Raw genomic sequence first — 144179 nt, forward strand, 5'->3', positions numbered from 1 at the left:
GCTTTTCTTTTACTGAGCCTCAACTCTTGTGGGATTCACACTGAGAGAAATCAATTTTGCCTGGCCCCTTTGCCTTTGGAAGGGAACACAGGCATATATAAATATTCACATGCGGCTATTTCAGATACTCAGCTTAGGGACTGGATGAGCTGTTCTTGTGTTTGATCATGGAGACTGCGTACATGCGTCTCTGGATGATTTCTCACTTTCCCCTCGCATCCCTCTCTTCTTTAATTTCTTCTTTCCGTAAACTCTCACAGTGCTCTGACTCTTAACACCAGCCTTTTTACCCTTTGATTTTCCTTTCCTCCTGTCAACTTCTGTTTATGTATTATTTTTTTCCTTTATGTTTGTTTCTTTTTTATGCATTTATTCTACCTCTCACCACCCCAGTCATTTATCTTTAGTATTTTTCTCACTCTCCTTTTTGCTTTGTTCTTATTTCTCTCTTTACTCACTTTGCTATTCCCTTTGTCCAAACATTTTATTTATTATATGTCACATTCATCCCATTTTTCTTTCTTCCTTACCTTTCTTCTTCTGCATTTATGGCCTCACTGGCTTCCAAATCCTCATTGCCTTTTTTTCTTGCAGCTTTAATGTGGCTTTTTTTATCACCTATTTTTGAGATTTTTCTTTCTTCTTCCATCCCTGTCAGTCTTTCTTTAACAATTCTATTTTACTTATGTTTGGAAATAAGAAAACATTCAAAGTTCAAAGTGCTGAGTCTTATTCATGAGTCTTATTGCTTATATATAAACAGCAATAATTTTTATTTTTAGGAATTATCAGCTGTTTAATATGATGTATTAAAGGAGATCTGCAGAAGGAAAAGAGAGGAACAAACATTCTTTTGCAAAATGTTCAGACTACTTGATCTAACATGATTTGTTATAGTAATGGAACCATAAGCAATATTGTTCCCCAGAGCCTGAGCAGTTATACCATCAGATTCCTTGTCACTGGGGTATTTTAACATGTAAACATCAGAACAAGAACTTTATATAATGTCTTTTTATTTAGAAACATCATGAGAAATCTGCTGGTGAGTGAAATCAGGAAATTTTTCCCTTGATCTGCCCTGGCAGGTGATCAGCCAGTTGGAAACTCAGCCATCCATTATTCTTTCCTGTCAGTGAACACACCATACAAATCACTGCCAGGTCACAGTGAGAACAAAACTAGTTGGTGTACAGGCTGTTCCTAAGTAAAGAAGACTCAAACTTAGATATTTACTGTGACAAATAATACCACCACTAGAAGAATCATCAATAGTGCAGAAGGTACTTAACTCAGAATGTACCAAAGTGGATATATAGAAATGCTTAGCTATTTTTTAGTCATTGTATAATTAACATTGTGGACAGGGGAGTTCCTGTTATGCTGTTCTTCCACCTGGAAACTATCATCAAATCAAGCAAAGGTAAAAGATATCTCTTATTTATCAATATAGTGATTCTATACTACTGGTACTTTGTAATGCTCTGCCAGGGAAATTAAATAATCTCTATGGTGGTCTTAATCATGCTCTCAATGGCACCAAGTGTTTATTTTGAGAATGCAACAGCAGACAGGTGAACTAAAGGCAGACTCTCTACCATCATGCTGAAGACAGCTGCAGTAAAGCTCTGGCAACGCATCACAGAAAAAGAAAGTAGTTCTTTGATGATCAATGGCTTCCGGCCTTCAGACAGTTGGCTCCAAAGGAAACTTTTAGCATGTCAGAAACATTGTCTATAAAGTTGTTGAGTCAATCCAAGTCTACCAAGAGATAGCTGCTCATTTTAAAGAATGTTGATGCCTGCACACCTTTACCAGTATATATGCAAATACAGTCAGTTCACACAATGTTATTTCGACACTTATTTTGAGCAATTATTTGTAAGTCAATAATACTGTTTACAAATTCTAAATGCCCATGCTACTGTGCACAATTGTGTGGGTTCACCCTTTAAACAGTTTGTTGTAGTTCAGTTTATATAGACTAAAATTGATTTTATTTTTACAGTGTTCAGGAGCTGAATGTTCTAAACTAAACTCAGTCACAATATAAGTTACTTGTTTTTCATTCATTCATTCAAACACTTTTACAGTTTAGCACAAAATGATTAAAACATCTGGTAAATTTAGGCTTAAAATAATGTTAACCAAAATTTTATTTTGCCTTCACAGACCACAGGCGTGTATTTTGACCTTTACCCTCAGCTCTCTCCATGCATGGTCATCGCACTCCCTGTTTCTGTGTTTCTGACCCTCACCTGCCTTCTTATCACATCTTCGCCCTGTCACCAGGATTTGTCTTTAGACAAGTGATTTATAGAAACAATCCTGGAACTTTCTTCTAAGAACTACAAAGTTCATAAGTTCAGAAGCCAAGCGACTGATTCATCATTTAGAGCAGGTGTCTTCAACCGCAGTCCTCCAGGACATGTATCCTGCAGCTTTTAGAAGTGTCTCTGCTTCAAGTCACCTGAGTCACATCATCAGGTCATTATTAGGAATCTGGAGAACTGAGGAGGTAATTCAGGTGTGTTGGAGCAGGAATACATCTAAAGGTTGCAGGACACTGGACCTCAAGGCCTGGATTTGAAGACCTCTGACCTAGCGATAATCTGAACTTAACTCTTCAGTCTCTACCCTCTTTTTCTCGATTTTATCTTTCCTGGACGTTTGTGTGACCCTTCTGATTTTTAATAAATGTTTGAATCATGCTCTGTGCTTGGTTGAGTCATTTGTTCCCCTGTGAGACTTTAAATTAATAAATGAAATCATTTAAAAATTCCTTTTTGCATTCTGTTGGTTTTATCTTTAATTTTAAAATGTGTACGCAAACGTTTGGGTGTGATAAATAGTAAAATTTTCAAGGGGGGCAAATACTTTTTATGCCTTTAGTAAAGAGTTGCTGTAAACATTAATGTGAGTCAAACTTACATACGGGACACTGGCATACAGTATGTTACATCATCTTTTTTATCTTTTTTTTTTGGAAAAGTCTACTTATAAAATTGCCTGCGTGCTTTAAAAATGTTAAAGCTGATTATGATTTATTTTTATGCTTATTTATTTTTATAAGTGTGTAAGTTGCACACCTTGTTCTGGTCAGAGACTCACCCAGACACTCACCAAGCACTGCCCTGCTAGGTTCGCTTCCTCTCCCCCAGCTGCTGCTGGTCTGTTTGGCACTGATAACTACTTCACACACTTCTTCCACAGATAACTGCACCCCTCTGTCTTTATGTCCTCACTCATTCTCCTTCTCTCCCCATTGTCAGCTTTGTTTTACAAACGAAGCAGTGATACTTTCTCAGAGGCGGACCACTTCCACTCTGCAGCTCGACCGGCTGTCAGGCTGGATGTGCTGCGACAGGCGGGCCTACATGGTGGACAAACACATGAATATAAAGCATGAGGAAACAATCACATCCCAGTGCCTTATGTGACCTTACCTTGACCTGACATGAGACACCGCCCTTTAATCGTCACAGCTGACACACCTCGACAGGCGTGTGTATTATGTGAGTGTGTGTGTCCTGACAGTTGCTTTGATGCATATTTCATATGAGGCTGCTAAGTGTGTGACCAAAAGTAGGACATGAGGGGGGCAACATCTATCTTTATTAAATGTGGATGTATTTTTCCTCCTCTGCAGCAGATGAATGCACATATTCAATTATGGGTTTTTTTATTGCCTTTTAGTTTTTGATGATTTTCTTTCTTTCCATTGCCTTATCGTGCAGCCTCAGGGCTCATTTAGAGGCATGTCTATTAACCACACACTCGGACAGATGCACACGCTTGCCCGAACAAAAGGAGGCAAACAAACAGAGACCACCTCAGCCGTTTGAGGACACTATCTGTTTAATGTTATTTATAAACAGCTTCAGTCTGGCATTGTTTGATTACCACATAGAAAACATTTGGGCTCCACAAAGGAAGAGCGAAAAATAATACACAGATATGGTTGTGTGTGTGTCTGTGTGTGCTTATTGAAAACAGAGAATGGTGGCACAGGAAGATGAGGAGGGAAAGAGAAACTAGGAGGAAAGATGGAGAAAGAGGATGACGAATAGAAAGTAAGGAAAAAAATAAGGAGAAGCACATAGGACACTGCAGTGTGCTGTTTATCTTGAGTTATTCAGCAAATCAAAAATACTGAAAGCCCCCTTCCCCCTTCCCCCCAAAAAAGAAAAAAAACAATTATAAGAATATTAAAAAAATAACAAAGTTCCAGCCTTCAGCTCCCTGTACATTTTTCATAGGAACAAGTGAGACACAACAGAGTCTCGCTTCTCCACTTCTCTCTTTTTTTCTCATTTTTGTTTTATTACAAAAGTCATTCTCACAGGAATAAACGGACACAATTTACATCACCTCTTGGTTTACAGCAGCACAAACAAAGTTCACTGGTATAGGGACTTATAATCCTATTTGCCAGGACAGTGACACAATAGTGACAGGCTGCCCAATGTTCCCGACATCGAGATAGATAGACACGAAAAGGTGGGGCTCAGCGGGAAACACACACAAGCAGGGGTACAAATATGGCCCCTGCCTCTGGAGTCCAATACGAACCTGTTTGTTTTGGGGTGGTCTGTAAACCTTATCACAATTTTTGTGCTTTTTTTTTTTAAAAGGACCTGTCATAATTGTTTTATTTTTTGTTTAATTACTGTTTGTAGAGATGCACCAGTCAGAATTTTCCCTTGTGGGGTCAGGAGGAGCGCTGGTACCTTTCTCCAGAGGACACAAATTGAAAAATACAACTACAAATTAAAAAATATATAACAACATTAACAAAACAGAAGAAATAGGTCCTGTGATATGCAATGGGAAACCTAAGACATCTCTGATTGGGCGATTCCTCTTTTGACTTTAGAACTGGAAATTATTCTGGTTTTAGCACATTTGTTGAAAATATGAATGTTACCAATGACGCAAATATAGCTACTGAAAACATTACAGATTTATCGTCATGATACAAAATACCAGAAAAAACTGAATTTAATGGATGTTTGATAATGCTGCTACACACTCATTTACAGTAGAGTAGAGTAGAGAGTAGAGTACAGTATGCACCTTGAAGGCGTTTGTGATCCGCCATTATAAAAAAAAAAAGAAGAATAACATAGCTACCCATGGATATGAATACTCAGGAGACTTGTTTTCATGTCTACTTAGCTGCCGCTATCCAAGAATATTTTGAGTTGGGACAAACTACGAAGCTTTGGGGGAGGAAAGTGAATTTAGCATTTTGGGCAATACATAGCACTGTGACTCTGTCTGCTAATCTAAACAAAGAGAGTGAATGCTAGAATAATTCCCGGTTCTAAAGTTAAAAGTGATATCAACCAATCAGGAATGTCTTAGTTTTCCCACTGAGACTTTCATCTTCTCTTTTGTTAATGTTGTTGTGTTTTCTTAATTTATAATTGTGCTTAGTTAATGTCATGTTTTTTGCATAGGTTGTTGTGTTTTTCAATTTGTAGTTGTGTGTAGTGATTTGTTGAAGTGGTTTGCACTTCATGGCCAAAGTAACAAAATAATAATGGAGTTCACATTTTAAACTGTGTTTAGCATCTGATATTACCAATTAGTATGACTACCCTGAAAAAACTAAAATCTCTGTGTAAGAGAATGTGAACTACCTTACAGAGATAGTTATTCCCTGCATAGCACACCGGTGTCAAAGGGAGTCAGTAGAAAAGTGGACGACTCCACATGTTTGTGAAACACAAAGAATGGATCACTAATTTATATTAGACCAAAATTTAGTCAATGCTACTGTCAGCTCATGTTTCTTTAATGGTACTCGGATCATGAGCACAAAGGTATCTTTAAAAGCAAGATTTTATTTTCTACAGATGTACAGTGAAGAGACTTGCTGTTTTCTATGAGGGGCCGTTTAGGACAAAATTTACGTTTTGTCTCTCACACACTACCAAAAACTCTCGCATACTCCAAAAAAGTAGCCACGCACACTCCAAAAAATTACGTTTTGTCTCTCACACACTACCAAAAACTCTCGCATACGCCAAAAAAGTAGCCACGCACACTCCAAAAAATTACGTTTTGTCTCTCACACACTACCAAAAACTCTCGCATACTCCAAAAAAATAGCCTCGCACACTCCAAAAAATTACGTTTTGTCCCTCACACACTACCAAAAACTCACGCATACTCCAAAAAAATAGCCTCGCATACTCAAAAAAATTACGTTTTGTCTCTCACACACTACCAAAAACTCTCGCATACTCAAAAAAATTACGTTTTGTCTCTCACACACTACCAAAAACTCTCGCATACTCAAAAAAATTACGTTTTGTCTCTCACACACTACCAAAAACTCTCGCATACTCAAAAAAATTACGTTTTGTCTCTCACACACTACCAAAAACTCTCGCATACTCAAAAAAATTACATTTTGTCTCTCACACACTACCAAAAACTCACGCATACTCAAAAAAATAGCCACGCACACTCAAAAATTACTCACGCACATTCAAAAAATACTCAAATTGCGTATACACACACTACTAAAATGTCACACACACACACACAAACGTTAACTTTCTCGCTCACATACACTACTATCAGCTCGCTCACATACACTGTACTAACAGCTCGCACATTCACAAACGTTAACTTTCTCGCTCACATACACTACTACCAGCTCGCGCACATACACACAAACGTTAACTTTCTCGCTCACATACACTGCTAACAGCTCGCACACACACAGACGTTTATCTCTCACATACACAAGACTAAAGTTGAACACACACACAGTACTAAGACTCGTTTTATGTATGTGTGAGAGCGAGACTTTTTATGAATGTGTGAGAGCGAGACTCTTTATGTATGTGTGAGAGCGAGACTTTTTATGAATGTGTGAGAGCCAGACTCTTTTTGAATGTGTGAGAGTTGTCACGGAAGAGGCGGGGCATAATTTTTGGATCAAACTGCGCATGCGTAGATCCTAAACTATAAGTTTCGATTGTTGACTCACTGTATGTTCTATTACTTAGTATATTTGTGCTTTTAAATATATATAGAACGTTTAACTTTCTTGTAGATTAAATGTGCTATAGAAATAAATGAATCTGATTGATTGATTAAAAATAGCAAAATTGCTGTAGTACAATCTGTCCACTGGGTGCCAGTATTACAGGAATTATTAACCGGCGCCAACTAGTGCCGAAGAAGAAAGAGTTTGCTATACCGAACATGGCTAACTCTAATTCGAAACGAGAGAGAATTGGTCAGGCAGCTGCCATTTTAAACACCATTCTATCTTCTCCGGAGGCAACCAGCACTTTGACAGGCGCATTAAACGATTCAACGACTGCCCGCAGTGCTACAATCTGGCACCCAGTGGACAGATTGTACTACAGCAATTTTGCTATTTTTAATCAATCAATCAGATTCATTTATTTCTATAGCACATTTAATCTACAAGAAAGTTAAACGTTCTATATATATTTAAAAGCACAAATATACTAAGTAATAGAACATACAGTGAGTCAACAATCGAAACTTATAGTTTAGGATCTACGCATGCGCAGTTTGATCCAAAAATTATGCCCCGCCTCTTCCGTGACAACTCTCACACATTCAAAAAGAGTGTCGCTCTCACACATTCAAAAAGAGTCTGGCTCTCACACATTCATAAAAAGTCTCGCTCTCACACATACATAAAACGAGTCTTAGTACTGTGTGTGTGTTCAACTTTAGTCTTGTGTATGTGAGAGATAAACGTCTGTGTGTGTGCGAGCTGTTAGCAGTGTATGTGAGCGAGAAAGTTAACGTTTGTGTGTATGTGCGCGAGCTGGTAGTAGTGTATGTGAGCGAGAAAGTTAACGTTTGTGAATGTGCGAGCTGTTAGTACAGTGTATGTGAGCGAGCTGATAGTAGTGTATGTGAGCGAGAAAGTTAACGTTTGTGTGTGTGTGTGTGACATTTTAGTAGTGTGTGTATACGCAATTTGAGTATTTTTTGAATGTGCGTGAGTAATTTTTGAGTGTGCGTGGCTATTTTTTTGAGTATGCGTGAGTTTTTGGTAGTGTGTGAGAGACAAAACGTAATTTTTTTGAGTATGCGAGAGTTTTTGGTAGTGTGTGAGAGACAAAACGTAATTTTTTTGAGTATGCGAGAGTTTTTGGTAGTGTGTGAGAGACAAAACGTAATTTTTTTGAGTATGCGAGGCTATTTTTTTGGAGTATGCGTGAGTTTTTGGTAGTGTGTGAGGGACAAAACGTAATTTTTTGGAGTGTGCGTGGCTACTTTTTTGGAGTATGCGAGAGTTTTTGGTAGTGTGTGAGAGACAAAACGTAAATTTTGTCCTAAACGGCCCCTCATATTTTAGTAGTGTGTGTATACGCAATTTGAGTATTTTTTGAATGTGCGTGAGTAATTTTTGAGTGTGCGTGGCTATTTTTTTGAGTATGCGTGAGTTTTTGGTAGTGTGTGAGAGACAAAATGTAATTTTTTTGAGTATGCGAGAGTTTTTGGTAGTGTGTGAGAGACAAAACGTAATTTTTTTGAGTATGCGAGGCTATTTTTTTGGAGTATGCGTGAGTTTTTGGTAGTGTGTGAGGGACAAAACGTAATTTTTTGGAGTGTGCGAGGCTATTTTTTTGGAGTATGCGAGAGTTTTTGGTAGTGTGTGAGAGACAAAACGTAATTTTTTGGAGTGTGCGTGGCTACTTTTTTGGAGTATGCAAGAGTTTTTGGTAGTGTGTGAGAGACAAAACGTAAATTTTGTCCTAAACGGCCCCTCATAGTTTTCCTGATGTGGATAAATGATCTCTCAGGAACAAAAGGATAGAAAAACTGCAGTAATGTTCTTCCTTTTCAGCTTCTCCTTTATGCATAGAGCACAAACCAGTGAAGATGCACTGATGATGGGTTGCAGTCTATACATCTTCAATACCCACTTACTACCTCTGGCTCACTTCAGGGGTTTCTACTCCAGTAGGCAATGGACTCCACCTCTTACCTATTGACTGCTGGGCAACATAAACCAAGGGGTCAATGAGAAAGTACTTCTTTCCAGTTCACTATCATCAACAACAGTGTAATGTGAAAATATAGTTGCTGACATAGGTTTCTCTCGCTCATTTCTTGTTTGAATTGTTTTTAACTTCAGAAAATAAGTTACAACAAATGGTTAATTTGACTCACTTTTCGAATTTATTCACCTTGGGTGATAAGACATCTGTCTACAACTGGAAAGACAGCTGTTACTGATAATTTAAGCAATCCAAACTGTCCCTTTAACTGAGATTTCCAAAAGGCAGCCAAGATCACAGACCAGGGTAGAATATTCAAAAGGATGAAATGAAGTAATTTTTCTGGACTCTGTTCAGACTTTCTGTTATCAGCTGAAAATCAAGCTCTCCCTCTTTCAAAAGAAATAATTACAGACGTGTTTAAAGAAAAAGTGTTGCTTCTTCGATCTTTGTGCTTTTTCTTATTTTTTGTTCTTGTCTTATTTTTAAACTTGATCCTGAAAATAGCTAACTTTTGAGTGATCTTTGGAGTGCAACCAGAGTGATAATCAAATATGAGTTTCCAAATGGCTGGTAGCCTACTGGGGGTATCCAAACTGAAAATTGTCCACTTCCTGTCACGTGTCAATTTCTTGGTGCATCTCTACTTATGAGGAGCAGCTAGTAAAAAAAAAAAAGACAACAATGCTTTGTTTTGCTGTAGAAAATTATGAAATGATTTGTTTTATCAGTTTCCACCATTTCAATTGAGTGGTGGAGACATTAGGTGAGCTGCACAGAAAAACAGGATGTCTAGAGAAAAACCAAATCAGAGTCCCGGGTTTGAAGTTTGCGGTGAGCTGTGAAGGTGGTTGGTCTTTTTTTATTTTCTGGGGTAAGACCACTGTTGAAATGCACTGTTATCAAAGAGTATGCTGCATCCCACTGTTCTTTTTTTCATGGGTAATTCTTGGAGAAGAGCACATAGCCTCCACATGTCATAGGGATTTTCTCTCTTCAGATCTAGCAGCGATAAAATCCAACTCTTCAAACAGGCTTGAAGATCAGCAAGTCCTTGTTGACAAATCAGAGAAGAGCAGTCCGCAAGCTCATTCATTCGTCACACACTCTGACCTTACTTTTTACTCAACAGAGGCTGATCAAACCTCTGACACAGAATCTGTTTCTTGTGACTGTTTGGACTGAATGGTGCTTTTGAATGATACACGGACCTCCATTGCATTACAGAGGGAAGCGCACATCACTTTCAGTGAATCAGAAGTTTTATGACTGAGACTAAATCCCCTGGTTTTTCTTAGCCTGCAGAGAGGTGCTCAACCAAGAGAAGTCGGAGAGTGAATGAAATTGTCTCTCGCCTCCAGATGTTGTTCGTAGGATAACTGGCTCCCATTAGGCACTCTTTTTATCTAGCTTTGTCGTATCCACACAGCTTTAGAGTATTTATTTTCCTTTTCCACTTTACACCCACAGTTACACAACCGTTTCTCAGAAATATTCACTCACTCTAGGATGCTGAATGAGACCAGTTGGCTTGGACTGGCTTTTAGGTTGGTATGCAAAGTTGAGGACAAATGATAGCTTTCAACTGGACTGCATTGACGAACTGACAGTTATATTGTTGTGTGACAATTTCAGCTGTATTATTTAGATGCCAAAGTGTACAGATGTGCATTAAAACTGCTGTGAGACGTGGGTGCAGAGCCAATTTGCTGGCAGATTGATAGTAATTACAGCTATTACCGTTGAAACTCTTCACAATGACTCATTTTCCTGCCACCAGTGTCTGCGGTACTTTGTTTCTTGATCGTAAGGTGCTGTTGAGTGAGCAAAGAGACAGCTTTAAATGACTGTCTTTGTCCTAGTGTGAGTGACAGATCAAGGGTGTGCTGTGAGAGCACTACTGAGTCAAGAGGGTTAACTGTTTTGATACTTACTGTGTGCTCTCACTGTAATTTGAATGAATAATTGGCTCATTATTTCATGAGGCTGTACAGTTTTCATGAGCACATAAATTTGATGAAGTGACTGATGCCAAAGAGACAGAAGTTTCCCTGTTGTTTCTATGCTGACATCATCAAAACAGTGGGCTGAGTTGCGCTCCCTGACTTCCATCTTTTGACACATAAGAATCCCTGCATTTTTATCGCAGGAATACTTCACAATGTTCCCAAACAGTATCAACAACACACTTGGTTGTCCACATGTCTCCTTAAATAGCCAGGATAGGATGTTTTTTTTAGGAGAATTAATAATAAGGTTGCATCCTTAGCACAAAAGTGTCTGGGTTCTGTTTCAGCGTAGGATCACAAAATAGATTGACAGAAAAAGAGCTGATGACAAACAGGGAATAAATGCTGCTGCATGGGATCCAGTGTTATTAGCTCTCTGGACTCCACTTGGTGGACCAACAGAAGTTCTGGGGATGCACTTGTTTCTCCTTCTTGAGGATGCAGACATATCGTATTTACCTCCATCTGGAGAGTAGTCCTTCTCATCCCCCTCCTGAAGTACCTGTACCTCATTGAGCCCCCCTTTTCCCTTGCGGCCCCGGCGGGTACAGTTTTTGCGGCTTCCCTTCGGTGGACGCGGCAGGGGTGAGGGTGAAGGCAAGCTGTACTGGTCCCCATGCGGCATGTACGGCCGCTGATGATGGTTGTGATGGATTCTGTGGCGGTTTAGATGGTTTAAAGAGTCTCCATGCTCCATCTCCCCTCCAGAGTTACCTCTTCTGTGACCCTCGTTCGACAAGCAGCTGGGTAGCTCTTCCTTCTTCACCTTCTTCATATCCTTTCCTGCCAACTCCGGCGGTGAAACGCAGATCAGAGTGGATGTGGAGCCCCTAAACCTTTGCAGCCAGTCCCAGAGGGATAACGCCTTGCAGTCACATTCCCAGGGATTGTCATTTAGACGCAGGTACTCCAAGGCCGGCAGCTGCATCAGGGTGCCACCGGATAGCTCAGTGATGGAGTTATTGAACAGGTAGAGCATGGTGAGACGCCGAAGGTCATGGAAAGCCTGCCGATCAACCCACTGGATTCGGTTCTGGTGCAGAAGGAGCCGGTCCAAGACGCCCAATCCTCGGAAAGTGTTCTGGCGAAGACTCCAAAGCCGATTCCCATGCAGGAAGAGATGACTTAGGTTCAGGAGGTCGATGAATAAATCATCCTCTAAGAACTCTAATTGGTTATCCTGAAAAATAAGAAAGGAAGAAAGACAAAACGGGATCTGAAATTAGTTATAGTTCATTCTTCATTTAATAGCCTTTATGTTATTTCCAGTAATGAGTAACATTCTTTATTGGAATAAGCTTTGAAATAAGATTTATTTTCAGCAGTCTGTTGACCTCACATGTTATAATAAATATAATATTTTTAGATTAGGCCACAACATAAATGCTTGTTTTGTAATGCAGATTACATTCACAAACATGTACTCCATAAATTCCAGGGAAAAGATGAACTCTGCAGGTTTACAGGATTACTGGTAATCTCTGCAGCTCAAAGAGGCTAGAAAATATCCTGTGTTGTGTTGGAGGTTACTAAAACAATTTGCTGCTTGTCTTTATGCGCTTGTTTCAGTTTGAGGAATCAGTAAAAATAGGGTCATGTCAAATAAACTGGTTTGACTTTTTTAGATTTCATGACCAATTGCATAAAAGTGTAAACATGTGCATATGAGCCTGTGACTTTAATCTTATTTGCTTGGTGCTTGATAGGTTAAAATGCAGTTTCCTTTACTAAACAATGTTGGTGATTAAATTATATTTTTAAAACAGAATGATGGATATTTTCGTCAAAATTTGGAAAATACATAAAAAAGTAGTTAGGATAATGTAACAGAATAGAAAACATAATATCTTGGACATTATGCAATGATTTGTGTATTTGATTATCGTGTTTCTTCCTGGTGCTGCTTTGCATGGTCAAACTTCTGTGAGTAAATGAACTTATCTGCTGTTAGCATTTCATTAGTGTCAAATTTCTAGCAGTAGGTCCATAATACACTACAGTATAAGGAATGCAGATGTAACATTTAGCCGTAGAGATTGAAAATTGGCAGTTATCCAAGCACCTGTAGGTAGAGATACTGAAGATTATGTAAACCAGCAAAGATCCCTGGAGGCAGACTGATGAGGCCACAATGGTACAGATGCAGCGCGTGTAGCCAACCCAGACCCATAAAGGTGTCCGAGGCGACGGCCTTCAGGTGCCGGTTATCCCCCAGGTCGAGCTCCTCCAGCCGGTCAAAGCCGTGAAACGTGGATGGCTGTATGTAGGAGAGGTTGTTTGAGTAAAGCCACAGCATGGTGGTGGTGGGCGAAAAGTGGCCGCGGAGCAGCCGCTGGATCTTGTTGTTCTGCAAGAAGACACGCTCACTCTGAGCGGGGATACCCTCGGGCACTTCATGGAAGTTGTGAGCCTGACAGGAAACGGTGCTAGGTGAAGTGTAGCAGATGCAGTGGCGGGGGCAGGGCATAGAGAGATCCAGGCCCCACAGCACCAGCAGCAACTCCACCCCGCCATAACCTGAGCGAACAAAAGGGAAATAGAGGAGAGTTAATGAAATTCAGACAGCAGAGATTCTATTATCAGGCGCATCTTGAATGAAACACTTGATAATGTTGGTTTGCAAGGATTTAAATGGACACTGTTCAATGCAGAGGAAAGATATACTACTGACATGATTTTCACTCAAAATTTAAACAATTCTCAATGGGTTTGCCTACCTTTCCAAAAATAAAATCCTAAAGAAATACAAGGCATTCCTTGAAAAACATAAATATGCTCCAGACTTTCAATTTTATTGTGTGGTGCGTACATCTCTATGTTCACATTCCCTGGAAAAGTCGTGACAGCGCTGCATACCCGGCTGCCTAACATGCACAGCATTATATCCTTTGGTTATCCTCCACAACTGACAGAAAATCGATGTTTCCCCTGCTTACAAGTGAACACGCAGCACACCTGTAATGTGTTCCCACAATAAGGGGAAACCAAGAAGAAACGAGGAGGGAGGGCAAAGAAAGGAGGGGGTCTGGGAAGGCTTGGGGGGGTAGAAATGATCCACAGCAGGCCTCTGAAGTGGGTATTACTTTTCTGCTATCAGATTCCCCTCATCTCACTCATTTATTTTTATATTTATTTGATTTTTTTGCCTGCCTTGGATCATTTCAGTGTTTGATGTTTCTTAGAGCTGGAAATAGAGAGCGAGAGAAGAAAAAAAAAGTGGGTGGAAAGAGCATAGATTGGAGAGACACTGATCTGGGAGTAAGATCTGGATTGAGCCAGAGATAAAAATCCAACCTGAACATCATTCGTCCAGCTCCGTGGGGGCATATGTTGTCCACCCTATTTCATTTGAAACCACAGCACAGATCCTTTTAACAGCTAGAACATATACATGTTTGGTCTTTCTAATAGCACTCAGATTAGTTGCCATTGCATTATATCAATGAGCATACTCTTAGGGTAGTAAAGGAGATCATGTGATACTAATCGGCAGATGTGATTGACAGATGCCACAGTGGTGCAGTATTAAAGAACATCATGTTCTCAAATGTCAGGAGAGGACTCCAGAGTGTAATCCCACAAATGCGTGACCTGGTAACATAATGTGTATGTAGCAATGTTTGTCAGTATGTCTGTGATGAGGCATATGTTGCATTTGTCAAATGCAACATATGCATTTGTCATATGTTGCATTTGTCAACATATGACAAATGCAACATATGCATTTGCACATATGCACTAGTTCTGAGAAGTAGTACTCAGAACTACTTCTGAGTAGTTCTGTTAACTACTCAGAAGAAGTTAATAGAAAAACAACAACAGTTGCAGTCTTGACATAATCTTATTGTTTTACCATGTCTTTTTGCCAACATATTTTCAACACTTTTATATTGCATGAATTAATGAATATTTATTATTTGAGTGGTCGAACAACAACTACTTAATTATTTATGAGTTTGGACATGCTTATTCTGGAATATTAATGGATTATTTAGAGTCAACAATAAATAATTCCAACAACTAAAATGTTTTGAAACCTTCAGCACAGCATTTATCAGTTTCAGCTGTCTATCTGCTGAATATTTCAGTTTTAAGTTTACATAAAACAAAATATTATATATACACAAACATAAAATAAACAAACAATGTTTATATATAAATATAAAAAAATTACAGTGAATCAAAATGGTCTCTCATCTTCAGATGGTTTGTTTTTCAACCAGCAGCAACAAGTCAGTGATGAGCAAATCTTCATTAGCCTTCATTTAGTCTCCAGGGTAACCAACTTTTTTATTGCCCTAACTCAAAAAATGCCTCACCAGAGTGGATTATTCTTTTTTATGTCTAAATATTCCTTAAACATCTCAGCTAAAACTTAAAAAAGTCACAATTTGTTGTTTGTTTTGTGTTCATAAGAAGTCTAAATGCTAACCAGAGTTAGAAAATGTTTGAATGAGTGGGGTTAAACCAGTCCTCCTTATCTATCTTTATCGAAAGTCAAAAAAACCTACTTCCTAGTGCATTTTGTCATGAGATTAGCACAAAAACCATGCTGGTTGTTCATGTGGGCCAGTCAATGAAACTCAAATAGCTCGTTAATCATCTTATAATGTGAAATTACCAGAAGTTGTTAATCTCACCACAGAAGTGACTACAGAGGTCTAATAGCTGCTTACCAAGTAAAATTCATCAAGGATCTGGATCACCACCTCATGCGTGAGACAGTAAAATATGTTTTGTGTTCTTGCTGCTGAAGTACAACCACACTGCTGTTGTGATAGCTACAGATGTACTTTACCACAATCTCACATGGAAGACAAAAGATGCCATCTGGTTTGTAGAACAACTTCCTCCAAAACCTGTAGAAATCATTTAGCCTTAATGGTTTCTGCACAGATGCGCAGCTTAGCCATGCCTTGTGCATTGTTGTACATCATGAAAATCAAACAAATGCCTTGAGGACACATCAGAAGACAAATATGACGCTTTTGTAGTCATAGACTAATAGAAAGCTTAAAAACGGACTGATAGGCAGTTAATAGAACTATAATGAACATAATCAATGAAACACCATTTACGTCTCATATCATCTACTGCTACTCTGTTCTTTTATCGGTTTCACACACCTATATTTATTAGTCCAGGTGATCATTTGCTTTCAATGAAAAATAAATATATAGCAGGTATTCTTCCCTGCAGGCTGTCAGGATTTAATCGCTCTGCTCTCTCTTCTTTTGTTTAGGCGGATCAGTCCTGTGTGCCTGTTTGTTTTGCGTCTATGACTGCTTTATCCAAAACAGTTGTCTTACTCTCCCGCTTTATCTTCATCCTCTGCTCCATCTCTCCTGCTGTGTCTGCTAATTAGGTGTAAAACTGCTGTTTGTATCAGAACTGTGTGCAGAAGGCTACGAACCATAGATTGTGTACATATGTCTTTCAGTTTCTCATGGAAAAAGCTTTATATAAAGGACTCATATATTGTAAGAAATGTAATCTAAACCCCTTCTCGAATGCGTTCTATATTAGTCTTGTCCCATTTTTTTTCATCCGTCATCTGATTTTACAAACTGAATCTAAGATGACAGTTTCTCCACTGTATCTATTATAATTATTAAATAAATTGTCTCCAGTGGAAATCTGCTTGGCACATGCTTATTATAAGAACTCTAAATATAAGTTTGCATTTCCAATTGGTTTCAGTCCCTCACTGCTGTTTGTTGATCCCTGCAGTTATGCATTTTTTGGTTTAATTTTCTCTTCATCATTTCTATCTGACTTCCACTTTGTCCCACTCATTCTTTCCATATCGAACATTTCTCTGCTTTCTTCATCTGACATTACAAAGTTATTGTGTGCCATCTGAGGAAATATCTGCTGACTGATGTTCATCTCTTCTTGTAAATTAACTGCAGATGTTTAAACATGAAAAAGGGAGATTGCAATATTTGTCATGGAAGCTGTTTCATAGGATATGGCTCTGGTATCGAGAACAGTGCCAACATGTTGTTGTTAAAACATTTGTTCATTAATAATTTCTCTTGCAGAAAATTTAATTGCTGTAGGAAGTCTGCAATGGATGTGAAGGTGGTTAAAAATAGAAAACAGAAATGTGGAGTAGTCATGTGACAAAATTACTAACATTAGAGTTGATAAAAGCAGAAGAGACTTGGGTTGAATCCAAATAGAAGTTACTAAGAACCATTAGAGTAAATTAATCACAGGTGTGAAACGTCAGTCCTTTGGGGCTGGTATCTTGCAACTTATAGATGTGTCTCTCCTTCCCAACACACCTGAGATAAATAACTGTGTTTAAATAATAAATAGCTAAACTAACTAGATGGACTCTGTAGTCCATGAGAAAATAATCAATCATTTATTACAAGTGTATTGGATGTGGGACACATTAAGAAGTTGCATGACATCCTTGACTCACTTCTTTGGTTCTCAATCCTGATCTGTAGGACTCATATGTCCTTAGCTGCCACGTGACTTACTTAAATAAGTGAGTGATTATCAGGCTTCTGCAGAACTTGATAGCATGCTGAGGATGTAATGCAACCATTTAAATCAGATGTGCTGGAGCAGTGCCACATCTGAAACACGAATAACAGTGGGCCCTGAGGATGAGGATTCAGAAACAGTCCCTTAGATCATGTTATTGGTTTAAATAACCAATAACATAATTTACATAAATAATTTCCAACTGGACAACAAGAAAACAGCTGTTGCTTGCAAAATGTGTGAGCTGGTAGTTATGGATGGAAATGTAATAACTTTCAACCTCTCTCCCGTGTTCTTTCTGCACAGCTAGTGGCACCCTAATTGCATCTAAAATCAATTTCAGTCATCAGAAAGGAGAAGACCATACCAATTCAAAAAGACTCCTGCAGTTAATGTTTACTTTTACTATGCTTCAATATGCTCTTCATTTTCCTCAGTTTGCTGAATATCAATTTAAAAATCAACCTAGAATAATTACCTTTACACATGAGGTTTGACAAGCAGTAAAAATCCCAGAAGACATGAACTCTTTTGTAAATAAATTGAATATTTTTGTTTACTTTTATATTTTCTTCATTTCCACCCTGAAGATGCACTATTAATTGCACCTGAAATCGTTAGGCTGATGCTACTCCAACATGAGAAACATCTCAATTACGAGCTTTGATCATTTGTTTTAACAGCACATTTTCCAAATGACTTGGTTTTAGATTCACTTTGTGATCTGAGTGTATGTTTTAGAAAAGAATGCTCATTTGACAGCTCGTTTTGAAAATCACTTAAAACTAAAATATTTTCAGAAGCAAGTCCTGTATCAAAAGCTTTATGTGATTCAACATTATTGTTTTATATTTGCTGTGAATCATTTGCAAGTTGGTTTCTTTGAAACAGGTGTGGGAGGCACTAAAGGAAGGAAATAGCTCCAGCTTGCTGCTATGCTTCATCTTTCTCATATTCAGTTACTGTGTTCTCTCAGCTGTCTGTTATTAAAGCTTAAAATGCTCAGAAAAATACTTGGAGGGGAGAAAATAATCTGCTGCTATAACGGATTTCCCTATTCTTGGAAAGCTTTTCATAAGAAGTATGAGCCTGGCTGCAAGGATTTGCATTAGTGGGGTCGGACACTCGTGATGGATGTTCTCATTGGACTTTCGAGCAACTCTCCACCTCATCTCTAAGGAGTTGGATTGGATCAAAAGCTGTTAACAATCCTGCTCAGAAACCTTTATTTTTTTGTCTTTGCAGACCTTACAGTGTGTCATTGACACCATTTTCTCAATTAAGTTGTCACAGATGCAACTACAACATTGAAAACATAAGGGATGAAAAAATAAAGCACCTCGTAGATCTCTGACATTACTGTATAAGCAGCCATGTTAACTTCAGATTTGGTTATAAAAAGGTCAGAATTTCTAATGTTATGCCAATCCTACAGTAATTTAATATATTCTTTAAAAACATTAAGCCTTCATATTATTGTTTCATTTGTAAAAGGCATGTTCTTATATTAAAAGCCTTTTTTCCAAAAATGCAAATTTGTCACACTCCATGTCTTGTTACAAGGAGAGTCGATGACACTCTTGTTTACACCTTCTGGAAGAACTTGAAATTTTGTGCATGAAATTTGAAAGCAGTTTGGAGTTATCAAAATAACACAAAAACAGACACAATGCTTTGCAAAAGTTTTTCTTTTTGGATTTTGTTGTATTGCAACCACAAAAATTCCACTTATGTCATTGTCATTGATTTTATGTGACAGACTAACACAAAGTAGTGCACATACAGTATATGACATGGGAGAAACATTTGTCCAAAGTAATACTGTCCTACATGTATATGGCTATGTCTTAGGCAATATGCAGTTATACCACAGTCTTACAACTGTTTTGTTAAACCATGCTTTAAACTTTTGAATTTATTCTCGGACAATTAGTGGCACTGGATTTTGTTTAGGGGTTAGATGGGACTGAAAAAATACACATGCTACACTGTTCAGGTTTTTATTTACAAGATAGTTGAGAAACACATGCATTTCCCTCTTTACTTCACAAGTATGCCCTACTTTGTGTTGATAAATATAATCCCAGTATTGCAGGTTTTGGTAATATGACAAAATGTAAACAATCTCATAGCATAAGGGGAACAGAAAAAACTGTTTTGTCAAATTTCAACATAGTCCTCTTACAATAAAGGAAAACATGACGTCTATTTCTCTTTTCCATAGTATATGTGTCTAACTCGCTCTAATCCTAGCGTCCATTCCCCTTAGCATTTTTGTCTAAATTTTCATCTCAGCTTTCCTGGCAAGATGTTTGCTGAAAGCTTCATCAAGCACAGCTAGGGTTCAATTACAAGATCCCATTCTTTCACTTACTCTCATTCCTCCACACCAGTCATTAATGTGCTCAGACAAACACACACACAGTGAAGAGTATAGGGAGGGGGGCAAAGCAGCACAAGCACACATGCTGGTTGTCAGGCCGTCGACACAACCGCCTTCCACGAACAGTTTGGCATCTGCAGGAGACACCTGCCACTCACTCTGGTAAACACAAGGAGAAAGTAAGAGAAGGAAGGAGAAGTAAAGGGAAAGGAGCCGGAGAGAGTGGGAACAGGCAATATAAGGCTCAAAGGGAATGAGGAACTCTTATAACATGAAAGCATAGGCAGGAGGAGAGAGGCACAATGCAGCGGTGTGGGAGGGAAAAAGAGCAGATCGAGTGAGACTGTAGCTAAAAAAAGAAGACGAGGATGACAGAGATGTACTGTGAAGCAGAGACCATTATATAGGTAGGTGTGTGAATGTCTGTCTGCTTGGCGAACAACACAACTGTGACTTCCGATGAATTGGCATCTAATACTGTGACCTTCTGCAGGGTGATTCAGATAAACACCTGCAAAGCTCTCAGTCATTGCAAAGCTGCACTGTCACAGAAGGAAGGGAAAAAAGCATTTAATGGAAACAAAATGTGTGTTCTTTAGGTTTCCACAGATCCAAGCTGCAGGCTAGTACACCCACAAGCAGATATAGACAATCAACACTAATTAGCAGCAGTGGTGGGATGATTAAGAAAAAAGTGCAGCAAAACATAAGTAAAAAGAAGATGTAAAAAATGAAAAAAAACCCTAGTAAAATAGCATGGAATATGCTGGGATGCAAGAAGAGAGAAGTGCAGTTATAGTTCAGATGCTCAATATAGATGCTACTCCCTCTTGTTAGTGGTTGATTTAGCTTAGTATAATCCCTAAGATCATTTAGCGTTGCTCATTCAAATGATAATAAATCTCTAGCAGAGTTAATGAGAGATTTAAATGGTGCCATTGCTTCGACGACACAGCTGAAAAATGTCTGCAGCAAATAATCCTCCCTTCTCATGTACCACAGTACATAACCTTTACATCCATCTTCATACTGGAGACAAATCAAGTCAATACCACCAGCCCTGCATCGCTGATTTGTTGGGGCCGACAAATTACTGTTTGGTGTTGTTCATATCTACTTTTGTTGAAAGTCCTCCTCCTGTGACCCCAGACAAAAGCATTCAAGCCTCATGAAAGAAGAAACCTCTTTACAGAGAAGATAAAACAACAAATTTGTCTTCATTTTTGGTTCTGTTAGATTGTTTTACAGCAACTTAGAAGGTAAAGTTGTGATGTGGGACATCACACACTTTGGGTTTTACTTTTTGTCCTGTCAATGCTAGCGCATTTATTCTGCTGTATTTGTACCTTTCATCCACTAAGATTTCTTTTTATAAAGTGATTTCCAAAGTCAATATTATGAAGGACTGAGATTAAAGAAATTATAAAGCAGCCTTCTCAGTTTATATCCATTTTTGTTGTGTATATTGTACATGCTAGAAATCAATGACAGGTGTCAGTTTGCCTATTTTTGTAAATCCTCACAGTACAACATGATTAAACTTGATCATGTTATGAGAAGAAGGAATTATAATAAATGGAAAAATATAAATTGGCAAAAATTTGATTTTGTTAAATCCTAGTCCACAGGACCTGCTGCAATTTTTAGAAATTTTGCAGCTGTGACACACACATCTTAAATGAACAAGCAATTAAATGTATTTTACAGCATTTGATGATGATGAGAAGGTGATATAATTATCTGAATCAAGTGTGCTGGAACAAAGACAAGTGAGCCCTGAGAACCAGATTGCGATCCACTTATCTTGAGGATCTTTCTTCACATCTACTGTATCGCAGATGTGTATATTTAGATGCTCGATTAACATCAGTCACACTTTAATCAAGATTAAATGTTAAGCTGTGAATCGGTTATTACGTATGTCATCGCTGGCTTCTTTGGAAAACAAATTGAGACAAAAGAATAGAATTATTACACAATTAATAGATTAAAAAGTCATTTGTGTAATGAGAATTATAAACAAACCTTTCTATCATCATTATTATTTACTTTAGCAGCATTCTCATAATTTAGCAGAGTTTGCCTTATCAAATAGGATCTTGATAAGTTTATAATGGCCAAACTTCTGACAATACCACCCAGTTAGTTGTCTCATATGAATTTAGGGCCAATAGTATTAAAAGGAGAAATATAATTAGACAATTTGAACCAGCATAGCTGTATCAAAATGAAAAAAAGTCAACAGCCAGCTGACAGGAATACTTGCTGAAATGTGCATCACTGCGATTTTGACAGGCAGCTGAACGAAGTCCAACAAAAGCTGAAGTGAAAATGTTGGACTTGTGTAAAAGCAAAGCAGTTGTGACAGGCTCAAATTTCAACTCTATGAAGCATATCATCAAAACTGTTCAGGGCAGAAGTTTCATTATATAATAATTATTGTGCATTTTAATTTGGAATTTAAAACTGAGGCTGCTAGTGGTGGTGTAATAGTGTGGGGGGTATTTTTTGGCATACTTGCCTTATTTCCACTGAGCAAGACAGCGTAGTAGTTTATTTTGTGGTCCATTGTATTCAGAAGAACATTTCTCAGTTGGACTCTCACTGGGCAGGCGGGAATAAACCCACTGCACCAACCTGTGTCTTACTGCTCAGTGGAAATGAGGCATTTGGACGCCTTCAGTACCAACTGAGCATCGATCTAAACACCACAGCCTTTCTAAGAACTGTTACTGACTGTGTTGATATATTTTGGTCTTTAACACTGTGTGCTCATCTTCTAACAACTCCAGCAAGCTAAGGCACCATGACACAAACCATCAAATCATCTCAAACTGGTTACTTCATGACAATGTTGGAAGACTACTCTACTCTAATGGCCGCCCCAGTCACCAAATTGGAGTCCTATTGTGCACAACCACCTGATGCATTGTCTCAATATGGACTAGCATTTTTAAAGGATGCTTTAACACTAATATCAAGGAATATACATATGTTTTTTGTTGTTTTAAAAGATAGAATACTTGGGAGACACAACACAGTATTGTTTCACAAGTTTATCCTTTTTGCCTTCGTAGCCTTTAGTGTCCTGTGCAAGGACCAAACTGTATTATCTAGGAATGGTGTCCTGTCAGGATATCCCAAGCATTCACATAATATCCTCTTTTAAAATGTGTTTTCAAAGCAATTCAGCTCTAGTCTGCAGCCCAAATTGACAGACGGCTTTTAAGCAAAAGGAAATATTTTTATTTGCAGTTGTACAGGTAGTGAACAGTTTCTTTCCTTACCAGAGCCGTTAACTGATGCAAAGAATCGAAATCCTATTAATTATGAGCACCAAATAATATTTTGTTGTCTTACAGCTGCTGTCTGTGATTTTCCATTGATCGCTATCTCTCTTTTTAATGTTTCTCCTCTGTTAAATCCTTAACAACCAACCAAACCTCTACTGTGGACAACTTTTTTATTCCTAATAAAACAAATGAACATATCGGAACCTCCTTCTTTTGAATATAACCTCAAATCCAGTACATGACATAAGTTTTTCATACTTCTATTTAATAGCAGGTCCTTTTATCTGGCAATCTACCGCACAAAAATGTTACCTTTCTCTCTTCAGTGGTAAAAAGAGAAGTGAAATAAATATGTTCATTATCATGAAGAACCTTTTCTGGCTCCTAGTTTGTTTGACAAATTCAGAAAGACCTGCTAGACAGCCATGTTTTAAGGTATCCTTTAATAACTGGTCATGTGTGGTCCATTTACGACTGTGTGACAGCCTCAGTGGTCTGATTCTCTGCTGGGTTCTCCCTTGGTCCCAGCAGCCTGCCATTCTGACATCCCTTCAAAATTTAACACAGTGGTCCATTAAAAACACACACACACGCCCACACACACACAACTCTGACCAGTATGGCTGCATATGTTGCTGTGTATGCGGGCATGTGTGTGTATGGCCATGTGTAAATTTGACTGAGACAGAAAAGATGAGAGCAAATGCCAAAATAACCTCTACCCTATTTACATGCGGTAATTGGGTCATTTGAAAGGCTAAACTTATCTCAACACTAATCAGGTTCTAATTATACACAGAAAAACTTCGCCCACGCCTCATCTCTCTCTCTCTCTCTCCTTCAGACGCACACAAACACACACACCAGATGTGTAATCAAATGATGCAGGTCACAGCTTTCTCAATTTAAATTTGACCTATTAGTGGCAAAATGTAAGCTGGCAGCAGCACAAGTCGCTGTCTTGCTGCATCTTAGAGGAAATTTGGACCAGCAAGGTGACTTGTGCATAGAAAGCAAAGACATCTTTATATTATGAGAAGGTGTGGCATCAGCTTGTAATGGTGCTAAAATGGATATTTACACAGGCAAGAAGCCAATGACAACCTGCTCTGTAATTGTGAAAAAAATGCTGACTTGGGTGAACTTGCAAATGAGTTAAAAATTAGCTTGTTATCCAGCTTTTTCCACTTAAGGCAAATAGCCAAAGTAAAACCTATTCTCTCCAGACAGCACAGTGATCCATGCATTTGTGACCACACGGCTAGATTACTGTAATGCACTTTACATAGGAGTCAGTGATTTATACATTTCCCAGCTTCAGAGGGTACAAAATGCTGCTGCACATCTTTTAACAGGTACACAAAATGTTGACCATATTTCCCCTATTTTAGCTTCCTTACACTGGTTACCAGTACATTTTAGGATTCATTTTAAAATCCTTTTATTTGTTTTTAAAGCTCTTAATGGCCTTGCCCCTCCCTATCTGTCTGAGCTGTTACATTCGTACACACCCTCCCGTTCCCTCAGGTCAGTTGATCAGCTGCTTCTAAAGGTGCTAAAGACAAAGTGCAGCTCAGAGGGGTCCGGGCTTTTTCTGTGGCAGTTCCCAAGCTATGGGATGATCTTCCTTTGGGCATAAGACAGGCCTTTTGTAAGTCCCTTCTTAAGACCCATCGTTTTTCTTTGGCTTTTGGCACAATCTGAGAGGTTTTCACTTTGTTTTATTGTGTCTGTATTTTATATTCCAATCTTTTCTATTTTATAATCGCATTGTATTTTATGATTGTGTATAACACTTTGGTCCTGTCGGTGTATAAAGTGCTTCATAAATAAAGTTGCTATGGTATTCAGATTCTTTGGGAGCATTGGTCTACATCCACACATCTTTCTAGCTTACTCTGCCTCACTCTCAGTCAATCTCAGTACCAGACCTGCTTTTTCTTCCAACCTGACTTTTCCCTTAACAGTTCCAGTTCAGGACTTACTGCATCACGCTGCCAATTGGTTTTGGTAGGGTGGACTCTAACGAGCCCCATCTTCTCATATTTCCTTCAATGATAAGCCACATCTACGTGGGTGTTGTGCACAAATGTTGAGATTCATCTTAGGCCACCTTATGTTGAGAATGTAGTGATATTTACTGTTGGAAATATCTGAAGCTTTTTCGTAATGGTGCTGATCACAACTAATACTGGGGCACAGTGTTTTGACAAAATGTCCAATTTTTAACCTGTTCCCTTAAAGAACTTGTGGTCTAAATCATTGGCTTAAACTTTTCTTGAGTACATGTTCTTTTCATAAAGACATATTGTTGTTTAGGGTTGAGATAGACATTCTAGATACCTCATGACTTTGAATTAGGGACAATTGTGACATTTTTATTCCCTTCTGCTTCACCACTGTCTGATGGTCAGTTTCTGAAAACACCCATAAAAAAAAGCTTTGTAAAAGCGCACACAGGGTCAGTAATGATGGAATTTCAGTGCAAAGTTTGACTTTCGAAGCAAAATACCTTGGCATCAAAGCATCATCCCAGTGATTAGCAGACAACCTCTACTCCACCTATCATGGCTGCCTGTTAACACACACACACTCGTAGGAGAAGTGAAGGCCCACATGCACACACTGACACAGATTACCCACACCAGTCTAGGAATGAAAGGAGAAATTTCATTGCTGATTGATGCCGATCTGGCAGCGGGAATCTGTGTGTGCAGAAATATTGTGTGTATAAAAGTTTTAAGACTTACTGAATGTGCTTTTATCTACACGTGCAAGTGGTGTAGCTTAGGGGTAGGAAGGCGCGGGTCGCCCTCCATGTCAGGCCATCACTGGATCTGAAATGCTTTTTGGCAGATGTCCTCTGTGGAAAGCTGTGAGAAATGAGCTCCTCCCAAAACCCAGTGAAAAGAGGAAGAGAAAGTGCAGCGAGGGGGCGAACTGCTTCTCCTCTTAATAGCTGTTTGTCTCCCAGCACTAGGAAGATATCTCATTCCCTTCAATCCGCTCAACACTACAGATATGAATCACCTTTTCTCTACTCTCCTTCCTCTTGTTTGTTTAGTTTCCCATCTGTCTCTATTACAAAGCTTGTTAAAAGTATATCAGGAATTATTATTACAGACCTCTCTCATAGCGACTGCGTGCACCACCTTGTTTGCACGGTATTTGTTTTGGAGACTCTCAGAGCAGGAAATGTTTTGTCATGCACAGAAATTACATCTGTAAACCAGCTGGCTTCCCATTTAAGAAAAGAGATGAAGGGTTACTAATACAGAATGTGAATTTGAAATGTGTACATTTCACCGTAGTGACATGTTTCAGGTATCATCTGTCACCAGACTAACAGGCTTGCACTGGACGCTTGGATTTGACAGAGCCAGACACAGACAGAAGCTGGCCACGTCTCAGCACAGTTGGACAAAACCACTGCGAGATATCAGCTTCGGGTCTCCAATTAAACAGCCCCTCAATGGAGCGTTTATTTAACAACTACAGAACTGGCAGCTGTTGATGCAATCAGTTACGTTCCAAATCACATTATCCAGCAGCTGACAAATCTGAGACCTAAAGCGACAAAATGATTGACTTGGGAGCACAACTACCAAAGCTGTGTACTGAGCTAGAATGAAATGTCTGGATCAACACTTTCAATCAAAATCTCCGCTGACAGCTTGTTTCTAATGTGACACTTTTACAAAATCATTAGTATAATATGAGCTCTGCTAGAACTACTTGCTAAAGTAATCATACCTATTGAACTTCTTTACATTTTCCACGAACTATAATGTATTTTGATGGGATTTTATGTTCCAACTCAAAGTGCTTTATAACTCTGAAGTGGAAGACAATTATACATCATTTTCTTCCACTTCAGAGTTATAAAGCACTTTGAGTTGGAACATAAAATCGCATCAAAATACATTAAAAATTATACATCATTTTCTTATTTAACTTCATCCATCAATTGAATATTTTGTATAACTTTTTGATTTTTCTCTATTATTTTTTGTTAAATATTTCAAGGTCAGTCAGATTGAATGGAGAGTATCTGTGAACAACACATTGAAAGTCCAGATTGTTGAACTATGCTGTCACACATCAGGACTAACACACAATCCTTAAAGTGAAAATGTATTTGTTTTCACAAGACCACAGCACTTTCTTCCAACTCTTTCAGTGCGCAGCTAATACCTATGGTGTTGAAAAATTCCCTTACTTGAGATGTGGTTCTCTTCATTTAAAACTCTGTCAGTGCAGGTGGTTCAAAATAAACATCTATTTGCAAATTTGCAAATTAGGCGAGGATTTTATGAATCAGAGTGAAGGGAGATAAAAACAAATGCACTTAATCCTTTGTTTATTTATAGACCACTGAAAGCCAATAGTTAGTGGGGGGGGGGGGGTTGGTCTGTTACATAAACTCCCCAAAAAGGAAACTGAAGTTTAAGAAAGCCTAAAAAAATTCAAGACTTGTGAAAATGGTACTGGAAGTTCTGCTTCCCATTTCTTGTTGATACGTTTGAACGTTGCTTGTGGGTGAAACGGGTGAAACGACAGAGATCTTTCAATAAAGGAAGACAAATTGGGAGAACAAAAGGGGGTTAACACTTTGTTTCAATCAGTAAAATAAAGACTAATGACCAGAGAAAATTGTGTTGGCTTCTGGCTAATTCAAGAGTTGTTGGTCGAGCTCTCGATTAAGTCGGGGTTTCTGACTGCTGTGGAGCTTCTACAAACCTTTAAGTGTCTGATCTTTTGCTCCATACATAAAGTTTAGGCCTATTTGTTTCTCTTTTTTTATCTTCTTGATTGTGCCCAAGTTTCAAAGCGCTCACCATCTGTAAGATTAAAAAAGTGACTGAAGACTTTGTTACCTGCTCCTGCAGTGAGGAAAGCTGCTCTGCAGCTTGAATTCACAGTAGCTGCAATAGATTCCAGCGATGACTCAGGCGCAGCATGAAGAATATCTCCAAACATAACAAAACACTTACAGAAACCTTTCAAAGTACTCTGGCAACACAATCATAATCTCTGCTGGGGAGCTTTATGCTCACTTTTCCCCATGAAATCACTAAATATAACACTTTACTTTGAGGGTAGCATGATGGAGCAATGCTGACATGGGGTTTGGAAAGAAATAGTGTTCATGTTTAAACATTTTATGGGTAACAAAACTTAAAATCAAATCCTTTTATAGAGCCTGCAAAGAATAATTCTTCAAGTGTACCGTGCTTAGACACAAAACAACGTTAGCGGGGTTTTAAGTGGCAAAAAAGACTGAATTGAATCTATTCTTCCCTCTGGGTATCACTTCTTTTGTGGTAACCCAGCTTGGACTCTTTAATGAGTCTTCATTTTATGTAATTTGAAAGCAGACAGTTCACACTGAACTCAACAAACAGAACTGAAATTCCAGAAGGAATAAAGAAACATGAGGCTGTTTAGTCTATCGTCAAAACCAAACGACACATTTGTCAAAGTTCAGATTTGATTAAACAAGCAAACTACATTTGATACAAAAACACAAATGTGTGAGACTTTTGTGTTTTATAAACACATAGAAAACAGTGTGCTGTTCCTTCCCCAATAAAATTCATTTAATAATAACTTGAGATAAATTAATGTTGACAAATTATTCATGGAAGATTTCCATAGGATATTTTCATAGAACTACATAATCGTCACATCGTTTCTTATCCTCCCATGTACGTCTAATGGATCACAGCGTAAAATATATAGAGGACATTTTCTGAGCCATCCTATTAATTATCTGAGGTATATGTATTATCTTTGATGCACCTCTTTTGAAATCCGCATTGACTGGGATAGTGGATAAAAAGTTAAAAGTACACTACAGCATGAGAACAACTCATGCTTTTGTAATGTCACAAAAGTAAGATTGTGACATTACTTTTTGCTGTAATGTCACAATCTTATTTGTTCGAACTCACATAACTTTCCTTCTTTCTCTGTGTTGCACAGATAGAAAAACATTAATGTATTTGCTGCTGTTTTCTTATCCCTCTCATCATCTTACTCCAAAGTTTGTGACCAGAATATTTAAGAAGAGATCAAGACTTTAAATGCATTTTAAATGAATACACAATCTATAACGACCTGCTAGGTTAAATAATCTGAATTAATGAAAAGAACAACCCAACTTCCATAGCAACAAATGAACACAAAATGAACAGAAATCCTTCTTCATACAAATATTGGCTCAGTTAATCACATAGCAACAACTGCATGTGTCAGTCTCTGCATATGACAGATAAATATATATGTATAATTAAGTGCGTGATTGGATGACATCCATAAGACATGCATTGTGGGGCTTAACATTAGAACATTTATATTTTATTTTTGCAGATCTTAAATTGCATTAATTTTTACCATCTCAAGCACAGAAGGAGGAGGGTTCTTCAGAAGGATTATTCTGAACTGAAATTGAAATGTTTTATTTTCGGCAGTGTGGGTTCATTCCTCTCCCGCTCCAAAGACAGAGAGTCGTTCCCAGAGTCCTGCATGTCCCCGATCTTTTCAGCACAGGGGCCACCATGCACTCATCTCAACTTCATCAACACTGGTTTTCTTCTTCAAGGCCACACGTGAAGCACTCAACACTTTCAGACACATGCACACACACGTGAAAACACAGAAACCCATTTCAGTCATAACTATAAACACATTCCACATCCCCAAAATCAACCCCACCAAGGTTTCGATCATTGTGCTTCACATAATTACAGGAGGTAAACAGAACCCATGTGCAGAGTTAGTTATTATTTCATTGTTTCTTAGTACTAAAGAAACAATGAAATATGAAAAAGAATTGGAACTTTCTTACAGCAATTTGTTCTGACTGTGGTTGAGTGATCATAAATCATTAAAACCAAATTCATAAAATAATATCATAGCATTTCACATGGAAATGAGAGAAAAGCTTTATTTAGTTTCTACCTTATTGCTAAATTAATATATTTATGGTCCAACAATTAGGCTTTGGCTGTATTACAACAATTAACTTATAATACAAATATAACCACTGTAAAACTTTGGCTGTTAGCCATCCAGAGATTTGTTTGAATGCATTACCATTGTTCTTCTTTTCTGTTTGTTAAGGTTTACTCTCTACAAACTGTTTTTCTGCTTTATTGTGTAGCCGAGGAATATCTTTGTGATGTGTTGCGATTAATACGGTTGTGTCCAACAACGACCTGTATTTTTCCAGATAATAAACTTGTGTGATTACATAAATATTAATATGAGTTGGGGAAGTCTCATGTCGAAGCTAAATCTGTTGAATTTGTCATTTTTCGAAAACGTTTTGCTAACAACAGCCCAACACCATCAATATGTATTGTCTTGAAAACAATCCTATTCTAAACTAAACCTTATCATTTTAAGGCACAGTCAGTGTGACACAACCAGGACACGCCAGATTATAACACCATCAACAAATGGTCATTGACAGATATTTCTCCCAAGTTAGATATTTACTACTTACTTTAACCAAAGTATAGACATGGAGAATCTCCAAACTAAATTTTAATCATCAGAAGCACATATAAGCCACCTCACCAACACATTCTTGACAAAAAGAAGAAAATTCACTGAAACAAATATAAAATCACACACCAGGTTGAAATGAATTATATAGGGATGTCTAGTACTATCTTCCCAAATGCCTTGCATGCAGTTCACTCAATCCACTCTCACTTTAAGCCCTTGATTTTCTCTTTTGTATTGTTTTCACATTTTGATGACACTCTGATTGTAGTCATTTGCTTCTTGCCTTGTTATTCCATCTCTCAGTCCCTTTCCCCTCCACAAATTTCACCACCTCTCTGGCATAATGTGTTTTCTATTTACCTGAGCTCGGTGTGACCGATGCTGCAAGGCCCTACATTGCAATATTGATGGTAGTAAAGAAGCTTTGCTGTTTTTCCTTCTGCTAGCAGAGTTTCTCATCGTTAAATCACCTCATGGAACCTTTGAACAAACAAAATCTGTAAAAACTGCTACTAGAATTTGACATGACGATTGCGTTGAGACAAACTATGTGGCTGAACCTTCCCAACTCAAACATACTTCATTCCAAATTTTAGTCTTTCTGTATCTCTTCTTCTGTCTCTCCTTCAATTAGAACCCATATGCTAGAGGCCCCCAGCTCTCCATGTGTCCCCTTTGAAGTGAAGCTGATTTAAAAAACAAATGTCTCAGAAACCCTAATTGAGCTCGCACAGAGCTAAGAATGGGCAAAAACCCTCACAAATCCCCTCTAATGTATTCAAAGGCCATATAGGCTCACTGTACCACAGACGTGTTCGCATACAGAAAGGGTGAGCTCAGATGAAACGTCCACAAATGTTTTCAGTCTTCCATCTGACGTCAGCATGTTTTATGAATCTAGTGTGATGCATGTCCTCGGAGACCAAAATTTCTATTTTTTGTCCTGCATGCTGAGCCAGTGTGAAAATGTTTTTATTTTTTTGTGCTTTCATTAAACTATATGTCTCCATTGGGTGCATTTACTGCACAGATTTACTACTTGTAGTAAAGAACATTGTCTGTTTTCTCTGAAATTGTCTAAAAATGCATTTACAGTTTGATGCATAACACTTCTCAGGCAACCACACAAACACGCTCATTTCAGGTGTATCCACAAAACTCCCTTTTGTGTGTAGTTGGTGTTTACATCCCTTCCCATAAGGCCAGAGGATCGGCCTCACAACATTTTACAGCAACGCAATTAACTAGAATTATTCTCCGCTGAGAGCCTAAGACAAACCACACAGACAAATTTGCACAAGGACTATGTGGAGTGCATGATAGAGTAGCTGAAGTTCAATAACAGATATAGATATGTATATAGATAGATGCACAAATTAGTGAATGTAGTGTGGAATTACTAAGCAGATTGTGTATTACAATACCCCTTACATAAACGATTGTAGGCTATGTTCTAATTAAACCAATTACTGAGCAAGACTAGCCGGCCAGTTACAGACAAGCCTGTCAAGCATGTTATTCGTGCTGTGTACATCTGTGGTTTCCTGCGCAGATTTTTATTCACCCTGAACAGAACAAAATAATCCGTCAACAGCAGATGTTGTCGTCTGAAATGACAGCTGTCACAAGCTGATTTTACCAGCTGTTGCTAGCTGCTAGTGCAGGCTAATAACATGCCAAAATGCTCAGCTATGAGCAAAATGTTCCCTTTTCACCTATTAGCTAATACACTCCTCTAGTTAACTTAAAATGTTGGGAAACTTAATTATAATTTACTTTGAAAACACTAAGAATAGTTATATCCTTACAAAATATCAGACTTTTGAGCCACACATGAAAGTGCATGGTATTTTTTCATCCAAGCTGTTTTGACCTTTAGTTTCTTCTTATCAAATATATGAAAACATAGCTAATTTGTTACCCTCCCTCATTTATTTGAGATAAGTATTTACAAAAAAAGTGCCAATAAACTTGAAATGATGACAGTATGAGCTGAAAACTAACTGTTGAGTGTAAAAACCTGAGTAAAGTGAATGACATCATTAATATTTTTTTCTTTTTGTTTTGTTTATGTAATTTGTGTGTAGGACTAACTTAGTTAGTTAGTTAAAAAAAACTTAAAGTGTCCAGATCAGGACAACAAAACGTCCAGAATAGCAGGGAGAAAACAGAATATGAGGTTACATATTTAAAATGTATACGTCTCATTGACAATAAATGTTTTTAACAAAATTGCATTAAATACTGTGAAGTTTGAATACTGTTTGCAGAACTTGTGAATATGATTTTACCCCCTCTTAGCTGCAACCCAGGAGTTCATTAGGAAACCTTAAATAAATTTAACAGGAAATAAAATCATAGCAAATTATGACTCATCTCTAAGATAACACTGAATGCAAAACTGAAAAATCCACTAAAATATATATATAAAAAAACAGGAAGACAGAAAATAAACCACCCTTGTGACTAACTGAACATAAAACCCTTTGAATTATAAAAGCCTGAAATTAAAGGTAAAATTATGCCTTGGCATCTGACACCGAATCTTTGAATGTTTTCCCAACAGTCATGGACCAAACTCATTATAAAAACAAATATATTTTATTAAAACCCAAGTGCTGCAAATCTGACAAAAATAGAGAGAGAAAAAAACAGTTTAATCTTCCGTGTCTAAAGTGAGAAACATCTCCTAAGCTTTGCCAAACACCTGGCTCACCAAACCTTTATTTGACAGCATTGAAAGTTATGAACATCAAAAATATTTATTTTCTAAGTCAAAGAAAAAGTGGTAGGGCAGCATGAGAAGAAAAACATGACTGCTATTGTGAAGACAAAGTTTCCTGAACAACTTCAGGTTGCGGAAGAATCTCAGTTTATCCCCAACACAGAGTTTTGTCTTACAATACATGAATACAGCAGAATGATGAATAGTTTATGGAAGTACTCTAATCATTAGACCAGAAACAGGACTCCAGTTTGGAGAGGAAAACCAGCTTGTAGCAGACAGATAGGAAGCTTAAGTTCCCAACAGGTGAAGAGGGCGAGGAAGTGCTGATAAAATGCAGCGCTATCGCAGTTTGTCAAAACTGAAAAGCAACACTTGTCACACAAAACGAGCGAAAAAGCTGAAATATGAGAAGACACTTTGAATAGAAAAAGCTGCTACCAACAATTTTGCAAATGCTTGTCATCAAGCCATGTGCAACAATGCTGGCACTATTAAGGTTGGTTGGTATAACACTTTGTATAATAATTTCAGTTTTCAATGTTGAAGGAATGGTTAAACTATATAAATTTCCTGTCTTGGTTAAGATCTTATTGTTTTGACATTCTAACACCACCTCTTCCTGAATATTGGAAAGTAAAAAATCAGAAGTAACTCAAAATGTTTATAGATGTTGCACCTTCAGTGTCTATAAACATTTTGTAGAAAATCAAACTTTTTTACAACTTATATCTTGTCCAAGTTTAGTCTTAGAACTGAAAGTAAAACTTCTCTAAACCATTTAAATCTTTCCTAACAACTGTTATACTACATTTAGACATCAAGACATCCAGAGCGCTCAAATGGTATCAAACTAAAGTGTTTTGATAATTAATCTAACAACCACTCTAACACCTACTGAAAGCACATTTAATGGCTCACTTTAAAGTAAAAGATCTTGTCTGCTTGATGGACCAAATAAGAGCATGATTAATAGAAATTGTTGTTTGAAAGCAGGTTGTTCAGGTAATCTGGATCCATTTAGTGTATCAGTGTCTCAGTCTGGATGTGTTAGAATAAATTAGCACAAGTAAAACCAAAGTAATTTTTATTATCATGAGGTTTAACTGTTTGTTAGATTTAAGTGCCACAGGACTGACTGATTTCAACTTTGACAGAAACTGGGAAATGCTTTATTTATTTTTGTGAGGCGGTAATTGCCTGCTCTGTGTTTTTGCTGACATGTTTCTGTGTGGGTGAGTGTCAGTGATCTCCAAGTCAGTGTTTTTTCCCCCCACACTTAAACGTAATTAACAACAGTCACCTTTTAGCTGAGAAATAAATCTGACTCTAATTAGACTAAGTCAGTAAACGTTCATCGAGCGTTTTAAGCTTTCATTGAGACATTTTAGACTGTAGCTATTTTTATGTGTAACATTTAATTATTATAAGTGTTAAAAATTCTTTTCTAACATAAAACAAATAGTTGTTTATGCCTATGTTGCCATATATACAGTGAAAACAGACATGCTTTCCATTTCTGGCATATGAAATGTTTTGCAGTTATGTCTTCTGTTAAACCGACACCGCATATGTTTTTGCATTATGGTGTAAAACCATATGCAGTTTTAAATCTGCTCAGTCATGTAAATATGTGAGATGGAAATTCCTGCACAATGTGAGCGATCTATTAGGACTAAATTGGTATTTATGAAAATGTAGCATGACTGTTTTATACATGCCAGATGCTGATGGCTCAACTGATTTAGGAGTAACTCTTTTAAACAAACACTGGAAATCATCTAAATGATAAAAACTTTTCATTTAAAAATGAGTGGTTTAAAAAGAACGGCGACAAATTTATGTGCATGAGCCTTATTTTACAAATCATAGAGAATAATCATTACACATTCAAAATAGCTCTTAAGAGCTAATTAAAATATTTTTAGTTTAAAAATGTAATTCCTAATTTGAGAATTTGATTTTTAAATTCTTAAAAATTAAGATTTTTAAAAATCTTATTTTACTTAAATAAGAACTTAGATCAAATAAATTTTATTTTCCTTAAAAGTCTTATTTAAGTAAAATAAGAATTTTAAAAATTCTTATTTTGCTTATTTCTTGCTATAGAACGGCAATATTATCCAGAGCAAAAAGTGTAATTAAATTCAATAAATGGACATTCCCTCCCAGGACAGTGTTGAAACATTTGTTAATCCATTAGGAAATGTTTTTCTTTTGTATGATTTTGTCTGCATAAAGCAGGTACCTATCCAAGAGTAAAACATGGCCCAGTAATAACAGCCCATTTTAAAAACAAAAACACTTCCATCATCAACTTTATATGTGCTTAATTTCTGTTGACATTTTCGAAGCAATAAACTAAGCAGCTTTCACAAATTGTCAAATGAATAACAAAAAGCCTCAAGTCCTTAGTGAATAAAAACAAAAATAAACACTGCTTTAAGGACTACCTTTTGTTTTGCTTAATTAGAGAGAACTGCTGGAATTACTGCTGAGATTGAAAGTAGTTGTTGCTTCTGAAAGCCATTTCAGAATATGACGTCAAACAGCTTTACATCCAAACAAAATATGTTTGCTACTTTTTATTATTATTAGAGAAAAATGACTGGTTTCAAGAGATTTACATATTAGTTGCAAACAAATGTTTATTTTTCTTTTGAACAGTTGAAATTTTATATGCTAACTCTCTGATAATATACCTTTAAAAAGATTTAAGATTTAATTCTGCAAATGTATTTAAGGAAAACAGGAATTTAGATCCTGTAGTTTTACAACATGGACATATGGTTGAAAAGTGACAGGAAAAGACATCCACCAGAAACACGTCTGTTGATTTCTTTGCAAATTCAGCTCTTAATCAGACTGGGGATAAAGCCAGTTCTTAAGTAGTTGTACAGAATAACCAGTTTGTTTTTCCACAGCCTGAAATCCAACTCACAGTCACACCATGGCATCAGTATAATCTCCCATCCACTGATCCTCCATCTGTTTTGTTCTGTGCTGGGACAATCATATTGGAGAAATAGAGTTTAACTACCCAGATCATGACATCTTTTTTTTTTTTTTTAGATCTAAGCTCTTCATCTCAATTTACCAACATTTTAACAAGCATTTTTGTGGACGCTTCACAAACTGATCTCTTATCGAGGCCAGCAGTGCTGGGAAACAGAAGTTAAAAACAATATCTACTTTACTGACACATATATTTATTTTTAAATGCTACATAAAACATAGCTGAGGTTCATCAAACTGGATGGTTTTTATGGTTTTTATATTTGCCAAATCGGACAAGGCCTGTAACATAAAATAGAAACATTTTGAGCATATTTTTTGGGCCCCAATTAAAAACCAAGAGAACCTTAAATACCCATTAAAACATCCATGGATTTTGAATGTTGCTAATTATTATACCTGACATTTTTACCTTTGTTCTTTTGATGTTACTTAAAAGATCAGTTTATTTATTTATCAGTTCTGTGTGCAAACTTTATTTGCTTAAGCATGAAAAGTAATTATTTGAAACATGTTTCAAGTAAACGTCAGACAAAAAAAAAAAAAATAGCTTGCTCATCATTTGTACTTGACCTTGCTCATCATTTGTACTTGACCTTTGGCCTCAAAATCTTAAGTGTAAGAACCTCTGGCCAGATGTATGTGTAATATGTGAGACCTGCACAGTACTCTGCATGGCAGAGTGGCCCTTATGGAGATCCTAAAATACAGCTCAGTGAGCTTTCTGCCTAGAGACAGATACACACTCAGAGAGATTGAGTAAGGGAGTAAAGATGAAAGCTGCAGAGAAACACAGCACATGGCTGGATGGGCCTGAATGAATAATACGCCATCTATAATGGATGACAAGTTGACCAAGTTTTTTTTCCTCTTCTTTTTCTTTCTATCTTCCTCTTTCTCTTTCTGTCTCCCTCTTTCTTCCTTCGTTTGTTTCTCCTTTCACATTCTCCACTTGTCGCATGTGCTCTCCTCTCACTGTGACACCATGTCACTGCTTTGAGGCACATGTTCTGGAAGAAGACAGTGACTGCCATCCTCCCCTGAGCCTCTTAGCTGCCTTTGGAAGAGAGCCGCTTTACTTTATGGGCTTCTCAAATCTCCTGGAAATGCTCTCCCTTCTCTGCTCATAACAGAAAAAAAGAAAGTCCGATTAGAGGACGAGTGATGTAAAACTGGGCGAGAGGAGAGGATGGGGGTGGGGGTTTAGCGTAGAGAGCAGTGTAAATGGGGGAAAGACTGAGGCGTGAAACATTTAGCACCTGTTTATGCTTAGCTGCACCCGGGTGCTTTGCCATTTGGAGAGCAAAATCATTATCCTCCTTAAAAAATTGGATTAATCTTTGCATTTGAAACACTCTGAGTCATGTAATGAGTCAAAACCTCAACACAGATGTAAAATGAAAAGAAAAGTATGACTCATGAATGCCTTTGCTCTTTGCAAGTTCAGGATGACTCCAGGTCTGGGCAGTCCCTTACTCATAGAAAAACCTGGTGACATTCTCTAACATTTAACTTTGTTCTCTTCATTGTTTTGAGTGCTGCTCTGAAGTCAGATTATTCTGCTGTATATTTTTTTAACAATTTTTGCTTTGCGGTGGTTACAAAATCACACCTTCACTAAACAAACTCTCCCTCATGGAGATGCAAAACCTGACAGAGGAGCCGGAATGTGATTATGAAGGGATGAAATGGGTTCATATTATCGGTTTGCAAGGCAGCAACTGAGGCTGCTCAGCTCCCGAACTGACTCCATTTTTTTCCCACTCAGAAATGGTCAACAATTTAGTCATGCCCACCAGAAACAGCCACAGCCTGTGGGACACTCAAATGCCATCTCTTAATGTTTTAATGCTCTTCAGGGTTTTTTAGGCGAAGCAATAATTGGAACAGATGCAGCAGACTGAGGATAAGCAAGCTGCTTCTAGCAACAGCAACGGAGTCCATAGATGCATTTCAGCCAAATAAAACCTTCATATTTGTGTCGATTTTAATATAAAAAGGATATGAGCATTCAGTCAGAAGTTTACATACTGCCATTATAAATGCCATTTTAACTTCATAGGTTTAACCATACATGTGTGCTGTTGTTTTTACTGGGGGGAATGATTATATAATATTACTGCAAAAGTTTTTAAAAAGCAAGAAACTCGGTGCATTGGTTTGAAGTTATTGTGTATTTTCTCCAATCCATACAAGAGGCATAAGCCTCCAAACTTATGCATGAAGGCTCAAATATATACTGTACATACACTCCCTTTAACATCCTGGTAAATGTCCAAGCTTCAATTGCTAAGCTTGAAATAGGCCAGATGCTTTTTTGCAGCCTTCACCAACCTTATGAAGGTTGGTGAAGGCTGCACCAACCTTCATAAGGTTGACTTCCATCCATTTTCTGGATGGAAATATCCATTCAGCGTCGGGCCGGGGGGCGGGGCTAATGACTGGGCTCTTTATACCCAAATAATAAAGCTCATAATAATACATAGACATGCCTGCAACAGCGGATCTTACAAGTTTCACCACCACAGAGAGCGACTATGTCATTCTGAAATCCATCTGACATGAAGTACAACAAACCAAGAGAACAACAGAAACATCAGACTACTGGTCACTAATGATGAAACAACACAAATTCAAATCAGTTCAGAACCACGGATAGCGATCGGATCATTTTGACACTTTATCAATTTCAACTCAGAGCCTTGAGCAGCTAGCATCTGTTTATTGTTGACGTGTTGAATTGAGCACGCAGCAGCGCGCGTTGAAGCGGGTACGCAGAAATACGCGCCGCATGCGCAGCGTGTCGCAGCACCCTGTGCACCTCTGGATCTTTGCTGTATGAAATACTGACTGAATAAACAAAAAAACAATTGTTTTCTCACACATTGAATTTAGACATTTTTGTAAAAAGACAACAGAACAGAAAATGTTAGCTTATTAAATATGTTGAGTGTTTATATTTCAAAACAAAAACACATACAGTGCATTTTACATCCCACACCAGACTCTGCTTGGACTGCTTCAGTTTTCTGTACTGGGATGCTCCCTCCATGATTATTTCTCATACAACTATGAACTGGCTCTCAACAGGATTCTCAGCAGCACCTTCTTTTGAGTGGTGGTCACAAAACAAGATCAGTTTAATTTTATGTTATTAATTAATCAAATGGAATAAATATTTATCTAATTAATTGCAAGTTGCTTATTTGTTTGTATCCCTACTCCATATGGGAAGTTTTTTTTAATCAGAAACCTCTAAGTCCATATTAATTTGAGACATATTTTCCTGTGAATTTGTAAAAATTGTGTCCAAGAATCTTATAAGTAGATTATAGGTTTTAGCCTTTTTCCAAAAGCTGAAAAAATTTCCTTTTATCTAAGAGTAACACTTTGGATTGGAAAGCTGAACACATAAGGGAGTTCTAGCAGGGCAAAACCCTAAACACAGCTTACATTATGCTTTCTCAAACCCTGATCCCAAAGCTACAACCAGATTCAACATTTTAGCTACTTAAATTAAAAGCCATGTTTACTCCTGGAAGCCCACCAATTCTACTTCTGCCAAGAAGAGTGGTCAAATACCCAGCCAGAATCATGCCTGGAGTCTAATGAGGGCAATAAAAAAAATATGTGGTTGACGTAAAATTCTCTAAGAAACGTTTGCACACATATTAGTGGAGTTTTATTAGCAATAAATTAAAACACTGTTCTTGTTCTTCAATGCTTGGAAATGCATGTTGTATTCCACCTGGAAAAAAGTAAAATTTGCCTATTAATGCCTGAAATAAATGACATTGTATTTTAGTAGTGCAAACTTCTGACTACAACTTTGCAGTCTCAATCTACTGTTCACCAGAATTGCCTTTCCTTCATTTATTCCTTTCTGCTTCCGCTGTCTCTAATAAAACACCTGTTACATGAAAGCAGCACGGCATGATTTACTACGCTTTGGCAGTAAACAACATGCAGAATTGTTGCTCTACATGAAACTTTGTTCTGCAACAGCTGTGCTGAATGTCCATAATCTCCCAAGTTTCATTCCCCACCATGCCGCTCCCAGTGCTGCACAGACCTCCCACGGCGTTCCTCTAGTGATTGTATTGTATGTATCAGAACAGAGCTCTGTGCATATTACAACATGAGGGGGAGCTGTAAATAATAACCCGGCGTCTACAATCTTTCTGTTTTTTCTGTGTGTGACAGTCTGAGGCTGACTGCACCTTGATGTTGAGACAGACATAAGGTGGAGAAGACAGTCTTCAAATATTGAATTTGTGTTTGTCGGTGGGTTTAAGTCCTAGTACTGAGCAAACACCTGTTGTCGTAGTGGCCAGTTGAGACACTGAGACAAACAAATGAAGCAAATTAGATGAAGAAGATAATGAAAAGAAATGTCTGTAGAAAAGAATGCTTCAGATAAATATTAGCTGCAGTGATTTTGTTTTTTCTCACTAAATGTTGTGCAAAAGTCAGTTTGTATCAGCATCACTTGTCTCTCTGGGAGCTGTTCAGTTTTCTATCTGAGATTTTCCAGCTCGCACTTTCAACGAAAGCATAATGTGATCGTTCCTCTGTGGAAACCAAAGATCAGAAGCTGTTGTTGCCACATTATTATTGCTATTTTGGTTCAGTTTGATCTGTCCTCATCATTCTTTTAGTAGTTACACATGAATAGTCTCTCTCTCTCTCTCTTGCTTTCCTTTTCTCAGTACAGCAAATGCCTGTGAGGACATCACCTGAAATATTTAGCACATCTCTCCCTGAATCTACACTCAGCATCACAAGCATCTCTACGTTAGCAGCAATCCAAACAGTGTTGTGTTGTTCACTGGCTTCCAGGCAAGAACTTAATAAAAAAACGTAAAAAGTGCATTTTTAATTATCACTGGATTGTTGCTATAAAAGCAGATCGTTGTGTAAAATCAGAATTCATGTCATTCTGGTTCTGAATGGTGCTGGAAAAACTCTGCATTTTGCTTTCATAGTAAATTTTTTTCAAAGATGTCTTTGAAAGAGATTGAGTAAAACTACTTTCAGACATTTTGTCACATGACTACAACAAACCTCTATGTATTTTGAATGATTTTAGATTATCAAGCTTTTCGACCAGTACAAAGCAATCCACCTTTCAAAGTGGAATGAAAATAATACCAGACTTTCAGTTCTTAACAAATAAAAATCTAAAAGGTTTGTAGATACAAAGGTCATGGTAACTCTGGAGGAGCTACCTAAAATCCACAGTTCAGGTGTAGGAAACAGTGGACAGCATACCTATTGTGGTATTATTCACCCTACAAATGTGGCTATTAAAGGCTCCCACACACAAGTGAAGTTCTGATAACAACTCTTATTGACGTAGACACCTGATGAAAATTACATCATTTTGTTTGCAGAGAGGAATCCACTTGCTGAAGTCAACACAAGACCCAGGTCGAACTATTTCAACAGAGGTTTGTGGGAAATGTTGTGTTATTGGGCAGAGATTTGTTGCCATGTTTTATGCAAAAATGCGCTTGGACAGCAATGTTGGTATTTCTCTACAACTAGTCCACTTCCACTGTCTTCTTTTTGACATGAATACTTTTGAGAAACATTTATCTGACACAGTGAGGAATTATGCAGCCTACATTTTGGCAACAATGGCAATGATAGTAGGAGTTGGTGGGTTGCCTCCATGTCTTAGGCATTATGTCCTTGGACCAGACACTTCAACCAGACTGCCCCTAGGTAGTTGTGGCTACAATCCAGTAGCTTGCCACCATCGGGGTCTGAATGCGTACTTGAATGGGTGAATTCAAGGAATGTAATGAAGTGCTTCAGGCCTTAAAGTCCAGAGGACTCCAAGTAGAGGTAAATGGCCTCTGCAAGAACAGGCTATTTACCATTTGTCTTCATTAAATAACTACAAAGACGTCAAATGACTGAAAACTCCAGGAGGGAAATTGCATTATTGTTGTCCATGCAGGAACCTGCCTGCAGAAAAGTGTTGCGGTCTCTCTGTGACGGTTTCGTCAAAGTAAAATAGAAGATCCCCGGAGGAAGTGGGAACCTCAGCAGGTAGGGGTGTGATGTATACTGAAGTGTGAAGTGTCCCTCAGGTGGTTTGAATGTTTGTATGAAAGGTTTGTGCAAAACCATGTGACTGTGCATTGATTGTTCATCTTCAGATGAAGTATGTGGGAGCTATTTGTGAAAAAGAAAGAAAAAAGTCCCTCTGATCAGATGAGACCAAACTACGACATACAAAGCACTATATGTGGTGGAAATTAACACTACACATCCATCACTCTTCTGTGAAACATGGTGGCATCATGCTGTGGGAATGCTTTTCTTCGGCGGCAGCAGGGAACCTGATCAAAGTTGAGGGAGATGTGGAGAGCTAAATGCAAGAATATGCAAGAGGAAAACCTGTAAGACCAAAAAACTTGAGATGAGGTACTCAGCTTCCTGAATTGCTCCACACAGTCAGAGGTACGATGGAATGGTTTAGATCAAAGCATATTCATGTGTAAGAAGGGCCAGGTCCTGGCCTAAATTCACTTTGAAAGTATTTGCAACTTAAAAATGTATGTTAACAAACTCTATTCATCCAATGTGACTGAGCTTGAGCGATTTTGCAAAGAAAAATATTCTAAACTTTTAGACTTTATATTTCTAAAGCTGATACACCAAGAGAGTTACAGCTGAAACTGCTGCTAAAGGTGTTTCTGCAAAGTATTGGCTCAGGGGTGGGAGACACAAGGACACACCACACAGCAGATTTTCAGTTTTTAAACATTTTGCTAACCATGTATCAATGTCTTTCTGCAACACATTTATACACTAGTTTGTGTGGGTCTACGACACAAAATACCAATGCAGGAAAACTTTTCACTGTGTTTTCTTTTTTCTTTTTCCTGCCACATCTGTTTTGCCTTTCCTGCCACATTAAAATGTTCATGTTAGTTCAGGATGTGGCTCCGGAGACGTGATTTTAATTGATCCTTTCATGCTAGCTCTAATTCTCACTTTAAGACACCTTAGATATGTTGAAGCTGTCAAATAAGCCCCAGGACAGAGAGGAAAATCAAACCAACAGATTCCACACATGAGGCATTTTCTGGCTGAATATTCCAGTGAGAGTGACTGCATCCATTGCTGAAATGTAAACAATAATCTGAGGCACGTGCCTCAGCTGGAGACAGTTACTGAACAAAAAAATAATTGGTTGGTTTTTGACTCATGCACCACTGCAGCTGAAAGTATGTGTGATCGTCTTTTAAACCAAAAAACAAGTTAAGTAATTTTTACTGGAGATAAAGTAGAATCAGCTTTGCAACGCAGTACTTTTTAATTATAATTTAGCAATATTACTATGACGTATCAGTACTCTTACTTGAGTAAAATTTCTGGATATTGTACCCACTGTAAGTAACTCTGCTGATTAAAGTACAGTTTTTAAATGTTAAATATTCTGATCAGTTACTAAGTACTCGAGAAGAAAGTGAACAATATTTTTACCAAATATTTTTATTACTTTTACCTGAGTAAATTCTTAGATGGATACTTCTTACTCCTCCTTCAGTACAATTTTTGGGTACCCTACCCACCTCTGTTTTTGCGTTTGTGTGTGAGTGTGTGCAGGAGTGGACACACTGCCATTTGACTGACAGCTGAGGTAATTATAGATCCTCTGTTGCAGTAACCCCCAATGCAACCTCTCAAGCTGAGTCTTTGCACTCTAGCACTGATGGACCCCAGCTCAGAAACTGCTGCCAAACATTCCCTTCTTCTGCTGAGGAAATGTCCACTAAAATGGGCAAAGCGAGGAGAAGCAGTCACATCAAAAAAGGCGGCAAATAAAAGGAGAAAAAATTACTTGAGAAATAAATAAACTGACCAACTTATGAGAAAAAGGCATCAACACGTTGATTGAATTTGGCTTGTAGTAAGAAAGAGCAAAGTGCGGGAGGTGGAAACAGGGGTTGATGCAGATGGAGACCATGATATGTGGAGCCAAAATAAAACTGCCAGACTGAGCAGAAGTGAGAAAAGGTAACCTTTGTTCATTCGGAGGGAGGAGAGGTGAAGACAGGAAGAGCCAAAGAGGGGGAGGGAAAATAAAAAAAGTGCGACTGAGCTTGAGGTTGGTGCAATGTCAAAAAAAGACTCAGGAAAACAATATAATAGAGACAAGATAGCTTGTGCAAAGCTCTGTAGTAATTTCTGCAATTATATGTAATTGTTGCTAAAATTCACCTTATATTTAACTTTCAATTTGATAAAAGGTTAATCTTTTCTTGGTGTAATTCTCTAACTGCTTTCTTTTTTCCACTTCAACCTCTTTTCCTCTTCCTCATCTGTCATAAAAACCCGAATTAGTCATTTCCTCTGAACCCATATGTGCTTCCCCTCCTTTTCAATCAGTCTTCATGTCTGGCTGCCTCTCTCTGATGTCTCTGTTGTTTCTTTTAACATAATCTATATGGCAAACTGATCAGAGGATTTGTCCTCTGTCTGTTCAGCAGTGCCAGCTCTGGGAGTATTTAATGTAAAGGGTCGAAGAGGCAGATTATATAAGTTAATGTGATGCAGAGCAGCTCAGAGCAGCATTGTTTGATATACAACTGATTGAAAGATGCTACTGTTCTGCAGATGGAAAAACATTAAAACATCAGAATCCTCCATCATTTCATTTATCATTTTGTTCCTTTTCTACATTTGTGACTGTGCATTCCACATTTTTTTACATGAAATGCAAGAGTCACAGTTCAGCTGAAAATAGACATGTTCAATTTATTATTGTGTTTGACATTTCAGGGTCGAGCTTTGATATATGGTCCTACATTTGAATTGGGTTTGCTTTGACTTCTGGTCAGTCCACTTTATGTTGTGTGTGATACTTTTGTTAGGTGGACCTAAACAAAAACTTATTCAACCCAGAAAACTCTGGGAAATGCACTTTTTGATTATACTGTTGAAAATATTTATATAGATAAGGAAGATTGGAATAAATATTATAAGGAAAAAAACTTGAGATTTAGCTAAAAGCTTTATTGAGAAATAATAGACAATCATTAAAATTATGCATTCATAAGAGAGTCATAACCACATGAGATTAATTTTGAATCCTTTACCTGTTTTTCTTTTCCATTCTTGTATGACCCCGCCATCTTTATTCCTGTATCAGCTGGCTCTGCTTAAAGATAACCAGTGGCGCCCTCTGCTGGATGGGGGCCAAACCAGAACATTGAAAGTTCTAGCTAATTTTAATCTAACAATTAATCGACAATTAATTGTAAGTCAATCAATTGTTTGCGTCATATATACAGCTCTGGAAAAATTATCAGTTTATCTGATTTTACTCTTTGTAGGTTTATGTTTCAGTAAAATGAACGTTGCTCTTTTACTCTGTGAACAACATATCTCCGAAAATCCAAACAAATATTTGGAACTTGCAGAAAATGAGAAATGGTCAAAATAACAAAAATGATGCTGGGCTTTCAGACCTCAAATAATGCAAAGAAAACAAGTTCATATTGATTTAGAAACAACAATATTAATGTTTTAACTCAAGAAGAGTTCAGAAATCAATATTTGGTGCAATAACCATGAGGTTTGCCATCCTGTATATACCTTTATATATATATATATATATATATATATATATATATAAAAATTCCCTTCTCACCCACCGCGGGTGGTTCTTATCCTCTGAGCTCGGGTCCTCTGCCAGACGCCTGGGAGCTTGAGGGTTCTGCGCAGTATCTTGGCTGTGCCAAGGACTGCACACTTCTGGACTGAGATGTCTGATGTTGTTCCTGGGATCTGTTGTAGCCATTGGTCCAGTTTGGGGGTGACTGCCCCGAGGGCCCCGATGACCACAGGCACCACTGTGGTCTTCACCTTCCAGGCCCTCTCCAGTTCCTCCCTGAGGCCCTGGTATTTCTCTAGTTTCTCATGCTCCTTTTTCCTGATGTTGCAGTCGCTTGGTATTGCTACATCTACCACAACGGCTTTCCTCTGTTGTTTATCCACTACGACAATGTCTGGTTGGTTCGCCATTACCATATATATATAAATATATATATATATCCTCTACCAGAGGCCTCAAGCTCCCAGGCCTCTGGTAGAGGACCCGAGCTCAGAGGATAAGAACCACCCGCGGTGGGTGAGAAGGGAATTTTATATATATATATATGTTCCATTCTTCCAGGAGTAGCTGTGTCTCATTAAAAGTTTCACTAGCAGCTCCGCTATCCGTCCTCATGTACATTTTGTTCAAACAGTCTCATTATTACACATAAGATGTAAGAAATATCTTTTTTTACATTTCAAAAGAAATTGCCAGGAAGTATTTACATAAAACTGTGATTGTGAACAGAAGGCAACATAGTGTAGTACATAGTTGGGTCAGGCATAGATAGTCATAGTTAATGAACTTAAAGTTGTGCGAATTGTTTAACTTTAAATTGAAAGAAAGAAGCAAAACTATTTCCAATCAATAAATGACAGGAATAGAACAGGGTTATCAGGATTCTCAATACATTTATGTACTGACTAAAAGATGCTAATTTTAAAACTAATTGCATCTGAACAATGAGCACTTTAGTTTGGCAGCTGTAATGCTATTTATTTTAAAATATGGGCAAAAAACAGCAGAAATGTGGTAACAAGTCATTAACATATTCTGGTCAACTATATTATTAAAAAGCAGAGTTTTAATGCATGGCACCTGAAATTTTATCGACCTCCATATAACCAAGCACTCCTTTGTGACAGTGAAATTGGATACAGTGATATTACAATTGATTTAAAAAAGAAAAAAAACTTGCATATCTAGATAAAGGCATCAAACTGTGTTAAAACCATACAATTTAAAAATCATTTCAATTGAATAAAACCTTTTAGGAATTGAGTAATATTCAGAGAAGAAGTCGATCATTTGTCGGGTGTGTGGTGCCCATTGCATCACTATAGTATTGCCACTGGAAGTGAAACTGCAACAGCAGAAACATTCTTAACAGATGTAGATCATAGGAAGTCCCCAGAGCTTTTCTAAAGTCTGGAATGAATTTTGATGTTTTACTCTTGGTCACCATTGTGCAGACTGGTTTCATGAAAAAATATATCCAGTGACAGAATCTGTTTAATGCAGCAGTGTGATGTGATTGTGTTGTACTAGAAACCCTACAAGTAATTTCTCTGCAACAGCAGGTTGAAACAGAATGAATATAAGTTAAATAATCAGTGATAATAAACCTACAGAGGACCAATTAAACTGATAAGGCATTTTTATTCTAAAATTTCTCAAAATTATTTTAGCATAATTCAACTGAGTATCTCAAATTTATGATTGTGGGCTGAGAAATGTTATCAAGAGGAAGCCTGTAATTTGGAAATTTAAAAAAATCCTTTTTAGAAATGTACTGGTGATTAGATTAGGGAACTGAAGGTAGAAATGATTTGGATATAAAGTAGTTAAAAATTGGGCTCCTTGATAAATCTTCCCAGCACAAATATTTAAATAAACTATTCCCACCTAATGAAAGCAGGTGCTAAATTGATGAAGGAAAAGCCAAAGGGAATAAAAGCTCTTTTGGCACTGCCAAAATTAAAACAAACAGGTCAAGGATGTCACAGGAGGTAAAATCTGCAAATTATGCCTTCTGATTTTGCAGCACATTTCTCTAATTAATTAGATTGTTTAAGCATTGTTGCAAATATAGTTGGTTTTCACATTCAGAACATGGAATATAATTTAACAAATAAAACTAAAAGAACTGTGGATTGAAAATCATTAAAAACTTTTTAGGGTTCAGAGAAAAGAACAGGATTCACAACACAATCATCTTCAATCTACAGATGTTTTAAACATCAGTAGCCCTTACTGATTTTACAAAGTCATTTTAAATGTGATTCCTTCTTGAAACACTAAAATGTTTCCCTAAGATATTTCAGTAGCGTTTTGTTCATGTCAGACCTTGGAGGTACTACAACGTGGAAATTACTTGTATTGTCTGAACTTTATGGAACCTTACATCTTTGTATATTTAGTCCAATCTGCTTCCTTAATTAATGGCACATATGAAACACATAACACATGCAAAACATTGATTAAACTGAATAGCTTGGTGTATTCACTCCGGAGTTATTCTGAGCCAGTCCAGCATAGGAGCTTCTCCAATGAAAGGGGGTTGGAATATGAGATGTAGGTAAAATAGTTTAGGATCTTACTTTAGAGCAGCAAAAGAAAATAACACACACAAACACACCCCCACACGCCTACGCACACGCCATACACACGCACACATCAGTCTCATCATATCTTCTGTTACAGTCATCTTTTCTCAATGAGGCACAGGAAGAAACAGCAAGTAGAAATACACACAACTTATCCTGATAACTGGGGATACTAATCATGATCCCAAGTTGCTTATTATTTGTTCCATTCTGCTAACTCTGCCTTGTAATAGCCTGTTTCTATGTTGATTGCATTGTTTGTACTGAGCCTTCTGCTATTTTTTCCCCTGACTGTCCATGTTGCAGAGGTTTCAGATCCATGCATTTGCAATATACAGTGTTAACAAATCGTTGGCACTACAAAGAACTGAGAATTTCCATTTTTCATTCACAGCTAGGAACATAAAACATTCCATATTTTAAATCTTTGTCTCCACTTTTAATAGGATCTCAGTTTTTCCCCCAGAAAAGGAGACATTACACTGATCCTTTGTCACATGTGAGTGAAATTTATTCCTCTGAGTTTGTCTTAACCAACATATATGTAGATAAATTGGTTTCTTTGTCTCACTGAAAGACACACACAAACACACCCCAACCAACAAAAGCAGAACCACTGAAAGCTATCCTTTGGTTATATCCCTTTTTTATGATTTGCACATCAATTACTGTCTCTCGTACATTTCTTAACTTTCCTTTTTTTCCTCTTGCACGTCTTATAAATTCATCCTCCCACATAAATGTTTTCATTTGGCTTTCGGCATACTTTGCAAGTCTGTTTACATGAGGCTGCAGTGTTTGATATGAGTTTGTGGCAGACTAATTTCACATACAAACACCAAAGGCACAAAAAGCTATACCATACGGGTACGCCTGTTTATACTTGATTATTGCTATAAAAGACAACAGGTAGTATCAGAGTGGTATAAAATAAGCAAGGACTGTCTGTCTGTTTTTAATAACCAAACATGATGAGCTCCTTGTCATCCAGGTATTGGCAGCAGGGCTGAAATATTTGTGTCATTGTCTCGTATGTCAGGTACATTAGTCTAAGCGTGAACTGGGGCTAATACTGCACTGTAAAACCCAAACTACTGCAACCCATGGTTAATGAGGTGTGTTCAGTGCTCTGGCATCTCTAACCATTATCTAGTATTCAGGGGAACAAAGCGGCGCAAGGCTATTGATTATCTATTTGACACGGTGCGGAAGCAGGGGGGGCAGGAAAAGAACAGGGTGACAAGGACAGCCTGACAAATCAAACATAAACTTTGATTTGCAGAGTTTGTGAAAAAAAAAAGAAGCAATTTTCAGGAAAATTATTTTTTTTTCTGGTTGAGTTAGAATGGAAAAGATTCAAAACTGGAACAAAATGATTGTTAATATTATCCTCAACTCCAGCTTCCTACTTAAAACAAACTTTTAATTCCACAACTGTGACGTAGAAATTGTTCACTTTTTAATGTCACTTTTGCTTTAGTAAAATATCCAGGATGAATTCAAAGCATTTTAAGTGGTTATTTTATCTCATGTGTCCTTCAAACACAGCGTCCTTTATATTAATTGACAGCCAGGTTTTGTAAATAAATTTCATTTTAAAATTGCTGTGGGTGCCACAGCAATAGTGATTTTTGTAAAAAAGAAATATTACAGATATTTTCCCCTTTATAAATATATATATTCACATTTTCTTTTTCTTGTCCTTATCTCAGTCTTAACAAGGAACAGGTCTGGGAAGCAGGCAGTCCAGTTCAGAGCCTGTACTCTTCTGCAGCCACGTTCTCACACTGTCTTGTTAAAAAATACATGGATGTCCTTGGAAAATGTCATTTTGAAAGCAACATATGTTGCTCTAAAATCTCAATGTACTTTCCTGCATTAATGCAGCCATCACATACTGTAAGTCCAAGTGACCTCTCCCAAGGGGACTTATACTGCCCCTTATATATTAATGCTATTCTTCTGCATATTTCTTTTTGAATGATGCAAACTTAAACAAGGAACGAAAGACACCCAAGTTATTTACAGATATGTTAACTGTATCTGTTACAGGTTTATAATATTTCAAACAACCAATATTAAATGTAGTGTTTCCACTTAATTTGCAAAATGGATAAAGAGAATAACCAAACAAGTCTTCTTGAAGGTTTCATCTGGTGTTTAAGTGATCAATCATTTTCATTAAATGTGAAACAAAATAGTAAACTGCTTCAAGTTCAGGTGGACCCTCTGAACAATAGGAAGTAACCTTGTTATCTTTCTTTGCTGTTCCACTGGATTGCATCTCTGTTGACTCAATAAGTACTGGTGTTAAACATAAAAAATAACTAGTGTTGGTCTGTATGAATGAAGCCTGCTCTCCTCAAAGGCGCCTGCAACAGAGAACTGAAACTGAAAAGTGTCTATAAAATAAAATGTCAGTGTGAAAATTGTTTGTGTTACTTGCTTTAATGTACACATTTAGTTTCAATTAATATTTTTTCACTATCAGTTTTTGTACCACTTTCAAAAACAGTACATTAATTTTAGCGTCAATGTTAATCTTTTCAGTTGCAATTCTATCTTTAATTGCAAATATTTACTTTTGGTTCCATCGTTTAAGCTTTCATCGTTTTAGCCCCATAAAATCAGTCACTCAATATAGGATGGAGGAGGAAAACAAAACCACGGAAGTGTGGTAATTTGTATTTAGCTGAATGACTAATTTCCTCATTATGGTGAATATGACATCTGTCATTTTAAGGCCATTTCCCTGCTTGATTAAAATGTCAAATTTACATCCATCTAGCATCATACATTTAACTGTAAATGAATGTGGTGGGCTCATGAGCTTTTGTGAAAAGGTAAGTGAGCTGCCATCACAGTGAGTGTTGTATTTCTGCCCGACACAGCACAATGTGACTGACCATCCATTTTGTCTCCGATGAAGAAGTCCCTGAGGGAAAGGAGCCCCCATCTCAGACGTCCACTTCCAGAGGTCCTGCCCAGACAGGCCCTCCTTCCTCAAAGTCATCAGATAGAGACAGACATCAATATACAGAATTGACCAGCGGTGTGAAAGACTAGATGTGTTACTTCAGGGTCACAGGATCGTCTTCATGTTAAATGGTCAATCTCGCAGTCATTCAGCTGTAGAGGTTGGTTCTTAAATCACTATGTGTATGTCTGCAAGTTTCTCCCTGGGGTTTTATGAATGTTACTGCGCACAGATAAGTAGAAAGGCATCAAATAACCGGCTTCATGTTTCATTTCTCGTAGGGCTTTTTCCTGGCTTAGCCAAGGTAAGAGGTTATCAGCGATAGAGGGAAAATAGGATTTAGTACAGCAAGCTTTCTTCTCGCAGCAAGGCAGAGGCAGAAATTAGAGCAGGTTGAAAATGGAGATTGTAGACGTGTAGAAGTGCAGGGAACAACGCTAACAATAAAACATATGAAGCCATCAAGAAGAAGAGAATTCGCAAAATTGCTATACTTATGATTTTCAGCCTTACAATAAATATTTCACTTTTTAATCTGTAGTTAGCATAATGATGTCATTTTGGACCAGGTTTCTCCATGTGGCATTAAAACTGTGCAAAGTCTTGTGAATGCAGCGTATTAGATAAATCCTTAAAAGCTGCAGGCTCATCACAGAAAAGCACATAAAAGATTTACAAAATAACAGGAGAGCCAAATGCAGCTCATGAAATGCGTATTATTTTTTCTGCTGAGTATATAAAATGAACATTGTTTTGAGAAAATGTTTAGCCTTAAACAAGAAAGGAAATAATAGACAATCTTGAAGTAAAATTACCTGGTAAAACCAAACGTTACGTTCAATGTTTATGCGGAAAGTTTCTATTATAACAGGAATCCAGGAACATAAAGAGTTTATGCTGATTCTGCTAAAGCACTTAAATTAGTTCCTGTAAAATATGAAGGACAACTCCAAATAAGGAGTGTTTTCTTATGTTGTTTCTATTTGTTTTAGTAAGTATTACTGACATTACAACTTTATCTCTGGACACTAAAAGGTTATTTGAAAGCATCACAGAAGGATGAACATGTGAATATGCTGGGCTTTTAGAAAGATTATAAGATTATAAGCTGTGGAAACCCATTGGCACATAGCTGCCCCTGTGCACACTACATGTTTGTTTAATAAAGTGTGACATGCCGTAGGTTACTGGGTGGTCAAAGATGCAAGAAAAGAAAAGGAAATAAAAGAAAAGGAAAGAAGAAAAAAGAAAAGAGAAGAAAGATGTTAAGAACCAAGAGGAGTTTGAAACAGTGAGAAACTGAGATCTAAATAATAATGCAGTAACAATTTGAAGTAATTTACAAAACCCCATTTGAATTGGATGCATAATATGTTTGTCTTTTAATGTTCGTCTTTTCAAATTTCCTTTTTATTTAAATGTTGCTGGCTAGTTTAAATACAATTAAGCAAAACTCATAGTTATCTTCGTCCAGTAGTGCATCTATAAGTATGGCTTCTTGTTGATATAAAATTTCCAAGATGGCAATGGTAAATTGATCAATTCTGGGTTACTAAAAAAGGGTACATTGTGTTTCAAATGTCTTTTTTGGATTACAGCCACTGATTATTTTGATCTGTATTTTACATTTTTGTCCACCTGTTTTATTTGTGTCCAACTAAACACCTCGCTAACAGCGTTCCAAAACAAAGCTCAAAGCACCTTAAAACCCTGAACATTTGTCTATTACGCAGTATCAAAGCAGGACAACCAGTGCCAAGCCAAATGTGTAGGAGTCACATAAACTCATTATTATGAGACTTTAATTAAGTGCTGCAGACGTGGAGGGTATATTGCCTTGAGAAAATATGCTACAATGAGCATTTCAGTAATTATTGTTAATGTGGAGCATCGGGCTGTGAACTAGACGTGCACTACCAGCATAATCCCAAATTCCAGCCTTCATTCATTGACACGGAAAGAGATTATGATAATTGCGCTTCACAGTGTGGATCTGAGAAGCACATGTTCTTTAATGGTGCTGCACACCTCCACAGTATAGGGCTGAATGTTCAGGTCGTACTCAGTGATCTGCATCCATGTGCATCTAGAGCTTATGGGAAGAAGAATGAACATTAGTTGAGCATTGGTTAACACTTTAAAGTCAATGGGTCTGAGAGGCTCATGATCTTCAATGGACTTCAATGGACTGACAACTGACAATTTGATTCTCGCTGTTTTGACTGTGGAAAACATCCAGCTCCAAAATCACTTTTTTAGACACAGTTTTAATCAATCTTGCCGCTTCCTGCATATTATGCAATAAACCTTTCCAGGTTGGAAAAACATAATTGGTATATGAAAAATAGGCTTCACTGATGACATTTTTCTCCCCAGAAGTAAGGTATCTCCTATGTAAGTCTAACTATGGCTTTACTTGAATCTTTATGGGATTACTTAAAGAAAATGAATACAAATTATGTAAGACAATATGCTAAAAGAATCTCTCTTTGGTCATGTTTATGAACATAGCTGAGTATTGCATATATAAACCAACATATTGAGAGGGAACTGACATATTTCATAAATGAAATCATGCCAAAATATGAATTTTCATATATGAATGTACATACATTTAATATCTTTATATGAAATATTAAAAAAAAAATTCTATATATATGTGTGTGGGGGGGCGGGGGGGGTGTATGACATTTTCATGTTCGGCTCCAAGGACTCTTTTAAATGCCATTCATGCAAAAGTTGAAATCTCAAACATTTGTTTTCACAGAAGAAGCTTGCAGCAACAGAAACCTGCAGTGATGTGACTCATTTATCAACATCAAACTCAATTTGTTAACTGTGACAGCCCCTGACTGTATATGTTAAATGAACGTACAGTCAAGAGCATGCAAATGAATGCAGTCTCATACAGGATACAACAGTGGATTATTACAGCGTACACTAACAAGAAGCTACACATCAGCATGTGGGAACAGTTATGTCACGTCATCACAACTGTCCAGACTGTGAACAGCGCTTCACTACTGTTGAGTTCTGCTGCAGACAGATGGCAAAAAAAAGAGTGAAAAGGGAAAGCCCCATGAGTTTAGAAATAATAATTGCAAAGTTTTCATGTCAAATCTGTAATTGTTTGAAAAATAAACATCTGTAAATGTGAAAGTTTGGTAAACACTTTAAGTGTTCACTTGTGAATTATGCAAAAGATCCTGTTGTAGAACAAAAATTAGGTAATTCTTTATACTTAAATGTCTTCTGCTTTGTCTTTATGACCTGACAAGACTGACCTGAGATGCTCATGCTTTATGCTCACTGTCTTAACTGTCAACCACACAAATAGCTTTTGATTAAATGTTTGGATTTTAACAGGAAATTAAGTGCATGTAAAACTACAAATAAAGTGACTAGAAAGTGAATCTGTAATGTCAGTGAATAATTAATGCTCTTCATCGCTTCATCAGTGATTCAGGCTTTAATCTCGGTACGTACAGGAAGCTGTCTTTACCAAAACATGTTCTGTTTATGTGAAATTGGCAAACCAGCTGTGAATGTTTTTCTCTAATTGCTAAAAAGAGAGATTTTCAAATCTGGCAGAATACGTCATTGCTCACAGTTTTACATTTTTTGAAGAGTGTAAGACTCTGGCATTCAGCCCTTTTGAGAACTTTCTCTTTCTTGACTGAAGAACATATTGCATGTTATACTAAGATTTCCAAACTGGGGTAAGCATACCTCTAGGAGTTTTTTAGCTCTCCTGAGGAATGAAAAAGAAGAGTCTAGTGCAGCATCATATTATGGATGATCCTCATTTACGTCGAGAATCTTTAAAAGCAAGCACTTGTTACAAAAATCCAGAGAATTTGAATCCTAAAAATCACTAAATAGAAATTTTGAGTGCAACTTTCTCTCAAAATCTCTCTGATGTATTTAATCTCCTTTGCTGAAAAATTGGTTTCTCACAAATGTTTTTTTTTCTCTCTTGCATGTGTTTTTTCTGCCCAGTATCTCTTGCTTCACTCGGAGCTTATAACTTCCTCAGCATACGTGAACGCGTTCTTATTCCTCCATCGGAAACTTTACAGCAAGGGTGAATGCGTTTCTTCCTCTGACTGTGTCATGAGATGACGGTATTCTGTCAGATGAGAAGTCGTGAACAATCTTGTTTAAAATCTTGTTGCAACATTGCGCATTAGCTCACCCTTTGATCTGCACTGTTTCTGCGTGCGCCCAAGGCAACTGAGGGGTGCAAAAGCAGCAGGCGAACCATGGATCAGTTGGGCATGGCGAGGAGATTTCATATTCCTGAATTTCATCCGAGAGTAATCCGGCCTGTGACGGTGCAAAAAGTATTTTCATACTGCCAGCCGCCGTCCGTTCCATCTCCTCTCACATGAGCTTACTGTATGCATTGGTGCCCGGGCAATGAGGCAATTGGAGCTTACTCAGTTTAGGCCTGCCAGGTTCAGCTTTTGCTTCTTCACTTTTTCTTTTTTCTTTTTTTTTTTAGAAGATGAATCATCAACATATGGTCCCAGAAAATTGGGTGATTAGACATAAGCAGCTTAATTTAATAATTTGTTTATTTTTAGCCAGTCAAACTTAAAAAAAAAGTTGGAGAAAAAACAGGAATGAAATGCTGAACTAACTTAAAGGAGATTTCTTTTCTTGAGAGAGAGAGAGAGTGAGCTGCTCTGATTACAATGTTCCTCTGAGGTATGTGGGAAAATATATAGTTTTCGATTCATCTTTGAACTTATAGTTGCAACAGACAGACAGAGAGATTTAAAACATAAAAAAATCTATCCATTTTAAAACTGTCCAAAATTATTTTGATAGTACAAAAACTTGTCTAGAATCAAGCAACCTGAACTTTTACTGCACAGCTTAGCTTTATCTTATTTATTTTTAGATATTATTGAGCAAAAAATCCCTTATTGTTGATTACACCTGAAGAACATTTCCAGAATTAAAGGACTAATGTCTCAGCAAAATCTAGAGAAACTCATCCATGCGTTCATCTTCAGTCGTATTGATTATTGCAACAGCGTCTTCACAGGTCTGTCCAACAAATCAATCAAACAGCTGCAGCTGATCCAGAATGCTGCTGCTGGTGTTCTCACTAAAACCAGGAAGATAGAGCACATAACACCAGTTTTAAAGTCCCTCCACTGGCTCCCTGTAGCTCAAAGAATAGACTTTAAAATACTGTTGTTAGTTTATAAATCACTGAACGGCTTAGCACCACAATACATTAAAGATATGCTTTTATTGTATCAACCTTCCAGACATCTCAGGTCTTCTGGTTCTGGTTCTGCTCTGCATCCCCAGAACCAGAACCAAACGAGGAGAAGCAGCTTTCAGCATCTATGCACCACAAATTTGGAACAAACTTCCAGAAAACTGTAAAACAGCTGAAACACTGACTTCTTTTAAATCTCAACTAAAAACCCACCTGTTTAGAATTGCATTTGAAATGTAATCAATTACAAATTTATTGATGTAACTTGACTTAATGATTGATTCTATATTGCATTGTGATTCTGTGTTTGTAATGATGTAAAGCACTTTGAAATGTCTTGCTGCTGAAATGTGCTATACAAATAAAATTTGATTGATTGATTGATACATTCTTACCAACTGGTAAGTGGCTCTTGAGCCCGCAAATTACAAAAAATTAAGATGTTTTCCAAAAACAACCCGTCTCTCATCAATGCGTTCACTTAGGTTATGGAATAAGAATCTTTTTGTGATGGCAGGAACAGCAGGTATTAACCAGATGTAAATCCATGAATGCCTACAGAACTATAGGATGTCAAAAAACTATTCAGTGTTTTAGCATCCATCCATCCATTTTCTGTACACGCCTGTCCCTTAGAGGGGTGTGAGGGGTGCTGGTGCCTATCTCCAGCTAACGTTCTGGGCGAGAGGCAGGGTCACCCTGGACAGGTCGCCAGTCTGTCACAGGTTTTTTATCATAATTAAAGCTAAAAAAAATTGCTTAAAATAAATAGATCATTAATTCACTTGATATTTTTTGATTAGCAAAAGGGTTAAACAAATCAAGAAGGGAGGAATAAATTGCTTTACCTTATAAAAAAAATATATTGCTTTGTGAGATATGTGTGGGTACCATGCAATGCTACTAAACAAGCTAAAACTAGTCCTTCATTATCAAAGGTTCAGTATTCTTTTGATTTTCTTTGTGAGGAACGTGTCTCCGCATGATGAAAATCGATCATAAACAACCTCCATTAATCTTACTCTCACTTGTGTGAGAAAAGAGCCTCTTTTTTTTAAAATAGCTCTGCTTATGTTCGTGTGTTGCCTCTCTGGGCTCCCTGGCGAGCTGCTCAGTGGGCAGCTTGTGCTAACACACGCAAAACATTGACCATTAAACAAAAAAACACACCCTGATGCACACGCATACAGAGCAAAAAGATGCATACACCCACACACAAACACGGAGCGAGTAATCTGTCTGATTGAAAGAGCTTTCAGATGGGTAATTAAATTTCCCAATGATCCGCTGCGGTGGCTACACGGGAATTCAGCTTTCAGAGGTGAGCGGACGACCAGGACCGCTGCAATAACACACAGCTACTGCCACATTCACGGGGGGCGCGGGGGATTATATTTCATTTTGACAAGGACAAGATAAACAGTGGAGCCTTTAACGACCATTAGCTCAACCTTAACCTCCATCTTTAGCACTTCTGCAATCCCTGTGAAAAACAAACACAAACACACACACCCCCACACACACCCTTAGCATTTCCTTCTGCCACCAGTAATAGCAGTGAGGCAGTGGTGACCTCACTGCTGTTACTGGTTATGTTATAATCCATTTCCTGGTGAGCTAGTTTCTTTATATTTTACTTTCAATGAGTAAAACATCACTGTCAAACAGAGGTGGGGAGATACTCAAAAATTGTACTCAAGTAAAAGTAAAAAAGTAGTCGTCCAAGAAATTACGCAAGAGTATATTTGGTAAAAAGTCTACTCAATTACTGAGTAAAAAGTCTAATTATAAATCATTTAATATTTAAAAATTGCATAAAGGACAAAAGTATAAAGTTAACGAAATTTTGGTATTTTAAGGAAGAAAATTAATATAAATAACAAAAAATAACATGCGAAAGAAATCTTTTTTCTTTTCTTTCACTATAAAACATGTAATTTTAACACAAACTGCAAATGTGTGTCTGTGTCTGATGACTTTTTGGTTTTCTGGTTTCAGAAAATTTACTCAAGTAAGAGTAGCGATACGTTGTAATAAAATTATGCAAAAGTAAAAAAGTAAAGTAAGGTAATCTTATTTATGTAGCACATTTTCAGCAACAAGGCAATTCAAAGTGCTTTACATGATTTAGAAAGAAATACAACAAAACAACAAACCAAAGGAAAGAGCAAAAGAAGAAAAAGAAAAAAAAGTAGTTTTTAAAAAAGTTCAGGATAGTAAAGATACTCCTAAAAGTAAATCTTTTAAATATAATTGAGTAAATGTAAGTAGTTACTATTCAACTCTGCTGTTAAACATTCTGAATAGGTTTCCAGAACATCTCAAAAACACATAACATATTTATTTAAATTCAGACAAAATGTAACATTTCTCACTAGAGAGTTGTGATCATCAGTATAGAACCATTAATAGGACATTACTGATCGTTTAGCTCATTAATATAAAAAGAGTAGCCATCTTGATTCCAGCTTCCTTAACTGTAAGTAGTCTACCGATCGGCGTATGAAAGTGTGAGTGTGACTGGGTGGATGTGATAGTAAAAAACATTGTGTAGTTGTTATGACCCGAAAAGTGTTAAATTAGTCCAGTCCATTTAACTCTGGAAGACAACATTGATCTTACTGGTGATTAAGAATTACCTGTGAACCTAACGTGTATCATTTTAAGAGGAACCTATTATACCTGAAGAAAACCAGGGCATTAACATGATGTATAAATTTGATTTAAAAAGTTATTTGCCAGATGAGCCCAGGGTTTTCTTGCAGTATTTCAAACTATCATGTTACAAAATCTTAATAAACTCAAAAGAAAAGAATAAAAAATGTCCTAAGGCCTGTCTACCAATGAACACCGCTAAAAGGTAGCTTAGGGAAAAATCTCTTGCTTTTGTCTTTCCTGTTTCTCATGTAGCAGTTGGTTAGTTTCACTTACAGTACACGTCCTCCTCTGCGGAAATAAATGAGCAGCATTATTAGGAGAGCGTGTCATCTGTTCGCAGCAAATACAGGCTTAGAAACACAATAACAGCTGCCTGTTGGGCTAAATGTAGCGTAACGGCAGCAACGAGAGGAACAGAGGTTATAAAAGCGCGGTGTGATTTGATCACCAATTGGCATGGCAACCAGCCCCAACCAAGCAGCCTAAATTAATTGAGGTCTCCCATCTGTAACAAAGGCCAAGGAAGCCGAGCTGCTCGGGTGTCATGTGAGCTCAAAAGGCGATGGAAGCAGGTTCAACGCACATCTGGATCCTTCACTGGAAAACACCACTTAGCAGGGCTTTAGAAAGTTGTAAGGCGTTAATAGAGGGAGTTCATTCATTCCTGCAGGGAAACTCTCTGTGCTTCTCATAGTCTCTTCCGCACTAGAAGGTCAGCAGAGGGAGCTGAGAACACAGCAGGATCCCTCGAGGTGGCAAAGACACTGTGTGTTGCTCAAGGACAGTTAAGTAAAAGTATATACAGCTCTGGAAAAAACTAAGAGCCCACTGCACTGAACCCCATTGAAAACCTCCTGATTATTCCACCAAATATTGATTTCTGAACTTTTCCTGAGTTAAAGCATTATTATTGTTGTTCCTAAATGAATATGAACTTGTTTTCTTTGCATTATTTGAGGTGTTAAAGCACTGCATCTTTTTTGTTATTTTGACCATTTCTCATTTTCTGCAAATAAACTCTAAATTTTTGCTTGGAATTTCAGACATGCCAGTAGTTCATAGAATAAAAGAACAATGTTCATTTTACTCTAACATTTACCTAGACAAAGTAAAATCAGAAAAACTGATCATTTTAAGTGGTCTCTTCATTTTTTCCAGAGCTGTATGTGTAAGAGAAAGACAGAGACAAAAAACAAATTAACGTAATTATAAAATATTTATATAACACAAACTGCCACACTTTGCATGATCCGTATTGTCTTACAACTGCAAAGTTCAGTGTATAATGATGGGATCTTTGTACTTAACAAATACATAACACCTACCTGAAAAGTGATATATGCTTTTAAAAAAATTATAATCTGAAAAGTGTGGCATGAATTTCTGTTCACTTATTAGAGAAACAAAATAGTTTTGCAAACTAATTTGTTTTCAAAATAGTTCAAACAAAACTCATGTTATGTTTATGCACATTTTCCTGCCACAGTCCCGTCTTTTGAAGCCATTGTCTTCCTGGTTGGTCCTCAATTAAGTTTTATCCAACTTCCTGTCTCTGACCAGCCTCTGCTAAAGAAGACCCTCCCCCACAGCCTCACACTTTCACTGCCATATTTTGCTATGGATGTAGTTTGCTAATAAATTACAGTGTTAGTTTTACCTATTTTTGAGTTTATATGTTTTCAATAGTGCTTTAGCCTGCTCTGAGGCAGCAGCTGAAGAGCAAAGGTTGTTTTAACATTTCGATATTTTTTTTGTGGTTTCTTTGTCCAAAAAGAATTATTTTGCTCTAATCTGACCACAGCTCTTTCTTCCACATATTTCCTGGCTTGTGCCAAATGATAAATTGAACTTCTTATGAATTTCTTTCAATAACCATTTTCTTTTTTCTTGCATCTCTTCCAGAAAGGTCAGATTTGTGGAGTGCACAACTATTAGGTGTATTGTTAATTCTCCGCCTGAAATGTGACTCTCTGCACCTCCTCTAGGCTGCTTATTGATCTCCTTGCTCAGCTTTTCAGTTTTGGTGGACAGTCATGTTTTGGTTAGCTTGCACCCAAACATGGCCCTTCTACTTTTAGATGATAAATTGAACAGTGCTCCATTAGATGTTCAAAGCTTGGGATGTTGTTTTTTTAACCTAATTCTGCTTTAAGCTTCTCCCTAAATGTATCCCTGAAATGTCAGGAGTGTTCCTTGGCTAACATGATGATCTTTGCTCTCTGAAGTTCTCTAATAAACCTCAGAGGCTGTCCAGGAACAGCTGGATTTGTCCTGGGATCAAATTACATGAAGGTGGACCTCTTATACCAATTAGGTGAGTTCCTAAGGCAAATTGCATTGGATTTTATTTAGGTATTTCAGAGTAAAGGTTGCTAAATATATATGAACATTTGGGTTTATTCCAAAATCTCCTGAAATAAGCAGAGGTTTGTGATTATAGAGTGATAAAATGTAAAAAGGTGTGAAATGTGAACACTTTTTCTAGCCGGTGTGTTTATTTCACCTAATGTAACCTGTCCGTTTATTTGATCCCATAAATCGTAGCTAACCAAACAAGCACACTTCTCTTTGTTGTCTTTCCTGTTTCGCTTTTCTTTTTTTTCTTTATAGCAGTTTCTCAAATCTGCTGATGACAACAGCTCATGTCAGCTTCCTGGCCCATCTGGACAATATGATCCCAGCACACAACTCAAAGCCTGTTTGCATTTGTGTGTGTGTGTGTGTGTGTGTGTGTGTGTGTGTGTGTGCGTGCGTGCGGGTGTGTGTGTGTGTGCAATGAAAGGAGGTAAAGATAGAAGACTAAATAAAGTTAAAGACAGGTGTGGAGAGATGGATGCATCTTGTTCTTTTCTTGTTCCATCTCTCCGTTTTTTCCATTGCACCGTAATTAGACAGGTCTGTGTGAGCCGCATAGCAAGCAGAGCCTCAAGAAGGTGGTGGAGGAGGAGAGGGGGGATGATGAAGCTGAATACTAGAATGTTACAAGGCAATAAGATTAGATCAGATTGAAAAAGGAAGGTGGTAAAGCATCAAGTAAACAGCGCAGAGTGGCTCGCCTGAGACAAACAAAAGCAAGATATGATATGATAGAGTGAAAATTCCCTCCTCTGTTTTTATTTAAAGGACACAGCCCTACAACGGCTGCATGATAATCGAGCAATCAGAAGAGGATGCAGGGGCTCAGCAACCAAAGCTAGTTAATCTGTAGCATTTATCTGATACCTGATTTCAGCTGCAATGTGAAACTGGAACCCAAGAGAGAGCGGCTGGGATGGTGGAAAGAGTGTAGCTGAAGGGGAGAGAGAGCGGCTACGATGAGAGAAAAGAAGAGGTGAAGAGGGGTGGGACTCGGAGCAATTCCCAAGCTTGTTAAAGTACCGCTAATTACCAGCTGGCCTTGCAAAATAATGAGCCTACCTGTGTGCTGAGAGCCTGACGGGCTGCTGTGACGGTTTAAACAGCAGAGCAGGGGAAAAACAGAGGAAAAAAGAGGCAGGATGAAGGGAAATGATGAAGCCAAAAACAGAACAACAGACAGGGGTCAATGAGGCACAATCAGACGCACTGTCACATAAACAGAAATGGTGGAGGCTTAAATTGTTAAAGGGACAAAAGCAGATAAACAGATCAAGTTGTACATTTACTAGGCAGGGTTTGGAGTAAATGATACATATTAGTGGTAATTTATCTCCTAATATGTGCTCACCCTGTTGAATATTTCAAACTCTGCAGGAGGAAATATGTGGTGGAGGTGGATAACATGAAACTGGTGCTTCTCTGTAGGTGGAACATCATCTAAAGCGTTTTACAGCTTCATCTGTGTTCGAAAGTCACCAACAGGCAAAGTGCTACTTAATTCCCCAGCGGCCCAAAGTTCCTCTAAGAAGTTAAGCTAGGGTTTCAGGCAATGGCACATTAAGGAATTTCTCATTTTTCTGCACAGTTATGCAGTCCCAAAGTACAAAACATTTCCTTTATTCTTTTTTTTTAAAATCAAAACACTGATCACATCAACAACCAAGTCCAAACAATTTCAACAAGCAGTTTTCTGTAATTTACTCAAAGTTTAGTGTAAAAAATGTATTTTATGAGTCGTATATTTGATGTGTCCCATTTGGGGAATTAGAGTTACTTCTTATGTTTTGCAAAAGTTAACTGTTTCTTTTGATTGATGCCTTTTTGGTAAATTTTGTAAACTCCGAAGTAGAGACTTAAGGGCAGTTAGCTTCAAGATGTTCTATTACTCTCATGTCTTATCACACTATTTCTGCTGCAATAGAATCCATCCATACACTGTATTGGACTGTGGAGAAAGTTGGTAGCTGCACAACAGTGTCCCAAGTGGAGAACTTTCTTTTATTCTCCTGTAGCATTTACAGACAAAATTATGGATTTTCTCCATTTCATTGCCTCGGTCTTTTTTGAATGTTGTTGTGGCGATATCTTCTGATATGTTGCGCTCCAAATCCTCTGTCACCAGTCAACAACTTTCTTCGTCTTCCTCATCTTCAGCTTGGAATATTATCCAAAGTAGTGTAGTCACTTCATCTTGTTCTGATTTAATGTCTGAAGGTGGATCGGCTTCAGCATCAGAAAAGAACTATTGCCACAGCGACACGCTGCAGCAGCCTTAGTTCAGTTTGTGAGCAACGCGTTGAGTTTGGTCCATCTAATCTGGTGTGGAAATTCAACCAGAAAGTATCTGCTTAAGTAGCCACACTTTACCGAGCTTATTGGCCGAAACCAACAACAATAGATGTGTAAACAGCCAATCGCTCATCGGCTTAGTGTTTCCCCCTTCCAACAAAGCACTGTGCTGAACGTTTATTCATTTAAAACTTCCAAAACTGCCGTTTAAAGCATGGGTGGTTTCTTTATTTCTTTTACTAGTATATTTTGGATTAAAAAAAATAAACATTTTCTCAGAAAGTTCTATTTTTTCTTCTTTTTCTCTATTTGTGCTCTGCCAACTTGTTCCCTATTTTGTTGTGACGCATCACAAATATAAAAGAAACGTTCAAATCAACAGAAGTGGATGCATTGGGGGTAGCACTGGGGCTTGTCACCAAACTGTGTACTGTTACAGTAGTAACTCGATCAGCTTTGAGCCATTTTTGTCTTGGAACACTTAGAAGAAAACTAGCATTTTCATCATGACTGGAAGGAGGGCACATGGAGACCAGCATGCAATTAAAATGTTTAAAGTGGCATGTTCAAAACTCCTGAGACAGATTATCTTTAAATCAGCCTAATTCAAGACAAAACCTTTAAAAGTTAGGTTTAAATAGCAATGAAAAAATCTGATAAGCACTAGAACACGACAGGTTCACACATAAAATCACCCATCAAATAGCATTTCTTGTTTTTTCAGCTTAATGTGTAAATGGCATTTGCTGTTTCATAAGCAACTTCAGATCTCTTGATTGTAACATAGGGGGATTTACAAAATCTGCTTAAAAAACACTAACTGTTTAAAAATACTTTTAACAAAAACACCTGTTTAAAAAGAATTAAACAAAGCATGCAATAGGGAAAGAACAGTTTGCAGAACAGCGTAGTTAAAAATGGTGTAGATAAAGTATCTCCCTGCATCGTTATCTTCTGCTGATAGACAACTGAGACAGTTCAGTAAATACTTAAACATTTACTGGAAAATGTAATTATTTTGTATGTAAAGTAAATTAGCTCGGAAGCAGTTTTAAGTGAAACATACATCATGAGACACAATAGTGTCTTCTTTTTATTTAACAGTGCAACATAAATTTTGTTCTCTTAGCACAAAATCCTAAAATTTCACACATTAAACATTTACTATATGGTCAAACAGAAACAAAGAGAGTCCATTTGACCTGTTCCCACTTAAGTCTGAGTCAAATTGAAAATCAGGTAATTATTTCCCCCTGAAAGAAACATTTTATTATTTCTCTGTATACAATCAGAAATACATCAGACCCCTCTGACTGTGCGTCAGCAGAGGTTTAAAAGTGCAAAGTGAGCAAAGGTATGAGAAAACTGTTGAGTAGTTGTTCAGCTTATTTTGAGAAAACCATTTCTACTTTATGAGGGAGACACACTGAGCAACAAAGGAACAAATGAACTGAACAAAAGCATATTTAAAACGGCAGCATTGGCAGTGCTAAGCGCACAATCACTGTGCACCGTGAAAATGAAAATCATACTGAAGTTAAAGTGTTAACAGTTAGTGCTAAGATATATTTAGAATTTATTTTAATTCAGCACAAAAATCCATTGAAAATGAGTTTTTTTCCTGATGAGAAATAAAAAGAAGAAAAAAGGTGACAGAATATCACTCTCAGAGTCTGTATTTTATCTGTGCTCTACCTAAAACAAGCATTACATGCTGTACTTCTGCTCTACAATTCATTTCTTTAAATACACAAGGACAGTTCACATTTTAATAAAACATCTTGAGCTTTGGTGTTAAGCTCAAGGACACATTTCTCCTTCATTTGATGTAGTAATTGATGGAGATGTGACAGTGGAAAGATCCATCGTGCCAAAAGCAAAACTCATAAATAAAAGAGCTCCCTCTCATTTCAGCAGCAACACAGAGCTGTGCTCCTGACTCTTATTTTGACAGGTCCTTTGTTTAATTATAACAGGATTTATTGGCCTATGCAATGATAATTCACTGCGCTACACAAGAGCTTTACATTTTCTGGAAAACATAAATAATTGAACCTGTGACTTGCCCATTTTAAAAGCAGTATTTTTTTCACAATGTTGCAATGTATATAATTAGAGTCCAGCGAATTATGTTGTCAGGAACATGCTCCTGTGCAAACATGTTGAATTAATTAATTAATCAATTTTTGGTGAGAATGAAAACCAGCCCTGCTCCACTCCCTCCACCTTCCTTCACTTGCTTGTAAATGATGAATGTGTGAACTCTGTGCATACATCATTCTGCACAGTGAAGGTCAAACTACCCAGTGATGCAACAGTAAGCAAAAGCCTTTTTTCAGGAAAGAAGCTGTGAAGAATAGTGATTTGCAAATAGAACCTCATAAAAGAGCAAAGTACTTCTCATCATTTAAACTTTAGGATGTTTTGACATGTTTACAGCTGATTCTCATAGAAATCTAGTCTTTTAAAAAAAGATCAAACATATTTTGAACTACATATTTATTATTTTTAAAATTTTATCAAGCTGGATCAACAGCTCCAACGAAACTTACTGAATTAAACCTCGTTAGAGTGAAATAAGCCTGTTACTTAGCTTGACGCATTGACCTTTATTGTCTACTGTTCACGTTTCTATGATCTGAAGATGTTTTGAATTCAGAATGTCTCATTGTTATTCCACCCAGTTTTCACTTTCATGATCAACTTTTAACAAGTTTTTACTTATTCCATAACAGCTTTAGTTAAGGTCAGAAACAGCCCAGTGATTGCAGCTAATCATTTGTTTTCAGAATATTTTTCATCCTTTCTCTAACTCCTGCTTTAGGTACTGTTTCTTGCCATTCTTTATAATTATCAATATTTGGTTAAACACAGTAACAAAATCCCTTCCCAATTATTTTTGGAGCTCCTCTGGGGTCAGTTTTGGTATCCCTTCTTTCCGTTTTAAGTATTTACCTTTTATTGGGTAACAAAAAATATACTTTCATTACACATAAATGATCTTTTTTTTTAATTACAGAACAAATGACCAGTTGGTCTAATTCATTCAAGTGTCTTTTTCTCTAACTTACTATTAATGCCATTGTCCATCTTTCTTCTCTTGTTGAATTCTCAGTGTTGCTACATAAACACATGTCTGAATTCACTTTATTCTGCACATTACCAGCGGTCTTTGCCCATCTCTCACACCTTGTTTTAAGATTCTCATCCACAATTCTGTTGCATGTTCTGTCCAGAACCCGATCAGCACATCACTCAAATCCCACAATGACCTGTTACCTTCCTGCCCAGTACTGAAAAGCCCCCCATAATCCTACTCTAGCCTACCTCCGTTATACACTCTACTTTTACATCATCTCAAACTCTCATCCTCTTCACCTCTGAACTTTTATTTTGCAGACTTAAATTTTAAATCCCACCTTTGAGTACTTTCCCCCAAAGATCAGCAAGTGAAACAGACTGAACATGTAGTAGAAGCAACTCTTTCACAAGATTCAGTGAGAAATAGTCAGTACACATGTTGGGGAGTGTTGACACTTCATACTGTTTTTCTGTTGATGTGAGTGGTGCTTTCCATTAACTTGTCAATGCTGATCTTTTTGAGTCTTTCAGGTGACATGTGATGAGCTCAGAGCAAGTCAGACATGTTGATACTGGAACGTAAGAGAATCAGAATCTTTGCCGGTAATTTTCACTACCAAAGCTCTGATTATGATTACACTGCACCTCCCTTCACACTTATCAGGACTCCTGGTAAAACTGTGTAAAAAACTTCCAACCTGAATTTATATTTTATGATGAGGCAGTTATTAGAAGACAGTTCTGTGTTTGACAGGTCTTTTTGCCCAGAGTTTGCCTTTTTTCTCTGTGAATGTATAGTATATTTCTGGGTTTTCCAATTTCCTCTCTCAATGCAAAAACATGTCTGTATGATTAATTGGTTTCTGTACATTTATGCATGGTTTTTGTCCTCTGTGTCTATTTATTGCTCTATTATGGCAACCTCTCAAGGATTACCACCTCACTTCCAAAGAGATCCTGCATGACATGGATACATAAACTTATAGCAGATTTGACATAGAAAAGGTCCATCAGAAATGAAGTTAACCTTTTGTAAGATATCTGTTTGCTCTATTTTAAATAAAAGAGAAGATGTCTGTGCTGTCCTGCTGAAAAAAGAGAGTTCAAAGTACAAACTACAGGGTGCCAACAACTGCTGCACTATTGATTTTGAAAAAAGATAGGAAACAAAAAAATCTACTTATTTAATTTGTATTTTCCCCCAGTGAGTTACAGCCACTTAAATTAGATTAATTGCAAGACTATGCTGCTGCAATAAAATAAAAACTTGCTTACGGTTTTCTGACATAAATGTGTGCAGCGGGTGCCAATGTGTGTAGTGGGTGAAGTTATCCAAAGCCCAAGTTGTAAATTCACTTATTTGGTGGTGGAGATTAAAAACTAGGGCAAATACAATCTTCTAAAACATTTGTAACAAAGAGAACATCCAATGCTTTAGAGGCTGTTACTTTAGGCCATCAAAAGCCAAAATAAAACATTTTTATAGAGTTGTTTTAAATTTATCCCCATACCTTGCTAAAAGACTTTTTGATTATATACTGTACACAGTGTTATTACTTAGGATCAGCTGGTCAGGACTCACCAGTGACCTAAATGATGTGTGCACCAGTTGAGAACAGGAATGGTTGCTTCAGATTTGTTGTCGCAATGCATGTTAATGATGAGCTTAACAGAAAGAGCGAGTTACAAAACACACATGATTCATAAGCAACATTCTGCTGCCATGTTGATGAGTAATTGTGGTTTTGCTTGCATAAGTAGAATATGCATAATTAAATTCAGAGTTATTTTGGTTCATGTGGTTTGCACTGTGCCAAGACAGTGTTGGATGAGCATGTCGACCTAAGCTGAAATACTTTCACATGTTTAACAGCACAGATTTAAGGGAGAAAGCTCATGATGAACCATGTTTTTTTTATTTTGGTTTTGGTATTTTTCAGTTTTAGAACATTAATTAGGAAACGTTAATTCAGACATTAAAAACTGCAGTGAAAAGGTTTTTCCTCCTTATGCAACTCTTTTTGTTTTGTTTCGGGGGGTTTGGTAAAAGTGTAATGTTTTAGAACATCTAAGAAATTCTGTTAATAGACAAACATAACCCAAATTAAAAAAATACTGTCTTTAAATGACAACTTAATTTACTAATAGCAAAGAAATATCCAAACCATCCTGATCCTGTTTAATAAATAATTGGTTCCCTGGTTAAATCATGATCAGTATAATTTCCTTCACTCAGATCCAATTACTACTAGGCTTCATTAATAAAGGAACTACTTTAAGATAGCACAACGTCACAAAATAGCTCAAAAGACGAACATATTACACCCCAAGAAAACCCACAAATAAATGAGAATCAGGAGGAGTAACTGAGTTACCAACAGTACTCCAAGTAAGAACCAACAACTCATCAAGGATTTAACAAAAGATCCTGAACGTCTGAACGTCTCACTTGGCTCAATTAAGGATTGTTCAAAATCCAACAATCTGAAAGATACTGGGCAGCAATTACATCCATGCCTCACATTTGCAACAAAAAATAACATCTTCCTAATGTCTTTTGAGAAAATATCCTGTGGGTACATAGGATTATAGTAAAACTTTTTGAAAGATTTGCGTCAGCTAAAACTGCATAAAAAAATCATATTTACAGTAAAACATGGTAGTAGTTTATTGTTTTGGAGTTAATTTGCTGCTTCTGGGCCTGAATGACTTTTCTTTACTGATAGAACCTTGAATTCTGCAGAAACTCCTTCCACAGTGATGCCTTTTATCACAAATGCTTCATGGCAGTTGTTGCTGCAAAGGTTGGATCAAATTGTTATAAGATTTATGGATCTTTTTTCACATTGGGTCAGGTTGGTTTGAATGTTTATTATTAATCTGGAAACAAATAATAGCAATATTTAGTATTTTACTCTACCTATCTCTAGCTAACATTAAAATGTGATTCACAATCTGAAATGCTTAAGCATGACTAGAAGTATGTGAGAGAGCAGATACTTTTCTCACGGCACTAAATTGTATCATTTTAATTATTTCAGGGGACGTGACCGCAAGAAAGGCTGCGCACGTAGGTGGTCATGAACCCCCGCTTTCAACTCCATGCATCACACTTGATTTCAAAAGCTCATCAAGACCAAACAGATTTCTTCTTCATAGCTCAGTCATCTGCCACAGCAGGGACGGCAGCAGAGCTGAAAAGGGAACAGCGTTTTGTTCTTTGCAATCATCCCCTCCACGAAGGGTCTGTATTCATCTGGGGTTTGCAATGTTGTGAAGCACTCCAACACTTTAAGGTTAGGTAGAATCCATAGGATGTTCTCCAACTGCTTGGCATGCAGCACCATGAACACAGGATCAAGGGAGCTCAAGCGTCTGACAGCAGCACACATCACAGCACCTTTCGGTGCTGCAATCAACATTTCACTGACGGTGGCAGCGGAGGAAAAGCTTCATCCGCTTTAAGCTCCGCTGCTTTTTCTGGTAATTGCATGATGCACTGTTCATAGCTTTCATTTGTGTAAAGAATCAATTTTTTGATCACAATATTGGCAAGGTGGCCCAACTCGAAAATGTTGATAGGTCCCTTTTGCTTCACCCTCTAATGTAAGAGTCTGTTTTTCACACTAAGTAGGCTACTGCTGGGAGATCTATTAGGAATTTCAGAGACGTTTTAGCTGCACTGCAATAAAAAGAGAACATGTCCATGGGGTGCCTGCCTCCATCCCACTCCTGTACACCAACAGCAGTGGCCTTTCCCAGAGAACTAGAGTACATGCTGATGAGGTGGATGAGGGCTCTTTGACATCTCAGTGGCTGAGAATCGCTACTCAGCTCTTAAAAATTTCAAGCAGCTTTTGACACAAAGCTTTGAAGGAAATTTGAATGGAAACAGCAATGAAAAAAAAAATCCTAAAGTTGCTCATGGGGATCTCAGCGTCTCAAGTCTTTAAGTGTTGCTCTCATCCGTCTAATGCAAAGCCCACAGTGTGATGCTGTGCACTGACTTCATCTGAAAACAACAGTTCAGATTATCTTATAGAGTGACCTAATTTCCTAAAGTTTCCAGTATCTTCTACAATTGTAGGTTTGGTTACATCTATGGCCATTGAAGCAGAATCATTTTGGCCTGAGATTTCAAACACTTTCAGAAATATGGTCAAGGATGACACGATTCTCAAGTCTTGAATCTTAGCATTTTCAAATCTAATCTATAATTTAAAATTCAAATTTCTATAACTTTCTCTGACTGTAAACTTGGATCTGTTGCATTTTATATTAAATGTTTTGACCCCATAAAGACAAATCAGATGTAACGAACCACCTGTGTGTGCAATATCATATCAACAGGAGAATATTTTGGAAAAAATAACAGTTAATCTATGACACCCTTGACAATTATTGGCAACCCTGGTAAACATATATAGAAAGTCTTAAATTAATCTTACATTCCAACATTATAGCCTCCAACCTGGGAGTTTAGAAAAAGTTAACCTTTAATTCAATAACTTTTATTCAGGATAGGGGATATCCCAAGGTTTTAACAGATCCCTGTAAAAAATAAAAATAAAAAATAGTGTGATAAAAGGCTAAATTATAGATGAGATGTTTCTATAATTGCACAACATCAATAAAAACAATTACAACATTTCCCATTGCAGCGTTTTCAGCAACATAAAACATTTGCCTCTCCTAACATTAGCTTGTACTAGTGTAATGAATGTACTCTGCCTCTCTCCCAGTGACTGCTGCAGATCGGGACCAGTCCCCCCGTGACCCTGTAGGACGAACAATGCCTGGGTACTGAGCAATTAGCACCAACACCTGAGAATCAAATGCATCTCTTCCATTAAAAAAAAAAACACTGACTGCTTTTATTTATTTTCTACAGAGGTGTGTTTTCAAAGCAAACATTGATGGATTGAAAAAATGTGCCTTGTGACTTACACATCGTGTTTGAAATGCTTGACTTTTCACCACCGCCTGGTGCATCGATCTGTTCATTTATTAAGTTGACTTGCTTTATTGCAAAGGGTAGTTGGGGCCTGACGCGTTCCCAGCGGGTCCAAGGAACCAAAACCCCAGGCAGATTACTAGCACTTAAAAGGGCTTTTTAGCACAAAGAGACAGCCTATGCATGCTAACACTCATGCTTGCAGCCAATGTGTGATTCCCATCCAAAGCAACGTGCAAGTCTTTGGAGAATGCAAGGAAGCTGGAGCATCTGGCTAGAATCCTGACAGACACTGAACAAATTCAGACAAAGTCCCCATCTGACTGCAAGCTTGAATCCAAAGCTCTGAATTACTAAGAGGCAGACGTGGCTGAAAAGGCTCAAATATCAGTTTGTGGCAAAAGAAAGACAAGCTAAACAGATATTTTGTTATAAGATATAACAAGAGGACAAACTGATATTGTTCAACTAAAAATTAGTTGCTGAAAAATCCTCAAAATCCTCCATTTCTTCAAGACTCGACTAAAAACACAAAAGCATTTAACAGTCTCACAATGAAAGTGGGGCAGCTGGATACCTTTATTATCCTGCATTTATTTCTTTGGTCATGCAGTAATAAACAATTCTTTACAGTCTTGTACAGCGAGTAAAAACAATTAGGGAGCCTGAGGCTGGTATAAATCTAATTGAAATACCTGCAATGTTTGCTGGATTTCTTTGGCGTTTAGAGAATGCAGTCACTGATCATTTCATTCAGTACGCCGACCCAATTGCTTGTTAACACAAAAAGCAAATTAAATGGCAGCAACTTAGTGCATTAGGTATCTTCTTCAAATTGAGCTTGAAAATGGGTAAGAAAGAAGATTTAAGTGACTTTGACTGCTGCTCAGACCTGGGCTTCTCTAAGTATTTTAAAAACTCCTCATCTACTGGAGTTTTTACTCAGCTTACAGGAAGTAGTCCAAGAAGAGAAAACGTCCACCATTTGGATGAAAATGCGTCATCGATGTTGTAGGTCAGAGAAAAAAGAAAAACGTCTTTAAAGATGGTAGAGGTAACAATAGTTGAATTAATCACTTTTTACAAGCAAGGTATGTAGAAGGACACAACTCTACATGAAAGATGTTGAACTTTTACGCAGAAACTGAGGGTCTACTTCAATGACCATTTGGTTGTTGATATGCTGAAATCTAGCTAGAACGGCAAGAATTTGGATTAAACTACATAAAAGTGCTGATCCGTCCTTGCTTTTATCAATAGTACAGGTTGTTTATGGTGATGTAAAGGCTAGGAGGTTATGTTCTTGGCACACTTTTGGCTCTTAGTACCAAATGAGCAACATTAAAACACCGCAGCCATTCGAATCATGGATGGACAGCCAACCCATCTGCAGCAACTGTGTGATGCTATCAGCCAAAATTTCATTGATAAATTTATGTTACAAAGTTTTCCAGGCCAAATGTGATCCAGTCTAGTCTTTGCAAGGTGTACCTAATCAAGTAATAAATTGAAACAATATCTTAAGAGTTTTAAAAATTAAACCTGCAACTGAAAACCTGCGTTTCTAACAGATTTAAAGCTTCGTCTTATTTTTCTGTACTTTACTGCTTTAAAGATTCAAGCACAGCTGCCTGTTTATTTAAATGTTTGTTTAAAGATACAACATCAATCTTGCTTAACTGTGAGGCTTCCAACTGAATAGAGATAACAGACCAAAACATGGAGTTGAGACCATTTTGTTGCAAAACATAAACAGAAGTTTTGCGAGTTCAGCATGTGGCAACATTTGCTTCTGAATGCGAATGTGGGATGAGACAAGCCTGAGCAGATGCTGAATAATAAGGTGATGATCTGGAGAATTTCTGCTTTATGCACTGCTGGCTCTGAGAATAAAATCCTGAAACTAATAAAGTATCACATCTGTTGAGGGGGACCCTTCCTCTGCATGTGTTACAAACTTATTTCTTTTTCTACAGAAAAAAGAAATAAGGAAAAGGAAGCCTCGATGCTTCCCTGATCTCTGGTTGTTGCTCACTGAGGGCACGCTTCATCAGGAGTTTTTTTTTTTTCAAAGTGATCTGAAAATCCTTTTTAGGATGGTTTCATTGATAATGCTTTTAAATGATTTTCTTCTCTTCAAAACCCTTCCTCTCTGTCACTTAATTGTAGAGCAGGATAGCACTGCGTTTGCAATGAAACAATTAAGTATTAGTTTTAGTTTCATACATAGCTTTTTATTGCAGTTGTTATATTTGAATGCTGTTCATATTCTATACTTATCGCCTTTGTGTAACGGCCGACCTTCTAAGATGAATCTTTAAAGGAACCAGTGCAGAGGCATAATATATTTATGAACTCTAAATGTTGAATTTTTTATCAGAACAGTGAAGTGTGAAAAAGTTAAATCAGAATTTAACACATCTTTCTTTATAAAGAAAAAAAGCTATTGCAAACACAGCTGCTGTTTGTTTATTTTTCTCCCACGGCAGACAAAGGATAATTCATTTTCATCATTATTACTATTCTGTTGTTGTACCTCTGACTTACTAGCAAAGTGATTTATGCCATAGAAGAAGCCAAGTGGTTATTATTTAACAATAAATATATTTTAAAGACATCCAAATGTAGAACCTGTGGCACAAATTGAATGGAAAAGCCCATTATGAACAACTGTGAGATTCTGAAAGAAAAAACAGGTTTTTGTTTAAAACTTAGAGCAATTTTGTCCTCTCAAGTTTTTTGAAACCAGTCTGTCGTGGTCAAAAATGGAGACTTCCTTTTGTTCCCATCAAAGTGTTTTGTCAGAGACATGAGGAGAAAGGATGTGAGTGAATGTGGAGACTGTGTCTGTTTTGGTGTCTGAAAAATCTTGACATGAGTTACATTTGTCAGCAGTAATGGAAAGGATTTCTTCACTGTGATTCAGTGATGGACCCGAAATGGACAGAGCTGCCACGGATGACAGGATCCTGGTACACGTCTCGAGTCACAGTGGGTTTGTGGTTGCACACCGAATGTGCCAACACATCTGTGGAAGACCTAGATTCTGGCTGTCTGTTGAACTCAGTCACACTGATGAAGTAAATCCACTGCACCCTACATGCAGTCAGTTACAATTTAAACAGGAAACATAAACATAGTGGATGTTACAATTTCAGTTCCCTGCAGTAGTTTTCACATCCTTTCAACTCTTTCCACATTTTATTACTTCACAACTACAAACTTAAGTGTATTTTATGGTAGATTAGTTCAAGGATGTCGGCTAATTATGTGCTAAAGTTAGAATAATTAACCAAAAAAGTCCCTGACGTTGTAATTTCAAATGTGGAAGTCGGATGTTTTCTCTCCAAGCCAAATCTTGAAATTCAATATGGCTGTCTCATAAAATTTGGCTAGTTAGACTCAGGGAGGACAGAAGTAGTTAAAAAACAGATTAAAACCATGCTTTGCTTTCTTTCCACCTCACAATTATGCACTTTTGATGGTCTGACAAATAAAATATGTATCCAGTAAACTACCTTTGTGGTTGCAGAGCGACACAATGTGGATAATTCTTCAGGGTATAAAAACCTTTTCAACTTGTGTAATTTCTTTATGAAATATGTCAAAATTAGACATTTTTGTATCATCTCACCATGCATTAGGAACTCTAAGCCTGTTGTTTCACTTCAAGCTGTTTTCCTGTAAAAAATATGAATCTATTATCATGTGTCACATTTCATAGCACACGATACACCTGTGCAGAGGCATATTCTGGGTTTACAGGCTTTACCCTTTACCTCGTGTCTCCGCAGGCCATTTACAAATGAGAGCTCTGCAAAGGTGCGACATGCTGCCACAGCTGTCTTATCATTTCCAGGTGGAGCGGACTTTATATCACCATTATGCTTCTCAAATTTTGTCACTGTTGAAGTTTTAGTCCATTTAGTCTCTTGCTGCTGAGCAACGTTGGAGCAGGAGTGGCTGAGGCAAAAACTGGCAGGAGTGAGCACATATTTTATGTTTTTTAAATGGTGTTTAATTAATAGAAATTAGGGGATGTTGATAAGACTGATTATAACGGAAACCTCTGCAAAATCTCTCTCGCAATTAGCACATTTTACATCTGGGGCACAAACTGGGTAGAAAGAGCTGGACCTTTGCTCTTTCTACCACAGATGTGAACATATGCATGAATGCATGCGTCTCCGTGTTGGCGCACTGGGGCCCTTTTTGCATAAAAGCTTTCCTCCTGCGGCCCTGCGAAAGAAGATGTGGACTGGGACAATAAAGAAGGATTAGATTGTGTCTCAGGATGGAGTGTGTGTCTGCGTGTGCATGTTGGCAGTCGTCTGCAGCATATGGGTAAACGATTTAATATGAAGCTCCAGGCGATGAAAACTAAAAGATGATGAGAAAGCATCTCACACAAAGGCATTAAACAGTCAGTACTGGAGTATTACGGAAGTGCTGGTTTTGATTAGAAAATGGACATAAATGCAACATACATTTTGAGTTATTTCTGCTCCATGAAGCTAGTTTAAAGATTTAGATCTTCGCATTTATAAGCAGAGAGAGATTACACAGAAATTATGTTTCAGAGGTGCTGGTCCTTATGAATTGGACAGCTAAACAATACTCACTGAGGAATATTGTTCTGTCATCTCATGTTAGCATCTTTAAAGGTTTACAAATAGACCAGAACAAGTATCCTATTTTAAAAATAAGTGACTTCATTTCTGCACAGTCTGATGGTTTCAGTTTAACCTCACCAGATGTGAGGGATTTAAACCATCGGATCGGATCCGCTGAGGAGTCGGTCACAAAAAAAGTATGTCCCAAATGTTCCCCTCTCAGCAGAAACCATTCGGGAAGTTTCTGTGAACTCAAAAGTGTCTCTGAATGTGCTTTTGACCCAGGTCTGTGCATATGCTCGGGTATTTAACTTAGTCGCCTCAGCCGTCTGCCTCTTTCGTGACACCTCACCTTAGCGTATCTATTAGAACTCTGGCAGTTCTCCATCTTCTATCTGCAAAGGATTTTATGTCAAGAGCATTGGCTGAAATAGACGTGTATAAAATATACAAAAATATATTTAGTCAGCTGTAGAGCACTGAATTGAATTTTGTATCCCTGTACAAACAAACATGCTGTCTGATAGAAACTACTCTGTTCTCTCTAAACAAACAGGGCATAAGTATTCATATCTCTTGAACTATTTCACATTTAGTCACAGGGAGGAAGTGACACATAGATTTACAATTGTTTTAGCAAATAAGAATCTACAAATATGGCATGTAATTGTATTCTGCCACATTTACTCCAAATATTTGCCAACAGAAGAACTTTGTATAATTTTATTTCCGTATCAATGCGGCTGTTCTGTGACACAGGCATGTCAAACTAGATTCCTTGAGGATCGCTTTTCTTGTGCAACATACCTGAATCAAATGGCTGAAATAACTCCTCAGCATGCTGTCAAGTTGTACGGAAGCCTGCTAACATTTATGTCCTCATTATCTGATTCAGCTGTGTTCAAGCAGAGATTCACCTAAAAGCTGCAGGACACCACCACCACACGAGCATTATTAGGGAACATCAGAAAACAAGCAGCATCATGAAGACAATGGGGCAAAAGATCAACTTTTGTGTCTAAATGTAAAATTCTGAGAGAGAAAAGACAATATACCTTAGTGGTGGTGGTGGCAGCATCATGCTATGGGGATACTTTTCAGTACAAAAAGACAGGGAAGCTGGACAGAATTGATGAGAAGAATGATGGATCTAAATATAGAGTGATACTAGTAGAAAACAAATTTACAGCTGAAAAAGACTGCCAACTGGGTGCAGGTTCAATTTCCAGCTGGAAAGTGAAATCATAATCACGTCTAGTCAAAGTCCAGGTTTAAAATCAACTGAAAGTACATGCCACAAGTGTCAAACTCAAGGCCCGGGGGCCAAATCTGGCCCGCCATGACGTTTTATGTGGCCCACAGGGACATGTAAATAGAACCTTTTAAAATAACCATTGCATGCTTAAGTAATATTTTATCAAGCAGTTTCAAATACTCATCGAATGCAGAAGCGGCTATTTATTCATATTTTAAAGGTTTATTAATGAGTTTCATCTATACATTTTACCACAACCGGACATTCATAATCTTGCTATGTCCCCAAATAAAAATGAGTTTGACATCCCTGGACTATTCCATGACTTAGTAAAACCGTAAATTATATTTAAGAAATGTTGAAACCCATTTAGTATTCTACTTCCTTTTGACATTTATGCACCCCTTTGTGTTTATTTCATTAAGTTCTAATAATGGACACTGAGATGGGCGGAGATAAAGCAGCAAAATGTGAAAAGCCTTACTAACACTTTTGGGAGGCAATGTACATGTCCACCAAATAGACTATAAAACATGAACGTCCTTAATGAAAATTCAGCTGCAGCAGCAACAACCACCAACAGTTGTAAATAAAAGGCTGATTCTTCGGTTTTTATACTCCGTGGGATAAGCCGCTTGTCCCAAATTGTCCATAACTGAGCAGAAAGTATGCAGTGGAGAAATCCACAGTCCCAGCTGACATGTCAGCAGTGACTGTGGAAGGGTGTATTAGGGGTAATTGCAGTGTCAGCATTGATACCGTTTCTGCTGTTAATCAGAGACGTTTGGGGGGAGCAGAAAGGATAATATCTTCTGTCTTTATACCAGCAATTATAAGGCTGTCAAGTGATGGTAAAATCCAATTGCGATTAATTGCACGGCGTTGCTAGATAAGATGAGACTAATTGCAGATTTAATTGCAAATCCTTTCCAAAAATTAAAGAATTTTCAAGTTAAATATATGGCTTGTTAAGCTACTACTGAGTTTTTCTTGCAGGTTGGATTTGTTGTAGTTAGGAAGAGTTATGAGACCCTAGCTCATGCGAAAACCAATGAAGACTATTTACCTCCAACCATTAAAAATATCAGGAGAAACTTTGTTAGCAGTCAAAAGAAATGCAATAAAAGGAAAATATGAATCAATCTGTATAATTAAAATTATTTTAAATCATTATACATAGGCGAAGAAAAAGAGACCAATGTTGAATCTGGAGGTCAATTTGGCACTCCAAGTATTAGTTTTGACTTCAACAAATCTGGTGTTTATGGAAGATTTTCAAAAAGAAATGCATTGCTGAATAAAAAACAACAAGTCCAGTTATTAGTTTTCTCCTGAGCACGTAAGGAACACAGAAAACATCTGAACGAAGTTGTTCTGGTCAGATGAGACCACAAATGAACTTTTTAGCATGTATAAGACGTGAGGGAGGAAAATAACGATGTTCATCACCTGAGACACACAACAGATCACATCGAACACACCAGTGGAATGGATGGTGGTAGAAATATGCTCAGATGATGCTTTTCTTCAGGGACAAGGAAGCTGATCAGGGAAGATGGGAAGATGGATGGAGGGTTTAGATCAGAGCACATTGATGTGTTGGAGTTGCCCAGTCGAAATGTAAAGCTAAATCAAATAGAAAAATTTTGATTCTGGTAGTTTTGAAGTGCAATTTTATCTATGCAGCTTTCAGTTCAGAGTTTTCTTAGTGATCCCACAGTTCAAAACAAATATTATAAGATTTTACATATATCTTTTCAGTGAATGTGGGAGTGTTTTTTGGGCATGTCTTGTGACCTGTATGTTCGGTACTTGTCTCAACCTGGATCTACTGTGATAGGCTCCAGTTTCTTGCTTGAAAAAGCAGCAATTCAGTCAGAATCCAATTTGTGGGTATTTTACCATTACCTCCCAATAATAATTTTTAAAGTTTCTAGACTCCCATGTGGTCTTCAAATCATCTGTTTTGCGTGCCTTTGCCAGCGTGACATTGTGACATTTCCGCCAACTGTGAAGCACTGAATAATGTAAAAACTGTGGCAGGAGTGTGCCTCCTCACCTGCAGCTTTGTGCATGGAGTTTAAAAAGCAGGTCCACTTGTAAAGTAGCGTTACAAAATGCTGGCAGTGGTCAAAAACTCCACAGGGTGCCCTTTAGGTCATATTGATGCAGAAACCCTAGAAATCCAATAAGAACAAACTGTTTCAAAGGCCTCCCTAAGGAACGTAAAAAGAGGTGGGAAGTGAATAAAGCAGGTGTGTGTATAGAATATGAACTTTGTCTCCTTTATAGCAGTCTACAAAATATCCATAGGTGTATAAAAATTACTACCTATAAGCTCTGCCTTGAATTTATAAAGAAAATGTGTACTTATCTTGACTATCAGAGTTAACTCAATCTTTAATGCTTTCTTAAATCCAGACAAGACTTGCAATGTTTTTCAAATTTATTTTATATATAAATTTACTATTATTTTACTATTATGTATCACTACTTGCATAAATAGCAGCCTGCTTACTTTGTTCTATACAAAAAAAATGACTTTACTGCCTAAAGTCAAAGCCTTTGAACACAAGAGTCCTTGTAGCATCTACAAATGTACGGCAGTGTTGCTTTAGTCTTTCATGTTAACGTGTCCAAATGTTTTTTCTTTACTTTTCTTCAGGAATTAAATGTATTCAGGACAAATGCAGAGGTGGGCAAAAAGAAACAATAAAAAAATGAAGCTGTTGAGCTACTGGAGCAACTAAACTACGTCTCATGAAACTATTAAATAAGTTTCATATTTTTTTTAACCTTAAATTACCTATATTAATGTTCAAGAATATTTACATGCAAGAAAAAGATATTGCTCAGTCTCTTAAAGATTAAGAGACCGAAAGCCTTCAATGTTTGGGTTTTGTTGCAAACTTTGTTCAAAACTTTTAAATATAAGTGACTTTAACGTTTCTCCAGCTGTTAGCTCAACACTCTTCTTTCTGTTTTCCAGATTAAGACAACCCTGACCACTGTGTCCACTGCAGGTTAAATACTGACTGATGTTAGCACTTCCTTTACAAACAGATCTCTTACCTTTGGCAAATAAAATAAGTTATTCTTGGACAAACTCAGTAACCTTGTTTGTAATACAAGCATTTATTCTACCTATTTACTCCCTTTTAACACAGGTAACTAATGCCTGCATAATAGTAGCTGTGGCACACCTCAAACAAAAGTACAAGGCTGATGAATCTAGCAGAATAGTTAGCTATGCCACAATATCCAAAAAAGTGGCCTGGCATGAGCTCTTTGATCCTTCCTATTTTCAGTGAAATGGAAGTTAAATGATGTATATGCAAAATGAAACTGTACCGTTTCCTACATGCATTCGTTTATTAAAACACGATTCCACAAAGCCTTTTCCTCCGAATCCCTGTTGTTTCCAAAATGATCTTTTTCAGCCAAGGTTGCCCAAATAGTCCAAGCACATGTGACCGAGCCCATTAGCTTTGTGTTTCTCGCATTTCTTTGATGTCTTTCTCTTGCAGTCTTTGCAGAAATTAGCCTTCAAGCTGATTTCAATGCACAGTGCACTTCAAGCTCGCTCCTAGCTCCCTCTTCATTCTCCCTCTCACGGCAGCCTTACCCGGTCCAACCCAAACAAGCTCCTAATGAGGCCAAACCTCCGTATTCGTGCTGAGACACACTAACAGACACGTGGCTCGGGACCAAGATCTTCTCACCATCTGTCAGCATTTTACACGTCTCAATCTCTGCATCTCGGCCTCACTCTGTCTCCTTGTCCTTTGTTTTCACCTTTCCCTCAGGGAGACAGGTGTGAGTGTGCCTGTGGGTTTAAAGCCTCCGGAAGAGTGGGACAGCAGAACTACAGGTGGCGTTGATGGAATGAACACTGCAGCATGGTGGACGGGACCTCTGCCCTGCCCTTAAACATGTTTTAATCCCCTCGCCTACGGTATGTTTCTAACGGTCCGCTTTTACCTGACAAGAGAGCAGCAGATGTGGTGGATTTAAGCTGTTGTTCTGTGGCTGTGTGTGCTAATGGTGCTTATCTATTTTGAAACAACAGCACCCTCTTCACTGTACAAAACCTTTTTCTATCCAAAATACTGAAAAAGCTAAAGTTGTTCATTTGCATCAACCGCTTTCTGTTTTCCAAATTGATTCCTCTCTTTTTCCATGCATAGAAATGATTTTTTTTTCCTCCATTACTTCTTTTTTCAACATCATCAATCTGACTTTATGCATTGTCTCTCTGTGCAGTCATCCTTCCCTGTTTCAATCTGCCACAGATTCCTGTCCCAACCCGAAGCTGCTCCTCCATTTCCTAATTGGTCGGTCCATAATGCATGATACTAGTCCATCGACATTCCTAGACATTCTTTCTTGCCTCCCAGGAGATGAAGGAGAATTGATTGATTTATCTCTGATACAATGGTGACAAACTCAATGAGCTCACTCAGTGGGATGAACTTTAAGCAGTGAAGCCAACAATCTGCCGCCTGTCTGCAAGTTTGAGCCGGCAAACTCTCTAAGATAGTTTGAAAGGCTAAAAATAATGCAGTCGGGTCCTTCCTGGTTTGCAGAGGGGAGCTTTTCTTTCCTGGGAGCACTTCGTCACATATAAAATTTATTATAACACTGACTACTTTGCATATAGGCTGGCACTTATCTTCCCAAAAAAGAAAAAAGAGTGATGATTGTGATTAGTTTCAGAAGCACATGGCGAGCAGCAAGTGTCAGCAAATGTGACCCTATTTTTTTCTCCCTGGGGATCAGACAACCTCTCCTTTACCTCAGATTTAAATTTTACTGTACATTGTTGCTCCACATGTACGTTTCAAAAGTTGCAGTGAAAGACATAAAAGCGTTGCCATAAAATTAAGATATTTAATGAAATTCATGAATAAAATTTACAATTCATTACCCAGTTTTCTTTCAGTAAATGGCGCATTAGGGAACATTTGCAGAGTTTTTAGGTTGTTTTCCTTTCTCCAAAATGTGGTGGTTTAAAGCTTCATAAATGTATTTTTCTGTGAACAGAAAAGAGCAAATTTTAAGCTACTGCCACATCGTTTGCAGATACTCAATGTACTCCATGTACTCAAGATACCTAAGTGAAGAATTGATAATATACTGGGTATGTTATTAATACACCTATTGAGTTGGTTTTTAACACAACTGGGGAATCAATCATTCACAAGGTAGAAACTCAATGTATTTAGGTACCAAAACCAAAATGGAAAGAAAGGGGATTTATAAACCTTAGTATAGGCTTTTCAAAAGAAAAAAAAGGAATTGCTGATCTGCAGAGATTATCTCAGTATTACAGAAAATGGTCCAAAAAGAGAAACTATCCAGTGAGTGGAAGTTATGTGGGTAAAAATTCCTTGCTGATATCTGAGGTCAGAGAAGGGGCAGACTAGTTCGAGATGATAGAAAGGACACAGAAACTCAAATAACTACTTATCACAATCATCCCTGAATGCACAAAACATTGAACCTTGGAGCAGAAGGTCACATCAGGTGCCACTTTAAGGAACAGGAAACTGAAGCCTCAGCTTCACCAAAAAAGGACAAACATGTTTCAAGACACTTTCTCAGTCTAATGAGCCCGAGTTTCAGCTGCAATACTCAGATTGATGGTGGGGGAGATGTTTTCTAAGAACACTGTAGCACCTTGAGGACCTCACAAAAGTGAGCGTCATGTAAACACTGCAGTAAACTTTAGTGATGTACTCATCTTCCTGCAAATGCACCATGTCGCTGCTAAAATCATCCAAAAACTGGGTTCTTAAACATGTTTGAGTTCACTGCATGCCAAAGGTTTGATAGCTAACAGATCTAACCACATTTGAAATGTTGTGAAGCTGAATATTAGGGAAGGTTTAACCAGATACCTGCAAGACGTACCTCATAAAGTCTCTGCTGAGAGTACGTTGTGTGCATTGGGATAACAAGTAAAAATTTTACAGGTAAATAAAATGTTTTTCATTTTTCCCCCCAATTTTTATAGATTTTATTATCTTGGAATGAAAGTTTAATGCTGTATATAAAATCTTTCTTTTCCACTAAGTAGTAAGTAGTAACAGATGAAATAGTTAATGGTACTTTAGGCTCATAAGTGCAGCATTCATTCATGCAGCATTTACATAGATTTTGTTGCAGTGGTACCTTTGTGGCTTAATTAGGGCCACTCCAAGTTGTTTTTGAATGTGTCCAAAAAAAATCTATGACAACCCTGCTTAGCTGGAGATCACATTACATTAATCATCAGACAATTTTAGATGCACAGAACGGCGATGCTTGAGGAATTATTCAAACTGAGTATTTTCATATGCCCTAGAAACAAAGCAACTCCACAATAACTTGAAAGGAGTATTAGATAAATCAGGGATGAAAGCTATAAAACTCTTTATGACTTTATTAGAATGTTGTTTTCCACATTGTGACGTTACCGGATAAAGGTTTAAGTATTGTGCAGGTAGGAAATTTATTCAAACGTAATCCAGATCAACTAGATGTGAAATTAAAATAGCTTAGACAATAACTTTGTGGTTGCTGAAGTTCCAAACTTTTAACTAACTGGTTCTATTTGACTTGAAAATGTGCGAAACTTTTATTTAACTGATCACCAGTTGTGCAGACACACTGGACTGAGTAAGTACCAAGTTTTTTATATTTTCCTAATTGTCCTATGTAGTTTTGAGTTTCTACTGTCTCCACCCTCTTCAGTCTGGATGCCAAAGAAGAGCCACAGATCTATTGGGAGACTGGAAAAAGCATAACTTCTGAGAAAAAGAGAAATGTGATTTCCCCAGCTGAGACGGAGCGGAGCTCCTTTTTATAGTGGTGGGATGATATCAGTTTTATCTCATTACAATCAGATAAGGAGATTAACTCTCTAAAAATAGCTTTGTGATAATATTTTTTTCAAACAAGTTTATTTAAGCAACATATAAAAAACTCATGTTATACATGAAGAGTCGTATCCAACATCCAGACTAAAAGTCTCTGGCCAGTGAGAGGAACTGAAAATATTTAGTTATCTGCAGCCATGTTTTAAGATGACAGCCTTTTATTGTAATTATATTTTATTGGGATATTATGCAATAGTATGGATAGAATGGATAAAACTGAAAGATGTTTTTCTTTTTTGAAAAGTATAATATACATTTTTTTTTTCCCACTTAACTTTAGATTTATTTCAAAGCTATTGTCCAGAACAGTAAATGAAAGCTATAAATTTAAATGTGTTAAGAATGCAGTGATGTTTTCTTTTTTAGTCTAGCTAAATAAATTGATGCCCATTTTCATCTCAAAGACTCACCTTTAAACCAAAAGGACTTCTTTTTTTATTCACTTTGCCAGTGAAAATCAAAGGAAAGTTGTCAGAACTTTCAAATCAGTGTGAATATTTTGCAATATTAACATATAAAAAAAAGCTCCAAAGAGAAATTCATACCATGAAAGGCTGGTTTCTGTGTGCTGTAAGAGCACAGATCAACGTTCAGGCAGACCAGTGGGGATATCACGCGCTTTAACCCAAACTGATGCTCAGTCAGATAAGAGGCTTATCGCGAGGTGAGACCATCTCTCTATTAAATCAGAATATGGATAATCTCTGCAGACCGTGTTTCATCAATTCAGCAAACTCGTGTGTTTGCCTTGGTCATGCTCTGATGACAACATCTGTCAGGCTGAGAAACATCTCCATGAGCAGATCCTGTGGACTGACCACTTCAAAAAAAAAAAGCACAGAAATGTTTTTACATGGTGCAATGATTAAAATGAAAAAGCTGCCATCTAAAAAAAATTAAACAACCTGCAAAAGACATTGTCGCCCAGAATAAATTGATTAATTGATCATCTATTTTCTCCACTCCTGTGGAGAAGCTTTCAATTAAAAGTGCAAGTCTGCATGGAGGGCTACAGGAGTGCTTGAATAAGCGCGCACAGACGGATTGATAAACAATAAGCTGTCAGGATGATAAAATATGCCTTTTTAAATTAAGTTTTTCACAAAACACACACATACACACACCTTTGGAATCGCTGAGAGAGACCTCCGCTTTTGAACTGAAGCTGCCCATCTACGGTCAGCCCGTAAAATTCCCTGCTGAATCAGGTCTGAACTGTAAAATTCCCTGTGATAAAGGGAATATATGACAGTCCCCATTCCTTTCTGTCTCTCCCCTCCCTTTATCCTCTGCTCTCTCTGGGAGATTACTGTGGATGGCCTGTCCCCTTTGATGTGAGCAGAGCAAGGACTTAACTCCGCTCTGGCCTCACTGACTGATTCCAATTCCTGAAGGTATTACCATGCTAACTCTTTAAGAGAGGCCGGTGCTCCGTAGCTGGCAGACCACATGGGGATCTTGGGGGTGTTCAAACGAAAAGGATTGCAGCAGGAAAAAACTCAGTTGCAGGAGTTATACTGGAGGTGTAAACAAAATAAAGCTCGTGTACAGTTTTAGTAACTTTTAATCCAATTTTTCACCTTCTGTGAAGTTTCATTATTGTTTTCAAAATAGAAAAACGCTGGCAGCGAGAACTGGGGAGTGAAGAAGTGGATTATATTGTATTACCGTCTTTTCTGGTGACATCTTGAGGTGATTAAAGAGGAGTCAAGTCTTTTTAAACTCTACATCTGTTTCATCTTTGTAAAGTGTTTATATCTGTTAAAACATAGGTTGTTACAAAAGTATTCATGTCCTTGAATCTTTTACCATCATGTTCAATTCCCAAGCATCAATTTTATGTCATACACCAACACATCATAGCATATAAATGTATAGAGCACAACTGTCAAACTCAAGGCCCGTGAGCCAAATCTGGACCGCCGTAACTTTTTATGTGGCCCTCTAGACTCCAAATTAAATCTATTCCAGTCCTTCCTTCCAGTTTCTCACAAATCTGCAAAATTCACACAAAATCAACAAATCTCCAGATGTTTTTCTGATTTTACAGCAAATTTTCCTCAAAATTGGTCTAAAACATCGAGTTTAAGTGACTGCTGCCTCAGCCTTACTTGATTTCAAGTTACAGCCCGTAACTGATAAGGCAAGTAATAAAAAGTCACATTTAACATCATACATTAGAGCAAATATCGTACAAATTCCTTAAAACATTTATAAATTTAAGAACATTCAGATTTTTGATATGGCCCAAAATGAAGATGAGTTTGACGCCTCTGGTATAGAGAATTTAAATGTTTATATACTTATACATTGATAACCCAAATTAAATTCAGAGCAACCAATTACCTTCAGAAGTTGCCTAATTTGTCCGCCTGTGCATGATTACATTTTTTGTACAGGAAACACAAAATCACTTGGAAGCAGGTGTGCTAATCAGAAGAGAAAAAAGCTTATCATTTTTTGTCTTCAGTGTAGAATGCATGTGGGAGTGGCAGCATCATGCTGTTGGCAGGAATAAATTCTGTCAGCGTAACGGAAAGAGGGTGGGGTGGAGTATCAACTTCCAGCAAGACAATGACCCTGAACATACAGCCAGAGGTCCAAAGGAATGCTTTGAATCAAAGCATATTCACTTATTAGAATGGTCTAGTCAAAGTCCAGAAGTAAATATAATAGAGAATATGTTGCAAGACATGAAAATGTCCAGAGGTCTTCTCCATTCACACAGACTTGGTTTAAGTTAAGGAGGGAATGTTTCAGTGTCTAACAGCTGGTACAGACTTAACCCAAAAGATCTGCAGCTTTAATTGCATAAAAAAAAATTAAAAAGGACTCGAAAAAAAAAATTTTTAGAATTATGCACAACTTTGTGTTGGTCTATCACATGCATCCCTTTAAAATACAATCAAGATTTAAGTTGCAACACAACAACATGTAACAAAGTTCAAAGGATATAAATAGTTTTGCACGTAGATAAATAATTGCTCCAACCGATCTGGACAAACGAATAGCATCATTAGAAACGGAGTTGGCGCCGTCATGTTGCAGCTCTCTTACATGTGAGAACATGAAAAACCTCTCTCCATGGAGGAGTCTGGGGAAAAGCTTGCGAGATGACATTTGGCGAGGATGTAGCTGTCTCGATCTGTTGCCGAGTGGAGCGTGTAAGCTCCCTCAGACCGGCGGAGGAGACAGATGGGAAGAGGCAGGGCAGGTAAGAGTAGGTGGAGGAAAATGCAGACCAAAACACATCCAGAGCTGTAGGCAGAAACCCTGGCGTTCTTTTGTTACTGTCAAATTTTATGAAGATGTGTTTTAACATGTGAAAGGATGCTAAAATCTATTATTAAATCAAATTAAATGTTTCATGCAGATTCTTTGTTCTCTATATAAACATTTATTTCACTCCAACACTGAAGACAAATTAGTCTAACAATAACAAAATTGCTTTGTTGACTTCAACTATAAACTAAAGAGGCCAATAATACGTTTCGCAGTCCACTGAGCCACATATTTCTATGTAAATAAATTGGCATACAACACTGCAATACATCCTGTGACTTGTCCACTTCAGTTAGAGTTTTCCACCTAAATCAATAAAAGAAAGTGACGCTGATTAGGTTCAATAAAATCCCAGAGTTTTCCAGGACTACGTGTTCAGATCGATGGCCACCGACTGATTAGGTCAAGCAAAAGAGTCACTTCAATTGATTAGACATTTTTATCTCAGCAATCAAATGTGTTATCGCGGATGGTCAAGTTTGATATTCACAAATCTGTGAGTCACTGCTTGGTGTCGACTCGTTGTCGCTGAGCGTTGCACAAAAAGAGTACAACCTGCCTCAACAATGTAGACAAATGCACTCATCTTCTCTGCCCTGAATTTAAAGCAGCGAAGCACAAATCTGCCTGAGAGATGGATGATTCGCTCTCAGAGTCGTTGGCTGAACTGAAAATGTTAGTCACATTTTCAGAGAGAAGAAACAAAAAAGACCATAAAGAAATTTGAGGAATAGTTACATGCAGTCATGTTTAAGGGTGACAAACAACTGAGCAGTCAAACAAATGTTGCCTCATTAAGCAGTACCTTTTATTAAACATTATATTTTGTGACTTAAAACTGTTCTCTATGCAGCCTTGGCCATTTTACCTGACCCATACTGTCACCCTCAAGAAAAGTGTTTATTCAGACAAACTCGAGAACCGTAATGGTTTAGCTAGCCAGAATACAATACATCAACGTTTAATGATCAACATATCTAAAAGTTTGAGTGTTTCTTTTCTCTTCATGTGCCCTCATGCCAAGACTTAAAGAGAAATCTGAATTGGTTTGAATAATTTACGTTTTTCAGAAAACCCCTCAAGCAATACAGTGTTTTTCTTTAAACCAAGCCCTGTGCTTAATTTTTCATTAAGCTCTATGCAGCCCAATAAACAGAAAAACAGAAATATGCCAACAATGTTTACTTTAAATGAAAGGTCAAGGCCCATTTATTCTCATCCTTACTTTAACACTTACCTTATGACCTACACTCAGACCAGAAGGTGATGAAAATCTGACAGAGGTAACTGGCTGTTATATACAGCATTATGCTTTTTGTGTGGTTGCATACTCCTCTTGCTATTACAAGACTGATTGCAGCTGTATTGATTTGACCAGCACAGAAATCGACCTGAAACATGCTTGACTTCATCCTCCCCTCCCACTCAGTCCATCTCTTTCACACAGCACCCTCTGTGCCTTTCATCATTCTTCAGAACGGGCCATTTTTCCTTCACCTCAAGCTGCTCTATTTCCTTTTTTACAAATCGCTTCTCCTCGAGTTATCAGCCTCACCGCCACCACCCGTTTGTTTGAAACTCTGACCTTTATACCCCGTCTTCATCTTTCTGGACATTTCCTCCACTTACTTCTTTGTTTTATCAACCATCCAGTTCTTAAATGCGTCACTATCATCGCCCTCCATCGTTTTCAGCACTTTATACCCGTTTTTTCCTCCCACTTTTGGCACAAGCCTTCTCTTTTTATATTCTGTATCCTTACGCCCCACCCTCCGCCCTTTCCAGCCCCCATTTTTTCTTCCTTTTCGGGTGATTAAGCGATGGTTGGACAGGCACAGCTGGTGCAGCTGGGCAGGCGGCCCATCTTCAGGACAGCTGTGTAGTTCTGTCATTGCCAGATCCTAAGGGCAGTAGCGCTGTATCCTTACAACAAGTTCGGTCATAAAAGCTTTTAGGGAAACAGTTTATCATTAATTTTGTGTTAGAATTTTATTTTAGGTGAGTATATAATTAAAATAGTGTAAAGACTGAGTGTTTCTGCAGATCTCGTCGCCCAGGGATTTGACTTGCATCATTTCACGTCGCTCACTGACATTAACTGTTTGGCTAGAGAGGCCAACTGTGACATTGCATCTGGAGAAAAGGTCTGGTCCACGGTGGTTCATGTGGCGGTCACATGTTCGACTTGAAAGGTTAGACTGAGTCGAGCGTGAACAGAAAACAACCAAAGTTTGGACCTTCCTAATGGCCGCAGTTAAACCGAGCCCGGACGGTGCCCTCCTAACTCCATGAAGAGCTTGATGAACTGTGCTAAGCTTCCATGTTCTTGGCAGGAGTTTTTCTAGCTTCTCCTCTCACTTGCCCATCATTACTTCTAGGTCATGTTGACGGCTTAAGGAGATTAAGACAGTATTAGTTAAGAAGGAGGAGAAGAAGAGGAGGAGGGAATGTGGATGTCTTCATCCGGCCTACAACTGTCTGCTGGTGTACTTTATTCTGCCGCGTTGTCATCAGATTTCCCAAGATCCTGACGTGAAGACAAGATGTAAATTTGTTTTATAGGACCACTCAAAATGTCGCTTACATTTACAGGTACAGTGTGAGTTATGTGGTTTGATATTCATGAGCAGAACTATCAAAATGCAAAAAGGTAAATGTAACTTTGCGCCGCATTCAGTTGTGTCTACTATCTTCTGCTCTTTAAGTCAAATAAATTTTGCAAGCTTTAGATTTTGAACCTAAATTTGTGAAAGATAAACTTACAGTAGTAAGTTGTTTTAACTTTTTTATTAATTTTCTCAAACCTCCAAGAGTTGAATAAACTAGAGCAACACTTTTCTGTCTCTTTTTGATTAGTGTAAAACAGCAATGGAGTGATAGGAAACTCTTCCTTATAATAAAGTTCACTATGTGACAGAAAGAGGTTACTTTTGTTGTTAAATCTCAGCCAAGTTGGCGAGAATGTGGAACAGCAAACCTTCATTGCATTTCATGGTTTTACAGTGTGTGCAGTAGCAAGAGTGAGTGTGTGTTTGAGACAGCGTGTGAAGCATTCATAAATAATCCATAAACGCCTCTCTTACATTTGGCAACAGCACCCCAAACCCCCAAAAAGAAAAAAAAAGAAAAAACAGCTCCATCAGCAATGGCCACACCATGTTGGCAGTTTTATTTAAAGCTCTCTATATCAAATGTTGTCTCTCTCAGCATGGAGTGTAGCTGTGAGTGATGATCAGCCTCTAATAAGATCGCCATAATTCAAGAGGAAACGTAGTTTACAACAGTAAACATGCCATAAAGGAGGCATTTCATTCAAGGCCGCAATCCACCATTGGAATGATTTTGGACATGTAGACAAAGCTCTTTGTATAAAAAAGGGATCACACTTGATGATTAAAGCTGGTGCCTTCAATGCATCATGTACAAATCAGTTGTGAATTTGCAAACTGTACAGTGAAAATTGGCTAAGTCAGTGTAGAAATATAAACAGTCAAGTGAAGTAATGCCTCATCGAACTTCACCTTTTTTTGAGGCATTATATATCATATGAGACTGATCTACTCAAATATTAATGCAACCACATATTTATAACGTCATCTCTTCCAAGTTCACCTATACTCTTTTGTTCCGTCATGTTCCTCTCTCTTCCTAATATTACTTCACAATACTCCCAGATGAACATCTGATTGTTACGTAAGACTAAGTGTGCAACGGCACACACACACACACACCCACACACACACACTTCTGAATGCATACACGTACACCATGCCTCAGTGTTATAATGAGGCTCAGACTGAAGACACAAACGAGCTGTGGCAGCAAACAAACAACGCTTTCTCACACGTTCCGGCATCTTCCTGTTCCTTCACATCACTCAATCTTTACTTCCTCTTGTCACTCTGAAGCACTTGTCAAACAAAGACTCCCACAAAGCACTCCTTTTAATTCCAACCATTTTGTGCGTCAGTGTGTCGGTGTGGCTGGGCTGATGAGCTTACGAACGTAAAAGCTTTGGGATGAAAGAAGCTTTTAATTAAAAATTTGGGCTCTATATAAAAAGTTGTGGAAATTAACTTTAGTTTGTCTGGGAAAAAATGTGTTTATGTACTTGCACATAAAGTTCTGCAAAGCACAAATTTTCTTGAATAATCGAACTAGAAACCTTATTTTATTTATTTAGTTTGTAAACATATTGCTGGTTTACTAAATTTAGAATTTACCTTTTAATAGAGGTAAAAAATAAAAGTAAACGTAGCTATTTTTTAAATCACCTAGCTCAAGTAAAGAAAAACTATTCAAAAGGAAACCATTTTCTACAACATGTCAAGACATGTTGAGAAATGTCTGCAGTTTTCTCAGGTTGTGAAAGAGCAACACTTTCAGCAGAAACAAGGAAGGTTAAAAGAAGTACAGCTCTGCTTTTTTACACGTATGCGTTTTCAACCTCTGTCTAAAACATGCTGGATTTAGAAATATGGGATGTTTTTAATTTCACGATTATGTTAAATATCTTCTAGAAGACTTTTAGGAAAGCTAGCACACTAACAGATAGGTGTCTGTAATTAGTTTTTTATTCATAAAACCTTCTTCTTCAGCAGCTTCATGGGTGACGTTCTGTCTGCTCCTAATATAAATGATTAATGGCCACTCACACCAGAAAGGCTAGAAAAATATTTTGAAAGCTGTTTTTTTATGTTGGACAGCAGAATTGGCAGAATAAAGCTTTACCAAAAATAATAAGATTGGTGCAACTCTAAGAATAATTTGCTCCAGAGGAAAGACATAAATGACATTTAGTCCCTTTCTACCAGTTCATGTTGCTTTCAGCACATTTTAAATGGTCATAGTGGTGCTTCCTTACATATTAAGAGGACACAGTAACTGTAATTTTAAGTACCAGTCAGAAGCAGATGGGCTCGTTAATGCAGTGAGGTAGTTATGTAAGACCTGCTAGTGCTGCTGCTGCTTCTCTGCCTATACTGCAGTACAGAGAAAGACAGAAAATGGGAGGGCGAGAGAGGGTTGAAATGAGCATCTGAGTAAGCTGACGTGTGTAAGTTGGAGCCAATGTGGTGTGTGTTGGAACAAAGTGGGACAGATGGGGATTGATGTGTTAAATCAGGAAGAATTGACTTGTTGTCCAGGGTTTGATGAACTCTTCTCCCTCTTTAACCCATCTCCCTCAATTCCCTCCATGCTGGGGCAGCAGCCAAAGAACAAACCAACTGCATGCAGAGCGCAGAGAATATGGAGCAGGGAAACAGAAGATAGACTAAAAAAAAAAAAACAGGAAAATGAAGTTTCAAGCAGCTTCTGCACATGGATGGTGATTAATTTATGTTTCATTGTACTGGGTGCAATGTTTGGGATGTATTGCTAAATAAAATACAGAATGATTAACTTTTTCTTATAAAAATAATGTCACTCATAAATTTAACTTGGTGGGTGCACAACATTTCGACAGCACAATAATAGAAAAGAGCACATATAATAAATAATTACTACTTTACTCATTTTAGAATTTCATTTACATTTTTTTACTTTTACTTTGGAAATCTTTAGACCAATATGTTTTTAAATTGAGCAGAGCTGATATTATTAAAAATTGTTTTATAGAAATAGTCTCAAATAATGTATATTATTTTTAAAGCTAGTGAGCAATAGAAGATTCATTGTAGTGTCATATTCTCTATTTCTAATTTTCATTGTCTCATTAAAATATTTTATTTTTCATTTTAAAAAAATGTAATAAACAAGGACTGAAGAGGTATTAAACATTTCTACAACTGTTAATCCAGCCACTCCTTTCGTACCTTATATAGACACATGAAACCAAAAAGCAATAAAACATTTTGGAGAAATTTCAGGGGGATGGAGGGTGTTTCCACAAATCTGCTGTTCAATATGAACGTGATGAGTGTAATGCCATGTTTGTTTGTTTTTTTTTTACAGTGCAGTCACTCTATTGTACAGAATTTGTTTTTAAATACTTGTACCTCCCACAGAAAGAATGTTACTTTGGGTGATGCGCCCAATTATTGCTGCTTCAGTCCCTTAAACTTGCAACATTTTGCACGTCCTTCTCGATCGCGTTGGATTTTGCAACACTGTCAGGATTTTCTTTTGCCACTTTAGGTCCTCCGTAACATACAGTAAGTAGTAAGAGAGTAAGACTGCTGCATCATAGTCCAGTTTTTACGCAGGCATATTAAACAGCTTCCCGCCTTAACTTTTTTCTGCATTTACAAGTTCTGTTTCCATGGCAATGCTCAGGATCTTTAATTTATGTTCTGCATGTTTCTTTGTAAACAGGACAAGAAGATTATTGTTAGTTTTTATCACGAATAAAACCTGGAGCCGCTGCTGTTGGCCACAACCCAACTGTGCAAAAAAAAAAAAAAAAAAAAGCGTTACAGAAAATGTGAGGGCTGCATATCAGAATAACTGGCATGTGGAGAGGAAAAAGACAAGATAAAGAAAATGGAGGGAGACGGAAAGGAGGGGCGGGGTTAGTGGGAGAGGCTGCAGCAAGCCCATACCGCTCTGAGCTGTGGACCCCAAACGCCTTATCGGAAAACCAAAACAGCTATCAATTATTCAACAGGTACAGAGTGAACCAGCGCCTCCTCAGAAGGGAGAAGATGTGGTAGAAGAGGTGATCACATATATCCTGTGTAGGTGATGGATGCTAACCATTTAAATCTTCTTTTTTAAAGGCATTTTTCCATTTCTCTTTTGTGCTAATCTACTGTATAAACAACCAATATGTCATATGAGATTTGATATACCGACTAGTCCAATCAAGTTGTAAGATATTTTGCAAAGTCTGAGGTTCTTTTCCTTTCTGGTGCGGTTCGGTTTCACACATGAATCAAACTCTTTGAGCAACAAAAATCTCTGAAGAAGAACAAGACAACTTCCGTCATTAGGAAAAGTAAACTAAATAATGGAGTGGCATCATATTTGAGCCGTTTTAGGATCTATTTGAATGAAAACTTTTACATGTTCTTCATTCCACATCTGATCATGAGCCATTTCCCCTATTAGCACACATTCGTGTTGGTTGCATTTACCCAGAATGCCCTCTGCTGTAGTTCGCTTCCTAGTCGGACCAGAGAACGTTTTTTTGCTCACACCTCCTCTAACGAGCCTGACATTTTAGGCAAACAAACTAGAGTTCAATTAAAGTGGACTAAGCAGGTCTGGCCTGAATACTCCCACCACTTAAAGTCTGTAAACACACCAACCGACACCATGTAGCTTGATGCACTTTTTCAAGTTTAGCAAAAATTCGATGAAGGCTTGCAGCATGTTGAAATAATCTTAGAATAACTTCATTTTCTGATCCATCAAAAGATCTGTTGTGAGTTTATCTTTGATGTATTATTGTTTTGTTAAAAGTAAATAAAATGAAGTGACAGACAAAGATTGGCATTAGTCCCATTGTTTCATCTCCAGTATTGTCATATTGAACACTTTACAGTGGTTTTGCTTGTATGCAAGTGACTGTATTGAAAAGAAAATATGCTGAACATATATTTGGATTTGTGAAATCTTTAGTTATCATCTGAAATTAATTCAGCTTTTAAAAATGTATCAACATTCTGAAAATCACAACAACTGCACTTTTCCATAACCTGCTATTCAGGGCGCTTGAGATGTGGGTAGGAGTATTTTTAAACTTTAAACAGAGCCAAGCTGCCTCCAGCTCTTAATGCTAAGCTAAGCCACTCTTTCTCTGTACTTGAAACACAGATATAAAATTTAGATATATCCTCTCATGTCACTTTTAGATGAAAACGTCTCAAAAAACAGCAAAAAGAAAAAAGTGTCTGAGGCTCATTCTCTTTAATCGTAAGATGAGGATGCTGCTGCAAGCGACTGCTTCATCCAACCATCTCCCGCCTGTGGTGACAAGAAAATACTAAAGTTCCTGAGTTTGAGAGGCAGAGATTGAAGCACACACCCACACTATCAGCTTCCATCAGCCCTGCTACAGTCACCTGCCACTGGCTCTCTGCCTCCACAGAGTGCAGAGCTTTTCCCCCCCAGGTGAAGTCTGTCTCCAAATAATCACTCATTTCCTTCCTGCGACTGTTTCCTGTCTCTTTCTTAGGCTGGTTCCCTCCCGTTTTTTGTCCTGCATCCCTGTAACAGCATCTGCTTGGTCTAAAGTGCAGCTCCTCTCAGATACAGCAGCCCTGACATTTACCCTAATGATCCCTGAGGCACACAAACAAATGCACATTATGTTCTGGCAACAGTATGTAATCTAGTACATTTGTATCCTTTTCATCGACAACTGTCGACACGTATGCGGCCACACCCTCTCCCTCTCCCTCACACACACCCCCACACATACACACACACACACCCCGCTTCGTTAAAATGCACAAACTGCCCCAGCTGTTGCTAAGTGAACCTGCAATCAGAAATGTTCCCGATGGGAGAGATGTCTACTTTGATTGGGCACTTTATTCACACAGGACTTTCCTACTGGCTTCACAGCCAGCACCTGAAGAGTACTCAAATTAGCTAAACATTTTTTAAATGAAAAAAAAAAAGGAACAGCTTCACTGCAGCAATTTGGCAAGTATCATGTGTAGTGTTATAAGAGAAATAGAGTACATTGTTTTCAACAGCTCCTTCTATTTGTGTGATGTACCAATTTCAAATTTTATTTTTTTTGTTAGTATTAATAAAACTACATTCACAACAACAAAGGTTCAAATCACTACTTTAGGTGATCTTATCATTTTATGATCATGTAAACAGTTGTTGGTACGAGTTACACACATGGACAAAATACTGTAGTTGGTACCCTTCATTTGATGCTCGAAAAGCCCAAATCTTTGCTAAAATAACTTGAAACTGAAAAGTAAGAAATAAAAATTTGCTGATAATTAACCAATGAAAATTAGAAAAGTGGTTAAAAGAATAATTTAAAAAATACACTAAAGAAAAACGCCTGTATAAAAATAGTGTTATCTCTAGAAAAGATTGAACATAATCTGACTGTAGGGCAATGTAATCATTTAGTCTGCCTATTTAAAAGGTGAAAGTTGCCACTGTGCTGCTTGGTGACATGCTGTGTACAACACCGAACATGGACCATAGGAAGCAAAGGAGAGAGTTGTCCCAGCTGAATAGAAAGACAATTCTAGAGAAGTATGTTAACTTCTGAATATGTGCAGCTGTAAAATCTACAACCTCCATGACTGTGGGAGAAAAATTAAAGACAACTTGAAATGAAGGATAATATGATTGGTAGCTAAAGAGCCCAGAACAACCTCCAAATAAATTGAAGGTGAACTCCAAATTGACGGTACATCAGTCAGATTGCACCATTCGTCAACGTTTGAGCCAAAGTGGACGGCCAAGTAGCACACCTCTGTTGAAATGAAATTATAAAAAAGTGAGACTGGAATTTGTCCCGGTGCATAGAAACAAGCCACAAAGTTTCATGGAGAAAGATGAAATAAGGCAAAACTGGGTTTCATTTTTGGCAAGGCAAATCAGTTCTCAGCCTAAGCTCAGTTCACAGATGCAAATAACATTATCCCTACTGTGAAACATGGAGGAGGCTCGGTTATGCTCTGGGGCAGCTCTGTCACCAGTTGTCTTAAATCTGTGCAGAGTATGATGAACTATTGAGGCAGTCTGGAGAAAGATATGCTGCCTAGAATTAGAAAGTTTGGTCTCAGTACCAGGCCGTGCGTCTGCCAACAGGACAAAACCCCAAAACACAGATAAAAATAAAAAAAATCTAACAAAAATGTTTAAGAGCAAAACACTGAACCGTAGTCAACGATACAGCTATTCAGAGACATCCCTTGTACCTGTACATTTCATCTGATTTCAGACCAAGTAAGCTGAAATTGTTTGGAGGTTAGACTTAAAACAAAATTTAGGTCCACAAAAATTATGCAAGCAATGCATAAAATATCATATAGATAACTTTTATATAAGTTAGAGGCAATTACTATGTCATTAATTACCTGTAAATGCAACACATCTGCGTTTCAAACCCTTTTTGTTAAACTAAGCTCTTAGTTTGTACTTTTTAAAATAGAAATTCTTCAAAGTTATCAGTAATAGTTCCCCTACCTGAAGTGGAAAGATGTCATATCACTGCGAGCGTGTTGGATATAAAATTATCCTTAGTTTTGGAAGCTAGTGGTTAGTCAGACTTGCATTGTGTTTTAGGCGACTGCAGCAATTTGAAAAAGCTCAAACTAAAAATGTTCTTGGCAGTGCCAAAACTGTGAATCATCAATAACTGCTGACTGTTTCAGTCCAAGAACTTATTTTTAAACGAGTATCTTAATAAAATTTACCCATGAAACCAAAGATATGAAAGTGATAAACTAAATCTGAATAAGAAGAAAGCTTAAATTGCAGGTGACTGCCACAAGAGCACATGTATTTCGTACATATTCAAAGGTCACACAGGCTCTAATAAAATAATTGACAATAGTGTTTCTTTAATCTTCATAATGCAGTGTGTCCAATGAGCATTGTCCCAATTGTGTCAAAACCAATCAAGCTTCAGCTCACTTCAAGTTGGATCATGAAGTTTGGACCGCTGCTGTTATTTATTTATAAAATGACAATCTAATCCCAATGTGTTGGATTACAGAACAAATTAATACATTTCACATAAAAGCCCTCAGATTTGAACTGTGTTAAAAATGAAGTTGATACATTTTTCTTTTCTTTTTTTTAATAGAAGTAATACAACACCTTAGGACGATAAGAAAATTTCATTTCAAGCTCTAAACAACATAATTTATGTCAGTTTCTGTTTGTTTATTTAGCATCAAAACAGTTTCTGCTAATTAATTTTCTTCCACGGCGTGTTTGTGAGCGATCACCGGTTTAGCAGCTCGGAGCTGCAACGCGTAACTCGCAGTAATTAATTTTCACAAGTGGTGGATCACTTGTACATGCAAAATAGAAACTGGTCTTGTAGCTAAAAGAAGAAAAAAATAAAACAGGATTGAGAAGGCAAAGCGTCCTGACCTGAGGACACAGTAGACAGAACACAGAACGAGTCTGTGAGTAACCTTGAAATGAAGCAGGAGGAGTGGCTGCAAAGGTCATTGATATGCACAGCTGACACACAGAGCGCTCGCTGTGTGTGTGGCGATGCGTTGCATCCTCTTCCCCAATGTGACTTGCGTTAGAGGTAACTGATTATCATCTGAATTCCATGTCACTTATCAAATCAAGCATAATTTAGCTCTCCAATATGATATTTTCTTGCTGATTTATATACTACCAAAGCACCATATTTCCCATATTATGCCCTGATTCCTAAAATCTGTCTACGGCCTCGAGATGTTGGTACTGCAGAAGCAAATTTGGATCAATCTCAGCACTCAATTACTCCACCATTTGGTGTTTTATGACCCGCATAAATACTCTGTCACAAATCCATATGTTATTATCATCCAGCGGGGCGATCACAGACGCTAGTAAACACACTCAGGGCGACGCAAAAAAGCAACAGCAGCCTGTTTGAGTCTGGATTTGACAATGGCCTGCAGGCAAAATGTATGCGTGCCAATGCAGCTGTCAGCACTGAGGGGAGGAATAAGGATGTGACATTTGTCTTCTGTCACATTGCAATCACATGCATTGATGTATATGTAGCAGTGGGATGTAGAAATATAAGTGAAATTAAAGCAATTGTTGTCAAATTGCTTTAATCAGGAGAACCTGTTCATCACAGATGAAAGGTTTTACGCTCAGCTGAAACGTTTTTCACATTTGGGTCAAGAGAAAGTCACTTGCCCTTAAGCTAAGATAAAGTAATGAACACTGACTCCCAGTTTTACCATCGTATATATTGATATTGATCCTTGGATTTCAGCAAAGGGCTACAATTCCCAACAGATTATCATGTCTTAAAGTAATCTCGTGGCCACTTTCTTAGATACTGCAGATTTTGGGGAAAGTAGAATGGCAAAGGCAGAATAACAACACGGGATGCAAACGAGGAACGCCATGTTTTTCATTTTATTCAACAACTATGTTCTCCCACTACCTTTAACAAGGAAGTGAACCACAGCAAGACTTATCATATGTATGCTGGTAGCATATGTATCATATGTATGGTGGCAGCATACATATGATATGGTATGATAGCATACCATATCATATCTGTCACTAAATGATCTGTGTGTCGGATGTATCAGACACACAGATTTAATAGACCTATCATTTAATGCAGAAGAAACAGACGTTATTGTTTTTGGTCCACAAATGCAAACTTAAAGATTAGTAATATGTTAGACTTTATAGGGCTAAAAACTCAAGAACATGCAAGAAACTTTGGTGCTGATATGGACTCAACCAGCTATTACACTCTCAAAAGGGCTTCCTGTCAAACTTGAACAGAGAAGAACTGATGTGTGATTTTATTGACTGCAGATTAGATGGGGGTAATGCCATAATTTTCATAAAACTTAATCAGGCAATGGCAACTTATCCAAAGTGGTTCCACTAGAGGAGGGATGTCAAACTCAGTTACATTTTGGACCATATCAAGATCATGAATGCCCTTAAATGGGCTGGTTGTGGCAGAATGTATTGATAATACCCATTAACAAACTTCTAAAATATGAATAAATAGTTATTTCTGCCTTCAGCAAGTACTTCTTAAAATTAAAAAATATTGAACATCTTTTCACAGCATACAGAAAAACTGATTCAATTATTAGTAAAACAATATTTAAGCATAGAAACTCTAATCCTTTCTAGTTGTAAAGGAGACAAATTTAAAATCTTATTCATGCTTCTACCATCATCAAAGATTTCTTCATCACTTTCTTTACTTATATAAGGTCTTTGCTATTTTTGCATGTTTTGACTGAACCTCCTATACCTTTTTCATTGTATGCAATGCTTAGTCTTTTCTACTCTTTTGATGTATTTTCATGTTAATGGAATTTACTTCGGTTCCCATATTTTCCTCCACAGCACTGCTGTACGAATAAACTCGCCTTGCAACACCTTTATAACCGAAATTAAAAATCACCACATCTTCTAGGGATTCATTCATCAATTCCTCGCATGCCATTTGTAGTTTTTGTTCACGTGAGGTGCATGGATTAGAAGACAAAACAAAAAAACTGTGGAAGACACACAAATAATCCATGAAATGGACAGGATAAATGGATCAACATCTGTACATCTTTGAGCCACTGTCTTCACTGGAATGCACAGAAGTGATAAACATGGATGAAGATTCAGCATGACATAAACTTCCCAATGGTGCCACTATCTCAGTTGTCACTGCACACCAATATCCATAAATCAGCTCAGTCACTATGGAAAAATTAATATGGCAATAATTACATTTTTCGATCTTTCATTCCCTCATTTAACAATTTGTTTTCTCTAGATCCATTGGCAAATAATGCATTCTGGACTCTGGAAATTTACAAAGTGCACAGACAAATATTCAAGGCTGTTAAGATTAACCAAACAGTGTCATAAAATATGCTGCCATCCCCAGGACCTGCAGTCAATCAATAGTCCTGTTAAAGTACCTATTGTTACTTCCAAACCCATAACGTCATCAAGACACAAAAAAATCTTTCTGCTTTGAACGTTGCATAATCACCAAATGTGAACTCTGCAGGGCAAATATTTCAACTGTTTCAAAAATAATTAAAAGTAATAGCTGTCCTCGTTTATTTACCGCACCGGAATATTATGGTTTTCTCAGTAAAACTTACCTACATTCCTTAACTAAGTGTTTTGGAGTTTGTGCAAGGGAAGGTAACAACTTCAATCATCACAACAAATTTCAAAAACTTTTGTTTTTTCACTGAACAAGAAAATTAGTACACCTGTGTACATCAGCTTAGATGCTATTATACTAATATGCTACACTAAATAACACTTATTTGTTTATTTATTTATTGTTTTTAAAGTGAGCATGAGTGACTATTATTGATTTCAGCTGCCTGGGTTAGCCTTGTTGCTGAATCAGATGTCAAAATCTGGTGGATTGTGTTGAATTGAACACGGATTAAGAGGTTTAACTTTTAATCCGTGTTCAAAGGGAAGGATTTTTTTTTTTGCATCAAAACATTATTTATTTGTAAAATATACAAGCCTATACCTAAAGTGTGTTCGCATTTATTCAACAACAACTTAAGAGTGCAAAGACTCTAAGTAAAAAAGTATCCACTGACTGCTACAAGAGGAATGAAAAATGGCAGGGAGCAGGGCAGTGTTTCCAGGTAAGTGTACTTGACTGACAGATCATCAGCAAGCGTGAGTGCCTCTTTAAACGCAGAAGTTTTGCCAGTTTGCAACTCAGGAGTGTTCAGGTGTGTAAACACAATGCCCTAGGAGGAAACGCATCAGTAACAGATCTTATGGAAGTGGGAGTCGCTGCCTATCAATCTGGAGAGGGTAAAAAGGACATTTTAAAACAATTTAGAGTCTGCCATTCAGCAGCAAAATGGATTATTCACAAGGAAGAAAAAAAAAAACACACAGAAGAGCACTCAAGACAGTTGCCAGTCAACTGGCAACTGCTGGACCATGACTGCATAGCTACGGTCCAGCAGTGCAATTGTCTAAGTAAAAGAAATCTTAAATTAGTCTTGGAAAAATAAACAACTGTAACAGCACAGTTCCACAAATGCTCAACAAATAAAACTTGTTTGATGTAGTACCAGCTAATATTTTTCAGGTTTGCAACGTTCAGTCACAGCAAATGAAAAGTCTTCCTGAACAATGTTCCCTAGGCAGCTGAAACTAATGTTGTATTGGTTAGCAGGAGTAAATAGTGTTGCATTAACACAGCCTAATTCCAGCTTAGCTCCCCTTCACACTAAAGTTCAGTCTCTTCAATAATCCAACAATCTCCATGACTTCTATTACCATTTTCAGCAAATCTGGGAAGCAGAAATCCTTGGAAACATTCGTGAGCATAAAGGCCATCATGACAATTATTAGTTCTGAATATATGACCATATAATGTTTTCTTGCACCTTTTCACAGTTATGGAATATACATTATATAGTGGAAATGCCTGTGCCATATGAATTTAAGTATAGTAAGTAGCACTTTGGGCAGACAAGGCTCAAAATCTGTGTGTTTTTAAAGTGATCAGACTGAAAGACTAAACATTTTTCGTCCAACAACCGATCCTGTAACTCTGCCACATGGCAAAGAAAGGGCATTTGTAAACATTCAAAACTAAGTCAAAATTAAAACTTTGAGAATGAGGGACCCCCAAAACAACTGACAGAGGATGCCTTCCTGAAGACCAAGATTGACCACATCCTGGTTGACTTTTGACATCGTAATGAAATCTCAATCCGGTGTGAGGAAGACATTAAGAAGTTGTGGAGGAGTGAGAATTTCAGCTACACGACGCTGACAGCTTGCAGCCACTGAGTCAACTTTTAACTCCTTTGTAGAACAAAGTATTCACCATCAAAGGATGAGAGCATTTTGTTTGACATCTGGTGCTTGTCCTGACTGAGTAATGCTGGAAAATAACAGCAGAAACAGTCACAAATCTACTATTAAATAGACAGAAACGTCAATGACAACGTTAAAGTAAAAGGTGAAAGGCAAAAAGCTGTCCAAATAAAAGAGAAATATTGTCACACAGTCTTTCCTTTGACTTAAACGTAGGGCATATTTGTTCTAACATTGTCTCTATGCATGTACTGTATGTCAGGTAAAACAACAGCATTGTAGGAAGATGAAGACAATGTCAAGTCACAGAAAACGATCTGGCTTCAAACAAACTACGAAGCAAAGCTTCAGGAGCTTCCCAAATCAGCCAAGTTAGTGGCCAATCAGCCTGCCAGGCCTCTCTTTGCTCCGAGTGATGCTGGCAGCGAGAACTGGCCAAGCACAGAAACAGAGATAGAAATGAGAGACAGACAAGAGGAGAATGATAGGGGGAGTTTTCATTACAAAAAACACTTATCCTCCCTTCTCTTCACTCTCTGGATCTTGTTTAATCTCGCTGCAGTGAGATACTGCAGGTAAAAGTGACAGATATAGATAACTGTATTTCAGCCTGACTGCACAATTACTCTCGATTTTATTATTGTGACTGACAGCAACATATTTGTGGGAGGAGATACAAAGCAATGCATCAGCTCTTCACAAGCGGCTGATTTAACTGTGGGTGTAGGTGGGTGGCTGCCATCTATCTGAAATTACAGGAAGATTAAAAAGAAAGGTTGTGGGACTCTTGCCTGTCTTTCCATTATGCACAAACACACGATGACGGCACAAATCGGCTCCCCGTCAAGACGATCGGGTCCCTCTCTTAATGAGGAGGTCGCTCCGCTTGTGGCTCGCGCCAAACAAGCAGGCCGGAGATCGTGACGTACACAGATGTGCGTGTATCGTTTCCCTGCTCTGACAGGACAAATGACAGACTTCCAATATTTCTTATGAAAAATGTTTTTCTCCTCAGGACTGAACAGAGATCCTACGTAATCATCACAAACCAGTTCTCTGACAGGTTGCCTTTCACCAGACCCCAAATGTAATTTATTTTATTTCTCTTTCAGAGGGGTGACAGGGGTGGGGGGCAAGACTGTCAGATGAGTCACCACTCCACACCACAAATAGGTCCTTCCAAAATGTCTGTGTGTTAGTCAGGGTTTTCACTGTTATTTTTCCGAGTATGCCCACATCCAGTTTTACTTTTATGTGCAGCACTTTCACTACTGTGCTTCAACTGACCTACAGGGTTCGAATCACCACAACAGGACTGGTGTTGGTGCCAAGTTTGAGCCTCAGGCCTTCAGAAATGACAGATGCATTGTTTTGAACAGGATACTAGTAAGTCTGAGCAGTTTTTGATTGCATGTTCAAAGAGGTGATGTGTGGTGATGTGCCTGTTGCATCAAGCTGGCTCATTTACATATCTCGCCATCAGCTCCTGTTTGGGAAGTGTTGTTGGTTTTTTTTACTCTGCATTTTTAGGATGTTAGAATGCAGAGGAAACAGAATATGTTATTAGACTTCTATGTAACAGAGCTCTTACTTTGGGATTTTAATAATCATCAAGGAGTTTCATATCAAAATAACAATTATCTAGATATTTATATATGTATAAAACAGGATTAAATAGTAGCTTTACTATAAAAAACTGAAGTCAGGTCTGTGTTTACACTTCCCTAATAGATATGTGAATGCAACCTGTGTACTGACACTTAGCATACAAATTTAGTTTTGTCTCTGTGTTTTGTATTTAGAAACACTGCCAGAAGAACATTTGTCACATTTTTGTTCAAGGCTAAATGAAGTTTTTGAGTATTGTTGTTTGCAACATTCATTTGCTTAACTTTGCAAAAAAATAAACGAATCAATAATAATTCTGACCAGCTAATCAACATTTTTCCACTTTGCCATTTCATTCTTTTGCAATTTTGGTCATTTTGAATCAAGGCTGCGTCAATACATTTTGAAACTGGTTTGACAACCAAAGATTAAAAATGTCCTTTTGCTCTGCTCTTACTTACTTATTAATTTATTTATTCATTCCTTATTAATGTTTCTGTTCAAGGTGAGTTGTAATATCCTTCAGCATTCCTAAGCAGAAATAATGGGGCTATTCTTGGAGAGATAGGTTAGCTCCCATTTTATTCCACTTGTCCCATTTGTTTATGTGCAGAGCCACCGGTTGGTGTCCACCTAAAGAAAGACCAATCGTCCAAATTGGGTCATGATGTCATTTAGTGACTTATAGGGCATACAATAGCTACATTTGTCTTGAGGAATGACCAACAGTGCCCCCCTAACTTATTCCATGTTACTTTGTTTGTAAATATATATATATAATGTGATTCTTAACTTATTTTACCTGAACATTTTACTGCTCTCCAAAGAAAAGTGCAGTGCTAAAGCATCATCACCAAAAACATTACTGGTATAGGAAGCATGGATTAATTACCACTTATTTATTGTATTACTTTTGTGTGCAATGATATTTGCATTATGTTAAATTTTCAATATATTGTGCAGACCTATATGTCAAAATGCACTATAGTTTGTTTTGTTGTTATTGTTTTGTTTCCTTCATTTTGTTTTATTTTTGTTTTTACAGCTAAAGAAATGAGAAAATCAAACAAAGCTGACCTTTGAGCCTCAGACAAGCTTGGGCTTAGAAAGATTCTGATGATTTTTGCAAGTGAATTAAGCCAAATGAACAAGGCTCCAGAACAGAGCTGTTTTCCTCCTCACTGTCACAGACTCGAGCTTTTACTGTGAAATCCTGGAGAGGCAAGGTCATTGTGGGGAAACTTGATATCTGTTCAGCCAAAAAACCAACCACGTGGCAAAGTAAACAGCTTGTTTTATGCTTTTCTCCGGGCGGATCTCCACGCTCCGCTTTATAATCTCTCATGGCCCTCGGACCTGGGGGAAAGCCACCGTCTCCAGACACGCACTGCAGACAGGAGTCCAAAATATATCCCCGCGCGCTGCTGGGCTCAGCGCCTCCTTCTGTCACGCAAATTTATTCCCACGCGCGCGCGCACACGAGCCTACACCAAAAGTAGCACACAAGCCTTTAAAAACTTCCCCAACAAACGCTAGATGTTCAACTTTCCTCCTGCTTTACGCTCTTTTTCTCACGCTCTCCAACACGCACGCAGGCGCGCGCAGGAGCGATCCAGTTGCCCCTCGTGCGGGGAAGTCTGAACAAACTGCAGTGCGGCAGCGATTCGCTATTTTAAGAATAATTTTTACATGAAGTGAATAAATTTTTAATCTCCTTTCCAGTCCGACGCTGCCTGGGCGGATAAAGGACAGCGGGAGGCTAAGTTTTAGAGACACAATGAAGACGCATCTGCCTCTCAGCTGAGACCTAAATAATAATAATAATAATATATAAATAAACAGAAATTTCGAAAAAGAAACAAACTCAAACCACACGCTCACACTCAAACAGCCAAACCTTTATAAGCAAGAAAAACAAATGGTCTCCGTCTTACCTCGTCTGAACATATTGACAGCGGATGTTCGGACTGTCTATTGAAGTAGCATCCTTCAGCAGATTGTTTTGATTTCCTTTGACCGCCCGCAGGAAGACTGTACTCTTGTCCCCTCGGTGGCTGGTTTTAAGCAAGTGGAGGCGATTGGTGGTGGAAGAAAAATAAGAAGAATAGGAGATGAAATGGCTCGGCTAGAGCGAATTAAATTTGTCAAAATTGAGGACAAACAAAAAAAATCTTCTGCAGTTTTTTTTTTTTTTTTTTTTGGAGTAATTGAGCGACGGAGTGGGAAAAACACCTGCTCCCGTCCCAACACTCTCTCAAATAACATTTAAAATCACCGCCATCTGGTGTTTATGAATAACTAAAACACATTCTTACTTTGTTTAGAGCTCAGAGTTAAAATGATGGTGTCCAGAAAGGATTTTAAAGATAATATCCCCTTCGAAAGGAAAGAAAAACAGGATAAAAGTTCATATTGTGTCTTTATCCTATACTCGTTCTCCCGTCGGGTTTTCAGCTGCAGGTCTGGAAGAGTCCAACAACGTGCTGCGTGAGTCAATGCCGTCTACTGTCTCTGTTACCGGAGAGCTCCGAGGCTTCAGTTCCTCTCCCCTCCCACTGCGAGATGTGGCTGATGAATGCCTGAGCGTCACTCTCCTCTTCCCGCTGTCTCTAAATACAAACAGGCTCTGCTTTATGGATGACAGGAAAGGAGCGTGTATGGTCATGGAGCATTTATTGAACTGCTCTGAAATTAAAATCCGAGGTTGTTTTCTTTTTTCTTCTGCGCTTTGTTCCTTCCCACTTATGTTAATAGTCCTTGAACAATAATAGAAATGACATCTATTACTAATAGAATATGCAAAAATAGCTTAAATCAGAGAGGCAGTGAAAGGCCAGGGACAACTCTGGAGGAGCTGCAGAAATCAGGATGGACAATAAGTTAATTACCATTTCTGATTCATGTTTTCTCCGATTTCATATTTTAAGCTATAACAGAAAGTAGTTTTAAAAGAGGTTCAGAATAACATTAAAACACAAGAGGACAAAACTTTATATTTTAGGTGAAATAAAATGCTAACTAGTTTAGACAGGGCTGATATTGGACGCTCTTTTATTCCTCATCTGTCCCTGCTGATGACGTTCCCACAGCATGATTCTCTCACCACCATTTTTCACTGTAAGGGTGGCCATTCAGGGTAATTGCAAATGTCACACAGTGTTTTGCATTCTTTAAAAAAAAAAAAAAGTTTAGTTTGGTTTCATCTAATAGGATCACCTTCCATTACAACACCAACCCCACTGAATTTATCCAACAAAATCTGACACATATGAATGTTCATACCTCGGAGTCACCAAACAGGATATGAGCTTCTCCAAAAGACCACTTAAGAATGGCCATATGACCCAGGAAGCATTGTGTCAAGCAAACATTAACCTTCTACAGGGGTGGGCACTCCTGGTCCTCGAGGGCCGGTGTCCTGCAACTTTTAGATGCATCTCTACTTCAACACACCTGAGTCAAATAATGAGGTCGTTAACAGGACTCTGGAGAACTTGACTGCACTTAGGAGGAGATTCAGCTGTTGGATTCAGGTGTGTTGGACCAGGGAGACATCCAAGAGTTGCAGGACACCGGCCCTCGAGGACCAGGAGTGCCCACCCCTGTAACAGGAGCAGTATTTTTTTTGTAAAAAGAAAGAAATCTTAACATTTATTTACAGCGGCATTAGCATTGTGCTAACCAGAGTATCAGAAGTATCATATAAACCACAGCAGCAATCATAATTGATTATCAGCAAAGATCAGCAGCAGTATTTTCAGAAAAGAGCATTACTGTAGCTAAAACTAATAAAACACACAGGAACAGAAGCTGCAGCTTACCTGCCATCTGGAAAAATCCTCTGCATTGTGATTCAAGATTGAGAATCTGGTCTAAGCTTTCCCCTACTTTGGCAAAATTTCTAGCTCTCCAAAGATTTTAATTTCAGTGATGGTAATTGGCCAAATGTTTGGTTGCTAGAGAAAAATAATAGACTCAATCGGCTACTAATTTTCACTTCTGGAAGATAGTCAGCAGAAAAATGATAAAGTTTGTCAGGGGAAATTCACTGTTAAATGAGAGTCAGTTGGTGAAAATGTTGTATAAATAATTCAGATTACATTTAGGCACAAACTATTAAGGAAAACTGGCATTGTTTTTAATAATTTACATCATTTTTAGATGTTACCCCTTCTCCACATCTAGCTCCCCATATGAATCAACACACCTGAATCAGATAATCAGATAATTAGCATACTCCGTAGAAAAGAGGTAATTCAGCCATTTGAATCAGGTGTGTTGGATCAGGAACAAATCTAAAAGTTTCAAGACATCAGCCCTGAAGGACTTTTACACCACAGGTTTAGATTGATGGCCATGTCCTGATAGATGTGTGTTTGTGCCATTCTCTTTCCATTTTTAGATGATAAACAGAGCAGTGCTTCTTGGGATATTGTTTTATAACCTATCACATCTTTAACCCTCCCATTACGTTCCCCCTGAGCTTTCTGCTGTGATGCAGTTTGTTCGCTTATGTTCTATAAAAAAAATTTAAAAAAACTCTGAGGCCTTCACAGATTAGCTGAACAGAGAATAAATTACACAGCGGACTCTGTTCATTATCCACTTGACCTCTAAAGGTAATGGATTTTATCTGCGGGTAAACAGGAGAGAACTGAATACAACTGCACTCCCAACTTTACAGGCTGTCTTATATTTGCACAAAAATGTTAGTAAAACAAAAAGTGAAATTCCACATCAAAGTTATGTCTTGTGTCTATCATTAAATACAACATGACAAAATGTGATAGGGATCAAGCTGAGTTTAAGACTTTTGCAAGGAAATATTTATATTTTCCATTATTCCCTTAGAAGGCAGGGAAGAACTGTTGCTGTGAGCTGATATCATTAAAGGTGTGTTAGCTGGTCCATTATGACTTTAAGAGCCACCTGCTGTTGTGGAGAATTGGATGATCAAACTGGGGACGTTTAATTAAACCATGGGGAAAGTCGACAGCATCAAGCAAGGCTTTTATCTAGGACTTTATACTATGGACTACAGAAGACTGAAACTTGACAACAGTTCCTTCAGCAAAATTTCAAGTAAAATCCGGTGCTAGTTGAACATTGGTGTAATGTGTTGTGTCCTGTAACACACAGGAAATAAAAACAGCTTGGTTTTTTTTAAAGCATATGTCAGACATAGATCTAAAATTAATTATGTAATCTTAGAAAAGTAAATGATCAGCAATTAAGAGTTTAAATGAGGATCATGAAGTGAAATTATGGAATGGAAGATCAAAGTCATGGCTAATCAGGCTTCACCAGACATTTAGAAACTTTAATTTGCTTCTCAAAAAAATTAACTATAGTTTACATGTAACAGAGCATCTTCAACAGATGTTTTTAAGATTTTAGCTTCATGCCAGCAATAAACCAGCCTATCCATTAGACCTATTATTAGTGATGAAACAAAGAAGACATCAAGTCAGTTGTTAAGCAAAAGTTCCAAAAAAGAGCTAAATAAAGATAACCTAATTAACTCTGTTAAATTTTTGACAGGATAAATTAATCTCGTCAAAATCCAGCTTGATGGTGAAGGTTAGATTGCTCCAAAATACACAAATATAACTGCTGCTGCTTTCTTTAGTATTAGTTATGTACTCATAACATCATTAATGTAAGACAGCAAAATTTTACACCTGTCAATTGTGTTCAAATACAAAGACAACTTTGAAAAAATGCTGTTATTTTGCACCGTTCAGGCCTCTACTGCAGGAGGCATGAGGGTATAGAGCTGATCTTTCACCTTCTCTTTCAATCACAATTCAGTGTGAGAAAACATGACATTAGATCCACCTGGATACCTGGATGGATGTACATTTAAAATGAAGATGAATGCTGTTGGTGTCTGAAGCAAAATACAAGAAGAAAACAGGATGAGCTGAAGAACGAAAGATTATTCTCAAACAGGTATTGGCACACAGCATCAGCATCTCATCACATTCATTTAGCATAAATCTGTTCATTAGTTAATAAATGATTAGCGTATGAAATGTCATTGTTAACACAAGAGCATTAATTGCTGCTTTGTAAATGTGCACTGGGCCAAGTCCTTCTTGAATACACACACTGGTTTTCCATTACCCTGACTGATAAGACCTCCAGTCCGGTGTAGGTTGCATGCAGCTCAAAGATTTAGTGAGGATTAATACTGCTCTCGTGGGATTTACTGTCTTACAGGTGCAGAGTTGATGGGCGTCCATCAACTCTGGAGAAAAATGCAAATATCTGCTAAGGTATGCAACAAAAGCAAATTGAGTGAGGGTGACGTCAAAGTCTCATACGACAAGCGGATCATGGCAGTGATGAGATTGCTATGAAAAAGTATCCATCCTATTAAAGGTTTGTTCTATTTTTTTTTTTTTTTTTTGTCACACTTGCTTCTTCAGATCAAACACATTTTAATATCAGTCAAAGATCAACTGAGTTAATAGAAAAGGAAGACTTTAATTTGGTTGCGTGACCTTTCTGCCGTCATGGGTTTGTGTTAACTGACAGTAAGTCTTTTACATCACTTGAGAAATTTTGTGGCAACTTTTACTTTGCAGAATTATTTTCAGAATTTTGTGGTAGAAAGGAGATTTTCCTCAACATCCCATTAAGTATGGCAAATTGCTCAAGTCCTGAAGCAGCAAAGCAGCCCCAGACAGTCTTACTTTTTGAGGTCTTTAAGTTTACTTCATCTTGTTAGACAGGTTCTGTTTGGATTACTTTTCGTCCTACATATGACGATAATCAGTTTTAGGTGAGGCAAGACAATTTGAATTCACGATTGTAAAAAGTGTTGGTAATCACCATTAATTACTTTTTTTAACAAATGGAGCAACTTTTGCAATCTACTTTTGCACATAGAGCCAATGTTGGTTTTGATATTTGATACTATCTTTGTCTATAATTAAAAGTACTTTGATCAAATTGATGAAAAGGCCAAAACAGAACAGGGGAAATAACTATTCACACACAATGATACATACTGGTTAGCAATAAATAAAATGTACAACTGTTATTCTTTACATCTGCTCTTTGAGCTTCTTGTTTTCCAACTCTGATGCTCTTTGAATTCTGTCTCTTTTACTCAAATAGATATTCTAATGGTTTTCCTAACAGAAATGTGATTTCTTGCCAAAACAGGTGGATCTTTAGAATCCAAACCCAATAGACAGTAAATCACAAACCCACAGATTGTAGAAAGTAAAAGAAAATCCTAATTCAGTCTCACAACAAAACACCATCTGTCCCCGAATGCAATTGACAAATGTTAATTCCTCTCTGATCTGTGGAAAAAACCCGAACACTTCAGTGACGTTGTATCAGCCCATTTCATCAGAATTCATTTAAATTTCATATAGTTTTGAATAAATGCCCCATAGCTAAAGCAGCTTTGAGTGGACAAATAAACCACTTCAATCAACAAGGAAATAACTGTTGCAGGAACAAATAATACTTGCAAATTAGCTGCTTTGGAGCACAGCGATGTTTTGTTTTCATTTGAGTTGCAGAATAAATTGATTAATGTTGGTGAGCAGCCGTAAACTTTGGGGAAATTAATCTCAAGTTCAACTTAAGAGGGCCTCATACTGTGAACTTGAAATATCACAAATATTTATAATTGAACAAGAGATATAAATTTCCTCTTGTGTTTTAATTCTCCAGTGCACCCGTCAGTTCACAAATCTCATTAAGCCCGAGGCCTTCTTTGTTTTATAGCATTTATAATTTGTTGTTTTCTTCTACTTTTAGATGGAAAACTATTGGTAATGGCAACCCAAAGCAGCTGATTAATGCTTCAAGAATGTTTTAAACACCCTTGGGTAAATACATCAATCTGTGTTAGGACATGAGGATTTTATTTTCACCATGATATAGGGAAACAAATATGCGTCATATAAAATAAGGCCACTTTACTTTGTAATTACAATAAATTTCTTCAGTGTTTCCAACAACTTAAAGAGTATTGTACTGTAGAGTACCATACTTTTTTAATCCCAAAGGGAAATTAAATGTTGTTGTAACTCATTCATTTAGATTCATCAAAGTTATTGAGGATAGTGACAGGAAACATCTCCTGCAGCAGTCTGTACAAAAATTAATCTGAAGAAGCCTCTGACTGAAGACGCTCTGCTTTCCCAAGACAGTCTTGTGAAGAGGATGGTCAGGATTGTCCACAATTGTTTTGATCCTATGAAGAATCCTTCTTTGCATAATCATCTCCAGTGGTTCCAGTCGTCCCCAGAACAGAACCAGAACAGAACCAGGCTGTGGAACCTTTTTAGGTCCCTGGTTCTGATGCTGCAGCCCCAACAGAAGACAGCAGGAGATGACACTCTCAACAACAGACTTATAGAAGAACTGCAGCACCTTGCTGCAAATCTTGAAGGATCTTATCTTCCTCAAGAAGTCCAGTCTGCTCTGTCCCATCTTATCCAGAACCAATCATGGATTTTTCTGTTGAATGCAACTCCAAATTATTCATGGAAAATCCGCCTATTCATAAATTTTTTTTGTAGAACATACTGAAAATGTAGCTAGGGAAACTAGCTATGATACTAGAGCATCGATACTATTGATGCTCTAGTATTGATGCTCTAGTATTATAGCTACTAGACTGATAGCGCATCAATACTACTTGATGCGCTATCAGTTGGTATCTACAAAGCAGCTAATCCAGCTATTCGTTATACTTAGCGCTGATTGGTTGTAGCCACCAAGACCGGAGATAAGGAGCTTGGGTAGATCTGTAGATCTTGGGTTCTGCTGCAATGCTAAATTGGTTTCCACTGCACTGTTAATGCATATTAAAGCTATACTTGATGTTAAAAGGGAAATGATGCCTGTTTTGTGACAGGATCACAGAAATTAAATATTTGCATGCAACTGTGGCCCCTAATTCCCACAAATACTGGGGGTCCATTATAGCTACAAAAGTCCAGAACTGTCACAACCAAGAGCAATCTGGCAGGGAGTGTTAGTTTGACTGGTCTTCACATCCTGAGGAAACCTGATGAGCTGATGAATTGCAGCTGGGGGGACAGCCCAGCAGGAATGGATCCGACCTTGGACAGAGAACCGTGATACAATGAGTGAAGATGGGAGAGATCGGAGAGAGAGAGACGGAGAGACAGCGTAAAGATGCCAACATTTCTCAAGTTATGAATACATTGATTTTTTCCCCCTAGTGAGATGTCATCTATGGTAGGTTTTTTGTACTTGTCTTATCTTTTTCAAATTTTATAAGGTGTTATGTATGAAAAGATCTTGCAAGTCAATAATAAAAAATGGTCAATGATAAATGGCCTGTACTTGGATAACACTTTATCAACCCCAGAGTGCTTCATGCTGCATCCAGTCCTTCATTCATGCACACATACACAAAAGGGATTTGTGTATTCAGTTCTGTTAAACACCCAGAATCATGTGTTTATGTTAACTACATCTATTACTGAATGGGGGAATTGTGAAAACTCACATTCAGCTCAAAAATATGGATGGTGTTAAGCATGGTTGGGATTGTGCTGCGATCCAATGTTGTAAGAGCATTGTTGATCCAATGCAGAATCTGGAAGAAAAATAATATGTATTCAAAAAAACAGGCATTTTAAGCGTTCATGGATACTTTAAACTTGGAAACAATCATCTAAACAACAGATCTCTCCCCTGTACAATCTTCAAATTTTAAATTCTGAGAGGAGTTTGCATGGTTTTGTCCAAACATTATTTTAGGTCCTTCTTTTCAAACATGTCCACTCTCTGTGCCCCCTTCTATGGTAATGGATTGGACAGGCTACAGTCACCCAACAATCTGAACAGAACCAAGAGAATCAATGACAAGAAAAGATGAAAATAGGAAGGTAATGTTGCATAAAACCCGGAAGAAATATATAAAATGTTACAAAGAAAGACATCTTCATCATTCCTGATGTTTTCCATTTCGATGTCTTATCAGAGTATTTGTGCCGTTTGTTTTGGTCATGTAATTATTGCATATGGCTGCATCCTCTATGACGTTCTGCTTGTTTCCCCCAACAGGAAACAGTTTTTCTGTTAGAATTCTGTTACTTCTGTTTTATAAATTGCCCAATTTGTTCTTTTCTCTTAAGAAACTAATTTCTGCTTTGACATGTGTTTGGTAAATACAGTTTTTTCTTTTATATTAACAATATTTATGCAACACAGAGACTTTAATCTCACTCCCCTCCTCACTAGCACGGATAGGTCACAGTCAGATATGATAGACGGGTGATCTGTGCCGAGTTGTTATGACCTTTCTAACCTTTTAGCGACCTTTCACAACCTTCTGACCAGCCGGCTACTGTCCAGCTCGTCCCTCACTGATTAGTTTGAAAATTTGAAGCTACTTGAACGACCTTTTCATCATAAAGGTCTGCTCGCCTGTTCCGTTCTCGCTCTGCGTCTTTTCCACTCCCTTCATTTGCAGCGGCCAAGCAACACACACACACACACACACCCCTATGGACTGCAACACTCCACCTCAAGCAGGCCATCTCCCGTCTCCCCTTTTTGCTTCTGAAGGGTAACATGATGAGGCTTATCGACCTCCATGTTGTTAACCACAGCAAATTTGTAGCCGCGTTCGCCCACAAATCACTGTGTCCTCATCGTGGACTCCAGCCTGAGTGTGTTCTTCAATTACTCTTCAGGTTCTATTGTTGCTCACACTTCAAAAGCATTCTCTTACATGCACCACGTCCTTGTGATTTTTTTTTCATTAGTGTGATATCTCTTATTTCTTTAATGTTGCTGCGAACAATATAAGAAAACAATGCCGAGTTAGTGTTCATTCAGCATTTGCGATATGGTTAACTGAAAGTTAAAGTACAACGCTTCCAAATTTAAAGAGTGAGTGATTATTTAAGTATAGATAGTAAATTTTCAACCTCCACACCCTACATTTATTCTTCTGGGACAATCTCTGAACAAAGGAGTTATTTTATCTTCCCAATCTTTCTCTTGTCTCATCGTTTATCTCGCTCTCCCTGTTGTACTTTATACCTGTCCATCTTGTTTTACAGGGTTTGGGGAAATGAGATACAGAGGGAGGGAGCGAGATGGAGAGAGGGAGACAAAGTGCTGTGTTTACTTTGCTGCTCCAAAGCAATATGTGTCTGTTGAGTCCCTGTGGGAGAGCCCGTTGGCCTTCACCTTGGATTGTGTGCATAGTAACAAACATGCTCCTGCCCACACACTGAAACAAGCAGCAGAGGTTTAAGGGGTTTGTAAGGAAGCAAATTGTGCTGAACAACCTGAAAACCAAACTTTTCAAAACCAATGAAGGACCTGACCAGTAACACTAACACTTATTTAAAAGAAAAGAACATAAACCTCTATTTCTAACTTTCTTAATAAACTGTTTAAACTTGCAGTGGACATTTTAATTTTAGATTATGCTACAAAATCTATCATTTGGCCATGATATTAAAAATGTATTTTGCCCTTAAAGGTGTTGGTGGGATAATACTGGGATCAATCTGATTTTTTTTATCAGCCTCTGAAACTGTATTCATTTCTTTCAAAGGTCAAACATTTTTGAACTGCTGTCACCAAATTAGACACAGCTGTTTTGCTCCTTCACTTACTGTATATATAGTAACTATCAACAAAATACTCATAAATATATATCTAAATCTGTAATCAGTCTTTTTGCTGAAGCCTGCATAAACAGATTAAACTGTTTATGTCACAAGTAGAAGTCAGAAAAGATTGAACTATTTTTGACTTTTTATACTTAGTAGCTGCTCCAAGGTAAATAGAGAAATCAGCTGCATTAAAAGCACTCCATTTGATGTAAGAATTAGAAACAGCAAAGTGACTGTGAGTCTTGTTTTTACTGACTCTGCTGAACACAATGCTATAAAGCCTTTGTCAATTGTCTTGATTTTCCAATTACAGCTAATGAAAACAAGACATTTAAGACGAGGATATTGCATCAAATCAATAGAAAGACATTTTAATTCAGAAGTGTGGGCTTAATGAAAAGTATGTTTAATACCTGTTGTTATTTTTGATCTGACAGATGAGCCTCATCGGAGTGCGTTTTTGATTTATTACATATGACTGTGTATGGTGCAAACTGGGATTTCAGTGTAAAATTGTCACCTAAAATAAAATTAATGTTAAATACTGTTGGCCCTTAAAATAATTTACCAGGATGAACACTTCTTACAAAGCTGAGTGCCATTTAGTGTCCAACTGCTCCACATATTTTTCTACTGATAAATACGTAAATATCACACGGTAGAGCAAACAGCTATAACTCACATAATTCCCAGTCTCTTCCTGTAATTAGCCTCCTCCACAATGTTCTAATCTCTAAGTGCCTAATATCGCCAAAAAGTGGTGTTGTCTCTGTAATTGTGAGGGTGAAAATCTTACCAAAGAGCGTGTAAGATTTCCTTTGCAGCAGTAATCAATGGAGCATTTCTAGAGATGGAAGGAACTGACAAGTATCAATGTACAAAAATTAAGGTTTATTTTAATGTGATGCATTAGTTGTTTTGTTTACATTTGATATTGCTTCAAAGAACATAAACTTATGGACTGTTACCAAACCATAGTATATTTTATTCCACAAAAAGTGATAATTTCATACTTATTATGGTGCACCACATGGATGGTTCAATTATTTTATGTCCTTCATGGATCCAAATGTTAAAATCCCTCTCTTTGTTAAAACTTTTTGATCTTAATTTTTGGAGTAAGCAGCACTTTGTGTGCCACCACAACAGATGAAACATTACTGGCATTTAGTAATTTGTACACATTTCTTGACACCATTTTTCTGTTCTTTAATTTGCTTTTATACTATCAAACATAAAGCTGATGTTGAAAAAGTACTTTGTGTTCCCACATTTAGGAGAGTAATCATAAAAGGAGTGTTTAACTACATCTAATATCTAAACTACTTTATGTTTGAACACCATTGTTCAAGTATACCTGAAGATTTGCACTAAATAAAGGTTTTACCATTCCACGTTGCTGGTTTTTCCCACATCACAACATAGATTAAATGTTTTGGGGGCGGTTTAAACTCAACATGTTTAAGATTTAACTTCACAGAAGCTAACTTCAAAAAACAAGAGCTAATCTTTAAAGTGTTGAAACAGTTATTTAGACACAACTTGCATAAGTTTTGAATATTGTAGCATGAATCATGACTGAAATGAAGTGTGTTATTGCACTACCTAGTTTTCAAGAAAATATAGGGCATTGATTTAATAACTTTAATGTAGTTCCAGGCTGGGACTCAGTGTGAACAAATCTCTATTATTAAATTATGTGCGTCAGAGAGAAAATAAATAAATATTGATAGTAAATAAATTTTTAAGATCACATTTTTTTCTCATGTGACAAATATTGAGGAAAATTATGCCAGTTTCTGGGGGTTTTTATCTGTTTGATGGCTGGAGACTTATATCATGTGTTTCATATTATACTGTCAAGATATAGTGACAGTTTTAACAAATATTTAAAAAACATTTTTTATAAAAGTTACGTATTCCAACTTTAAGGTGACATACTTTAATAAGCCTATCTTTGTTTTTGTCCTCAGGAACAGATGTTAGTTCAGTGCCTTACTTGTGTAGCAACTAGTAGGTGACCTTGTAAAGATGAGAGAAAGTGTAGATTAACGTGAGGTAATAAGAGCAAGTGGAACGAGAAGGTTAAGTAGAGCTGAAGTAAGAGAGAACAGCAATCAGAAACTCATTGGTGAAAGAAGCATTCGGACCTCTTGTCACAGAGTAATTAAGTGTGAGGAGAAAAAGATAGGAGTGCTGACTGAGCACTAACCAAACCGTCTTTCGTCTTCACTTTTGTCAGTTGTATTGACCCAAAGGCACCGGCCCCAGATCTGTACTGCATTTAATGTAATCAACACTATGTTTTCTGCCAGGAGTAGATTGTAAGTACAGATAAATACCAGAAGCATTCCTACTGGATTCTAGAGCAGAATAACCTCCAATGGTGAAACTACCCAACCCCTTCCTGAATTAGGATTGAGTCCTTTCTGTTCCTCTGCACCGCTGTCATCCTCGCTCTTACTTCTGTCTCTGACAGCTGCATTGTCTCTCTTATAAGAACAAAATTAGGCAATTTTAGTTCAGTCAGAGGAGAAGAAGAGGCTCTATTGAGAATTGTTTGTGACAAATTTGGGCTTTTGACTCGTGACTGTGACAAAATGTGGCCCCAGACTTTCTATTTGACTATTTTTATGATAATACAGGAAAAAACGGCTTCAATTGAATCCGAGTGCATTGTTACTGGGACTTCCAATTTCTGACAGCAAGACAAATTATAATTCTGATGGGGTTTCATTTTTATTTTAAATGGTAACGTAAATCCAATGTTTACCATTTTAATGTTTTTCAGATAAATATCTGTGGGCTGCTATGATTCTGATTGAGAGTAAGATTTTTTTTATAGCTGTGATGCTTAATGAAGCATATTTTTAGGTGTAGAGAGTGTGTAAAAGTTTACAATGCACTGTTTTTTCAATATATGAAAATGATAAATTAAATCTAAATGTGGTAAAATATAAAACTGTCTACTTGGTTTGGTGGTGCATAAACGTCCTAAATGTCATCCAAACTATCACGTCTTCAAAAGTTCCTTTTAGTAATGATGACTCACTGCATCTGCCAGCTTTTCTGTGCCAATATAAAACAAGTTTTTGTGACAGCATCTTATTACAGTGAAAAACAGAATACATTTCTGATTCTAAAACATAAGACATTGACTCAAAAGAGACTCGAAACAGAACATCACCAAAACATTGGCTTCTCTCCAATGATTGTTTATAAGAGTTTTGTTTTTGAAAACATAAATTTCTACTAGAAAAACAACTTATTGTAAAGCAGCAATAAATGTACATGTACCTAGAAAAACTGCAGACCAAGAAAAAACACGTCTTGAAGACGTTGAACATCCAGGGATTGTGGGGAAAACATTCTGTAGACTGGTAGGACAAAAGTAGAACTTCTTGAAAGTTTTGACATCGTTTTACATCTGGTGTAAAAAATAATGCAGAATTTAGGAAATAAAGTTTCATACCAGCAGTCAGTTTGGTAGTGCATATTGGTGAAGTGCTTTACAATGGTACAGGAAAGAAACAGGAAGACATTCAATCAATACAGAAGCACAATAAAATTATAAAAATGATTAATTCAAAAAACAGATGGGTAATACAAGTAACTACTGCAATTAAGACAATAAACAATTAAAAATAAGAGAAATTAATCAATTATATAAGACTACAAACTGTGGAAATACAACTGTGTAGATTAGATTATTTCTGAAACACTGCAGATATACAGACATATTGAATAAATCAGAATTTGAGTGTGATGATTGTTTGTCAAATTAAAACTACCTTATTGGTCGGATGTGATCTTAAATGTTGTGTTTTCATTAGGTGAGATTAATTACATGCAATTAATCTACATTTCACTTAGCTGAGACCTTACAATAAGAAGCAAAACGATCTAGAAAGGTCCCAAAAATAAATGGCAACTCAGACATAAATACTACCAAATATGTGCATTGTTTTAATCCAATATATCATGTGCTGGTGTGAAAAAGATATAATTAAATAAATAGTAACACTGAGAAATGGCTGGAGGAACTTCAGAGTGTAAGCCTCTGCTAAGACATGTGGGCGTTGAGTTTTTTTAAGACCACAAGCAGCCCATCCTCCCTCTAAATATGAGCAACACGAGAACCAAACCTGTTAAACAACAAACTGCAAGACAATCAAATGGCATTGATTTAAAAAGAAAATCAGTTAAAAGGCCTTATGTTAAGTTGCACAGTTTAGGTTAGATTTAAAAAAAATAATTAAAACGTGACCTAATCAGGAGAGTTGCTTTTTTTTCCCAGCAGCTCATCACTATAGACACTTATTTCATAAAGTAATTAAGGATTGCCTTTGTTACAGCGTAAAGAATAAAAAGTGGAGCCTAATTCATACAAGCTCGCAGTAATATGTTCCAATTTCTTCTTCCCATTCCACCTATTTTCCTTGTCCCCATGTGTTTTCCGCACTGTTGGATAAATTGAAAAATATTCATGAAAAGACATCTAAGCAGTCATATCATGCACAGTCACTCCACATATCCCAGCTCTGAACTCAGACTCATCATCTCTCAGAACAAGAATTCAACAGAGAAAACAGTGATGAATGGAACTGAACATTTATCAGAAAGGAAAATACACGAGCAGCGCTGCTGGATCAACAGCTGAACCAATCAGCTATCAGAAAGCGACATAAAAAAATCTAATATCATTATTGTTAAGGTGACTGTCCTGCTTTTGACCTTTTCCTCCAAAAATATTTTTTTGTATAAATCCAAGCATCTGTCACATTGTGTCTGTCTTGATGTGTTACTTTAACTTTCCTTTTGGGTGGCAACCAAGGATATTGGTGAAAAGATGGTTCAGAAAAGGTTTTTACTATTATCAAGAGCACCATGGCAACAAAATCAGAATAGTACATCCTGTACACTTACCCATTTACATACTTAAAACATTTATAGTTCCTCTTCTGGGGTTCAAGATAAAAACCAATTTTACACCAAACAATTACAAGCTGATGTGAATGAAATGTTTTTCACTCAAAGTTTGTGAACCTCTAAGCTACTTGTGCATGCACAATACAGCAGAAATATATATTTTTTTCTTTACCTCTAATAAAAAAAATCTATATTTCTTTACAAATGGGGTTTTGTGCTTGCAATTAGACCACTAGTTTAAACCTACATGTTCTTTACTTCAGTGACACACCAAGGTACTTTTAATCAAATTTTTCATTTAATATTTTGTTTTCTATCGCTTACTCTTCTTAGCTTTATTTTTCTTTTACTCTCAAGTATAATATTATCAAAAACAGATAACCATTACTTTTTTCGCTGAAAGTTTGCACTACCGTACAGGATTTTATTTTCTGATTTTATATCCAGTACATAGTTCCCACAAGTCTGAACTGGAAGTGATCCATGCTATGTTGGTCGGTAAACGCAGCACAAATCATAGATGAACCATGGCTTCGAGACCAACAAAAAGAAAGTATATGGACACTCTCGACTGATGTCCGAAAGAAATGTATATATACAAAATCGCTGCTGTCAGGATCAACCTGAATGAGAAACATCTCAAACAACGAGGAAAAATTTGCTTTCAGTCTGTGACATAATTCACTACTTAGTGAACACAAAAAGTCTGTACACTTTCTTTATCATCAACAAATCATTTAGCATTTCTTGCTCGATAGTAAGCAGAACTACAAAAGCTGCTACTTCTGTTAAGGTTTTAGGCTCACCGATCTTTGTTGTGCACATTGAGAAAAATAAGTGAAACCTTTGCATTCTAAGAAATGCTGCAAAAACAAAAAAAGATGGAGGACCTGCAAAGCATCCTGTAACCAGCTTAAGCATAGAAAACAGTCAATAAAATTACACTGTAAGTTTGTTTTAGTAATTAATATTTTCTCTAGCATTAACATGCAACATCTCAATATAGGCTGAAATGAAAAGCAAAGTAGGTTGGAAGCAGTGTGCATCTTACTGCTCTTTTTGTTTTATAACCAGCATAATCTGATAGCAGCTAATGAGTGTGATAACTTTAGAAGCCGCTAATAGCTGTTGCTAATCTCCTCTCTTCCCCCTTTTATTTCATCTCGCTCTGCTCCTGCATCGCTCTAAACATCTCTCCACTCTCTGACTGTGTGTGCCGTCATTATGAGATGTGCACTCTGAATTTCCTCCCTTCTCATCACCCATTATCCATCACTAATGACAGGAGGCATTGTTGTAGATGTTTTATTTAAAAGGAATTAGCTGTGATGGATGATGCAACGGGGAGGTATGTTAAAGTCCTGCTGGTTGGTTTGACCCAATAAAAACAGGAGACACTGCCCTTCTATCATAAAGCTGAAAATGGCTTTTATGGTTGATCTGTTTTTCACATCACATCAACTGCTTTTCTACAGCTCAAGATTTCATCAAGAGTTAAATATTAATGTCTAAAGCCTTTGATAAAAGGTACCTGAAAAATAAAAATCAACACTGAAAATATCAAAGGGAGGAAAAACTGATCCCATCTTTTTGAATCAACAAGGACTTCTGTCTCCTTCTCATCCTCTTTTTTTAAATAAATATTTAATTTAATGGTTAATTCTTGGAAACAAACAGGTTTGTGAGAGAGATTTTGATGTGAACATCATTGTTGTAAGGCAATGTGGGTTGAATATGCAATAAATTTGTGAAGAATATATAAACATTAATAGCAACTAGAGAAATCTCTTCTCTGGGTAACTAATCCTAAATTTAAACTTGATGTGCTCTTTCTTTAAACACTACATGTGCGTTGGGACTAAGGTTGGGGAATTCACACTGCATCACGACAGGTTACATTAATGTTGTGTCATTATAGATTTGTATTTTTTCCATATCTAAGTATAATAAGTAGGTTGTGCCATCAGTGTCACTTGCAAGATTAAGCATCCAGCATCCTGAGGGGAGTGAATCCTTACCAATTCCTCATTATTGGGTTAGAGCTGCCATATTTGAGTAGCACTTGTGTAAATGCTGTGGCGCACAACTGCAGTCAAAGCTGCTAAATACTGGATAATTTTTCATCATGTGTGAAAAAAGCATCAATTGCACTCTGACTGAACTGGTGATTAAATTATATATGCCACAGTGTTAAAAGCAGTGGAAAGTCAATACTAGCACAAAATTTAACCAAAGTGACACATCTTCCTACACTACTGAAACACAATCCAGATATTTAATAGTAAACAGTCTTACATTTATGATCGCATTTTTAAAAACAGCTATAAGAATGCAAATGTAATGTGATCTAAATCCCTAAAATTTATAGCAGTTCTGTCAGGATTAAAGCATTTTTTTACAATATGAAGGAAGCACACTGACAAGTAGAACATATATTAAAATAATATTGTTTTTTTTCCTCTAGAAAAGGTGGATTTTAGCATATCCAGGAAAAGGAAATGTTCACAGCTGACCAGGAAATGTTCTCGGAAGGTTAGGGATATAATTTGTGTTGCTCTAAGCAACACAAAAAAGATATATGGAGACCAATGGATTTGATTTCACTTGGGCTATATACGTTCAGAGGAGTGAATAATCACAGTGGCTGAGGGCTGACGGTGGACAAATAGGTTAACATAAGCAATATATTTGTTTTTTGCATAGAGTTGTCGTAAACAAGAGAGGGGAGGCTGGTGGGTCTTGGAAGCACAAAGAGAGGAGAGACCAGTGTGATAACAGGAATTACAGGTAAATATTGCAGTAAAAGTCACAGTCAGAAAGTACAAGGAGGCAGAAAGTGGGTAACAGATACAGTAAGTGTTTAACACAAGTGGTGCTGGAAGGAAAAAACAAAACAACCAACCCAGGTGAACTTAAGCAGTCAATCGCTATTTTCTATTTCATTATTTTTTATTCACATAGTTAATCAGCCTGGTCCTACTTTGCCTTACATGTTTTAAATGAATACCACTATGTACCAACTCTGTTTGCTGTGTAAATGACAACTTGTCAAAATAACAAATGTAAAGGTTTATAAAATAGAATTAGCATATTCTGCAATGGATTCTTTTAATCTTTGGAGTTGTCTTATGATGCTAATAATCCATATTAGAACAGTTGCCACAATCGCTAGCTGTTAGCTAAGGCTTCATTTGAAAACTTTTTTCTGTTCTTCTCAACTCCGGTGAGTCTTAAGAATACACACTTGAAGACTCGTTAATTTCCAGGCATCAGTTGGTGCTTTTAAAGCAATCTGGGAACATCTTTTCCATGTAAGTTGATACATTAGAGCAGTGGTTCCCAAAGTGTGGGGCGCGCCCTCTAGGGGCCTCGGGAAGCGGTATGGATGAATCTTTTTTTTTTTAAAAGAACAGTTGAACAAAAGTATTTCACTGTAAAAATGGTTTGTAGTGTGTTTTGTTGCAACCTGAAGCGTAAAATAAACTTCAGTGGACTTTGAAAACAAAATATGTGTATAGGTTTATGGTTTAACGATGTGTGTGCCCAGTTGGTTTTATTTTCTGTTTTGGGGGGAATTTTATTGTAATCCATAGGGGGGCCCAGAAAATCTTTAGGAACCACTGTGGGGGTCCAGAAGAAAATAGAAAATCTTTGGGAACCACTGCATTAGAGATTGGAGGACTTCAGTTGTGGCTTCAGAAGTGTCAATATTTCTAAAGAGAGCAGATTTGAGAAAGATTGCATCATATTTGGTGCTCACCAGATCCTGCTAATGTGAATAGCGTTATAGGGAAATAATATGACAGACGTCCAGTGTGTTTTCCCCTTCAACCCTGGCTGCTGATGGTAAAACGACCGCTGAGGAAAACTCAAATTGGAGCTTTTCTATAGACTCGACCATCTAACAAGAAATTTATAAACACACTGTGCTAATGCTTGTAAAATGTATTTAATGAGTTAGCAGTTAAATAAAATACCAGAGATTAAGATACTTTTTTTTTCTCCTGGTTTTATTTTAATAATGTAAATGTTTGTGTTTGAAATTTGTTGCTTTTATACCAAAAAGTTTGCTCAATAATTGTAATTAAAATGGCATTTTGGAAATATGATTAACTGCTACATCATCTCAGATTTATTTATTTATGTAACGAAGCAGAGTTTTGTCTGCGTTATGTCTGGAATATAAAGTGACTTCAGCTCTAATGCAAGAGAAGTCTGCGTTGAGTCATTGCTGCAAAAATCCATTAGCGAGATCCCTACCTTTACATTATGGGAAACACATTATATGCATTAAAACATCCTGGTGTTTATGTATGTGGGAGCACAATAAGCATAGACAAGCACAAAAGATAAACTACTTATAGAGTTGGTAACTGTTGTAGATCAGGAACATAATACATTTTCTCTAAGGCTTGTGTCCATCTACAGTTGTGTTAGAGTTACCCTATCAGTGTTGCCTTTTGTGTGTTTCACCCCCCTGTCTGACCCGTATGTCTTAGATCCACACAAACACAATGCTCACACACACTTTTAACCTTCTTCTCAGCTTCCCTGTTGTTCCCCTTTTCTGTGATTTGCAGCAGCAATATTATAATATTTCTGTTCCTCATAAATCACCGTGACACCAAAAGGCCACATCACACCTGAGCATAGGAACTCCCTGGCTTTGGCTTTTTATCTCTCCTCTTCTTATTTTGTCTCTCCCTTTCTCCTCAGGGAGAGACACATGGCTCTTCATCAGTGCAGGAGAACGTCAACAGCAGTCTTGTCCCCTGGGTGGCTTTTTTAACTCTCTCTAATTGGCATGTGCATCATGACACAAGAGTTCCCGTGTTTTTGCTCTCACAGCAACAGAAGACCTTTAGTGTGTCTAACTAACTAGCACAGTCAGAACGTGACAGCTATTTAAAACCAGCACAAAATAGGAAGGAATATGTTAATAAGCTGGTACAAGACACTGGAAACGCTCATTTAGGAGCAGTCTTGCCTTGAAGCAATTCCAGAAACCCCACATATTAAACCAAATGTGTCACCTTGGTAGCGGGTCCCAGCTGGCTGATCACTAACCTGTGTAAAACCCTCACAAGGCTCCGGATGCCTGCAGGGACAGATGTCTGCCCAGTGATCTCTTCTTTTACACTTACAAGCCAAAACTATCTGTTCTGACCACTTGAAGCCTGCAGACGAGGAACCAATCTGATATTTATGGAGCACAATGAATGATTTCCTGAAATTTCCTCAGTGGTCACATACTTGTGTTCTTAACTTTTTTCAAAAAATAAATGTTTTAGCCTCTTCTTGTTTGAAATATTTTAATTTTCATTCTCCATTTAACGTCTCTTTTTTGTCACATATGCTATAGTATTCAGACCCATTGAAATCTGCCATATTTTGTCCACAACATTCACTGCATGACATTGAATGTTTAGGCAAAAACCACACAAAGGAACACATCAGTCTGAAGTGAAAGGAAATGCTACATGGTTATAAACATTTTTAAGAATAACAATCAGGCAAGTGAGTTGTGCTCTCACCCCTTATTTTTCTGATAGCCCTAAATAAAATCCAGAAGTTACAAAATGATTCCATGTCAGTCCGGGTTGTGCAATTTAATCTCAGTATAATCCAGCTGTTCTGTGGAAGCTTTAGATGTTTATTAGAGAACATTAGAAAACAAAGACAAAGTAATACAGCAGAAAGGTCAGAGATATATTTGTGAAAAGGTTTGACAGAGTGAAAATAGAAAATAATATCACAACTTGGTACACCTCCTAGAGCACCGTTAGGTCCATCACCTGAAAATAAGCAAAGACCATCTGACCCTGTCAGCTGTGACAAAAGTTAAACTTTTTCCTTATATACAAAAAATTGACACTAGAAATGACCCTGAAGACACAATCCCCACCACATAGCATAGTGGTGGCAACATTATGCTGTGGGGATGCGTTTCTTCAGCAGAGATAGGGAAGGTGTGTGAGAGACAGAATATCAACCCTAAACAATTTCACAATGACTTTTTTGTTACTTCTTTACTGAAACATAAAGGTTACTAATGCCTCACTCTATTCAATCCAGTAAAGATGGTTGGCCTCTCTTCATATCACCACCTCACCCTGCTGTACAGGAGATGCTGAGTAGACCACTACATGTTGCATCTCATTTTAGATTTTTTCTTTTTGCCTCTAGTTTGTTTCCTGTTGTGTTTCGTCATGTTTTCCACCTATTTTCACTCACAAACGCTTAATGTCAGCAGGTAAAACAAATAAATCATGCTGTCATTTCAGCATTTCTAAATGTAAACATTGATTATTTTGCTTTTTGATTTAGTTGCAATTTTCTAAATGTTGTTTATTTTGTTCCTGCATGGCTAGCAGTTTAAGTATCTCAGTTTTGCCAAAGAAAAAACTGTTTTGTGGTTTATTCTAAGGTGTCCTATCATAAGCTATTTGATTATGAAAAAACTGTGATACCAGAACATTTTCAATTCCACAGAAGCATTTCCTTGTTGCTGTGCTTCTCAACCAGTCAGCATGGTAAGGAGGAGAATTTTAGGGGTCAATACACCAGCAGGCTTTGCAGAAATTGTACTGACAGTGCACCACTTCTACTATTCTGACTTTATGGACACTTTGCACACTTCACATTGCTGCTGCAAACTTGTAAGCTCAAACTGAGGTTCTCAGTACTATTAAAAAGGATTTGGGGCTGGTGGTGTTAGCGCTGATAAAGGTGCTGGAACAGCATAAAGGCATGTCACAATAAATACCTGTGAAGCATATGACATGGATGATGAGGTGAAGAAGATGCTTTCATCTTTCCTACTATTACCACTAAATTTGTTCTGCCAATGTGGCTCTTTTGATTGATATTTTCAAGAAACACATGACCACAAGCACAAAGAGACTGCCTGTTACTTACATAAGATCTTCCAGCTCAGCAGCTGCAGTGACTGGATTACACAGCTGAATCATGACGCATAAGTAAATTTTTTACAACCCAACCAAAAGCAGAGGGTGGTATTCTTTAAAGAAAATTATTTCCCTAGCTAGTAGAGATTTTCCTCTTCCACATCTTAAAGAGTGAAACATAAAGAGCATGTTAAAGGTAAGAACAAGAATAAGAATACTGTAGTGAGAAATCTTTTTTAAAATATTTGGGAATATTAACAGATAACCACTTGTGAAGTTATTCACAGGCTGGTTACTAACATCAAGGTTCAGAAAAGTTTTGCAAAGTAACAATTATCCATTCATCCATTGTTAGATCTTCTTGCAGTGCTACAAACTGCACCACTGTTCAACCCTCAATTCCAAATCAAATTATCACAAGAGGCCAATTATTAAATAAAACCATGCTTTTCCGATGGTTTAAAGTTTTTTATTAATGCCAGAGAATGTTTTTAGAGTGTATGGAGCACACAGTACAATAGTAACAAACAAGGATTAAGATGTTTAAATATGTTAGAAATAGGATTTTAAACATTCTTTCTGAAACTAATTGCACTTATGATTTAAAGAAAAGCAATTTAATGAAGCTGTACATTTTTGTTTTAAATCCTTGTGTATGTTTTTATACCCATGTATTTTAGAATAGCAAAAAATGATCTTTTCATGTAGACATGCCGTCACGTTTTAACAGTTATCTCTTAAAAGGCACTTCAAAAATACTGAATGATGCATCCAGTCACAAATAAATGAACTGATTTTTTTGTTTTGTTTTGGGTACCTGTCATCCTGGCAGAGTATTTCTATGAATCAAGCAAGCAAAAATAAAATGTTAACTGTTTTTTCTGTTTGTTTTTTTCCCATGCACATGACTGATGGGAAGGTTTTCATACCTATATATCTTGTTGGTAAAGTGTTGACAAACACCAACAGCTGGGTTCACGAAGAGTCGCGTCTGTATGAGTCAGTCTGAATTGTCTGCTTAAACTAGCTCTCAGATTTCCAGGCAGGTAAGAGGAAAAGGTGAGAGGGTATGTAGATTCAAACACTGCATGGCAGGAACATTATCTGAGCTGAAACTCACTCAAGACATTTTATTGCGTGTTTGTGCAGATTAGACTGTGACAGATTTTACTGAAATATTATAATTAGCCTAAAGTAGAAACACCACAATCTGTCTTTTCATTTACTACATGTTAGTAATAATCCAAACAGGGTATTCTTGTTATTTTAATAAAAATAGAGACAATACGATTTCTGGAGCCAGGATTTCCTCACAGACAACAGCTACTGAATATTCCAAATGATGGAGGAAATGTCTTTTTGTTCAGAGAACGACTGACTGCAGAATCAAGAAGGTGCCTGAGACGATACTCAGCTGAAGAATGATAATAGTGTCAAAAATGGAGGAGCTGACATTTCCAGCTATGAGAATTGACAGGTCTGCAACTTCTGCAGCCTCATCTGTCACCTGTGTCCAACCCCATGATAGCATCTGTCAGCTGTCAACATTACAGCAACAAAACAGTCTTATCACTGTGTTTTTGCCCTATAAGCCTGTCTGGATAAGAACAGTGGTGTCTCCCTGAATGGAAGGTTACAATTGACTATAAACACATTGAATAGACACAGAGATCCCCCCACCCCCATTCCATTATCCATCTTTATTTTACATGCCCTACATTGCCAGTCCCAGTGAGTGACAGGAGATTCGTCATACTTTCCTTGTCCTCCTTTAAGTGCCCTCAGACTTGAAGAATCACACTGCAGGATGGCAGTGTCTCTAATAATCTTGCTGCAGATGACTCTGGGACAGTTCATCAGCTGGAGGACTCAACCTGGAGGTTAATTTGACCTCCCTAAACATGACTTGCTCCTTTTGTTCCAGCAGTGCTATTTTCCTGAATGTGTACTTGGACCGGCTCTAATATTCACTAATTTTTGTTACTTTGAAGTGAATTTCCTTTAAAATTTATTTGACTCAACTTTGGATAATTTTTCCACAAATACACTTGCTAAGGGTTTGTGTTTTAGCATGACACTCGGCTTTCCGGTCTGGAATAATATTTTATCAAAGATACAACACTGCCCCCTTGTGGACAGTTATGAAGAAGCATTATTGAGGTTGATTTTTGTCATTTTTTTTAACCTTACAAGTTTGATCTAGGTGAAAAATATTGTAGCCAGAGGTTCTGTGTCCAATTAACGTGGGTGATTGGTCAAACAAAATTGTTTGGCTTGGTAATAATAATCAAATGAGTGTGGAGAAAAATAGAAAACAATGTTTCTGCAGATAACTATATTGCAACTAGATGAACAAGGCCATTGATTTAATCTCTTAACAGCCATAATATTATTGATGATCAGTTTTTATCATGCATTGTTTCTTTTTTTAGGGGTATATTGGCATGTTGAGTTATTTGTGAACTCAGATGGATAATGACTGTATGGTATTTATACCCATACCAGTGCTTAGCAGCATTAGTTTGGTTTTTTAGTTTGGTTTCCTACATGATTTGTGGAATCTGACTTCCACTCAACAATAGGTTTCTTCTTGCTTCTCTGGAATAAAGACCAGATTTGAAGAGTGCACAACTACTTGCAGTCCTGCCAACACATTCCTCCATCTGAGCTGTGCTTCTCCGCAGCCGAGTCGCATCTATGTCAATTCTCAAATTAATGCCTCTTATAAAGGTTATTATTTACTTTTACCTGACTGCATTAAACATTTCTATTGTCCCACCCATATATCTATTAAATATCTAGTCTAGGCAATTTCAGATAGAATACTGTGTACATTCAAAACACAGTATACTTAGGTCTCTACCACATTTTTAGGAAACACAAGTTTAAAGTTGAGGTTGGAACTGCAGTTGTTACATAAAGGAATGAAAGTATACTGAAATAGGGAATCTGTTTGTTTAATCAGGGAGGATCTCCTCTCCCCTTCAACAGTTTTCCTCCTGTGGTATCAGCACTCGGCTCTTCTAGACCAGCACTGCAGAAGAACAACAGCAGCCTTATCCCTCTGGGTTTGAGTGTGTGCGTGCGTGTGTGTGTGAGACAGTGAGGGTGTTTTTCATTCTTCCTAATTATCATGTGCGTCACAGCAAGGCAACACCTGTGCTTCCCCTGCAACAAAGCACATTTAACAAATCTAATTGTCAGAGGAGGTATAAAGGGCCAATCCAAATACGGAAATGCCATCAAGATCAAATAGGACAATCTCTCATCATCATGGATCATGAGAATCAATAGTAGTTGAAAAACACATATTATAAATGAGAAAATGAAGACTCAAGGTCACAACTACTTCAACAATGACAATCACACATAACACACAATATGTTTTGTTTTGTTTTAATTAAATCTAGATTTACACCTATAGCACCCTTCACAATAACTGGCACCTTTAAAAATAATTTCCTCCTTTATTACAGGAGCTATATGACACAGGAATCAGTAGTCCTTATGTGGATACAAAATATTTCAAATTAAGATTTTTTGTGTGCGTGCATTTGTCAGTGACTTTCTTGCTATATTTAGCAACATTTCAGACAAAAAAATTAGTATCTGTTGAAATCATGATCAGCAAGTCAGGCTTTGTAAAGATCAGTAATCAGCGATAGGCCAGAAAATGGCAATTGGTGCACCCCTAGAAATCACCTTAGTCAGTAGGTAACAAGGAATCTTCACAGCTGTCACCCAGAGTGTTTGGAGGACAGAATACAATTTATTACATTTCCAAAACCCAAACAGAGTCTGGAATAACACAATAAATCAATCAGGCCCTACAGCCGACCTCTGGAATCAAACTGTGATCAACAACAACTACCACAGGATGGTAACTGGTAGTAAACTATCCCTTTTTTTTTTGCCAAAACAAAAAATGTTATGGCATTCAATAGGTGAAGGTAGATGCTTGATTTTGTGTGTAAATTCCAATATTAGCTGTATGGCAGAATAAAAACATTTACACTTAGGCACTTTTCTATGCTACTGTTTATTTTTATGCATTTTCCTTAAGGCAGATTTTCACAAACTGGTATAATTTAAGTCATTACTCACCCGCTTTGTAAGTGCAAAATGCGTCTGACACAGCTTTCATACTCACCCATTGAGACTTTGTGCCCCTCATTCTTCCTCTGGCGGCGAAATACTTGGGCTTTACCTTTGATTTCTCTGCAAATAACCTTACAGACTCATTGGAGAAGATTCTTGTCCAATGACAAGAAACTTCTTTGCCTCAGTGTTGATTTTTGAGGGGAAACATGTCTGTGGTAAGACTTGAGTTCCACCAACACCGTTTGTTTGTCGAAGAGTTGCTCTACTTCTTCTTCTTTTTATGGCGGTTGATAAGCAACTTAGAACTTACTGATGTGCATTACCGCCATCTACTGGAATGGAGTGTGGATCGGGACGCTACATGTTGTCCCACAAAAAACAAAAAAAATTTATAAATAAATAAAACTTATATCCTTTCTATCAATTTAGTTTTCTTAAGGTAATTTATTAAATAACAAACATATTCAGAAGTAGAAATTTTGTCCAAAATATCTTGTATATTTAACTGTAATTTATTTTCTTGTAATTGACATACTATTTCCCTTCTCTCAACAGAATATTTAGAACAGAACAACAAAACATGTTTTACTGTCTTTTCTTGAAGACAAAAATCACAATTTCCTGTTGGATGTTTTCCCATTTTAATTAATGTACTATTTAACCCTTTATGACCAAAACGTAATCTGGACATTATGGTTTCCTCTTTTCTGTTTCGTCCTGTTCTCCTCATTGCACCAACTTTTCTTTGAATGCTGTAAAGCCACCTACCAGTTCTATCTTCTTCCCACTGCTTCTGCCATCTTTCCTTAACCTTTTGTTTAATAATAGATTTGATTTCTTCTTTACTGAATGGTAGCAATATATCAATATAACTATTTTTTGTTTGATCTACTTCTGCATGTGGGCGCAGCCGGTTATGTCAATTAGAGCCCACACGTTGGCTAAACGCTGGTTGAATTTAAGATAACTTTTAAATAATATGCAAATTATTACCAAATAATTCGGTCAAAAATTTTTGGCAATACAGTACGTGTTTTCAAGAATACAGGCTGGGGGAAAAAAGATATTTTACTCTGAAAATTCCAAACGGAAGCACTTGCTATTTCCGGTTGATGTCCTGTAAGTTTCAGTTCCCCGTAGTTCCTAAGTTTTATTAAATTCAGGAATTTAAGTACTGCTCCGTTGCTTTTGTTTATTATTCTGTGCATTAAATTGACCAGTTAAGGTTGCGCCTGTAATTTGTGATTGTTAAGTGTTGGGTTAATATCCCTCCGCGGATAGGAGAGCCGAAACCAAGGTGCAGAAGCGGCTTTTCATGGCTCCTCTCCGGGTCCTGTGCATTCACGGTTACCGTCAGAACGGGAGCTCGTTCCGGGAGAAAACCGGGGCTCTGCGGAAGCTGCTGAAGAAGCAGCTGGAGCTGGTTTACATCACCGCACCGCTCACCGTGCGGACAGCTGCTACAGATGGTGGGTCATTTTTAAAGGAAACATTACAGAACAAGAAACTCAACATGCCAACTGAACCACTCTATTCCAAATACTTCTCGTTTTGTTACGTTACAACCACAAACTTCACTCTATTTTCTTGCGATTTTATGTGACAGACCAACACACAGTATGTGGTATATGGAAGCTGAATGAAAATAAGCTAAATGAAACCAAAACAGAACTTTTTGGCCCTTATCCAGGTTCTTATGGCAGAGAGGAATCCTACGCACTGCAGAAAACTAACGCTGCAACATTACCGTGAACTCACCATACCCACAGTAAACCATGATGGAGGCAGCATCTGTTTTTATCATCAGTGAAAGTTGTTAAAAATATGGACAGAGGTTCACTTTACTGTAGGAAAGAAACCCTAAACATGCAGCCAAAGCTACAATAGAATGATTGAGCACAAGGGAGTCCAAACTTTTCTCACCTCAGGCCAAAACTGCTTAAACATTCGATATTTTAATAAAGTAAAGTACAAAAAACTACTCTGACACTTGGCTTAATAAAAGAAAAGTGTATGGTTTCCTAACATTGTGAGTCAAATATTTTTCACATTATTGATGTAGAAAGTGTTTTGACTTTATTTACAGCAATAAAACAAGAGCGTTCTTCGAAAATCTGTCCGGTATTTATCAGTTTAATTTGTCCCTTGATGTTTGTGGTAATAAAACCTATGAAGTTAAACTGGAAGTGAAATAAAAAAGAATACTTTGTCTTGTACCTAACATTTTCCATCTAGAAATATCTACATTTTTCATTGATAATTTGTCCTAAAGAATAACAAACAGTCCCTTCTCTTCTTTTAAAGAAGTTAATTTAACCCTCTCCCACGTCAAATAGGAGCCAAACAACTTTTCCATGTGTAAAAATGGGTCAGTCAAATCCAACTGAGAATCTGTTGAATGCTCACAGAAGATTTCCATCCACTTCAACTGAGCTTGAGTTATTTTGCAAAAAGAGGGGGCAAAGATTTACTTCTCCAGAGGAGGAAAGCTGGTAGATATACCCCAAAAGACTTGTAGCTGCTGCAGAGAAAGTTTGAATTGGGCTGAATAAAAAAACATGTCACACATAACATTTTCAATATGTAATGGATTATTTTGTGTTGATCTGTCACATAAAATAGCCAAAGTGGCACGTGCATTTGTAAAATGTTGTCTCCACTCAACACTATTATGTGGCTATCAGTGTAAGGCAAAAATATGTCAGTTATCAAATAGTTTGGAAATTAAGTAAAGATGTGAAATAAATTTAAATAAAATGTTTGGGGTTTTTTCTTAAATGCAGCAAAGCATATTAATATAATACATAAAAAGATTTAGTTGCAAATAAAGTAGTTGTAGCACTACTGATACACATTTGTTTTCGTACAGAAGTCAAAGCTTTAAAATTAATACATTTTTAAAGATGTTTTCTTGCTTCTTTACTATAAATCAAAGAAAACTGTCTCATTATTTATTACTTTTCTGTGGACTGTTACAGTAATGTGAATTTCTTCTTTTTCTTTTCTTTTTTTTTAAGAGGTTTCTAACCTGGAGAATAATTCAGTTCCAACAGCAGGGGGCGACGAAGAGCCCAGGGGCTGGTGGTTTTCTGACATTCAGGCTCGGAGCTTCAGCGCTCAGCAGCAATGTGAGAGAAGCTCGGGCCTCGACGACAGCATATCGGCGGTGAGAGAAGCCGTGAAGACCCAGGGCCCGTTTGATGGCGTCCTGGGTTTCAGTCAGGGAGCAGCTTTTGTTGCCATGCTGTGTTCACTCCAGGAGCAAAAACTGGAGCTGGAATTCAACTTCCGCTTTGCCATCCTTGTTGCCGGTTTTCGCAGCGCTTGTGAGGAGCATCAGAAGTTTTACGAGGTGCCGCTCCAAATCCCATCTCTGCACGTGTTCGGACTGGAGGACAGGGTCATTCCTGACAGCATGAGCAGGGATCTTCTCCTCTGCTTCCAGGACCCTCAGGTCCTCATACATCCTGGAGGCCATTTTGTTCCTGCTGCAGCTGCTCACAGGCAAATGTATCAGGACTTTCTGAAGAGGTTCCAGTAAGACAACATAATCACTGATTTTCTGTCAGAAGCTGCAACAGAATAAAAACTGAATCACTGGTAGAACTAGGTCCAGACACAGATTGGATCTGGACCTTTTTACATTCTTTTGTCTTATAAATCTAAAAGAATAAGATCAGCTGTTACACTGGGAGGTGTAACCTCAATGTAAACTTGCTCAGGGAAAATCTAATGTAAAGAGCAATAAAAAAGATTATTTAAGATTATTAAGGTCTGCTTGTGTGAGGATTTTCAATCGTTTCTATTAATATAAATACATGCATACCTAAAGTATTTGAAATTAAATTAAAATGGTGTTTAAATGTATGGGAACTTTAAGGTATTCAACTGTATTTCTGTAGTTTGTGGTAAAAAGATTAATATGATGACACATAATTATAAAAAATACTTAACAAAAGCTAAACAAAAAACTATGCTTCACTAATTAACCTGAACCCTAGTAAATGATGAACATAGTGGAGGTAGTATCATGCTGTGGGAATGCTTTGCGTCAGCAGGAAGCTGGTCAAAGCTGGTGAGAAACTGGATGGAGATAAATCTAGTTGTTACAAGATGTTGAAGACTTGACTGGGTCAGAGACTCACCATCCGATGAAACATAATTTAATGCAGAGAAAGTCTGGCAAGATTTGAAAACACTCTCCATCAAATTGTTTGATCTGTCTTGTAAATGACAGGTAAAAATTAATAGTCTGAACATTTTTTCTAAAGCATTTTGGTTTTTCTATATATTGATGGTTTCAAAGTAATTTTTTTAATTTATTTTTACATTTCAAGGATTATTGTGGAATTGACTAAAAAACAATAATCCCTAAAATGAGCCGTTTCAAACATCCACTCAGCCTTTTCAGCAGCAGAGTTACTCTGGAATCATAAGTGGGGTTTTTTTTCCTTTAAGCTTTTAGTCACATCTTCTCTTGTTTATAAAAACCACATGACACCCCCTGAATTTTTTATTTTATTTATTTTTTGCTAACAGTTGCAGCACAATTGTTGAAAAGTGCTGACGGATCTTTATCACAACCAAAGTCGAAACCCTGGTTTATTAGGTTTGACTCTGCACAGCCTGACTTTGGCACACATCCTGAGAATTACAGGAATGATTCTGTGACTTTAGTTGATGAATGAAGAGCTTACACACACACACAGACAGGTTTGTGGAGAGGCAGAAACTACACAGGGTTCAAGTACGTGTTGTTCTTTTGTAGCTGAAGCATGTGCACGTCAGGCTCCTCTCTTTCAATTGTTTCCAGATGTGTGCTTTCTCTGTCTCCCTCCTCTCGACCTCGCTCTCCTTTTCTTTCATCTCATCTCAGATTCTTCCTCAGCATCATTCTCTGTCTTGTTCCGTACACATTTAACTGAAGCATACGTTTCCTACATTTCTAACACGAGCTCCGGTTTGTCGTCAGGTTTCTTCATTATGTCCCACCAGATGTCTTCTCAGAATGAGTTCTTATTTACAGCAGGTGGCATTCTCAAAAATCTCCATAAAACGAGGAAGCCACAAGCTTGATTGTTGTATGGCACACTCTGTTTAAAGTTGTCAACAAATGTGAAAGGTTCTGTCTGAGACGAGACAAAAGTTTAGATTAGTGATGTGATTTTGCTTATTGCTTTTGACGGATTTACAACTATGATTGTTAAAAACTCATTATGCACCAGAACTGAAATCCTGTGTACTTCTTAGTGATAATTCTGGTTGTTTTAAACACCTTGTCCAGCCAAGAAATTGATAATCATGAGTGACAACTTAATCTAGGTCTTTGTAAGGTGTTGAATTGTTTCTTTAGTGGCAGATCTGGTGTTGAGAGATGATTAGGAATGCCTCTTTTTTGCCTTCTGTTCCATCTCAGATTGTAAAAAATGTTAAAATCAAAACCTGTTTGATTAAACTCCTCAAACACTAATAAACTCCTCATAAATATTAGATCTTTACTCAGTGCAGATCTATTGTCACAAAACGTACCTTTAATCTGTAGTCGTCCAGTAGAATTTGAGAAGTAGTTTGGGGTTGTTTTTGCTTCTCTTTCTTTCATCAATAATTAGTTTAATTATTCAGTCAGTGATTATTGAAGATTCAGCAATTCATCCTTGGTTTTATCTTAGGAAATAAAGGGTAAGAATTCATCATCCAGATGGATTGAAAAACTATAAAACATTTTTTGTAAAGCTTGTGAGACTGATTTGTGATAAACTGTGTTTATGATACACAGTTATAAACCTAAATTGCTCTGTTAACATAAAATTCCACCATAAATGCTCCACATTAGCTCTTGTCTTTCACAAACCTGCAGTGACTCACTTAACTTTTCATTGTTGTTTTTTTTTTGTTTGTTTTGTTTATTTTTGCATTTAATTTATGTGCACATCTGGGGGGTTTTTTCAGCTTTTCAGCCACTCATATTCACTCTCTCCAGAGTTCCCTTGTGGCCCTTGTGTCCCTCCAAGACCTTATAAGACACATGCACACACACTCGTACACATGGTTTTGATAACAAGTGGAGTGCAATGGAGAGAGTGAGTGAGGGAAGGGGAAACAGTAAAAGAAAAACACAGAGGGTCACCATTGCCAGTAAGTTTTACAACAGAGCCGTGACTCTCTTCTCAGGAATCCGTTCCTCCTGTTGCACAACAGACGGGAAATAATGGAATGAGACAGAGACGGATGAGGGTGGAGTTACCCAGCCTCTCTCTTCCACTCTCTGCAGCTGAAACAGGGGAGAGCGAGGACACGCTTTAAGTTTTCTCCACCACCAAGCTATCACTTTTTCCCCCATTCTTCAGCCTCGGGGGAGTTGAAGCAGGGAGCCAGAGGGGTGTGTCGGGGCACAGATGGGCTCTATTTTGATTTTGGAGCGTTTGTTGTTATGGGAGATGGAAGAGAGGGGAGGGGCGATTTGGAGGCGTGTGTGTCTATAAAAGAGTTGAACTTAAACTCCAAAGAGCCTGGTCATCCCACGGGCCAGGACACGGAGATGAGACCAAAGCTGACCATTCTACCTGGGATAAAACTTTTGATCCATTCAGCTGAGGACTTTATTTTTTAATCTACTGGCCAAACAACTTTTGGATTTAAATTCATTTTTTAATCTGCTCATCTGTATTATTGTCCTTTACCATTACAACAATCAGCAAGAGGATGCTGATCATCGTAAAGCTTTTAGTTTAAGTGACTACTTACCCACTTGAATTTGTGCGCTGCTGCAGAGGATGGGACATTGCAGAGCTAGGGCCTGTGTCCAGTCTTAACATGGGATTAAAACCATGCCGCTTTATTTCTGTCTGTTTCTGTGGGTGACTGGGCTTCGCTGTGAACAGGCCTGCCTGCCTGCCTGCCTGCACAGTTTACCGCAGAAGAGGAAAAGATGCCTCACGCTGTGAGGTCGTGCTGGAAGGATCTGCCGTGTGTCTGGCACATGTGGCGCGCGCTGACAAATAAAGAGCAGGAACAGATGGGAGCCTATTTAAAGATGTCAGTTGAATTTCTATTAAAAGAAAAGAAACAGCAGCATTAGTCAACTGATATAAATTATTGGCATGAAATTGGTTTAGAAATCAACATTGTATGATACATACAGAGTATTTGTGCGTGTGTGTGGATGTGGGTGGGTGACTGCTCATGTTTTTCCCTTCTGTACTGGTGAACGTTGGTCTTCTTATAGTTCTCACATAGTTTTGGTTTCCCTCTGTGGTTTTCTTGTTTTTGTGGACGCTGAACTTTCCTTTACTTTAGTCCATTCTCTTTATCTCACATGTTGACAGTTTCAGAGGTTTATGTTAGATACCTGCAGCCACATAAATGATAGATGTTTGAATTTTTGCATGTTTTTCTGCATTTATTGAATACCTATAAATTCCTACAGGCTTGACCTTCTTTATTTAAAGGAGCTCTGATTCCCCAATTCTCAAGCAAGAGCATTTAGGTCTCACAACTAAATTCTCCTGGATTAAAACAGAGGAGACCACACTTCACTTGAAGTATATTCTATGATTGCCTCTATTCCTATTTTTAACTTTTATCTGCTTTTTTTTAAATAAAGTAACATTGACAGAGATAATACCCTGGAAAAATTGCATATAACGGTTAAAAGTGGACCTGATCTCCTGGTGTCGTTCGTCACTCAGTGTGAGTGTTTCTGTCCCTTTAACACATGCAATCGTTCCTTTGGGTTTGTGTTGATTTGGCGCCAAAAGGGGGAGATGAGGTGAATTCAGGACATGGATTAGGTCGTTCCCATGTCTGGTGTAGAAAATCCTTTGCAGTCATTTGTGTGCTTGCCTCCTCAGTTGGACTTGTTTTCGAACATGGTCAGGGTCCTTGGCATGGATAGCTGTGGTTTGGCTGTCCTGCTGGTGCGTGACTGACAATACCAGGGTAAATATTAGTCATCGTGACTGCAGGCAGTGGTGGAAACAAGTAAGGCATGCTTTGGCTCATGCTAAACACAAAAATATGAGTGCAATTTTGGTTGGTTTCAGACAGTTGTGAGGAGATAAGAGAGGTGAGAAACTTTCCTTCCACTTGCATGGCTCGGTGTTATTTGTAGATAAATCAATGGTGGATTTTTGACTTGAGCAATATGGCTGTCTGCCCATGGTGGTACAGTGTGGGATGCTGTAATACATGAAACCGTTTTCAGTTCCTCGTTTTGATGTCTGGTAATGAGAATGGGTTTTCCCCCATGAAATGTGCACAGTGTTAGGAATCATTGCCCTCCTGGGTTGGATTTAGTATCTAATTTGCAGCTTTTGATTCAATGCCTTAGTGGTTTTTGATTTAGGTAATATATAGCAAATGCTAAAAAAAAAAAAAAGAAAGTGAACATATTTTTGTTGATTGTTCACTTTGCCATTTAAGGGAGTGATTCCTCCTCTGTGTTTTGCAAAGTGTAATCACTGTTTGACTTTATGGTTATAGATTTCAGATTGATATTGATAATGCCAATTGGTAATACCAATGAAGATACCTCAACTCTCTCTCTAAAAAAAAGATAGATTTAAGCTAAAATATTTGTTTTTAAGGACAATCAGATCTAGTTTAAAATCTGAAACATTTCAACTTGAAAGTTTGTTCAACGGTGAACAGCCATATGGAGGGCAGTACTGGGTTTATAAGATAACAAGGACCAGCAGGTAAGTAATTTGTTTGGTTGGTTTTGAGAAGGATTGCCCTGGAACTAAATACTTCTTTGCCCTGAACAGTAAGAGTTTATGTGCTGTTGTTCACTGATCAGCACATGAGCTTTTACAGTGCAGGGGGTGGAGGACAAACGACAAATCCAAACTTCTGCTCATCAGTTTTTATTTACTTTACAGCACCTCAGAAAATCAATGCACATTAAGTATGTTGGTTTAAGTAAAAAGACAGTGATTATGGTCAAATTAAAATACATATGTGAAAGACTTTATCATAATATTATTATAATAACCTATCATACCCAGAGGATTGATTGATTCAATAATCCATCTCATAATTTAGATGGTTCTCTACATTTGTATTGGGAATGGGTGAGAAGGATGGTTAATGGTAACCTGGTGCATTTTACCATTAACCTGAGATTGTTAAATATTTGGTATTCATTTATCTTTGATAAGCATGTACTGCTGACTTTTAAAGAAAGTAAGTGTATTACTTTTTAAAAATTCTTTGGATGAATTGATGAATTAATCCAAAGAAATATTTGGATGAATTCATACTTATAAGTTATATATTTACTGTAGAAGTGTTCTAAAAATAAAATCAACTGGTTCAATGTAAAAATGGTGACTTTTTGGTAACTGACAGATTTCAATCTAAATCTCTCATGATTTAAAAATATCCTGTGGTCATTTTAATTATTTAGCATTCTTTTTTATTAATTAGATAACTTTGGAGACAATCCATTGTCATTTTATCTTCTATCTGTTAAACAATAATTGCTTTGAAAAACATTTTTTGAAAAACAAAAGCATTGATAATGTCATGACATTTTATAGATAGATAGATAGATAGATAGATAGATAGATAGATAGATAGATAGATAGATAGATAGATAGATAGATAGATAGATAGATAGATAGATAGATAGATAGATAGATAGATAGATAGATAGATAGATAGATAGATAGATAGATAGATAGATAGATAGATAGATAGATAGATAGATAGATAGATAGATAGATAGATAGATAGATAGATAGATAGATAGATAGATAGATAGATAGATAGATAGATAGATAGATAGATAGATAGATAGATAGATAGATAGATAGATAGATAGATAGATAGATAGATAGATAGATAGATAGATAGATATTTTGTATGAAGGTGCATAAACATCTCTTTCTACATCCCAAAGAGAGATCATATCTTGTCTTATCTGTCACAGAAGTCATGTATTCTAGTAAATCTGACTCAAAATGAATTCAAAAGACCTTTATAAATTTATTTTTAAGATGTTTAATAGAATAAATTACATCTCAGAACACTGACATAATTTGCCCGCCAGAGGGCAGGCTAACTCTGGATATTGCAGCGTTTGAGTGCTTGGATCTATTTTATTTCTGAGTATATGTGTTTGTTGAATGCTGATACCAAGTATATATGTTTCTGTGTGTGCATTTCTATACGTATGTGTTATTCCACCGGTGTAGTAGCCAGAATGTGCTTGAATCTGCCTGCAGATATCAGAGCTGATGCCCAAAGGGGATTCCTGGCTTTGCTGCTCTGAAGTAGATCCGCTCTGGTCTGGTAAACAGAGAGCAGAACAGGTGCTGGAGCCAGCTGACTCATCTGTGCAGCACATACTGGTTGCATTCATCACTGTACTGTAATGAATAAACAACATTCTATACATAATAAAGAAAAAGTAAAAAAGGAGCAAAGTGTGTGCACATGTGTCCTAAATGACTGAAGGTACAAAGAAATGCTCTGGATTTTGAATAATAATAATGAAAAAGTGAAGATTAATTTTGTAGGTGAAAATTCTGTGAAACATAAAAACTTTTTTGTTGTTATTATCCCTGCTGGTTTAAATGTAGGCCTGACTTTGGATTTTATCTTATTCTTCAATAATCAATACGTAGCGCATCCAAAGGCTCATTTCATCAAAGCTGGACCATCTAAAGTCAAATTCCTTTTAATGAAACTTGACATGAGAAAATTAATTCATGCTTGACTGCACAACTACATAGGATTAGTATAATGTTCTGCAAAATAAAACTATTGCTAAACTGATTAATACAATAAACTTAAACCCTTTCCAATTGTTTCCTCTTAAATAATTGATTCCATCTGTTGGAGGATAGAAATTCAAACTATTTATTATTAATAATTCCTGATTGTGTATGTATTTAGATAGATAGATAGATAGATAGATAGATAGATAGATAGATAGATAGATAGATAGATAGATAGATAGATAGATAGATAGATAGATAGATAGATAGATAGATAGATAGATAGATAGATAGATAGATAGATAGATAGATAGATAGATAGATAGATAGATAGATAGATAGATAGATAGATAGATAGATAGATAGATAGATAGATAGATAGATAGATAGATAGATAGATAGATAGATAGATAGATAGATAGATAGATAGATAGATAGATAGATAGATAGATAGATAGATAGATAGATAGATAGATAGATAGATAGATAGATAGATAGATAGATAGATAGATAGATAGATAGATAGATA

General features: G+C 37.4%; 2 protein-coding genes across 2 annotated transcripts; one reads left to right on the forward strand and one right to left on the reverse strand.

Moving 5' to 3' along the window:
• Positions 1-8710: 8710 nt before the first annotated feature.
• LOC102216533 (reticulon-4 receptor-like 1) lies at positions 8711-109225 on the reverse strand. Its single transcript, XM_023341793.1, has 5 exons — positions 109177-109225; positions 107671-107964; positions 107290-107409; positions 13080-13534; positions 8711-12197 (listed from the first exon to the last, which is right to left on the reverse strand). Exons 3-5 carry the CDS (start codon positions 107300-107302, stop codon positions 11301-11303), a joined length of 1365 nt encoding a protein of 454 aa, XP_023197561.1. The 5' UTR covers positions 107303-107409; positions 107671-107964; positions 109177-109225; the 3' UTR covers positions 8711-11300.
• Positions 109226-134035: 24810 nt separating this feature from the next.
• On the forward strand, positions 134036-136696 carry ovca2 (OVCA2, serine hydrolase domain containing). Its single transcript, XM_005812371.2, has 2 exons — positions 134036-134398; positions 135947-136696. Exons 1-2 carry the CDS (start codon positions 134245-134247, stop codon positions 136468-136470), a joined length of 678 nt encoding a protein of 225 aa, XP_005812428.1. The 5' UTR covers positions 134036-134244; the 3' UTR covers positions 136471-136696.
• Positions 136697-144179: the final 7483 nt, after the last annotated feature.

Source organism: Xiphophorus maculatus, chromosome 11 (genome assembly GCF_002775205.1).
Source record: "Xiphophorus maculatus strain JP 163 A chromosome 11, X_maculatus-5.0-male, whole genome shotgun sequence".
Classification (NCBI taxonomy): domain Eukaryota; kingdom Metazoa; phylum Chordata; class Actinopteri; order Cyprinodontiformes; family Poeciliidae; genus Xiphophorus; species Xiphophorus maculatus.

What these genes read in the sequence shown, in the direction of transcription:
- LOC102216533 (XM_023341793.1), bottom strand. An exon ending in TTCAGTATCTCTACCTACAG is followed by an intron (nt 12,198 to 13,079) that starts GTGCTTGGATAA and finishes CTTATTTTTCAG; the next exon opens with GATAACCAATTAGAGTTCTT.
- ovca2 (XM_005812371.2), top strand. Translation starts at nt 134,245, where the DNA reads ATGGCTCCTCTCCGGGTCCTGTGCATTCACGGTTACCGTCAGAACGGG. An exon ending in GCGGACAGCTGCTACAGATG is followed by an intron (nt 134,399 to 135,946) that starts GTGGGTCATTTT and finishes TTTTTTTTTAAG; the next exon opens with AGGTTTCTAACCTGGAGAAT.